The following is a 144,179-nucleotide window of genomic DNA, read 5'->3' as shown; positions in this document are numbered from 1 at the left end:
TTTCTTCTCCTCCTCTACTTTGCGGGGCTTTCTGAATTGTGCACCTGTTAATTTAATCTTTTTTGATTCATATTTGACTCTAACCGCAGTCTATAATGTTCCTACTATGCTGCCAAAATGAGTAGGTTTTTATACATCTCTTTGTACGCAGCATGCTTCTATGAGGAACTGTGAAGTGAAATGAAACTCCTTTTTTTTCTGTTCATGCTGAAATAAAGTGGATTCACTTGTTCTTACGTTTTCGATCACATCTTTATAAAACACCTCACTAGCTTCACACTACAAACCCTATGGGGCTGGGGAAATGTTTTTTGAGAGACGATTCCAGATTCATTCACTAGACTGGCACTCAGTAGAGCTAAACAGAGCCGTATAGGTTCATCTGTGATCCATGCAGCTTCCTTCTAACAAGTTGTGTAGTTATTGGTCCAGTAGTTTATTACATAAACCTGTTAACTGACAAATCAGAGATGAAAACATAACCACCTTAGCAGAGGTAACAAAGCCTCCACCTATTTATCAAGGAAATGTCACCAACATTAATAATTATGAGAATCACACAACAGGAAATTAAAAGTAGATTAAGATATGTTTATTCATACCAAACACATGCACAGACATGCACAACACACCCATGCAATGGCAGGCAAATTCAACCTCTGCATTTAACCCATCTGTGTGCAGGACACACAGAGCAGTGAGCAACCATGTACGGCGCTCGGGGAGCAGATATTGGGGGAGTTAGGTGCCTTGCTCAGGGGCACTAGACAGGGTAGGGAGACTCTTGGATTTTTGGACAGATCAATCCAGGATCGTCTTTTGTTGTCTCTCCGTGGAGTTGAACCAGAGACCTTCTCTGCCCATAGTCCAAGTTTCTACCACTAGACCACCGCCTCTGAATGAAATGTTTAGAGAATATCTAAATACCCAGATGCACTACGTCACACACTACAAACTTCCCTTAAAGGGGCAGGCCATACCTGCAACACAACAGCTCTGGGTCTCATATACAGATGGCAAGAGAAAGCAGAGAGGGATTTTTACACACTGTCTGATAAAGATTCTGACAGTAAAGGCAAGGAGTAATGATGAATAAGGTTTTCTTTAACAAGTTAAGTCTTTCATTTTCACTTTCCACCTTAAAACTATGACATGAACTGAACTATGAAGTAGTTCAGAATTTAAATGGTGAACTATGAACGTGAACTATTCATGTTTACTTGTATGAACTGAAATTTGAACTAGTTCATGAGAGGTGTAAACTTGCACAACACTGGATGTAAAATAGGTACAATATTTCCCTTTACACATATACATCAAGAAATGCTGCATGTTAAAATCCCCACCCTGTACAGATATGTATTTACGACACTGCATACTTATAATTATAATTATAACCATGGGTTTTCATATGAAAATAACATTAAACAGAACAGATAGGTGCCATAAATACACACATGCACAAGGTATTTATGTTAAATCAATATATAGGCAACTAAAACTCAGCATACAGAATATATGAGATATATGTGTACTTTTATATAGGAATATTACTAATATAATAAAATAATTTGAATTATTACCTGTTTAGTTTAAACAAGTAGTAATTCAAATTATTGTATTATAAAGTATACAACACTAGTATACAACACTAAAAAAGACAAATGTTGGGAAAATGTTGCTTAATGTTGGAGCAACAATTAAGTATATGCTTTTATACTACTGGATCAAAGGGTGATATTATTAGAGCTGTCCGGCGCTTCAGCGTCCGGTGTGAACCCGGCTAGCCTTTATATATATCTGTGGTCTTCCAAGCCTCGACCCGGAAGGACACATCACTAGTTGTCCCGCCGCTGACCCGGATGTTGATATGTGGTTACAGAAGGTGATTTCCCCGGTCAGGCCACAACGAAGATGTACGTTTGAACATAGCAACCTGACGCACAGTTCAAGTACATGTGGAAGTATTGTGAGATATATTTCCCAATTGAAAACAGGAAGTCAAAAACATAAACAAGCATGACGCAGGAGGGAGTTCAGTCAGCGGCTGTGGAAACCAACGCAGACTCCGGGTACGTGGTTTTGAAATCACTTTCATTATCAAAAGTGCGTTAAACTAAAGGTAAAAATTAGAGTTATTCATTTGAGGGGACTGTGTTGGTCTTCGGCGAAAATGTGAGCCCTGCTGAGTGACGTTCTGGTTTGACGAATAAACCTTTAAATACACACAGTGGGAATAAGGGATAAATTATTCAAGCCTAAATGGTTTCAGCTTCTCACATGTTAAGATCAACTGCTTGTTTCTGTTGTTTGATTTGTAATGAATCTCTCATTTATTGATAATAATGAAAAATCGATCTAAATCAGTATTTGGGGATCTGTTATAAACAGTAAAGCTACAAACCAGAATCCTGAAAAGTAAAACAGAATACTTCCATTAAATACAGATTTTTTTCTGATGGTTTATACTCAAATAGTTATTCCCTCCTGTAAATATTCATATCATTTGCTTTCACTATTTTTGGTAAGAGATTTACGGCAACAGCACAGTTATTTTCGTGCTTCTGGTTAATTGGACTGGTTTCATTAACACACGCAGCTTGAACCCAGTTGAAACGCAGAGGAGCATCCCAGGGAAAACACCGATACAGATCCTGCACGAGTATGGCACCAAAACGGGAAGTCTTCCCGTGTATGAGATGGAGAAGGCCGAGGGGGAGGCTCACCAGCCCAGCTTTGTCTTCAGCGTGAAGATCGGAGATGTGAGCGGCACAGGTACATTAACAGTGCCCCCCCCTGCTGTGCTGATCGCTGCCTGACGCTCCAACGAGCCTTTTATTTGACTTGAATCATACATTCCTCTTTTCACCGTGCAATACATAATGTGTCTCCTCTGCCTTCTTGTCACTCGTGTCTGTTGCTGCAGCTCACTCTTAAATATGTCCTCGAGTTGCCTTTTATTTTGTTGCTAACCAAGGTGTCTCACTTCAGACGTAGAGCAGTGCAGATCCCAACAAGAGGGTGACATTTTCAAATGTCTCAGTGTTGAGTTGCTAAGAAACAATCCAGTCCTCAGATTGGCCCCTTCAAACACCAACAAGTTCAATTATTTTCATTCAGTTTCCATCTTTGTTTTTATTGTTTCTTGGGTCAAAACTAAATTGAGTAAAGTGGCCTTGTGGGCTTCCAGAGTTTAAAAACAGGGGATTTATTTATTTTGTCATCTGTGGTTGTCTGTGCTTTAAAAAATAGTGTCAGTAATGTGTTACATTATCTGTAACTGTGTTTGTTTGTGTTGTATTGTAGGTCAAGGTTCGAGTAAAAAGGCTGCTAAACACCAGGCTGCAGAGGCTGCCCTGAGTATTCTGCAAAAAGACAATCCAGCAGTGTGAGTCATTGTTGTTTTGTGTATCATGCAATTATTTCCTATGAAAATGTCATGAATTTCAGTTCTCTTCAAGTCTCTGCCACCTTGTATCCTTCAGCTATATTCTATTAGACTCACAAATCAAAACTGTTGAGATCAGCTTACTTCACATGAACTCATCTTATCTTGTCCAGCCCTCTCTAATTTGATTTCAACCTTTCGTGTTACTTATGGTGTATTGTAAAATGTCCATGGGTATATTGAAACCATGAAATATGATTCATTATTATTTTCTTTTTATTTTTTTCACTGGAAAATCAATCAATAAGGAAAACAATATTCAGTTGACGCTGTTGCATATACATCTGACAGCCTGATGTGAATGTTGGTGTGTTGCAGCTGTGGTAAACACTTTGCTCTATTTCCCCACAGGAACATTTCTGCCAAGTCTGAGATTAATGGTGTCGCAGCAGAAACTCACAATCATCCGAACTCAGTGGGGATACTGCAGGTGTGTGAATCGTGGCTGTGCTGTTTTGATGTTCTTTCATTGTTTGTGGACGATTGTTTGTGTGTGTTTTCACATGCGTGATTGTCACAAAATGAATAAAATACCACCTCTGTTTTTCTCCCTCTCATGCAGTTTTCTTTTTGGCTTTTAATAGGAGCTAGCGTTGCACCGAGGATGGCGTCTACCGGAATACTCCCTTTTAATGGAGTCTGGTCCACCACACAAGAGAGAGTTCACAGTTACCTGTCGGCTGGAGTCCCTGTCAGAGAAAGGTTTGAGAGACCTTCATGTAAAATCCTTCAAAGTGACGTTCGTTAGTCTTTGTTCATCCTGTGCTTCGTCTCTGTGTTGTGTTCTGAAGCTGTAGGAAATTCAAAAAAGGTGGCTAAAAAGGCAGCTGCGGAAAAGATGTTTGCAAAGCTCCAAAATCTGTCGGGCTGCTCTGAAATCACATGGGTATGTTGCATTTTTCTTATGTTTGGGTTTTTTCTGTCACCTCTGCGCAAACACACATTGAGTTTTCTGTGTTAACATTTGATTTTTCATTTCCAGATGCCTACACCTAGTGTCCGATTTGAGAACTTGAAGAACTCCTCAACAGAGAAGATGTGTTTACTGAGAAGAAACCCTCTGAGCATACCTAACACTGATTACATTCAGATGATGTTAGAGCTGTCCAACGAGCAAGGCTTTGAGGTCACGTACTTCGACATCGGTGAGACAGACCACACTACATCTGTGTTTCTATCTGATCAGATTTCAGGACAGTCTTAAAGAGTGTAACTTTAAAATGGCAATAATCTATATTTCTATTGAAATTTTGACCGTAGCAGCTCATTTGGGTGTCTGGTCTAGACAGTTCTAAAAAAGCATTTGGGTGAATCTCTGCAACAACGACAAAAATAGTTGCATGTTAAAGATAAAATATTATGAGGTATGTTTTGTCAGTCCGTGGCCTCGAACCAGCAGCCTTCCAGCCTGTAGTCTGTCTTTTCTACCACTAGTTCACCGCTGCTCACTTTATCATTTCCTTTACACTCAAATTAAATTATCAAATTGTTTTTAGATTTTTTTCTTTTGATTCGTTGTATTTATGTTTGCACATCTTAAGTTTATTAGTTAACTAAGGTTAGTCTGGGATTAGTCCGTGTCTCTTTACTCATCAGTGAAGGTGATTAGTCATTTCAGGTAGATTTTCATTTTTTCTACATCTTATTATTTTGATGGAGAGACCCCTACTGGCTAAAATAACATATTGCACAATTAAGGAATTGGAAAATCTTTAACAATGGCGATTTCAGGTCACAGGCTCGGGATAAGGCACCACAGAGAAACTAATAACTGTTTTTTATATTAATTTTAGTCTTTTGTGTCGCTTTGAAAAACTGTGTGTGTGTGTCTTTGGCAGAAGAGCTGACGGTGAACGGCCAGTACCAGTGTTTGGCAGAGCTGTCCACGACCCCGGTCACCGTCTGCCACGGCACGGGCATTTCCTGTAGCAACGCGCACAACGACGCGGCACACAGCGCCCTCCAGTACATCAAGGTCATGGCCTCCTCCAAGTAAACGCCTCCGCGGTCCCAACTGTCGCTTCACCCACATTGTCACATACCGTTTATGTGCTGATGTCCGTGTCGTGTTCTTCCTGCTCGAGGTTGAGATAAGGTCAAGGTTTATTTTTTTAGAATAATATATATCACAAATCAGATGATGCTCCGCCATTACTTAATTATAAGATCTTAAATCAATCATGTATTTCACAGGATGTTTAACATATTTAAGGTGAGACATTGAGAACCCAACAATGAATTTTATAAAGCACTTCCTCCTGACGCTTCTACATGCCTTGGTATAGCCGATTTATTGAATATTTATCCACCCTATTTAAAAATATTCACAAAGTATTTAGCCTTTTTTTAAGTAGAGATGTTTTTGACATTCAAGTGGATGTCATTTATTTTTTTATCTGATTTAGATTTTCCTCTGCAGTAGTGTATTGAGTTTTAAGCCGGCCAATAGAAGACGATGAACTTTAAATGTAAAGAAAGATTCTTGCCTTAAAGTTTAACTTATGAAAGGGAATTGATGAGGAGAGTTTATCCCTTTTCCTTCTGCCGTGCAGTCTACAGCACAGACCCCCACTGTCGTTACCTGGTCGACGCTCACAAAAGACACAACATATTTATTGTACTGTTTGCTCTTCCTGCTGGTCTGTTCTCTGCAGTGTGCATCATAGAACCTAGACGTAAAACCTGTGATGTGTTAATACAGCTACTGATGGTGTCCTCATCTGTACGAACATTACTGGGAGAAAAAGGCAGCAACATGTGTAAAATACCGAGAAAATAAATCCAAACAGTAACGATAATGCGTGTTGTTTTCTGTCTGTGACCACTTGTTGGTCATCAATTCACGAAGGCAGTGCAAATGTGAGGAAAATTTTGATTTTTCCTATTAGTTTTGCCAAAGTAATTGTAATTGAGGTAATATATAATAATTTATTAAATGCACAAAATGTAACTTGACGGACGGAGGCAGCCAGTGGCCGGAGGTATTAAGTTTCCGGGTTGTCTGTCCGTTTCAATCTGATGAACACGATATGCCTCCAGGGAACGTCTTCAGATCTGGTACAAATGTTCACTGGGACCCAGAGATGAACTGATTAGATTATGGTGCCTGGAGGTCAAAGGTCAATGTCACAGTGACCTCACATCCCTGTTAATTTGACATACTAGGACTGTCCATAGGAAATGTCATTACTGATTCGATTTCAGTGTTCAAATGTCAAGGTGGCTTCAAATGACAAGTTCTTGTGTTTGGAGAGCGCTTGAGGGAATCAGTTGTGGCTTGGACTCAAAGATAAAGTGGTCAAAGGTCACGGTGACCTTCTTGGAAAAAAAAGTGTATGGATTGGTGTCGGCATTCAATTGCAGTGTTTTAATTCTAATTCTTGCTTCTACATGAATAGAAACTCAAACAAGCGGTTAAGATTTATTGAGTTTTTACAATTAGAATAAAAATTAGTTGATGCAGTGACAAAGAAACAGAAACTGATCAATCATAAAAATCTTAAAGCAACAATCGTAGTTTTGCTTCAAATCTGGAATATTTGTTGCTTTACACTGTTTTGTGTGATTTTTCACAGAATATCAGCTGACGATGACAAATAGGACAACAGATTTAAAGTTTAACAGCAACAACATGATTGGCTGAGCGAGCTCATGGCAAAATCTGATTGGATTACTGATCGCAGCGGATTGAAAGAGGCTGTGAAGGAGGGAGAGAGAAAAGTGAATGAACGGCACATAGAGAAAGTCTTCCTTATTGAACATGAACTTTTATGAGCATATCTTTTACTTACAAACCACGTGTTTGTCAATTGTTTTACACTTTTATTAGAACAAGCACTATGTAGCAGCAGTGTACGGTGTTCATGGAAAGATATGTACTTTGTTAAAATTGCACTTTAGAAGGTACCCATTAGGATTTAAAGGATTGAAAAAATGTTTTGATACATGTCAGTCCGAGACAAAACCCCAATTGAAAAATAAAAACCTATTTTTTCTAAGGCATCTGCAACATTCATTGGCAGGCTAAGTTGTGTTGACATGCAGGTTGAATAATGGACAAAGAAAGCATGGAGGGATTTCATGATTTCTTTTTTGTTTTGTTTCACTACAGTCTGACACTAAGATTCCAAACACTACTAATCACCGCCCTTCTCCTCCACTCACAACTGCTCATTAAAAATAATTCAGTTGATGTAGGAGGAATCCCCCCTCTTCCTTCAAAATGGGCTGTATTTACAGTGATCGTCCAAAACCGTACTGATTACATGTTGGAGTAGCGGAGCAGTGGGACACAATCTGTGAACACGGCACATTAAACCTTTTTTCCCCACCTACAACATCAATGACCTCTCCCAAAAGATTCAACAGCTTGATATACTCGATCATGTGCAGGCAGGTGGAGACTGGAGAATGTGCTGAGTCGGATTTGTTAATGGCATACCTTCTTCTTGCCGTGTGTACGTGTATGTGTGTGTGTGTGGGTGGGGGGGGGGCTTCTCATCAGCAGTGTGTTTGTGAGGCATTAATAAAATGCGTTAAGGCACAGCGAGTGAAACTGACGAGTCGTAGCATTGGAGTTTGTGACCTGGGATCAAATTAAAAGCACATATCCATACGTAAAGAAAGGAGTCTATGGATGCAAAGCAGTAACATGTTTTTGGTTTTGTAATCTACAGTACCATGTGAACAGTGCACACAGGATGGAGTTGCTTCACATAGTTTTCACTCTACATATTTATATATTCACGCCGTCCCGAGCGAGGTCGCGTGCCCCCGGACACGTGGGGCCGCTCGCGGGTGTTGGGCTTGATTTCAATCTGAAACCCTGCGTTATATTTTCTTACTCTATAACACTAAAGTGTTAAAGCTAATCGGTTTTGCAATAAATACAGAAATAAGAAACTGGTGCTTTGCGGAATCATCATAGCAGTCAAGTCTCTGGGGAATCAGACACATTAAGTTAAAAGCTGTAAAGCTTGTACAGTATTTTCATTAATACTGTACAGAGTGTTTGTTTAAATATCCTAGTTTCCTGAAGCTGCATTTTCATACGATGGCCTCTAGGTGTCTCTGGTGTGTCATCGCTGTATGCTGTAGGCTATAAAATAATCAATAACAATCATTGTTTTGATAACTAAATAATTATGTAGGCAATTTTGCAAACATAATATTTGCTGGTCGGATTTGCTACTTTCCAACGATTCAGTTTTCTCTTCAACATTACAACACAGCATTTTTCAACGTGTTTGTTAATTCTTCAAGGAATAATGTACATGCTTTAATTTTCCACTTTTAGGACTTTTTTTTTGTCATAAATAAATAATTTTAAATTCTTTATTTTTTCTATATATTTATCATGATTTCATCTGCATTGTTTGACTGTTTATTCCGTGGTAGGATAACGCAAATACAAATAACATTACCGAGATATGTATTTATATACAGATAGAGGGCATTAGCCTTGGCAGAGGAATGCCCTCTCCAGTCGCCCTCCTGATTACTGTCAGGGAGGTTGTGTTAACGCCTGCTTTCGTTTGTTTGGCTGTTAGTTTGAAGGGTTACACAAAATACTCAACAGATTTCGACTTAAACCCTAATGGGAGGATGCAGTATAAGTCATGGCAGATTCCTTTACATTCAGGGATCAATAATTCTTATTTAATTTTTTGAAGATTATACGGTCAAATCAGACATAAATCTGGATCTAGTGAATTTAAAAGTGTTTATTTATAAGGGGGACAGTTGGTGGATGTGCTCTATGCATTCTACTGAGTGTCTTTCTAGCTCCACTATAAAATGTAGTCATGTTTCATTTGAATGTTTCTCAGTGTCTCAGATGGATTAGAATCTGTACAGGCTACATCCCCATCCTTTCTTACGTCCTTGATACTGAGACGATCGAACATCCAAGAGCGTCTTATGTTATTTCACTGAAACATTATCTGCACCACGTTCAGAAGACACACAGACTGTGGAGGGAGTGTGATGTATGGATGTAATTATGTAACCATACGATGGTCTCATGTGACTGTGTTTTTTTTTAAAATTAGACCGTGGGACAGGGGAGGGCAAGGAGGGATGACTGAAGCGAGGCACGGCCCAGTTGGAGGGAGGGGGGGGGGTTTAAGAAAGTAAATGAGCTGCTTCCCGAGAGACAGTACCGCTATCGCACAGATTCAACAGTATTAAAAGGCAAGAATAAATCAAATCTGCCAATTCACATAGTCCTTTTTCACTAAATTCAGTCCAAGATATTTTATAAAAATACCTCTTTTTTTTCTCTACAATAATTGATGATACAGTAAATGCGGCGTTATGCCAGTGAAAGCTGCTCTCTAAACATGCACAGTATTGTAGGTAATCAAAACGTCTACCTCAGAGACTAGTCTAACCCAAACGGCTGTCGGAAATCCAATGGCTTCAACTAAAACGCGCAAGATCGTGTGACGTGTCGTTTTAAGGCAAGGACACACTCAGACAACGAAGGAGCCGAGGAAAAGATCTACATAGGAGTGTTACGATTGTTGCCCTGACAACCCAGTTCGGAGAAGCACGATGGAGGTGATCCTACTGGAAGGATGAGCGTGGGGCGGCGCCACAGAACCCCGACAGGGACCGCTGGACAGCAGGCCATCAGTCAGCTCTGCGGCCGCTCCTCTCCATGCACACTGATGTTTCATCCTTCACACGTTGCTCTTCACACCTTATTGTGCATAGGTAACAGCCTTCCTGTGTGTGATGATGATACGACGGACCATTTTATCCGTTTGCTACCACAGGCTCACTGTGGATTCCATGTTGATGAAGCCGGGGTTTTTGCGCAGCTCCCAGTACATGTTGTTGGAGACCCACCGCTCCCTGTGATTGGCATCAACCACTTTCCTGGAAGAAAACACACAAGTGACAGTCGTAAGTGATAACGCTGAAACCCAACTAGAATTTATCGCCTTGTCATTGTAGGCCCCCGCAGACCAGTTTAGATTCAGCCAACCCAGGTATCCCTGAATTATTGCAACACAATAATATGTGACTCTACGTGAACATTTGTGCCAAAGAATTCTCTCTATGGGTTCTGGAGATATCACGCTCACATGGCAAAATTGCTTTCACAACACACTTTGGCCGACAAATACTAATAAGCATTGAGGCGTAAAAATATTACTCACAAACATACAGGGAACGATTAGGCTGAAGTTATCCAGGCCTGCAAATAAAGAGTAACCCCAAACTGATATTCAATTTGGCACAAAGTCCCCACTAACCTCACACTGTTTAACTTGTTCACATTCAAATATAAAGCTTTCATTTGAAACTAAGAAAACAAGCGTATTTTTGAGGTGAGACTGTTTGTCACAGAGGGAACAAAAATACATTCTCCTGTATTCTGAGTATTGTGTGTGGAAAACAAAGACAGCAAATTTGACCTTTACCTTGTTTTCATAGAAATCTCTATATGGCTAGAATTTAAGATGCAGCTGGAAAAAAAAGGTGATGTACAGTTTAATTATTCACTATTATAATTCTTATTATAAATAATACATTTTGATTAAATACTCTGTTTAATTTAAATATTTGGTATAATTTATTTAAACAGTAAACATGAACGATGTGCGTGTGCGCTGTCCGATAAACGTGACGGAAACATGAATCTGAATATCTTCAGTCCATGAGCGGTCACACAGTTTTCACTTAAGAGCCTCGCACATCTGCTCACTGCCCTCTGTTCTTACTTGAAGAAGCGCGGCTCCTGTTTCATGTCGTTCTCATCGCTCCACTTCCTCCGGGCTCTCTGCATGTCCTCTATACGCTGCTTCTCTGAGGACGCCATCTCCAAGTTCCCTTCTTCAAGATGCCTGCGTGACCGAAAAAAGGCAACGTCTCAGCGAACGCGTCCAGACAATCAGACGGCCACATGGAGTTCATTCACAAAAAGGTCTCGAAACTCAATATTGAGCTCGGACATCATCAGACCAAAAACAATTGGCTGATGTTACAGTCTAATTTTGGGGAAATGCTGTACCTTTGATCGGGCCTGAATCTGGCATCAGTACGCGGCAAAACATCCTTCAACTCGGGGCAAAGCTCATTCAGTTCAATAGCGAACCTGGTGAAGCCGTAGTACAGCTCATAGTCGGTGGGCATGGAGCCTGACGAGGAGAGAGCGACATGAACATCATCATGAAATCACTGGAACAACATCCACTGGCATGTGTCAGGTGCAAAATCGAATTCCGTGAGCCCTAAAAACTTCCAGTGCACTTTAAACGACCAGTTCAACGTCCAGATGTGAGTGTGGGTGAGGAAGTGATGCCTACCTGGCCTCCAGACGCATTTGGCAGACGGTGGGACGCCGCAGTAAAGGCCCTCGTGCCATTTCCCAAAAAGCCTGTGAATCACTTTCCCTTCCTGATCCATCACAAATCCTTGAACCTCATTCACAGTAGAACTCCAGTAGTTTCCCTGAAAGACAAATCCAACTCCCTCAGCTTAGATTTAAAAAGAAAAGTTTACTGAGAATCATATATTAAAACTTATATATTGAATATTTTCTTTTAGCCTGTTTTGGGCAGAAACATTAGTTATAATAATTTGATGTGCAGCGCTGGGACATTATTAGAAGTAGATTGTTTAAGAGGCTGTTTACGTTTCAGTCTGCAGCATCAGACCTGTTTCATCGCTTCATTATCAGATCATTTGATAAAGGACAATTCATTTTATGTGGTTTATCCATTTAAACATTATTTGCCATTTTCCTGGGTCCAGGTCACATGAACTGATTAAATACCCTGTACTTTTTTAGCTGTGTATTACAGACAAAATGTGATATGAATATTAATGTACTTAAACAATAATTCCCTGCCTTATATATCCTACTGGTTTTCCCTCTTCTTTGGCCGGTGAAACAATGAAAAGGAGAATTAAATATCGCAGAAACCCTGTGATTACTGACAGGAACATCTCTGTACCTTGACAAATGTGAGTTTGCAGAGGCAGGCGCTGCTCTTTGTGTTTCTGATGGTGATCTCTCCGTAGTGTTCGATCCACCGTCGTCCGCTAAGGATGTTGTGTACGCAGGTGGTGACTTTGTTCCACTCGTAGTGATCGCCAAACCTTGAGAGACACAACAGCAGGTGAGCCCCTCAAGCTGCTAAACAATATGAGCAGGGACTCACTAATAACCTTACTACCTATGTTTTCATCTGCATTTGTAATTTAGCAGCATTCAACAAAAACTGCTGGATGTAACTTGTTGGAAGGATGTGGTATGGGTCAGGAAACAACCCATTTAATTTAGTTGCAGATCCAGATCAGGGGGATTTATTATTATAAGGGCGTATTTTCACAGATTTACATAAACCTTTCTGGGAGGATGGCTCAGGACCCAAAGAGAAGCCATTAATGTTTGAAGCGGCTCAAGGAATTCTCTTACACCTTCTCAATATATGCAGTAAGGTGATAAAGAGGCCGATCAGCCTTGGCAGGGATATTTAGTGGCTGAGCACCCTACTTGTTTTTCTTGGTTTTATTCCAGATTAGTTTGGTTTCTTTTCTTGGGAAGACACATGTTGATGGCTGAAGAATAAAACCTTGATCTAGTTTGATCGTGCAGCTTATCTAATAACCTCGCATTTTCAGTAATCATGTCTAAATGATTTGAGTGATAAAAATATCAGTGCACGCCTCCTCAAACATCCCAGTCAAGTGTATTCATGGGCTGCATCCTCTTGTGGATTCCTCTGAGCCACGTATTTGTATTGACATGAACTTTTAGTTGGTGAGAAGTATCTAATTATTTGGTTTTCGGTGTCAGGTATGTATTATTCAGAGCTGTCAGGGAGACGGTAGCTCTGATAAAACTATTTGTTTTCAGGTTTAAGGGGTTTAATTACCACTGAGCCATATGGGTGTGTACCAAACTCCAAACGGCTGGGTTAGTGCAAACTCAGGTCAGAGTTTACAGAAATAAATCAATCCCTCAGGGTCATAATTATATTTGAATGTTGATGCGAGTGTAATTTAAAAGTTATGAACTGGTAATTAAGAGAACACAGATGACATGAATCAGCTCAGTAGCTAAGATGATTTAATGGCTTAATGGTTGAGATGAAGATTCTGACTTCCAAGAAACAAACTGTCTGGATCAGTTACCTGGGAATGGTGAGGTTCACGCTCCCTATTGGCAAAATCTCCATCGACTTGCCCCAGAATTTGTTTTTCCATCTCACATCTGAAAAGCAAAATAGTAAAAACATCAGGAAATAAAGAACAGCATACTTTCTAATTTCTGTATATTCTTCTGAAAATGTAAGTAAAGAAATCAGTTTCTTCTCTAAAGATTAATCTGAATATTAAAGTGGTTAAATTAGTCGTGCTGTCTCATCTGCTAAGCCTCAGATCCCCATGAGTAAAATCCCTCACTAATTAGAAAGGTAACATACCTTGCCATAAGGTGAAGTTCTTGGACTCACAGTGACAGGTGGAGATGGGAGGGTGGTGGCTCACCTTTGAGAGAAGATTAAATAGATACAGTCTGACATCTGTTGTTGTTGAGCTTACACATCATATACAGTAGCTGGTCTGAATGATCTGTGAGAAGTCTGAAGATTTTCATGTTTCTTTGTCTTATATGTTACAGTAAACAGAACATTGTTTGGATCTCTTTGCTGCCCTGGCAAATGAGGAACCTGTTAAGGACAGTGGAAAGGATTTGTTTATTCAATAAAAGAATCTGCAGACTAATCCATAATTAATATAACTATAAATTTGAGCCTGGGTTTACTGTATACCTAAATTGTTAAGAGAGCAACCTTAAGGAGTTCAGTGAAATGTGAAGAAGAGATGAAAACAATATCAGAGCATGTGTCAAGATTTGTGTGTCTACATCTAAGTGATGGTGCCTGTTACAGCAGGAATAAATTATGCAAACATTACTTTTTGACCAAGACAATACCACAGCTACACCATCATAAAGGAGATAAATACGTGGTAATTAAATACGTCTGTTCCCAAGTTCAGAGGAGAATTTTGAAGCTCATATTTGACCTAAAATGAACAAGATGTGACATCATCAATTTACAGGGCTAAAATTATTAGAAATAAAGCCTGATGAACTGTCTTTGGTTGATCTTGTCAGCCGGTATTAAGAAATAAAACGAAAGTAAAGATTTGTTTGTTTTAAGTACCCAGACAGTTTTGAAACCACTGTGTCAGAAATCTGTGAACAAACGTACCTGTTCCGAGAAAAAACAGAAGCCCTTGTCTTCACGAATACATTCATAAGTCTCTCCGAGTAGAGGGTTGAATGGCTTACTTCCTGCTCTATAGTAAGTGGATGAGTAGCCTGAGATGGCAAAAGCGGCAACAATAACCTGTGGGAGTCAAAACAAGACAAAGATGAGATGAACCAGCTCAAATTAACAAACTGAACATAAGGATTCATTTGATTCCACTAAAAAGATAAAGACAGACGAAAGTAGGAGGATCTGAGGTGAACAGCTACATTAGAGCGTGCTGTCACGTCTCAGACATAAATGAGAGACTATCGTGCGTTGGCTTGTGACTGACAAAGTCACCAGAAGGAATTTAAGATGTGAGTAGAAACCTCTACAGAGATTAAGAAAACTTTACATAGGGGATAGCTACCATGTTCTCCATTCAAAGTACATGTTTATGATGTATGTGACACTTCACCATGCGTTCGAAGGGGTCCTCGGTCTCTGCAGCCTTGTCCAGCAGCTCGCTGTACTCCAGCTCTTCACACATGCGCTGCAGGGTGTTGAGGGGCTCGTTGAGCTCCACTGGCATGGACACTTTGGACAGATCTTTGCCGATGTTGTTTCTCAAGATGTTCCAGAGGTTGATGTTGCTGGTGTCGGGACACGGCGCCGGCAGGCAGGTGCGTCGCCCATTGCGGAAGGCACTGCCAGCAAAGTCTCCGTTGGCCACTGGGAAAACAAGAGCCATTTATTTCATTTTTTTCGGTTGATTCATTTAGTTGATCAACAGAAAATGTATCAGCAATTTTTTTTGCAATTTAGTCATTGTCAGTTTTTACGCTAATAAGTTTTTTAATTCCAGCAGCTGAAATTAGATCTTTGCATTCGTGGCAGGATTCACTGTTTCAAGGGGGATTCTGGTATTTTTCAACCTATTTAAAAGTTAAAGACAATTCAAATACTATCAGGTAAAAGAGAAAAGTCAAGCTAAATCAGGCGGAGCTCCTGTTGAAACAATGTTTTTTATAAGAGATCTAAAAGTTGAGGTGGACTCAGTCACTTCCTGAGGACAGATTGTTCCAGAGTTGCAGGACTAGAACAGGAGATGCTGTGTCCTCAGCTTGTGAGCCTGATACAATGCAGACTGTGGGATATAATACTGTTCGTCTGCCTGAGGTTCTCAAGAAGCTTCATACTGAATCGAATCGAACTTGAAGGTCTGAGATACAGCGAGGAGCCAGGTCACAAAGAGGCTTTGCACTGATCAATACGATTTTAAAAGCAGACCCTGAAAAGACAAGGGGCCTGTATAGGGAGGTCAGAGGGCCACAGGTCAGAGGGCCAGTGTAGGGAAGTCAACCAGTGTGACATGGTTTCACAGCTGTAGGGTCATAGTTCCAAGCATCACATATTTAGAAATATAAGGATTTATAACCCTGTGTGGTATGTGACAAAGATGTAGCAGGGAGATCCCATCTCCCCTTACACAGAGCTGTCGCTTTTAATAAGCAGAGCAGGAGGAATCCTTGGCACAGAGCTACACTGCAAGGTCAACCTCCTCGGCCGCTCAGATGAATGAGTTTGTGTCTGTGTGTGAGGAGCACTGAGCGGGGTCCTCTCCTTTCTTAATGTGTTTGTTCATGCTTTTGGCCACAGTACTGTAGAGGAGGAGGCGCGAAGGCCGGTGACGGTGCAGAATTACTTACTTTGTCTGGAGACGTTATCAGTCACACTGGCGTTGTCCTCGGAAATGTTATCGCTCACATCGCTGACATATGACTCATCGTCTGAGCCCTTTGAGGGGAACAGGTACAGAGCCGAGTCAGAATCAGAACAGCAGAACAGCCTCAGACAGGAACACGCAAGCAAGCAAGCACGCACACACACGCACACGCACACACACAACGTTGCCAGGGGCGAACAAACTGCAGCAGTCGTCGGCTATCTGTCCTACTGCAGTAATCATGAGACAAGACACTGCAGCAATTTCCTACTATATATATATATATATATAGAAACACCATGAGGCCATTGACGTTGCTGAAGAGGAGCATATTGTCGCCCCTCGCAGTAATAACCTCTACTACAGTCGCCTGCTGCTGGGGAACATTCAGCCGACAGTGTACCACCGGTCTGTGTGGGTCTGCTGTTTGAGCTACAGGACTGTGTGTGTCTGTGGAGCGGAGGGTTGATGATTCAATCCAACGCGGCTCAGTGTAAGGCCTGGAGAGCTGCGATGCTTAATGGCTCCTCAGAGACAAATATATTTGGAGCAGGGTGTTCACAGGAGTTAAAAGGGGAGAGAAGGGGAAATGATTCTTTCAAGTGATGGAACAAACAACCTTTTTAACAAAGCCAGACGCCGCAAATCAAGAGAAACCGACAGAAGAGGAGAGTTATTATTCTCAGACAGAGATTTTGTTATGAGCTAATTCTGCTTTACTTTCTGCCCTCATTAACTGCAGGCTATCTCCAGCTTTTATCTGGGGCACATCCACACGACTACATTTTAAAACAATCTCTGTCTGTCCAAAAAAAAATATGTTAGTGTGGATGTAGCTTTAGTTTCCCAGCAGCAGGACAAATTCCGCCCCCCTGCTATCTTTGATCCAATGCTGCTCCTTATAGCTCTTATTCCCGTCTCAACCGTCCCCTGTTTTACCTCATTCTCCGACGAGCTGGCTGACAGAAGCACTTCCTGGGCGTCAAAGAACTCAGAGACCGACTCTGACATGGAGAGTCGGCTCTCATTAGAGGCCTGCTGAGTCAGAGGGATCCCCATCTGTTCCACGGCCTGCAGGCAAACACACGAGACGTTCACTGTTCCCTGGCTGTGGTGACAGCTCAGAACCAAAGACAGCCCTGAACAAACACAAACACCTTCAGATGGCAGCACAGACTTCAGCTCGCAGCATGTGTACCCTTGCCAGAGGGCAGGCTCCCATCCATTACTAATTAGTAATTTCTATCCGGTTCTGCATAGAATGATGATCTATTAGCTTACCTGCCAGGGCGACCTGGAAATACCATCAGTCTATAAGGACTGGAATCAATAATGCAATCAACAAATACAGGAAGCAACCAAACAGACTAACTGGAGTTTCTGTAAAGCAGGGAGTCAGAAATGAGCTCCATCAGTGACAGATGTTCAAAGTGACATACCTCATCAGCCGTGGAGATGATGTTCACACTGACAACTTGTTCAGCCAGGACAGATTCAGAGTGGATGCGGCTGAGTCGAGTTCGAAGCTCTGCGTTTTGGGACAGGGCCTGGATGACAAAAAACTTTTTTTTTTAAATTTTATATGAAACTAGATGCTGATATCTCGCCCCAGGACAATAAGATTTCAATGGTTGTTTCATTTAGGGTTGAGCTGATATTCCTATCAATACAGAGAACTCACGGAAAGTTTTTCTTTGGTTGCTTCTTCGTATCATACCAGCTAAGAACAGATCACTATCGCTTACTAAAGAAACTAAACAGGAAGAGATGGGGGACAAAATCCACAGTCGTTATTCTGTCCACAGAAATGCTACCATAACTACTAACTATTGACTCTTAGTGATGAGCCCACAATTATCACCTGACTTTGCAGTTTCCCTTCAACTCTCCAGACTATTTTAGCTTTCTGGTCAATATTTAGCTTTTAGGACTTGACTGTTATGGTTTACTGCTCTAATCAGCATCTTTTTAAGCAGCTCCAGGTCGAATGTACCTGCTGTTCATACCCTGCTACCAGCAACAAGCTGGAGACAAGCACAGTTAGCAACCAGCAGGTGAATATCGGACCAATTAGCTGCTAAAGATATTTCCCCAAGGAGTTTGTGGAGATCAAAAACAAAGTGAGAAGGAATGTCATGCATTCAGGCATGGTGTTTTTTTGTTGTTGATGTTTTTAACGCCCGAAGAAAAAGTCGTGAAACTACAAAAGTGTTTTGTGGACTCAGACACTTCCCCCAGCCCTCCATCGGCATAGTGGTGAGTAGATAATAAGTGAATTTTACTGTGAACCATCCCTTTATTAGACCAAACAAGTGTTAAATAACAAAATTCAAAATGGAGACAACATCCCTCAGAACCTCCCTGCAGGGATTAAAATAGGTCTCATTGGCGGCTGCAGCTACAACAACCTCAGCCCCTGTACATAAACTTTGTCATAAAAAACCTGTTCCTGCTTTTGCCCACATTGTCACACAAGCGTCCAATTAGGCACAAAGATGAGATAAAGCAGCAGAAACATTTCACTGAAATGATGTCAACTGCTAGCAGAGCTCCAGGCCAATTAAATCAGTGGGGTTGAGAAGCGGCCCTGAGGAGCAGAGCTAATGAGCAAGAGTTTACATCTCTCTCTGTCACCAATTAATATGGGGAAAAAATGATTGGGCATTCACGAATAACTTAGGGCCGCTCTCATCATCACTTTGAATTATGATTGTCACGACTGCTCGGCATAAACTGCAGTTTGTGTGTTTTATCTGACAGCCTGTCGTTATGAGCGCATCTTAAAACATGAACACTACAAAAATTTGATTTTAAAGACACCAAAGAGTCATTACTCAAATTACTGCAGCAATTTGAGTAATGACATGATAAAAAGGCATTTTCAATAAAAAAAAAAACAGCCAAATTCTGTATTAAGCAGGAAAATAGTAAGCTTCGTAAGAGCAGCAGGGGAGTTTGCTTTTCTCACACGGTACAGATGCAAAACTAGAAGAATTCAAATATCTCATGGCAGAAAGGTGCTGTACGAGAAGAAGCTGCAGACGAAGATGTCGACTTTGGAAGATAAAGGTAGAGTCAAGAGATTGCTGAAAATGGCTTAGTTGGGACAAAGGGTCAGATTTACTGAAGAGCAATCGGGGGGGTAAACAAGGCTCATTACCTGTGACAGAGACTTCCTGAGAGAGTTGATCTGCGTCGACTGATCCGGCTGTTCCTGGTCAGACAGGATCTGTTTGATCTTCTCTTTCTCTATGGCCACAGTGTTGAAGGCCGACTTCAACAGAGAGTGGACTGTACAGGGATAGAGCAAAAGGAAAGATGTATATCCTCTGCATCCTATCACAGAGATAATCCTAACTAGAATCACCACACTGCGGTTGTATGTCTCCGCCTATCAGGGCAGTTTCCGTGTATATATTTCTACAAATATTTCCTGTAACTTTCACACAGTCTATCAAAAACGGAGGTGGGTTTTATTCTTAAATTTAACTTGTCTTGATTGTCTTTAAATGCACTTCGCTCTTGAGTTTGGTTGAGCTGATGTTGTGTGAATCAAGCTGGGACGTAGCTACAGTAAAACAAAGTCTAACTGGTGAAAGTCACGTTTTCAGATCCTCATACAGGTTTTAAACAGGTCGGTATTTCAGAGAACTTTGTGCACTGTTCACCCAAAATGTCTCTCTCACTGCACAGTTACACTCTTTGCACATCACTACTCACAGTATGGAGGGTCAGAGCTGAACCAACGATGTTTATCTAATGTGCAGATTTGTTTAAAAACTGGCTAAGCTTGTTACTGGCTACTTGTTTTTGATGCTCCTGACAGACATTCCAACGTTCTGAAATCTAAACAATGACTTTTGGAGGTACATTATCATAACCAACAGAAGGCAACTGTGAATAAAAGATCTAGATTGTCCCGAACCAGAATAAACCTTTAAGAAGAGGTACATTTTTTGCGACGTCTCTCACCAGCCATGAACACTGCCTGCCTACCTTTCTGTGCGATGGTGCAGAATTCCTCCTGAAGTTTAATGTAGTCACTGGCACACTCGGCGCTGTCTGTCAACCGGGAGACAGGAGGCTGAAAGTCCACCAGCTCGGCACACAGGTTGGGATTGGATGAGTGGAGGCGGACAGGGGACATGCTGGTAGTCAGAGGGACCTGGAGTGAAATGAAGACCAGAGAGAACCAGTGTCAATCCAGCACAAGGCTCACAAATGGTCATGTGGTGTGTGACTGAGAGCCAGCACAGGGCAAACCACCGGCCAAACAGCATGTCTGGTTGTCTTTGAATGGCTTGTTGTAGTTGAAGAAATGGATGTAGTGAACTACTACAGAGGCTTTATTCATCACTAATGTGTTCAGGAAAAAGAATGATTTAAATCTCCCTTCACTTTGGAAGTTGGTACCGGTTTAATGATTGGCCATTCAAAATGTTACGATATTAGTCTTTTACAGAAAAGATGAATGTCTATGTTGATATCTCACGTTAAAAACATTTTCCTAATTCAAGCTCTGTATATTTGGTTTGATTTGTATAAACATCAAACCTCAGTTACATTTCATGATTTACATGATTTATTTTTTCATATATCAGCATCAGCGTCACTACACAATAATCCATATTACTCGGGCTCTGGTGTAAATTGAATATTGAGAAGCACAGATTAATATATTAAGCAAAATCAGGGTGAATTAGCAAAGATGGAGAAATAATTACTCAGGCCCTGACACACCACACCAATAAGTGTCTGTGTAGAGCTGAGTGATTAAACAAAAAAAATAACAAAAGCACAAAAAGCATCTTCTTCAACCAGGCATAGAGAGACGCAGCGTTCCAATTTACAATGAATGCAGTTTAGCTGTCACTATCTTGACTAAGTATTCTGTTGTTCAGATTCTTCAAAACTCAAACACATTAAATCTTAAATGATAGCTAAACAGAGAGAAGCTGCAGATTTTCATATTTGAGCAGCTTAATGTTGTGAATCTTTGCCGTTCGTTCTCGAAAGATATCCATAAATTATTGATCAGTTGTTAATGATCAGATTTCTGTGCCCTGACTAATTCATTAATGCATGATAAAACCCTCTTATGATCAAAATCCTGTCTGTTTGTTTGTGTCTGTACAAATAGACTTTATATAAAGATGGTCGACAGCTCCCAAGAGTGAAGCCAAAGCATATTGATCGCCGCCTGGTGGCTGGCTGCAGTATAGGTAATTTACCCGGTATCCTTCATGTAAATAGATGGGACACGGACCAAACTAAAAAGTAGAAGTATTACACTTCAAATACATTTTGTCGAAGAGTTTCTGTCATTTTAGGTAGTTCTTATCAAACTCATGTGTGTTCAAATGTTTATGCTTCTGATAATTAGTTAGTTAATTATTTATTAAATGCTATAAAAATAGAATGAAGCGTCATGATTCACTAGTAGCTGAGACTGACTGTGATTGGTCAAGTGCATGTAGTGGTGGGAACTTGTCTTGATACTGCAGTTCCACTTTAAGATCACTACTACTACTACTACTACTACTACTACTACTACTACTACTACTACTACTACTACTACTACTACTACTACTACAACTACTACTACTACTACTACCCTGGCTCCAAATGACATGAAAATTTGTCATGCAGCATTCATATGTGGGGAATTTTGGCTTCTTTTCTGTAGGTTTTTTTTGGAAGTGGAGACCCGTTGTCCATCTTTATATAGTGTAATTATTATATAGTCTATGGTCTATACACAATAGAGACGGAGTAGAAATCTGAAGAGAGGTACCTGAAGCTGGAATTTTGCGTCTTTGCCGACACTTTTTGTTCTTGATCTTCTGTTCAAGCGCTTTTCTTTCTTTGACAATTCTACACAATTGGTCTTTGTGGCATAAATGGAGCAAAATATGCAAAATGCGGTTAATAGGACAAACACATCTCAAAGAAAGCAATCTTTACACAAAAAAAGACAACACTCTTACAAATAGGCAGCAAACTAAAATTAAGAGGTGAATGTAAAATGTGGTGTTTTAAGATGCATTTCAGCCAAAAATATAATAAAAAATATAAATTAAATAGAAGCAGGTAGCTGTTCCAGTCTTCAGGTAATGAAGCCTGAGTTTTTAAAGTTAGTAGCACACACACACACACGCGCACGTACACACACACGCACTCACACAATACAGTTTTGAAAGAAACTGCTAAATGAAATTGCTTTGCCTACTCTTTGTTGTTGGTGTGTGTGTGTGTGTGTGTGTGTGTGTGTGTGTGTGTGTGTGTGTGTGACAGTGTGTGGGTTTCACCTGCATATCTGTGAAGTTGGGGGCTGACTGAGTTCTTTGCAGAATCTCCAGGCTCTGCAGTAACCGGCTCAGCTCGGTCAGGTTCGAGTGGCATCGAGCGAGCTCTGAAAATGAAATTCCCACCCACACAGACACATTCAGTGTTGCATGTCATGAAATGGTGATCAATCCTCCTGTCAGGGTTTTTTCGAAGGACTTATCGTAAAGGCCTCAAGCTGGATCTAATCCACTCCTTGGTCAAATCTGATTTGTTGCCAGTATTAAAACAGGATCTTGCTCTCACCCTCTGCACACTTGTCCATCTCCTCTGATTCCTGCAGCCAAGCAACCACCTTGCTCTGGCCGTTACTGTAGGAGGCAGGCAGGTTGCTATTGCTGTGGTTGCTGGTGGTCACTGGCTGCCAAGGCAGGCTGCTCGGCTTGGCCTGCTGTGGTGATACAGGAGCAGGCACAGAATCAACACGTGACCAGAGGAATAATGTGTGGAATTGTTGTAAATGGTGAATGATCTGTATTTACACAGCGCCTTTCTTGACGTTATGAGCAAAATGCTTTTCAGTACAGTTTTGCCTTCACACAAATAATGAATCAACGTACACACATAAGTCACACACTGCCAGCACAGCCGCCAAGTCAATTTGGGGTTAAGTATCTTGCCAAAGGACACTTTGGGCAAAAAAGGTGATCGAACCCCTGACCTCCAGGTTACCGAAAAACCAGCTCTTCCTACTGGGCCACAGAAGTCATTAACCAAACAAGATTTCTGAGATGCAACAAGATCAGAGTTCAGGTTAGTTGCCGGTTTTCAGAAGCGTTTTTTGACAGTGTATTATAGAGGAGGAGATGCTCATTGAGTAAATCTGTCCAAGCACCAACCGTCAGATACAAACAGACACAATCCCAAAAACAATGTTGATTTGCAACATGTAAAATGATAAAATGAAGAGAAATGAAGAGCCAGACCAAATATCAGTGATCTGGTTTTACTTGATGATATAGGCCTATCACAGACACATTGGTATCAGTGTATGTGTTGACTGATATGTATTAATATATTAAACATTTCCTTTTCATAACATAATGCAATAAAAGACGCTTAAGGTAATTTAAAAGGGCTGATATCAAGTAGTTTGTCCAGTAGAGCGCCCACCGACTTCATTGTTTATAATTCTCTCAGTCAGCAATGTCTGCAGCACATCTGTCATGTCACAGTTGAGCAGACAGTGGTGCTGAGTCATACTAGTGGCAAGTGAACTAGTTTGTGAAATACATCTCTTTACCACACTGTTTCCTCTTTTCTACATATAAATATAACACAAAGACACACACACACACAACCACACACACACAAACACAGCATTTTGGTTTGATAAATTACACAATTGCACTCATTTTAGAGTAAATTTGAAAAGGAAACCATCGATGGTGTTTGTAAGGATTCTTTATCCGATTTGTCTCTTCTTTGCCAGAAGCTTTCCTTGGTTAGTGCAGCAGATCTTGAATATCTTCCTCCTATGTCTCTGACGGAACAAACAATTTGTGTGTTTGTGACTTTCATTTACTCTTTTTTTTTCTGCGAGAGCTCATCAGGCGGCAGCTTCTGTGACTCCACATCCATGTGATCACCTCTAATGGCCTGTTTGAAGCACGGAGTGTCGCTCCCAGGAGAACCCGCTTAGCAAATCAGCCACGTTGTCAAGGACTAGAGATTCAGACTGAACTGGAAACAGTCCTGACCAACAAGCCCTTTGGTTTTTCTAATGATCTGGATACAATTACCTGTCCAGTCCACTTTACTGCATCGGGCAGATGTCTGTCTACATGTTCACATTCATTAGTCTGATAATTAGCCACAGTGGACAGATCGGAGGCATGGAAACAAAAACAAGTGCTAAAATCCCCCCTGGTAGAACAGTGGCTCCCACACTGGGGAAGAACAACAAACAGACACAATCTTGTCTGAGCATAGAGTGAATTTTACTTCCTCTCTTCTGGATGATATTTTGGTAGACTATCCTAGTAAAAAAAAAAAAAAAATAGAATAAGGCGATCTCTCATTCCCCATGACATACCCGTCTTGAATAAGTAATTGGACTCTGCTCCGAGCACAGCCACAGACTCATTTTATGCCTGAAATAAAAGAGAGGTATGAAAAACACCTTGACTTGTCTGTTAAAGGTAGACAATGGGATTCAAATCCAACGCACTTTTGTAGGATTCAGTTAATAACTCCTCACGGTCCACTAGCTGCCCAGACCAAAGATTCAACACAGCTCTGGCTGTGGCAGGGTCTTGGCCACACAATATTATTACAACCAATTAGCATCAGGAAGCGGTCATGCTCCTACACCGGACTTAAGAGAAAAGCTGTGCTGATTAATTAAGTGTTTTGAAGCTCCAACATTGTTTGACAGCCCAGAGAGATTTGTCCCAGTCAGTCTGACTATAGAGGAGAGACATGAAGACGGATGTGGAGCTTGTTCTGTTTCCGCTTGACAGATGGGTTAGAACACTTTAGATAGTATCGGGGGCTTTAAGGACTCACCTTTGCTTCATTGACCACACTCGCGGCCGGTTGGGGAGACTCCATGGCAGCTGGGGGCGGAAATGTTCGAATGGTGGCGTCTCGGGGAGATCGCACAATCTCATTCTGTCTGTAGAGTCTGTGATGACGCAACTTGGAAAACCAGGCATCAAAGATTTCTTGAGATTTGACCTAAAGAGGCACAGGAGGATGGGAGTGTTAATCTCTGTCGTCCGCTTACCCTGAGGTGACCTTTGACTCCTCTCAATAGTGATACCTTCAGGTGATAGATATGCTCCTCAGTGTCCAGGTCGATGCGACGGGCCCTTTTTTTGACCGACATTACGGAGAGGCCGACATCGATGCTGCCATGAAGTTTGCCTCTCTGGATCTGGGACAAGTGAAAGACAAATTGTTTTCAGTTTACCTTTCCGAAAAAAACTCAACCACCAAAACAGGAAGCTGAGGACGCCAGCACCCATTTGATGCGAACGACTTTGTTCAATCACGGGTTTAATGACAGGTTGAGTCCTGGGACATATGTAAAATAGGTGCGGGCGGATCCGGATTTGACTTTGAGATAATTGTGGGGTTGGGTCCAGTATGGAGCGTTAGCAGGAGGTTGCAAATTTGTAAAAATGGACGTGCAAGACTCTGGCCTGCAGGAATATGGGAATATTGTAAAGTAGCTCAAAAAAATATGATTTGATAAAAATATACGTGCACAAATTTGTGTTTCGGAGGAAAACACGCAAATAAGATTACAAATTGGTGCAAGAGTGTGTCTCAGTTTTCTATAGCTTCTTCAAGGTTTTCTCATTTTATCATGTAAGTGGCGTTGTGTCCTGAAACAAACTGAATGCCATGGTCCATGCTGCAGATGTTTCTGCTGAGTCATTGCTAAGCTGATGTCAGGCCAGCCTGCCCTGCGTGTGCCTGTGGGTTAGAGTCAGGATTACTTACATCAATGGGGGATTTTGAGTACTTCAGGATACCATTGTCCAGAACAAAAAAACGCTGCAGAGAAAATGAGCACAGAAAAAAGGTTGTTAAATAAGAGGAAGGGCAAACATTCAATATAGGACACAATGGACCGGTTTAGATTGTAGGTTGAATACTAATTGGTCCACTGTGTCTGTAGGACATTCATGTTGTGGGTTCAAATATGGTCACAACAAGAACAGGTTTCCACCAGTATTCACATGTTTTGAGAAAACAACAGTGAAGCCGATGCTGACAGTGGCGACTTCGAGCAAAAATTCCACTAAGCTTGTGGGAAAGAAGCCCATTGCGGGTGAGGCGAGGTGGAGGACTTCTTACAAATAACATCACTTCACTGGAAAACAAACTGTTAAACATTCAGAGAACATTTTCCATGAGCTTTTCCTGTGTATCTTACCTTGTGCCAGCCTTTCAGGGGCCATTTCCGCTTCTTCAACATGAACCCCTCGTGCTTATCTGGCCTCTGGACGTTGCTCTGACCGATTTTCAACCCTTCGATGATTTCCCAGCTGTCGGCCTCCTAGAAACGGAAAGAAATACAGCGTTGTGTCAGAACTAATTCACTTACTACTCCAAAAGATTAAGAATATGCCTGCTGTACAAAAAAACCTCTGCTGTCATGCACACAGTTGGATAGATAGAGGAAAACCAAAGGGATACACATTTAAAGAAATACTGCCCCATTCACATTCCTCCTGCTCTCTCAGCATTTTCACTCCATTAGTTTCTCCTGTCTGTGCTCTTCCTGCTTTTCGTGGGCCTGTAAATCAAAGTGACACCTCTGGAGCAGAGGGACGGCAAGGTCAGGTAAGGCCCCTAGCTGACCCTGCGTGTCCCTGCCGCCCACCTCCATATCACCAAATAATGGGTGATGGAAGAAACTGCTGTTGTTCTACCCCGACATGATCCAGTAACTGTGTTGGGACAAGTAGAATCTTTTATTCTGGAATGATCACCTTTTCATGCAACTGTCCCATCTACTGCTATGTTAGAATGGCTGACCTGAGATATTAATTTACTAAAGATTCACGATAAAATGAAGTATGACTTCATCTGCGTACCGTGCTGGGAAACGGATTGGGTCCAATCTACATCCAGGACATGGTCAAACCTTACACCCAAGCCCTTCCCCTTCGCTCTGTATCTGCCGATTGGCCTGCTGCTCCCTAACTGCGAGCTAGCCACTCAACAAAATCACTGTTTTCTGTCCTGGCTCCCAAATGGTGGAACAAGCTCCCCATTGAGATCAGGACAGCAGAAAGGTACATCTCCCGCCGCAGACTAAAGACACACCTCTTCTGACTACACCTTGGTTATGAAGATGATGTCTAATAAACCACCATAAACCCAGGTGTTTATATTAAGTTTAGTTGCACTTATACTGCATATTGTTTGACTCTATTTGATTTTGGGAAGTGTTGTATCATCCGTCTATCTTCCCAGGGAGAATGAGCACATCAGAAAAACTATTAATTTGCAAGTAATGTTGTAGATTTGTTTTTTTATACTTGAATCATTAGAGAACGCAGCTTTTAAGGAAAAATCTACAAATTAACATGCACAAGCTGCTCTGCCAAAACAAGCAACAGCCTGTCTAGTCACTGTTCCATGTGCCGCTGCAATCTTTAAGAAAGCATGGCGACACCCGACCTCGGTTTCGCAGACCATTTAACAAAAGGAGACAACAGTTTGTTTAATCTAATGAGCATGCAAATGGATCTGTCTGGTAATAAGATCGAGGTTCTCCGCCACCGTCGGCAGCCCCTCCTCCTCAGTGGCCCGTAGCAACTATAGGGAAGAGGAGATCAACTTCATTAAGAAAGAGTACCTCACCCTTCAGAGCAATCATATCGTATAAAGCCAGCGGTCTGCTCTTTATACCCAGGGGGATTAGGTCTATGCCATTTGAAAAACTCAACTGTAAAAAGTTGCCTGTGAAATGATCAAAACTTCAACACTTTTCATAACAACCTATAAGATGATGAGCAGCCTTTCAAACAGGCAGGAACCCTCCAGGCAGACTTCCTGCGTCTTATCTGAAGCATTACAGACTTAAACCGGCCCTTAATTGATAAATCCATTCTGCATTAAATAAAGAACGGCTCCTGCAGCAAATATTCCAATTCAATAAATTTCCTCTGTATCGTTTTAAGCTCTGAACTAATTAACAATACAAATCCACAGATTGTTCATGTGGAACAGTCCACACAGCCTCTGGTTCCATGTATATAGTCAAAATCAAAGTATATAACAAATAAGGGAACATATGGAGTTTATTGCTAGAGTCAGAGAATTAGCTTTTGTTATCTGACCCTGGAAACAGAATGGAAGTGAGCCAAAGTGATTTCCTGCACTCTGCTCACATTCATTGATCTCGATGCAGAATAATTTAAAGCTGAATGAGCCGGTCCTTCTCATCGAACTTCCTTCCATAGTGAAGGATCTCGTGGCACACTCAGCTATAAACAATCTGCTATTGTGTAGAGCCTGTTTGTTTGATATGGAGATAAGATTAACTTGATTTACTGAAGGCTTTTTCCCCTGGAAGAATCTCAGTCAGTTGTCAGTATTAATGAGATGTCAGTATATTAAACTAGAACTTCCTTTGGTAGTATGCCTCTGCCAACCAGTACAGTTTCAGTCTACGAAATTTGTTCCCCCCAAGATTCATATTAGTGCACCGTGACCTTTGACCACTGAAATCTAATCAGTTCATGTTTGATTCCAAGGGACAACTGGTCAAAAGTTAAGGAAATTCCTTGAAGGCAGACAAATTCTAATCAGAGCAAGTAAATGTTTGCACAAAATGTATAGATATTCCCTCATGGTGATCTTGAGATATCATGTTCACAAAGATTGGACAGCTGGACGGACAGACAACCTGAAAACATAAAGCCACTTGCCACTGGCTGTCGCCGGCGTGGGGGCATGATGAAAAGACACTGAACAGCAAAAGGGATTTGTTTCATCTTGATCATCAACTAAATTAAACAGTCAACCTGGGTTGGTTTCATAGGCCAAGTGTTACAGGATCCACCACCTGCAGCGACACGCAGCAGTGTGGCACAAGAGACCTTTTAATGCTGCAATGAATCAAACTCTTACAGTTAAGGTCTACCTGAGTAAGAGGAAGGACAAACACTCCACAGAGACACTTTAGGCTAAGTCAGCTCTATAAATATCAGTACAAGAGAAGACTTCTGACGACGAGTGTGTCCAGCTCCATCTCCCATAGACACTGATGTACAAGAAGAGTAACAGGACTGACTCTGACCAACTAAGTAAACAAAGTCTGTTACTTTTTCATTGGAGTTACACAATCATTAAACACACAAAGTACTAAAGGCTAGAAAAGGTATTCGCAGTCTGTTTATCTTCTCCCATAGTCTTGAGTTAGAAGGTTAATTGCCTTGTTAATTATCTCGGGGATAACAAGCTCATTTTCACTCGTCTCAGAGAAACAACAGCTTGGTTGCTAGAGGTTGTTGGATAAATATCTTGTTCTCACCAGAAGGCAAAAAGGTTGTTTACATGTGATAATGACTTTTCAAATTTCTTTGAAATTCATGAGTAATGAATGACAAAAAAAAATCAGAAAATGTATCTGCAACTATTCTTATAACGTATTAATTTGCTGCTTTTCTTTCTTTCTTTAATTGCGGTTTTATTATATTCCGCTTATAGACAGATAATCAGAAGATATAATCACAGGTGTTTGTTTATTTTTTTTATTATAAGCGAGACATTGTGATCTCAATATAATGGAAAAATCAACTTGTGATGTCAATATCAGTGGTAAATTAGAATGTCTGCTAATACGTCTTCTAAAGATGAAAATCAGCAATAAAAACCATGACACAATCATAAAGCATACAAACATATAAAAGCCCATGATGACTTTTTAACGGTTCTGAAAACACCTTCAAGAGCAACCATCAAAGTGTTTTATAGGGGACTTAACTGTATACAAAAGCAACACTGCATGATATATTTGGATCGCACTAATTTGTTCTTCATAAAACATAACACGAAACACATTCAGCATAGAGCAGGATGTGTCCTGAATGCTTACAGTCAATACAGTGTAGGAATATGAAACTCTTTCTTACATCATCTTCCAAAATCACTACAAAACAATGAGGTTTCAGGAACTATTGATATTTCAACCTGACTCTGCTGAGCCAGAGTCTAGTTGGCTCAGCAGTATATCTTAGAGTAGGACCGTGGGCTGCCACATGGATGGATGACAAGTTAAAGGTTATATCCGATATTCTTTGCCTCCAGATGTCGCACTGGCACCGGCATCTCTGAACCCAACAAACGTTTCATCGGCCCCACCCGCAGCACGGTGTTGACTAAACACAACCTATGAGCGCCGTGAAGCATGAAGTTTTCCATAAACACACAGCCAGAGGCAGAAGAGAATACATTTACCTGTGTACAGGGGAGCTACTGCTAAGATGGATCTGTCGTGTACCTAATCTGGGGTCTATGTTGGGGCCTAGTGTGAGACGCTTCAAATGGAAAATGTTTGATTTTAAAACTTATTTCAGCGCTGCACTAACTCTTGCCACCTCAATCACGACACGCCCTAAGCTGGCCTGCAAACATGGTGAGTATTGGCTAGTTAGCATGGCTAGAAGAGTCATGATGCATTGTTTGCAGTCAAAAAGGAGTGTGTCCACCTGGGTGTCCAATCACGTTTCATGTTTACAGGGAGAGACTCACGTACACTGACGTGAATATGGCAGACCGGCTGCAAAAGTGATTATCTATAGTAAAATGTATGTTGTGTCGAGACCCTGAAAACAGCCACTATATCGTCTTTTAGCAACTGATATTCACATCACCGATTGCTCTACTCGCATTTATCAAGAGATATTTCCAAAATACTTACCACTGATTCATGCTTCATACTATATCTCAGCCAAAATGTCACATCCAAGCATGAAATAACAAATGGACATTTGTAGCAACGTCTTGCATCATCATGCAATGTCTTGATCCACAAACTCTGTGTGTGTGAGTGTGTGCTTACTGAAGGTTGTGCCTGTAATTGCTCTCATGAGGGTCTCAAGAGTGAACAGCAGAGGAGAAAGTGACACGTATTGATTTGAAAATGGGGGCTGGATCTCATTAAGGCTTTCCCCCCATGTCAAAATGCCACACTCTCATTTTTCCTCAAAAACTGAGGCTCAGCCAAAGCCAGCTCAGGTCTTTCTTAGCATCTGTTGTGCTTCCTCAGGTTATCCCTCAGGACTGATGCACTGTGCTGTGCATTCTTTACAGTGGAAACTCACAGGCAGTGACGCAGCATATTGCTGCCATAATACACAACTAAGAGTTATGCATAACTTTGCATAATGTGAATTGAGTTCAAAGAAACGTATCTCTGCATGGAGACCACCCACACAATTCAAGCCTAATGCGGGAATTTTGCAAAACGAACTTTTCCTCTGGGCTTGGGCCACACAAATGCTGTTTAACGCCACTTAAATGCAGATTTTCCCAAACGCCTTTCAAAGTGTTGATTAAAAAAAAAAAACTCCAGTTTCTGTGTGTACATGTAAAAGTAATTGAAAATTTAGGATGTCACAGCTTACCCTGCACATGCCCAGTGTTGCTTCGTGTTTATCAGCAATTTGGGCCGTGTATACTAAATTTTACTCAGAAATACTTCACATTATATCGACTACAGACACCTTCACTTATTTTAAAGTCAGTGTCTCCTAGAAATAAGAGCGAAACCACTGAATAGCTGAATAGAAGAAAAGATTACTTTTAAATCTGTGTTTTTGAATGATACACCTGCCTCTGTTATACTAAATAACTACACATCCACTACATTCTGGTCTTACTGCTGATTCCCTCTACTCGGCGTTGACTCATCTGGATATATTGGCTGAGCAGGTGCATAAAACAAAGGAAATCTACAGGTCAAACACTTAATTGGTTGCTATCTCTGCAGCTACGTCTTTGGCAAGTACCTGACATCATTAACCGAACGAAAAGGGATGAATATGAAAGAAAGCGCTAACTGGTGCTTTGAGATCAACTCGGCTGTAAGATTAAGAAGCGTCAGAAAATAAAAAGGCCGAACCCTTTTACCCCTGAGGGCCTTGTTATCAAAAGGAGGTAGGCGACATTAAGGATGGGAACAATAAACCGAAGCGCCTCTCTGTCATCCTGATCAAGCAGCAGGCTTCGACTACACTTTTCAAACTGTCCCCTTTTCTTAAGACCAGCTCCCTTTTCTCCTCGGAGAGACGTCTCCCGCGGGACACAAGCTGGGCTCCCACATGGCATACCAGAGCGTGCCACATGCCTAGTGGAGCACCAAGCCTCCGCCTGTGCCTCATGAAATATTCATGACCCGGTGCCGACGGAAAAGCTGTGATGTCAGAGACTGCAGTTTCGGCGTCCGGTTTCTGTGCGGCCATATTGACACAGCAGCAGCTTGGTGAGGTAAGGAGGACCGGGGGGGCTTTAAATACTTTAAATACTTGCCCCGTGAACTGTGAAATAAGAGCTCTTCTCATTGATAATCATGTCTCTGCAAGGTTTTTACTTACTAACCAGGGATTTAGGAATGCTCTCCCAATCAGGCGATAACGTTTTTCAGAGTTAGTTTTTTGTTTCCACATAATCATCTCTGAATCTTAAATACAGAAACACGGATTCTACTAAACACAGCTAATTTCAAAGTTGCACATTTCTGTCACAATGATTGTTGCTGCACGATAGTGTTCGGGGCTGTTCTACATGGTGCGGCTGCTGTAGTAGAAATCTGAACCTTCCCATCCATCTGTCAATATTTGTCTTTGCTTTCCATTAACGGTCAAATTAAGAACAAAACTAGAGTGGCACGGTGAGAGCACATCCCGCCACCAAGTCCCAACAGTCCCCTTACATTCAATCAAGCTGCGCCAAATTTGACTCACAGAAACCAACCAACAAACAAGCAGGGGTGAAAACATAACGTCATTGGTGGAGATAATATTGCTTTTTGTGTTTGTCAACAGGAGAATAGAGTTGCACTGTTTTATAGCAAATTTATAGGAAATGTCAGCGAACAAAATCAGTCAGTGGTTCTGTGTTTACTTTCGCCCACATCATGACAGATTGGCTGATTTGTAAAGTGTGAGCACAAAGGACGCATGGTGTGGTGAAAAATAACAAAGTACTTTTACTCAGTACTGTACTTCCATTTTCTGGTGAAAAGATATTTCTGTTCCCCTGCCCTTCAAATTATTCTGATGGTTTCATTTAAAGACATGTTTAGGGAACAAAGAGATTAAACTGTCTCGTTCACATGGTTCTAGTTCACATGGTGAATGAAAGCTGATATTTTAAAGCTGGTTTATTTTTATCAACCTGTCTTGGTCGTAACATCACAATGGTCATTACTGTTTAACATACTTAGTCTGCTGAATAAATATCTTCATGATTTCCTTTCTATCTGCCTGCCTCAAAATAATGTTCACTCCTACTTATATTACCTCGGCTACTTCATTCAAAATGGCACTCTCCACAGAAACAATTTCCTGATGGTAAATGTCTCCTCCCGCTGCCTGAAAATTACCTGCCGGCTGTCGCGCTGGGAAGAAGAAGAAGAGGAGGCGCTCTTGTGAACTGGCGTGCAGGACTTGTTGACCGGCGTGGCACTCCTCTCTTCAGAGCTCATGGTGCGGCCCTGGGGGCCACGCTGGTAGTGTTGGTGGTAAGACATGGTGGGCACCGACCAGTTTGGCTCTGTGGATCTCCCTCAGCACTGGGCCCAGCAGATCAGGAGCATCGTCTGACACGTCCTCACTCTCACTGCTCTCTGTTCATCTGAAAAACAAAGATATGACAAAATTTATATTTAGGCAAAAAAAAATCACTTCTTCAGGCTATCGCAGTTCTGTTGTTTACACCAAACACTGAGCCACACTGTCACTGATCAAACGCCACTTGTTCTGGTTTGTCCCCATTAGAAACGAGTGTCTGGGCGTCTCCTGTACTTTCAGAACTACCCTCCGTCAGTTTCAGTGAGTTCACCTGACTCACAGATGCTCAGACACCTGGAGCTTTTCTTTGAAGTATGGGGGGGGGGGGCATACGATTCTTTTCATTACACACGCATTTCTGAATAAGCCTTTCAATATGGTGGCTGTGCGGTTGCTGCCACTCAGGATTACTCAACACACTGCATTTAGCAGAGGTATGCACCAAATGATTTCAAACCCAAACTGAACCTAATACTAAGGCTAATAACTAACAATGTTGATTGTTTAATGAAAAGTCCAAAATATTGGAAAAATTCCACGATCACAACTTTCACGAGCCCACACTGTTTTTTCTTCTGTCCAATTGAACAGAAGAAAAAACATTAGAAGACGTCAGTGTGGGCTCGTGAGATAGTCAATTTACTAAGATCTGAGCACAAAATAATCCTGTTTGAGAATCTGAAACCTGAGAAATTATGGCACATTTTTACAATAGTTGCTTATTTAAATACCAAAACCATAAGTTGATATTCAAAATAGTTTCCTGTTATTTTTGTAGATCAATATAACCGACCAATTGTTACAGCCCTGAGAGCTCTAATCTAATCTCTAATCTAAGCTATAAAGTGGCCGTGGCTCCTGAGGTAGAGCACGGCGTCCACTAAACAGAGAGTCAGTGGTTCAATCCCTGGCTCCTCCAGTCCGAATCCCTAAGTGTACTTGAGCAGCTGTTTCGTCAGAAAGGGAATGACGTGTGATACAAAAGCATGACATTTAAAGCGCTGAGTGAATGTGTGCTTGAATGTGACTGGTAGTGAATAACATTTTGGGTAATTGGTAATGGCCTGCATTTCCATAGCGATTATCAACCACTCAAAGCACTTTTCACTACAACTCATCTATTCATCCATTTACACACACACACCTTTACACGTTGCAATTTGGGACACTTCAGAATGTAGACTGAAGCCACCAAGGATTTAACCACAAACCCTCTGGTTAGCAGACGTCTCGCTCCACCCATGTGATTGCTTGCTAAGACAAGAAAAAGCACTACAAAAAGGCAGTCCATAACCTACATTGACCAGAGTCTCTAAATGTGTCCATCCATTTACTTCAGCTTAACGGAAAACAGTAGATCTTTGTACAATTAGAGAAATGTGGTAAATTCATGACTGTTGACTGTCACTGCGGAAGATGGAGAACGCTCCAAAGAACTGCTTATGTGACATAAATCCTTAAACATCTAATTACCCCCAAGACAATGACGGTAATAAGTGAGGATAGCAGAATGTATATATGTAAAACGTATACAAACACATGAGGATGACAATAATATCCTCTGGTATAGAGTCATAATTTAAATAAATATCCTAGATAGTAAATGTCTGGTAAAGCCGATGTTGAGGCAGTAACTGGGAGAGCTCTTCCTCATCATTACGGCACCGTGTTGCTCGATGCTGACACCGATAACATTTCCTGCAGAAGAACTGAGCTCTCAGGAGCTCCCAGCACCGATTAAACATACATCAATGCCAAGAGCGTAGGAAACAAACAGATAAACAAACTCTGCTCAGTTCAGAGACGCTTGGTGAGGTGAGGAGGAAGCTAGTGGACCCGCACGGGCAGAAATAAAAGAATATTTCTATTTCTAATTGAATAACTCCAAGATTCAGAGGATGCAGAATTTACACACGAGTTGGGAAACAGATGTGAATAATGTGGATGTAATCAACACATGGTGAGAGACATTCATGGTTGATTTTCTTTAACATGGCCAGATGGAAAATTTATGGACGTTTTCACAATTTTCTCAGGGAGTATTTCATGCATCTTGATGAGAAAGACATCTGACATATTTAGGGAACTGTGAGTATGTGAAACTAGGTTTGATATAATTTAAGGGGACTGTTGGGCCTTGATGGAGGTATGTGCTCCATCAAGTGACATTCAAGTTTATTAATCAGTTGATATATCAATATAAATTGTCAGAAAAGATGATAAGATTTCCCGTCAAAATATCCAAAAGCCCATGTCTAGGTTACTTCATCAAACTGCTTTTGTTTTTGAGTCTAGAAATATGTAATTTAGTATATTATGAGACTAAACAGCAGCAAATGATCACATTTAAGATGCTGTAACAAGGATACATTTAAAATATCACTGAAAATATTTTGTCCATAAACGTATCAATTGTTCAACGATTCTGGTTTGGAAGTTTGGATGTTATCTGTGTATCTGCGTTCTATAAGGTACTCTTGCTTCCTCCCACATTCCAAAGACATGCAGATTGGGGTTATGTTAACTTGAGACTTTAAAATGACCTTAAGTGTGAACCTGAGCCTGAATGGCAGTGTAACAACAAACTGACTGAAAATACTGCTTGTCCCAAACATGAAATGCAGCATCAGTTAAAACAATGCTTCTTCCATGCATGATGGATCGTGGAGCTGCTTCATTAATCTGATATTTTTCTGACAAACAAGTGGACAGGGGTGAAAGCTTATGGAGGTAATTAATCATTAGTTGTAGTCCCAGTTACGGTCAGCAAAGCAGACATCACCTCTCAGGTCAGGACACAATATGATACTGGAACATACACCACGTGCAGCAGTGCAGAGTTTTAACATCTCACCACAGACTGTTTCTGGTCATGTGCATTCACTGTATACAACTCTGCAGCCTCCTGTGGTTTCAACTACACGTTTGCGATATAGGCTCCCCCACAGGTCTGGGAAACTCCACTGAGCAGCTCTGAGGACATTCCAGCAGGAGGCAAGCTCACATGCGACCGTGCAGTATTCTCACACACACTAAATCATCCATATTTCAGATCCTTTGACAACATCCCCCTCCCCGCCCCTTAAGCCTATGAGGAGCTAAGCTACTGTGAGACTATGTGCTAAGTCCGTTCAGATAGTGTGTGCCTCCTAGCCTATTTAATAGATCCCCTCGCCTTGACCTAATAAGGAAGCATGAGCGAGGAGCACTTTCAGGGTAAACCTCCTGTTTTAACCACACTATTAACCTCTGACTGCAGGAGACTTCCTGTACTGTGTGAGCTCAAATTTACTGCGACATTTTTACTGTCCAATGAAAAACATAAACAGGTAACAACAAAAGATGAAAACTACAGAAAGATACTAAAACAGACATAAAGCTGCTGTAAGTAAAAGTGGGCTATTGAAATTACAACCATTCAGTTTTGCAGAACATATCACCTCCCTAATATTGCAATTGTTATGATGTGACACTGTCAATAGAATCAAAACAACTAAACCAATCTACATGTAACTTATGTGATCTGTAGTGTAAACCAAAGAAAAAACTTCCACAGAGTACACCTGCCACTTTCTTAAAATGTGACAAACCTCTGTGAACAGTGTGTTTGGCTCCAGCGCAGACAAACAAACTCAGGGAGCAGCGACATTGCTCCGCATGAACCCAGTTGACATGTTGGGGGGAGCGTCCGCACAGGACTTGATTAGTCATGAGCTTAATCTTCTAAATCCAGTAACCGTGATTAAGGCGCTCTTAGCAGGAGGATGAGGCCGGCGCTGCCACGTGGATACTACTGCAACACTTCAACACCCTGGCCAGTGGCAAACCAAACACTGTCCTTGTAATGCTGTGGTTATTAGATGATAATGTGGGTTTTATTGTGAATATAACATAGTGTAATGGTCTGATCATTTTTTTGGGATGAAATGCATTGTAAAAAAACGTCCCTGGAAGAAATTAGTGGTTGAACATTCACTCTGAAGAATGCAGAACTCATTTTTTACAGATGTGATTAAAATGTCTTGCCTGGTGCTACTGAAGCTGGGTCCATTCAAATGGAATATTCAAAACACGATATGATATATATAGGAGAAACGTAGGTTAGAAAATGATTCAATCTATCTTTCAAATGTTTTTTAAGTAATAAGTCAGACAGATTACTCCAACATTCTCTAGACTCATGCACTTAGCAATTGTGATAATTTCTCTTGACACACTTTATGCGCCAACCGATCTTCTGAGAGTCTGAGGAACCGGTAGTCGACTGTGGCTGCAGAGTTTCAATCCACATCTAGACAAAGACGAGCCTTGAGTGGCGAGAAGCAACAATGACACTAGTATGTAAGAGTCAGAGGAAAAGACCCTTCTTACGAAATTCTTTCAATGCCTCAAGTTGGAGTAAAATTCCACAAAACTCTAACAACTTCCCCTCACACAATGCTTCGGTGAGGTGCAGTCTTAACATGCACTCACTATCAATTTACTTACTGCCAAAATAATAGTGCAACACAAATAATATAATGACACATCATTACAGAAAACTATATGTATGTTTACATCTATGGTGATGGAATAAAAATGATAAAACTGAACTGCTCGCTGTGAAAAGCTCTACTACTGATCTCAATTTTCACACTGATTTTAAATAATTAATTTCTGCAACATGCAGCCTCTTTTTTTATGCTGAAGCTTTACACACTACAAAGATTTCTTTATGAAAAAGAGCCTTGCCTCTGTCTAATTTCCTCTAAACCATTTAAGGCTCACAGTTCTGTGGCTCCACCTCCATGAAGTGTCTTGGCAAGAAAAAAAACGTTCACTTCCCTTTCCCGTCTCTCGCTTCCCCCCAGAATGCACCCTCAGCTCGGTCACATCCATTACTCTTCTCCGTCTCATTTCATGCTCTACAAAAAACAACATCATTTAGGAAGAGGGATTTTCAGAAACCAAAAGGGAATGCTGAAAACTGTCAGAGATGTTCTGACTTCTGTCCGGTGCTGTCACCTGATTATTATTGAGATTCGGGGTCAGAGATTTACACTAGGTTCATTAAATTAGGCTCTGGAGACTCTTAAAACAAGCTGAGCAAACAGCTCAATGAGTTTCCATTAACAGGAGACAAGGCCTCACTTGACTAGTGTGTTGTCTGCTCTGGCAGCATATCAGCTACCCAGTATGTCTATTGTTGAATAATGTATCAATATTAAATGACTGTAGAATGATTTCTAGTGTTGAAGTAGTGAATTCAAAGTAACCAAAGATAATTTTTGTTATTTGTCCCTTTTAGAGAAGAGCATGTGAGACCTGATGGAGCAGATCCACTTTATTTTGTTCTTGCTGTGTTAGTCGACTGATTCTGCAGCATGTAAATATTTGTGGAAGTGTCCAATTCTCCCTTGGAGAGCTACTAAGCAAATAAACAGATTATGGTAGTATCGCATACTTCTGTAATCAGGAATTTTAGAGAAACCAAAAATTGCTCTGATTGTTTATTAACACATCTTAATAAAGTGCTGCCGCTCATGTGTTAGATGGTTCATTAGTTTATCATATTTGTGTCACTGGAACACAATAAGTTCTGGTCAATTTAATGTAGTATTGGTGAGTACTTTTTATAGTTCAGCTAATACATTTGCAACCGCTGTGATCAAGTTTTAATTTGTAAAATTATTCTACTTTCAACTATAAAGTGGTGAGAATCTAAATGAAGCTGGAACAGCTTGGCTTATTCACCTGCAGCAGTAACAGTCTCTTCCAGTGGAATGTCTTTTAACAAGGGGCTAAAGTTCCTCTCCAGGGCTGTTTTATGGCTAAATACTGTATGTGCTGTGACTTTAGTGGTGGTGGCAAGTGAAAAGTCACATTTCTGAGGGGGAGGGATCAATGGCGTGTCACAAATAAGGCAGTGAGTATCAACTGTCATCATGTGGGTTCGAGGCAGGAGGAGCTGAAGAGGTTTAAAAGACCAAAGAAATCCCCTCTATCCGTGTGCAATCCTCTAAGAGATCTCACGACGATGAAGAAAATAAACTTCAGATTCAAGCACTCGATGTGTCAAGCAGCACCACAAGACCCGAAGTCAAACTAGACTGGTACCCAGTAGATCACATACCTCCACCAAGGCCCAAGAGACCCCTTATGGCCCCACATTTAAATCATACAAGATCTGGATTAGCATTTAGATCCGCACCAAATTGCACACACTTATAGTTATCAGTCCCCTACATGTGATACCTTATTACCTTTAATGAAGATCTATATATGCAAGATTTCAGTTTCCCATCCCTCCACCAAGTTTTGAGGTAATCCATCCAGTGGCTTTTGCATAATCTTGCTCACAAACAAACTAACAAACAAACGGACAAGGGTGAAAATGTAACCTCTTTGGCCTCATTAATAAATATATGAAGAGTAAGAGGAGGAAATGGTGAATCAATGATCACTTCATATTGTATGATTTGGTGGTTAGTTGCTGTTAGTGCACGTAAAGCAAATGCTAATGGTTTCGCAGATATGTAATACCATGAAGCAGGATGCTGACTGTGTGTTAGTAGAAGTGAGGAAAAACATTCATGTTTGTGTTGTCACCACATCCAGAGCAGCCACAATAACACATTATCGACCGGCAAGTTTGCTGATCCCCCCTTTCTCTTGCATAATTGAAGTGGGCCAACAAAAGCAGGCTCCTTTCCCAAGATTATATTACGGGGGACTTTGAGGACAGTCGTTGTCTGGATGTACAACTGACTAATAATGCATATCGATCAGCACAGCTGGGTTTTCACCATTAACCTGGGTATACGGTATCGGGCTAAATGGATCAAGCTGCTCGTGCGTGACATCTGGAGGGAGCACATCTCTTTAAAATAGGCCTGTCTCTTTTTCCCTTTCTTTTTTTTTTTTTTAAACAACACCAACTGGACAGAGCCAGTTTATCCTGCGCTGCAAACATTACATCATCGAGGTAGAGCTGGGTATCACACTGCAAGACTTTTTTAATTCGGCCTGACCTGGGCCCACATTGGAAACTCTCAGGAGGGGAAAGCTGACACCAATTCTGTGGGCAGATTATTCTAAATCATTCACTTTATACTGTATCTTCTGTTTCTTTCCAGACAACACAATCTTCAGCTGTTGATTTTTGGTTTACTTTGTTAAATGGCATAGACAAGTTTGAGTTTGTACTAAATGTATTAGTTTGACAGTAAAATCTGCCAATTTGAGCCTTTCACAAACATTGGGGTATGTTTACTTACATGTGTCAAAAAGAAAACTTCTGTTTTTATAGAATAAACAATACAGAAAAGGTGTGCATTCATGTTCTGAATTTATACAATCAATTATGTTTATTTTCTTAATTCAAATTCTATCTATATGTGTTTGTTTTCTTTATATTTAGCTATTTACAATAAAGATTAAGTGTAGACTGTAAAATATGAAGACTCAACTATATTTCTTCGTCATTAGGGGATGGATAAAGAATAAAGAATGTATTAGCCAGTATATCTGTTTAGGACGTATATAACTCCCTAATATTAGTTTCGCCATATTGGTCAGGATCTCACCAAAACATAACAAAAAGATAAATTTAGCTATTGCAACTAATTATCAGGCATCATGTTGTGGACAGTTGTCTATACATTTTTAATGATGCCAGGCAAAAACAAAAGAACCCAAAACTTATCCAGCTATTAACAGAGTGAACATGTGTAATGCTGCTGATTAACTCAAACCAACTGGACTGTTATAGATGAGTCATGGGCTTTAAAGCCATGTATTAGTTATTAGTTTATTATTAGTAGTAGTATTAGTTGAACATGGCAGCTGATTAAATTAGTAAAATCCCCAATTGAGTGTGATACCCCTCACTGTCAATATCAAAAACCTGTGGGGGTAAAAAGACAGGGGTGAAATCTAGAGCATCACAGGGAAGTTGGCCTCGGCTTGATCTCCTCTCTCTTTCAAAGCTCATCTATTGGGACGAGGACACCTTCAGCCGGAGATCTCCTCAGGCCAGGCCAAGAATTATTAAAGCCCATCAGAAAATCAATCCCCCACTGCTGATCAATTCCACGAGAGCATTGATGAATGAAGAGTCCTCCTCTTCGGCCTGGCTCTGTAATTAATGTGAAATCGGTGCAATTTTAAACCTCTGCAAAGTCACCGTCTGACCTTCAGTTTGCCCGAGCAGGCGAGAAGAGTGACGGAGAGGAAGTTGGCCAACTTTCAGCGGGTTCTCAACCCTGACGACACGATGGGTGGGGAAACAGAGGGTAACGGGGGGATATCGTGCCTGTGAAGAGTCTCCTGATCTGGGATGAGAGCTGGGTTGGATGGGAAGCTGGGAGAAGCCACGAAACGGGGTGAAAATGTGCCAGTGACGCATTATGGTGACATGTTCAAATTTAGAGTTGGCTGGTTTACACCTACCCCACACACCCCCCCCCCCCCCCACACACACACACACCCCCAACATACAGCATCCATGTTTCTTTGGAGGAGGCGTGTGTTAGTTGGGAGATGAAGGAGGAGGAGGAGGAGGAGGAGGATGGTGGGGGTCCTGGAGGAGGATGATGCCCCAGTAATTGTGATGATGTGTGGGTCTCCATCTCTAGCTAGCTCAGGCTACGTGCTCATGTCTGACTGGTCCACGGATGCGAATACTGCTGCTGGAAGGGAGGGGGGGGGGGATTATATGAACGTGAATGAATGAACCCTGCCCCCCCCCCCCCCCCCCCCCATTTCTTCTCATGGGTTCCTCTGTATGAGCTGCAGAGGTTGTGTGGACACAGAGAGGAGGGATAAAGCTCAGTATGTCCTTACCACAGCCGCGGGGTGATGACCATGTCTTTACAGTTCTTCTTGGCGCAGGAAACAATTGGGGAGGAGGTGGTGGTGGTAGGGGGCGAAGAGGGGGGGGGGGGGGGGGGGCTCCCTTCCTTTGCCCGGCCAGAGATTCCCGAGCTCCTCAGAGACAAGCGGCCTTGGCGGTGACCCGCATACGCTCCTATCCGCCGCTTCTCACCGGAGACGATTGGCGCACGGACGCTGGAACATGGTGGAGAGTGGAAATAGAAAAAGTGCCGTGCTGGTGTTTCCTTGAATGCGGAGCTGTGATGCTCGGCTCGGCTTCACTCCTCCTCCGCTCGCTCCTCCCTGCAGCAAGATCGGCTTTGAGCGGGAACTAATCGCCGGAGTGGATCCGAGGCAGGCGGCCGGCGGCTGGGCGCAAAACGTGGAGCCGGATATGCACGAGCTGCTCGGACTCGGAGCGGACACACTCCGGTGCCAAAAGGGGATCGGATGCTCAACGGAGGCTGCGCAGCGTCTTAAAGGGAGAGGTCACCGGGAAGTGGAAATTCACTCATTGTCTCCTCACCACTCTGCCGATGGAGCTGGTGGGTGAAACGTGTTTGAGCTCACAAAACACTTCTGGACTTTCAGGGATAAACAGTGTCCAATACAATTGAAGTAACTGGGGGACCAATTCTCCATACCACTCCTGTGGTGTCACCCAAGTGTCCGACATTCATATTAGACTCAAAACGACGTCATTTAAACCATGTTTTATCCTTACTGTCCTCTGATACCTTTGTCTGGAGTTGGTTCATGTTCTCACATTAACACCGCACACAAGCTGCTCGCCCAAGGGCACACGTGGGTGTGCTTCCACTAGCGGACATTTAGGTTCACCAACTGATTTTTCAGTCAATAAAACTTTGTCATTTTCACTGACTTTCAAAATATTGAGTTTTAACAATCATGGAAAACTGCCGAAATATTCACAATTGTAAAGATGGAACAGTGACATTTTAGCAGCGAATGGCTTATCATGAAGTAGTCGACCAACTAATTAATCAACTCATGAGCACTGGTCAGTTTCAGGGGGCCCCCCTGTTTTCCCTCACCCATATAGTCAAGGGTTGAGGACACATCTTGTACATATTGTTTAAACCCTATGCAGGAAATTGTTATTTGTGAATATGGATTTTTCAAACACAATTTGATTGGCCAATGTTGAAATGGGGGTTGATAATTAATATTTTCCCCCAGGGATAATCGGGCCATGTGAATATCCCTAGAAATCTGCCTTTACCTCCAGGTATTGTGCTTATCAGACCAACACTTGAAATTCCTTATCAGGAAGTTTTATGGCACAGAATATGATACCTACCGTGGTGAACTCAGCCCTCCATACGTCACAGATTACATAAGCAGCTCTGAGGTCAAACATGGTGCAATGCTGCCACTGCAGGCACATTACTACACTAAGTGACTACAGGGAATGTGAAGGTTTTCTGTACAAAAATCCAAGTCTTTTTGCTGCTTTAACCTTTTCGTTTTATCTATGCCATGTGTAACCATAGACTGTATGGTTGCCTGGCAACGGCTCTCACCAACCTATCCTTAGAGTTAATGAGCTGCAAACATGCGCTCTGTGCGATCCCGTGATGCAGAGAGATGACGTGGACGTGCACATTGCTGCATTTGATGTGATGTTGTATCTTGTGGTCAGCGGGATCGACTGAATATTTCCAACATAATTCAGATATTGATTATCCTGTAAATCAGTGAAAAGCCTGGAAAACATGATAAAATAACAACAAATGCTGATTACACATCAATGCACCAGTAATGTATCAAATAAATAATAATGAAAGCCCATTCACATGATGAAAAGGGATATTCATGCATTATGATTACTTTAATTTTCCGGGCTCCACTTATACACTTATATTTCACCCAATCTTGTGTCTGTTGGTAAGACAAGACTTTGTGGAAGCATAAGATACAGAGTGGGATTTATTAAAAGTCCCTCATGATTATATTGGTTGAGTTTTACTTTTTAGGTCAGAAACGTTTACACTCCTATTCTTATTTGGATATAGTGTTCGGTCATACAAAAACATCGGCCTGTGTTAAGGTTTAAGAGAGTAAATAGAAATACATGTGTGGGTGGGTAAGCCCTTTAAATAAATTTAGCTGGTTAAAGTGACTTTTTTTATGCTGGATAATCATTTTATCCTTGGAAACCTGGTTTACGGGGAGACGGTTTTATGTGTAAAAGTAACTTGAGAAGTCGCCTGGGGCAAGCAGGGCAACAAACTCTTCTCATCTGTCTGTGCCAGTCTAAAAAACGGTTGGATATCAGATTTCACGGTTGGCGCTCTGAACTCTTGACATGCACCCATTTGAGCTTTCCCCTCCCATGCCCAGAAGCTTGTTGTTACCAGAATAGTCCTGGTCACGACTGACCGTTTCCATGTTATGGCGTACTATTGTAGGAGAGGAGAGGGAACTGCATGAATCCTGTGTGGGCAGGAATCAGTGAGACCGAGTGTGTGGGAAGGCAATAGACAGAGCATGAATTACAAGTCTGTAGGCTTACTTTTGGTGACAATACCTTTGCTGTTGTCGGCTTCTGCAGGATGACATAACACAATCTGTGCTGTTTATTGTTCTGTTGGTAGAGAGATGAATAATCAGCCAATGTAATTTAAATAAAGTCACATCTCAATGATAATTTTTTAATATCTAACAATGTATCAATGTAAAACAGTGACGTGAATCACATCACACTGTTTAATTTGTGCATATGCTTCCGTTTGGTAACGTATGACCTAAGATGGGTCAGCGACAACTGTTGTGTTTTTGGTGTTACATTGTTATGTGTCAATGGTCCCATTTTAAAACAGGAACCAGGAAGATGAAGATGAGTCATCTTGATAGTCTGCAGCCGTCACATGTATAGAAACACCTTTTCCAAATGGATTTGGATTTGGAAAAGGCCACTGCCATAATAAGACTAAACGATAATGATTTGGTAGACAATTACATAAGGGAATAAAATAGGAGACACTCAGCAAGTGCTTTTAAGTATATGTAGGAGCAAGTTTATACTTAGTTTTACTGTTTATACTTTAATATGGTACCCCCCCATTCCCCCCAACCCCCTATTTGACCAGATCTTTGCTTTTCACCGTGTCATTACAGGAGATGTATGAAACTCAGGACCAAAATAGTCAAACATTGTGTCAGTGTTTTACACAGTGATAAAATATGTAGTGAAAAGAAAAGATTCCCTTTGTTGACAGGGACTGGAAATAATTCATGGTTCTTAATTAAAAAAGTAAATCCAACATAATTAGGGAACTGATATTTATGTGTGTTGGAGAAGTTTGAGCCTATATTTGTACTTTCACTGAAATAAAGTGTTTGAGTAATTCGTCCGCCCCAGCCTTTCATTAGAACCTTCCAACAATATACTTTTAATGAGTTGTTCAGTGTTTCTATGCACTGACTCGAGATCAGTCCTGTGAATCCGGTTGAGAGTGATACTCAGACATGTAGAGGAGGTGCTGGTAGTTTGACATTGGGAAGTTTCACAACAGCTCCCATAGAACTGGGTGATGAAAGAGGTCAGCTGACCAATGACGTCAGAGGGTGTACCTCTACTATAGGAAACCGTGCGTTAGTGAGTCACACAGTCTACGGTCGTGACCGAGGCAGCAGAGGACACCTCCCGGAGTTAAAACGTTTTAGGAAGTCGGCTGAAGGCCCCAAAACAAAAGGTAAGACAATACAATTTCATAAAAAAAAAACTCTTCTGTTTGTTTTCGTCAGGTTTCCGGTCTTTTTAATGCGACTTCAATCCGTCTTGGCCGGTTTCCGTCATGTGCAACGTGGTCTAAAGCCGGCCGGTGTTTCCGGAGCCGGTCCTTTCTCTTTTTATTTGATTATCTCAGCCTCGTTTTCACTTTAAACATCCCTCCATTTTATTCACACTTGTTTATGATACTTTGTCTATGTAACTCACAAGCCTGTTGTTCTTCTTTTTATATACCAACATGATTTGCCTGTATAGAATAGTCCCACTCTTCATTGTTTTCCCGTTAATCTTAATAGTAGAATCATACATGAAAAGTGATAGTCAAGAATGTTTCCTTCTACATGTAAAAATGTTAAAAAAGATGTGAACTAAACCGATTTGGTAACAATACCAAGGCCATGTTGGAGCGCCCCCCCGAGGCTGAAGGAGGCAATACTTATTATAGTCTTACACAAGCAGAAATTTGATTGATGAAAGCAACCTTGAATTGTTGATTGTTATGATCGTTTATCATTGTGTGATCGTTTTAAATGTAATTCTAGCAAGGCATTTAAGTGCAATTGTCCTGTTTTTCTCTGAATAGACAATATGCCAGTAGACATTAACAAAGGCAAGAAGGCTTTCGTCCAGAAGTGTGCCCAGTGCCATACTGTGGAGAATGGTGGAAAGCACAAGGTTGGACCGAACCTTTGGGGTCTGTTCGGACGCAAAACAGGCCAGGCAGAGGGCTACTCCTACACTGATGCCAACAAAAGCAAAGGTAAGTCCTTATGTAAGTTTGTGTGAATTCTAGGTATTTTAAGCCGAAATCGTGCTGTTTGGCTAAAACCTGTTTCTCCTCTGTGTCCATTCACTTTATTTCCAGGTATCGTCTGGGAGGAGGACACCCTGATGGTGTATTTGGAAAACCCCAAGAAATACATACCAGGAACAAAGATGATCTTCGCCGGCATCAAAAAGAAGAATGAGCGTGCCGATCTCATAGCATATCTCAAGTCTGCGACTTCATAAAGAACTCTACTTCGTCACACGGTGCTGTCTGTGTTGTGTCAGGACAAACTGCTCAAGATGCCAGGACTTTTCATTCTTTCAAAATCAGGGAGAGCAGCCAGCAGTCTGAGAGATGTTGGCACTCGTGGCCAATCTTTGTCACCATTGCACCTCTGTTCTCTGATAATGATCCTCCGCTGACGTGGAGGAAACTATATCCCCTGGTTTTAACAGGTTCCTTTTCTAACATAAATTATCAAACCATATACTGTTGTATTCTGAATGTAGGGACTGAACATTGTGTATCACGTTCGCGGATTTACTGTCATCTAATTTTTTCTCCATAGTTTCATAGATTGTACTGAAGTTGGTCTAAATGTTTGTTTCAAGAATAATAATGCCTGTCTGTTTTGGGTTTCCTCTACAGTCTTTTATTGTGTCCATTTTGAATATTCAAGTTGAATAAAAGTAAGACTAAAAGTTTGTTGGAATGTGTCTCAGAGGTCATGTCCCTAAAAGTCTATATATAACCGTGTCAGACTGAAAACATGCTTTGTCGGATAATGGCAGCTTTTAAAGTATGCCCCCCCCCCCTTACTTATTACTATACTTGGGTTATGTAGTAGATTTGTGAATCAAGCTAAAGTGCTACGTGATATACGCCAGACTGTGCAATACTGGAATACTACTGGTGTGACTTGGTGCTGCTTTAATATGTATCATGTGACCTACACACACAGAGAGACAGCCCTAACTGTACACGTGTGGTTCTTCTACAGAGGAGAGATTCATCTCCTGTAATTACAGGGGCCCATAGAGCACAACACATGCAAATAGAAAAAACATGTACAAATTAAGTGGAAACGACATCTGAAATGTTTCCAGTGTACCCACAAAAGGGATAGACCTGGCTGGGGCTCGATGCTTTGGGAAGTTCCATCACCACTGATGAGCGGCAGACTTCAATCTCATCACAAAGCACTGACCTACATTCAGTTTCATCACATTTGCGGGTCCCCTGAAAACCATCCCGGGGTCATTTTTGCTTCTTGCAGCTCGTTTATGTCTCTGAATGGGTGTGACTTCTTGCACTGCATGTGACGTCGAATTGATGGAAGTTGTTTTCTTAGTTAGCACGTATTTTTTCTATTTGCATGCATTTTCGTAATATGCAGTATACGTTGAGGTCTGTCGGCCACCAAACCCTTTAAATGTAGCAACTAGAAGACTTTGTAGCTATAAAAAAATAAGAGGGTTTGATGTAAAACGGTGCATAAGTCATAAATGTTCCACTTTTATTTTTAGGGTGATACTTTAAGGTTGTTTCAAACCAAGTTAGAGCAGGAAATGCTCGATGCTGATAAAAGACGGTTTGAGTTTATCTTCGTGTCATGAGATGCTTAAAGTAAATATCTAGTGAAGGTTACTAATAAAGACTGCAGAATTGACCTGAGCGTCTATCTTTCTATTCCAAGTTGTGGAGTGTTGCTCCCTCTAGCGCCCAGACCCTGCACATATTCACTAATCGCATCTGAAGGAATTTGATTTCCTGAAGTCCTCCCTCCGCCAACAACCGTCGCTGTTACACAACTAGACGACACAGACCTCTGCAGATTCCCACGTTTCCCCCAAAGTTGGGCCGAGATGTGAGATAAACGCAATGTGGGGTTGCATCAATCTATTATTCATGCTGTGAAACACAGGCTCGCTCAGGCGACAGTCGCTCACTTTGAATACACTTGTCAGCTCTGCAGCACCGTCACAAATGCCCTCATAGGAATCCATTATGTGGACGACACAGAAGCATATTGTCGTTAAATTATAATGAAGCCAGGTCTCAAGCTGTTATGAAGGAATACCGTTGGATTATAGCTGAGTGTTATACTAATCAAATAGCAAACACATCCACCACTAATCCACTATTTCGAAGTATATTTTACATTAAACATGTGATACACGTTGTGCATTGTGAGAAGATGATGGATGGATTTACCCCAGTTATCATCATCACCATCATCATCATCATCATCATCATCATCATCATCATCATCATCTTCGTCATCATCACACTCGGAGCGCCTCTGTGAGGAGGGCAAGCGGTTCAGATGGCCACAGGCTGCTGCTGAGGCGAGTCTGAGCTCCTGTCTGTGTGACGAGGCGAGCGTCAGCGGGACAGAGCCAACCACAGCCAGCGTCATTTGCGCACAAGAAGACCCCAACGACGGTGATGCTCGGTAGTGGCTCTGTGTTGGATTTTTTTTCTCCTTTGCACCACACGAGCATGAATTTGCTTCCATGTTTCGTTTTTTTTTAATTTTACTAGATGGGATTGGACTGTTTTGAATTAAGCGCACGGGGTGGAGATGCTGTGGAGGGCTGCGCTGCTGGTGCGCAAAGGGATTCTCCGTCCTTCTCCCCACAGAGTGGAAACTGGACATGCAGCCGGAGCTCCGGGGGCGTTCTCAGCGTCTGCGTCTCGGAAGTTGTGGCATTCAAACAGTTTCAGCACTTTAACCCCCAGTAAAAGCCTGATAGATGCGATTTCTCTGCGCGCCTTCGTGGGTTTGGTTCACTGAGGGCCACCAGAGGAAGAGACATGGCAGTGCCGAATATGGTGTTCTCCGACGTGGAAAGTTTCTTGGACTCGCATCCTGAGTTATTCGAGGAATACCTGAACAGAAAGGGGAATTATAGCATGGTGGAGAAATGGCTCAAGAACCACCACCAGGCGGGCAAAAGTCCGGTGGCGGTGGCGGCGGCGGCTCCTGGTGCCGAGACGCGGGAGGACAAGAGCGGCGTGGGTAAGGACAGCAGCTGGGCGAGCAAATGCGACGGCCTGAAGCGGAGAGCCTCGCAGAAGGAGCTGCGCAAAACTTTCGCCAGGTCCAAGGCCATGAACGTGAACAGGACCTACGACGAGCACGTCAACTCCAGGGCCCAGGAGCCGCTGACGAGCATGAGGAGGAGAGCTCTGCTGAGGAAGGCGAGCTCCTTGCCCCCGACCACTGCGCACATCCTGAGCGCACTGCTGGAGTCCAGAGTCAACATCCCCCAGTACCCGTCCACAGCCGTGGATTTCAAGTATTACCTCAAAGAACACAACGAGAGGGAGTTTTTCCTGGAGCTCGTAAAAGACATATCCAACGACCTGGATCTAACGAGCCTGAGCTACAAAATCCTCGTGTTTGTTTGCATTATGGTGGACGCCGACCGTTGCTCCTTGTTCTTAGTGGAGGGGACCGGCAACAAGAAGACACTGGTGTCCAAGTTCTTTGACGTGCACGCGGGCACCACCGTTTTGCCCTCGATGAAATCTGGCGAAGTTCAGGTGCCGTGGGGGAAAGGGATCATTGGATACGTGGCCGAGCACGGAGAGACCGTGAACATCCCTGACGCTTATCAGGTGCCCGCTCCTCCTCGTGCATGCGTGCGCGTGCGTGCTAGTTTGTGCAATTCGCATGAGTCACATAAAGACTGAGACACATCAAGTCTGTGGTTGTGTCTGTCACTGTCATTCATCGGTCAAACTGTGCAACATGAGTTGATGCATGGGAATCACCACCAACAGTCAGAACTAAAGGTTCACACAAATCATCACTGACACAGGCCATAAGGATAATAATAATAACTTTATTCATGTAGCATCTTTAGAAAGAACCATTACAAGGTGGAGGACAAATAAAAACACAAACACAAACCATCAAAGGCAACAGGCAGCTTCAACAAAACAAGAGTAAAAGTAAAATCCATTCAGGGAAAGTATGTTTCAAAGGTTTACAGGGATGGTTTCAAGTAGGAGTTCCTCAGGGAAACTACTTAAGAGGGTTGAGGCCTTGTGTTATTATCTTGAAGTTTTTACACTTCCACTGGTTTTGTCTTGAGTTTAAAAAAGTTATACTAGATTTCATGAAAGCTTTAATGATGCCCCAAAGCCCTTATTAGAGAAGAAGGAAAGCCAACAGCAGACCTGTTGTTTGCTATCCAGACAATTACAGCTCAAATGTAGAGTTTTGTTGCTTCACTGTCCAAACACAACAGCAGCTGCCTCAGCAAAACCCCAGGTCTGACACTTTGACACATGCAACCCTTTCCAGAACAATCCTCAACCCTGTTATTGGTCAATTTATGGGAAATCATAACTTTTGGATTATCCTGGATTATTGCAGGATCATCGGTTCAGTGAGGAAATCGACAAGCTGACAGGCTATAAAACCAGGTCGCTCCTCTGCATGCCCATTCACAACAGCGACGGAGAGATCATTGGAGTCGCCCAGGCCATCAACAAGAACTCAAGTGGACAACTCTTCACTGAAGATAATGAAAAGGTAATTTCTTCATCATTATGGCCGTGAGTGAAAACAGTGGATGGATAATGTATCCTGCTGCCTGCTTGGCCTTTATAGAGGATTATAAGATGTGGTCCTTGTGCATTAGTCTAAATGTTCGCCTCACATGTAAACGTCCATCGTCTTGAACCTCCCAGAGGTTTTGAATGCCTGAATCAATCAGCTTTATTATTCATCCCAGGCAGCACTAAATGGACCGCTAATGATACTGGATCGTTAATGTTGCTCCACAGTTGTATATCCTTATGCTTTTGTGTTTAGCTTTTTGAATAAATTAATGAAACCAGAATCCAATCCACAACGGTCCCCTCGTGAAACCACATTTACAGTGAGTAGATCCAGATATTTATTTGGACATGCACCAAATTGCACACAATCACAAATAGCAGTCCCATTGACAAGGCAGATTCTTTTTTCCATCAAGAGCCATGAATAAATTATCTGAAAAATCACTGAATATGTTGAAAAACACCCCAAAAAGGTTTTCTCCCAAAAATCATTTAATCATTTAACAAAGTTTCATCATAATCTGTCACGTGTTTTTTTTTTTTTTTTGTCAAAGAGACAGCAGAGGGAAAGATTGATGAAGTTACATGATTACACTATTTCATGTAATGGGATAGCAAATGAGAAAGAAGATAAGGTTGTATTTGGAATTTGTATTAAACTTTCCTTAAAAACAAATAACTATATTTTCACTTGGTTCAATTGCAAAATGATAACTTGGTTACAGCTTTTATCCTCATACAGCAGGGATATAGGGATAGCAATGGTGGTGAAATAGCTCCACATCTGCCCTGTTGATTGGCTCAAAATCTGGTTCAGACCTTCATGGTCCCCTTAGAATCACTCTGATGATTGCCTGACTTTTCCTCTGGCGCCACCATTAGGTTAATGTGAAGTTTTCGACTACTAGGTGGTTAATTTGCCACATTTCTTTCTGCAGGAATAGAAAATGAATTGCAAGTCTTAACACACCAAACATAGACAGTGAACATGGTCAACGTTACGGGCTCACCATCAGCATGTAAGAAATATCATAAGCATGTTGTTCTGCTGACATTAGCACTATAGGTGCAGTGGTGCAGCCTTGCAGAGCTGCTAGCGGGGCTTCAGACTCTTGTCTACTTGTTATTGTTGCAGCACAGAGAAGTGAGGAGCAGAGGGCTGAAGTAAATGCTCATTTTCTTCGTGATTCGTGTGTGGCATTTCGAAGATGGGGCTCCGTTTAATTTTTTTTAAAGGGAATACTTATTTACAGTGTTAGTGGTGCACAGGTGTATCAGAACTGTCACATTTTTATAGCTGTCCCTGTTCCTTTACTCACATTTTTGCAACAGTAAGTTTGTAAAAGTAAAGATGGACTTGTCTGAGTGAAAAGGGGACTTTTCTCATATTTAGGCCATTTGCATATTGTAAGTTGCATTGTGGCCTGATTATGGATCATACTATGGAAGATTTCTGTCATTGCAGTTGATTATGAGTTGAATATGATTGTTTCCTTCTATGATCTCTGCTTCACGCTTGTCATAAATGTAGACGCTTTCCAATGATTAGCCCAGGAAGTTTGAATTATTACTAGATTGTATGTTTTCCTCAATAAACCCAAGTAGGAAAGGTTATCATATTAAGTTTATATTAATAACAATAGGACAAATGAACAACTCAAAGTTAGTATTTCAAAATATGTTCCCAAATTGGCACCGACAGGACATCACAGTAGGCTGTAGGTGGAGGAGTGATATATTTTCTTTTCAGAAAAGTCATGGTTAATAATTCAGGGGCGTATTGATTAAGTGGCATTACTTTAGTCTGTATTTATTTATACATTCAATATAGCTGCCCAGTTGGGGACATGCAAAAGGTTTGGCATACGTTTTTTTCCTGAAAACTGAAAATGACATAAGAGATGGTCGTTGTTGATTAATTTTACATTTGATTCAGATTTTTATGAGTTTTGTTGGTAACAATATTCTGTGACGACACAGTCTATAATGAAACACAATGAAAAAAACAATACGCACTTTTGAACAGATAAGCACCATTACCTGGGAAGATATCCACGTCACATATTGTCCTCAGGGTTTGGATTTAGCTCCTGCTCTGCAGTCACATCTGTCGTTACCTCTTACATACTCTTTTTTTGGAAACTGACTATTTCACAAACATCTTATACAGTGACAGATGGTTTTATTCTTTGTCCTGTCTGAATGTATTTTTTATTTAAAAATGGCACATTTCCCCTTGAACACAGTGTCAGTGCTTAGTTTCTTGCTGGATCATAGGCTGTCTCTCAATATCGTCCAGTTTTCCCAAGGCAGTATCTTCCAAAGGGCCAGGGCCCTGATGTTACACACACAACTTTGTATGGTGTATTGTACAAATCTAATGCGTCAAAGACGTAGTTGTGGTGTTACATCTTTATCTGATCCAGGGATCTGTTTCTTAATGATTATTTATTTGACTTATTAATGTCAACAGAAATACACGCAGAGCATGTGTTTGTCCATCAGCACACTTTAAATGGATGTAGCAGAAGGGCTGTGACAAGCACACACACTGACTTGTTCTGTTATTGCAGCTACGAGGCCCCGAAGGGTGGAAAAGATGGAACATGAAAGCACAAATCTTGCTGTGCCTTTATTTTATAGTTAAGTTTCCACTGAAGCAAACGTCTGCAGTTCTTTTATCCATCATATATTTTTTTTCTTTCTCCATTGGAGCTCTTTCAAAATTCCATCCCTAAATTTCATCCTTTGTTCATAGCAAATCAGGAATTCCTCTTTCTTTCCCCTTGTTTTGAGTATGTTTCACATCGCATTAGCATCACACTAATGCGTGAGATGGCTACAGCTGAATTAGTAATGAAATACAATGCTAGCATCACAGTGAGCTCCCAGCACAGCACTGCTGCAGCTCTGCTTTTGTAGGGAATTTAATGTAATAGGAAAATGTATCAGTATTTTAAAAGCATTAAATGATGTTGCAACAGCAGAAGTCATTAGAGATTTTAGTATATCCTTATTAAACTAAATGATATTCGCCGTATACTGAAACCTTACAGTATATTTAAGCACGTTTTAGGGCTGGTTTTACATCCCACGCTGCCTTAATTGTATATACCCTGCAGTATCGCAATCTGATGGGGAGCTTGGATAATGGTTCAGCCCATGGATAATTGCACTGTCTCATTATTTTCTATGGAGGAATATACTGAGTGACTTAATTGAAGTGTATAAGCTGACCTCCTCCTGCTGCTTCTATATCTTGTGTTATCAGGATTTAACTGGTCTTTCACTTTGCACACCATTTATCATTTTACATGTAAAATGTATTATTCACAGGTTGGCATTTTCATAACTTTCCCGTTAATAAGATGAAAGTTGGGCCATGTAGGTTCCATCTGCCAAACCAGTTTAACATCTGTGTGTGTTGATTGGCAAATAGCATTCTCCCCTCACTGCTGTGCTCCCTCTGGCTTCCAGACTCACTGTCAAATTGGTTCAGAGCAAATCTGTAATAACCACTTTCACACACTTCCCAAATGTAAAGTTTACAACTGTGCCTAGGGGGATGCCAGATTAGGACATTATCGCCTTCTGCAACAAACAGTGATATTTGATTGGACAGCTCTCAAAAGTAAAACACGAAGTGATGCAGAGTAAGAAAAGATGCAGCCATATATCCGGCTGATAGGCATTAATGTTTGCCTTGAATAGGGCAAGTTCTTAATTTAAAATAACATAGATTTGTGTTTTTTGAATCAAGAAAGTGTGTGTGTGTCCAACTGTGCCACTGGATACCATGAGCACAGGCGGGAGACGAGGTCTGAGGGGAGCTGAGAAGCAGACTGTGACACTGCACATGTTTCAACGGGTTACCTGTTTAGTAATTAAAGAAAACATATAAATATAAAAATATTTCATGTACGGTTTTCAAATTAGATTTTTAATCGATAATTTAAATGGACAGAGGATTTTATTTTAGAGCTGAACATTGCCCTGTGGTGCTTGGCCACACTGCATTGTTATCTTACAGTGAATAACTGCAGCTTAGATAACGAGTAAGCTGGAAGACATGATTGTTGTAAATCACCAATTATTTTTTACAGCTTACACAGAAAGGACATATTTCTTTTTAGGTTGTGTGCAGACCGTTTTACAAAGTGCAAGAAAACCTCAAAAGAGATGCTGTAGTTGGAAAAGTCTCTTTAACTCTAACTGTAGGAAAGTTTTCTCATTGGCCAGAGGAAGAATCACCTGGGGAGCCATAAACGTTTACAAACCACTGTTACTGAACTGATGCAACATCTGCTGTTCAGTTATTGTGACCTCTCCTTTCCTCCTCGCTTTTTTTTCATGTATACCTGCATAGATGTGTAGAACTATGTTATAATAATGAAAAGAGGCGCACTGCCGGTGTTGTAAAGTCTTTAATAGATAAAAAAAAAGCCCCTTGATCACAACCAGACCATGCACATTATCGTAAATGTTTGCTTTTATGAAATTAGGGGTTGCGAATCATTCTTTTCCACCTGCTCTGTGACATACCTTATATTGCATGTTGCATGATCATGGACCATAGATCATGATGAAGCATCGAGAATCAGAGATAGTGTTGGCGGATCATGGATCGTGATGGTGGACTGTGGCATCTCATTGTCGTTGGTTTTTGAGGGTTAAGGACAGAGGACCTTATGAGACAAATTGTGACTTCTGAATATGGGCTATACAAATAAAATTAGCTTGATTGATTGATGTTAATCATGTTGCTGTTTATGTAGATATTCATGTTCTGAAAAATAAAACAGGGACTTCATTTTAGTGAAATTGAATGAGGTGTGTATTCCTTTCGCATAAATATTTGATGTTACCTTCAAAAGAAGCAATCATTGCTTAGTGGATTCGTAAAACTGCTGTTTGCTTTTCTGACACCAGCGGGGGTCCATATGCGATTGGAGGAAATGGAGACCTTTTTCCTTCTTTTTTTTTTTTTTCCTGATAGCAATTCTTGGCCAGGCAACAATGACTTCATCTTACCCCATGTGCAAAGTGAGCACATCTTTTTAAATGTACTGGTAGTTGTGGTTTGCAGGAGTCAGTGGACAAGGAAAGTGTTGGCGTCGCAACACGTTGAAGTTTCAGGAGCTGCCTGCGCTTAATGGCTCGGTCAGTTTCTTTGGTTATTAAACCACTCTTTACTGGTCAGTCCACGGGCAAAAACGTCTTGTTTGCAATGCAACCGTGTATAATGGCCTGGCTGACAGAATGTAATTAGAGGAAGCAGTGCTTTTCTCGGGTTTGCCTGTTAGTTCCGCGGGCAGATCCATAGCCAGATCCCCAAAGTCCAGCTCGCTAATGAATCTGCTCCTGCTGGGGCTATTGATGGCCACTGCCTCTCTGGAAGATCATTATTAGACAATTCCAAAGGACAGCTGAAATAGCATTATGTCCGAGCTTATCGCTCCGCATCATCTGTTTTCCGTGTCTGAAAACAATTCCACGAGGCACTTGATTATGTATGATGACTGAATTAAGTGCATACATTTTAATTTACTAATTAGAGTGACAGACTAATATTTCTTATATTATGATTAGGAAGGATTTTGATTAAGTGATTTAATTAACTGTGTCATAATATGCACATCGGTGTGTCACGTTGGAGCAGAGGAATTCTATTGAATTTATTTTTGACATAAGGACAATGCTATATTTTTCTTATTCATAGTTTGAATCATTCAGGATAAAAACACAATAAAGCCAAATGGGTAACTTTCTCCTTGTGGTGCTTTGAAATACAACAAAGCAAAACTATAAAACCAGTTAAACATGTGTTCATTCGACGAGAGAATAACAGATGTGATGTTTTCCTCATTCCTCTCATTAAAAGATCTGCTTTACACATTACTGAAGGTGTGGAACAGGATTTATATACGGTACAATAATGTATTTTTGTCCTTATCCACGTTTGCATGTATACCTTTGCTTCTACAATTATTTATTGTGGTGGCCAACATGCTTTTCGAATTCAAATAGCGCTACCACCATTGAAATATAGAGTGATAAATTAAATTCATGTCGCCATCCCCGGAGACCTGTTTGATTGTAAAGAGAAACTGTGGCAATTAGAGCCAAGGTTTCACAGCCTTTTATGTCTGCGGTGCCATTTTACGTCTGCGATGATCGTGAACCCAGCAATTAGGGGTTGAAAAGTTGACATGTGGTTTTTATCAACTGTGAGAGCACAGCGTAAGCTCCAAATGTATGATACTTATATGCTAATGCACGTTTACTATTTACTTTTAACCAACCTTGGACTAATGCTTCCTGCAAGTTGCAACTAGTTAATTTAAATGACATTGAAGACCTCAATGAATGAATTTAGGAACTATATCAAGTATTAAAGATAGGAAGGAATATCTGAGTACCAGAATAACTTGCCCCATGATTTAAGATACTTCTACTGTGAAAAATTCTTGTTATTAGTATTATTGCAGCATTATAATTATGTACTGCTAGGAAAGACCTACAATACATGGAGACATTACAAACTATGCATGCCGCCAAAACTGTCCTCATGAAAAAACAATCTAAAGTGCAACAGAAGTACTGTTGAATGGAGATTAACATAGCTTACACTAACCTAAACGTATTCAAGACCTACTCTAATTTAAGGCCTAAAGATCTGATAATTAAATTGAAGACCATTTTTTGACCAAGTGGAAACCATGTATTTATATGTCCAACTGTACATAATCTAAATCCTCACATAGGCCTAGAACTCAAGGCTGTGAACCTGTGGACTACCTACAAAATATTTCCTGACACGGTCAGAGGTACACGCTTCACATTTGCATCACAGTGCGATAAGATGGAGCCCCTTACACGGCCATTTGTGGCCGATGAGTAAGTGATACATTATCTTTTCAGAAAGGTGAAAAGAGATATATATCCCTGTATCAGCAACCACAGCTGAGTAACTTCCCATTCATTTATTTTCGTAGTGTCCCTACCCTCGGCTCGCACTGAGGCCTGGTAAATATAAGTGGGTTTGTTGCACTGATTGTATTGTTGACACAGCAGCACAGATGCTAAATATAGATATCCAAACAAAAGAGGCAGAGTAAGGAAGCACACAACCCTAAATCCTATTGATTCCATGTTACCGGGTCCCGAGTGTCTCCCAGATAAGGCCCCATTGTGGAGTAATAGCAGTTGTGTAGAATTCAACCTGTGTATTGAATGCACTGCAGCCACCTCTTTACGTCTTCTGCAGACGTTTGTGCATATTGTTGTTCATTATGCATCAACAGCGCTGAGGAAGGAAAGAAATGTAGTTTGATTCCAAGCAAGTGAGACGCTGAATCGATTTCAGGATACATATTAACTATAGTCATTAGGCCACATCAAGTGATTACATTATTTATGTGACGAAAATATGAGTGAAACATTTTTATTTATAGAATCAGCCCAAGGCGTAAGTGTGTATGACTATTCAGTCAAATGGTAAAATGTCAGTTAGATTGATTTATTTGTCCTAGCGAGTAATGATGCCAATGAAAAGCCATTTCTTATTTGTTCCAGTTGAAAAGCTTAAGTTTTCTCGGATGCAAATAGAACCGTTTTTTTCTTCTAGCATTTTTAATTATATTGATGGTTCAAAAATATAACATTACAAACTTTTTTTGCAAAGGAAAAGGGTGACACCATTCACAGTCCTGTGTGGAAATTTGGGGTTCAGTATCTTGCCCAAGGACACTTGAAAAATGTATACTGGAGGAGCTGGGGATCAAACCACTGACTTTCTGGCTGTTGTACAACCCGCTCTAACTTCTGAGACCTTGTTGAATGCTTCCTCATTACACATTAGTAAAATGTTCCATATCGTTATGTGTTTTAAATTTCAGCAATGTTAATAATCAAGTTTAACAGCTTTGCAGCCTTTTTTGTGTGTTCTTTGCACATTCCTGGTTTGTTCTTGTGAAATCTCAGAATTGTCTTGAGGGAATTCCTTCAAATTTGGCAGAAATGTTCTAGGAGGCAAGGTATCAATTTTGGATGACTTACCCAGTACTCCGACTACTGACCTTTTTCTGAAAACATTTATATTATTTCAAATAGTTGCAAAAAATCTGATTATTCCACGTCATAATTTGCTTATTACAAGTACGACTTTAGTTAGCTAATCATAAAATGCTGTTTACATACCAGTGTTTTATCCATGCTACGCACCTTAAAGGAAGTTGATACTTCAAGTGTTTAGGCGCAAACATCACATTGGCAATATTTCATCAAAGTTTGCGGGAACATTGGATGGCCTAGAGGACGTAATGATGATTCATAATCAGACTATGCGCTATAACCTGTAAACTGGAATGTGGTTTACTGACTCTGTTCAATATGTCTACAGGTGCTGCAGATGTACCTGCCATTTTGTGGTATCGCAATCTCCAATGCCCAGCTCTTCGCAGCTTCAAGGAAGGAGTATGACAGGAGTCGGGTAAGCCCACAGACAAGCCCACCCCCCCCCCCCACAGACCCACCGAAGATCCCTGGGATCATTACTGCCATCCCCCTGACGCTGCCATTGCGGCTGAATATTGATCAGCTGCAGCCCACTTGGTTTTGCAGAGCAGCCCAGCATGGACCTTCTCTCTGGATGTATAGCGGAGGGGGATGGGCCTGTACCCAGATGAGGGCCTTGTCCAAAATCTCAATCTCCCAGGGAATGTTAAGAGATGCACTAATTCATGTCATAAATTGATTTATGATGGAAGATAACATAATGAGAACATAGTTACAGAGAACAGAGGGACAAATGAGGAGACACCATATGATTGTTCTGTCTTTTAAGTTGTATTGGCACTGCCCTATATATAGGACCCAATTTACTGTTATTGGGGAAATGATCCTGATATATCATCCTCTTGGTTAATGGTCTGAAAGAAATAATAATAATAATAATAATAACAACAACAATAACAATAACAGCTGAGCAAGGCAGAGTTTTATTTAAAATGTCCCCATTACGAGATCTCAGACAGGTATCTTATTCATTCGATTTAAAAGAGAATAATGCCAGTGTTTTTTCTTTTGCTTGTGTCCAGTCACTCTTGGAGGTCGTCAATGATCTGTTCGAGGAGCAGACCGACCTGGAGAAGATTGTCAGGAAGATCATGCACCGTGCCCAGACATTGCTAAAGTGCGAGCGCTGCTCTGTTCAATTGCTGGAGGATATTGAGTCACCGGTACAGTTTTTATCTCTCCTGTCCAACTGTGTATATCCATCCTTCTGAACATTTGTGCATGGGCATTTCTGTTCTTTCTGAGTGTATTAGTTATAAACATTTTCTTAAGTAAATCCGTCTGTTTCAAATTCCTCAGGTGGTGAAGTTCACCAAGTCGTTTGAGCTGCTGTCTCCTAAGTGTAGTGCAGACACTGAAAACAGGTTTGTAAATTCTGCTCATAGCTTTGCTTTGTCTGAATCTGTAAAGCCTCCATCAAGGACAAAAAGTAAGGGAAGTATCCGAATTGAATACACCGTAGTGTTGTGGGAGTAAGATTCCGATTCTGAATAGAAGGCATACTGTAGGAGTCCTAATTAATTGGGTTTTCGCTGCTGCTCTCCTCTGCAAGGCATGGCTGAGTGGAGGAGGAGAGGCTTAATATTGTGTGGGATGTTTATGGATGAAAACCAAATGCTGAAAGGAAGGCAAATTATCCCCCAAGCCCTGCACTTGCCATATCTGATTTTCTAGTCAGAAGTGATGGCCACAACACCAATCATAAGACAAGAATCATAAGAGATGAGTGGTAGTCAAAGAAATGTCAAGTTTGCTTGACCGGCCAATTTAGTCCGACTGGCTAAACATGCTCCCCAGTGGCCTGTGTTTCTGGTGACACATAATTTAATAAACAGACAGTTGGTGATTTTAAGTGATAAAACTACACAGCGCTTGATATCAAGCTGAATATCAAAAAGCACAACTTCTCTGCGAGGACCCACAGTTATCCCAAAGGTTCGTCTGAATAACAAAAGCGTCTGTGCAGGATTCATTTGTGTAATTAGGTGAATGAATTTGGTGTCAAAAGGCGAGCAGCGAACTGCAGGTTTTTCTAATGTGCCTCACAAATCCCCCGCCGCCCCCCTGGGCTGGATAATGTTGAGCGAGTGTAACGTGCTGCTCGTGTGTCTGAGGTAGCTAAATGACTCGAGAATGGAGAGAGGAGGAAAGAAAGACAGAAAGAAAATGGGAGGGGAGAGGTATCTTGCCATCTCACTCATAAGGCTCATTCACCGTGGGTTCTCAGATTCACAGCTGCGTCACTAGATCAAAAGGATTCGAAAGATCTGACATCAGCGTCTCTCCATGTTTATTCTAATGAGCCGCACTGAACATTTACCATGTTGTGTTTGAAGGTATGAAGTCAGTGACAGCCTGACAGCCTGCTGCAATAAATGTAAATGGGAAGCCTGAGCAGGGCTGCAGGTGTTTCTGTGGCAGAGTGTGGGGGCGTCTGGCAATGAGGAAGACAATCACACAATTAACTTTTCATTACTTCATAAGCTGCAGGAGAAGCTCACCGATATCTACTGTAGGAGAACTTCATTAAATGCAGGTCGACGTAAAGAAACAGGGTCCACAGGAGGGAATAACAGAGGCCTTCTGCAAGCTTGCAGTTTAGATGTGATAGAGAATTTTATTTTTGTACTTGGGAAGAAATAAAGGGGGGTATTCTTTATTTTCATCAGCGAACGTTGTGTGTTGGAAAAATATTTTAACCTCTTCAGGGTAAAAGCAAGTGAACGCATTTGGTTTAACACTGTTCCTCCTTTTCTATTTGTTGTGTCTTCTTTCACTCTTATTCCCTGACCCTAGTTTTAAAGACAGTATGGAGAAATCCTCTTACTCAGACTGGCTCATCAACAACAGCATTGCGGAGCTGGTAGCCTCCACAGGACTCCCTGTGAACATTAGCGACGCCTATCAGGATCCACGCTTTGATGCTGAGGTGAACACACACACACACACATATGCTCTTTTTCAGAGTTGACGTCAAAGGGATTTTATGTGAGTACAAGTCACAGTTATACATTTATAATTAATATCTTTGAGTATGACATCATAACTATACTTACGCTTGGTGATGAAGACATTTGGCTTTTCATCCAAGAGGGTTGTTTAGTTCCACTGGCTGTTGTGGTGCTTTGAACCTATATCGTAGTTGTTTACACCATAGATCGTTAAGAAAGGTGGACGAAGCTTCTCCACTTCCTCCCACTATATTGAAATGAAGCCAAAATATTCTGGATAGGAGCACTATCGATCCCTGTAGGGTAGAGACCCTTTCAGACCAGGAAATGATAATAACCACATCATCAACGGCTGGTTAATGATGCTGCATAGGTCTAACCAGAATCCCACAGCGGCCAGCACAGCAGACGGCTTTTGGACTTCACTATGTGTGCCGACACACGACTTGTGTTTATGAAGTGGTAAGGATTTGAGTACCCAACTTTTAGGATTATGAACTTATTTTAGTTTTTAATGCTGTCGTAACGCAAAGGCATTGGAAGCAGTTTTCGCTAAATAAAATAAAAAGTGAAAAATGTGATTTATTTTGAAAAAGCATGTAAACTATTAAAAAAAAGTTTATGATCAATTAATTTAACCACTCATCACCTTGATTAATAAACTGGTAGTTGAAAGTTTGGAAAATACTCAAACGGGTCCATCATTGTTTCCTGAAACCCAAGGTTGTCTTCTAATTTCTTTTTGTGTGATTATGGATATATTTATTGATGTTCGATAGCCTATCTCAGTATAATGTTTGTGGAAATGTGTTCTACATGAGAATGAGTGTTAATCTTCATACTATCACTCTATTTACACCCTTTAATTCTAGGCAGACCAGTTCTCGGACTTCCACATCCGCTCTGTGCTTTGTGTCCCGATATGGAACAGCAATCACCAAATCATTGGTACGTTAACTAACAGTGTTTCCTTCCTTGCTGATCTTACATGATAGATGAATATAACAATAGATATTATTTTTGTATGAGGTGATTTGATTTGGAGAAGTCTAATACACTTTGTGGCCAAAGAATGTGGCTACGTACAGAGCCAATGGGATTTGTTTTCATTTGAAGACACAAGAGCATTAGTGATGCTGTCACTGATTGCGAGGCTAACAGTCGGCCTTCTAGCTCTTATCAAAGGTGTCAGATGGTGCTGAGGTCAGGGCTGTGTGATCCACTACAGTTCTCAGACACCAAACTGGGAAAGACATCTCTTAGACCTCTCCTTACATGGGCATGGTCATGTACAAACAGTTAAGGCCCTTCCACAAACAGTTGCTAGGATTTCGGAAGTACATCATTATCTAAAATGTCACTGTACGTTGTAGCAATTAACGCTATTTTGATTGGAAATGCAAAAAAAATGGCCGTGCTGCACTAAAATGCTCTATAATGTAGGTTTTAAATGTCTTTTCTTCCATTATTGCTGCATAGCAGACAATAGGGGATGGGGGAGCCTGAGCGTGCGATCAGCTGAAGCTGCATGTGTGTGATTAGATCCATGCTGCACCATCACTGGAGGTGGAGTTCCCCTCTCCTGGCTGTGTGCTTTGTGTTTGTGAATCAGCCCCGGGCCAACACCACACTGACACGCTGATAAATCATTGATCTCTCATCTGGTCCGCGTGCTTGATATAGCAGGGAGGAGCAATGACGGCAGCTGAATGTTTGATTTTTATTTAATCAGAAAGTGGATCAGCGTATTTTCTTTAGCTGGTTGGTTAAAACCTGTGTGTATATGTGCGTGTGTATTTTGTCCATGTATACACATTTCTCTGCGTAGGTGTAAGTGCATTTGTCGGGGAAGGGAGAGAGAAGAAGCAGTGAAGGGGGAAAGAAATGGCGTGTGTGTGTGGGCGGCACCTGAGGATCCAGAGTGAAAAACCATTATACAAACACAGCAGCAGGGGATGAAATTCTCAAGTCAAGGATTCATTCAGTCAGAAAACAAATGTCCTTGTGTCATCTGCCAAGGTCTCAGGCAACTCCTTCAGAATGTGATGGCAAGAAATACTGTTATGACGAAACCAAAAGAAAGAGGGTTATTATAAAATATCAAATGTAAGGAAAATCCATTTTAGCACTTTCTTTTAGCAGCATGCAGCAAAATTCACTGACATAAACGGAGCTGGAACTGTTACAATTTAAAACAATCAGATTAAATAACCATTTTCTTTTTGTTTATATCAAAATTGGAGATAAGGCGAGTCAGAGATTCACAGATACATTTTTGTCATAAATTCATTACGTCACAACGAAGTAACATTGAAATAAGTAATTCAATTACTTTGCTAAATTGATTTAGTATTCTGGTAACTCCAGTTTGATTCTGTCGGATTATCAAGATCATCCTCTACACTCTGCTCAAAACAGATCAGATCACCACAGACGTTTGTCAGATTATTATGTGATGCATAATTAGCATCAAATCAGCATTTACATCACATTAAAGATGTCAATGTGATAAGGTAACAGATGGTTATTGGCAGTCCTCTGATAAACTAAGGTTGTACCAGGAATGGATGGATCAGATTATGATAACGATTAGCGTATTCGATATGTGTCCCTGAAAGAAGGGAGGAAATTATTTTACACAACTCTGTTTGTTGTTCCACAATATGCAAGAAGCGTTCATTGCATGTTCCATTATAATAAACAGCTACTTCATTAAGATTACTGTGAGTTAAGTTAGGTTAGGGTCAGTTTAGTTGTTTGTAATGTGGTGTAGTCCCTTGAGAGATTTAATGTAGTAAGCATAAACCCATCCAATAGATAAACGGCGTTGCACAGCTACACAAACACTGTGGGTTTGCATAAAAACTAATAATGGAGCTGTGAGTAATTATCATGTTATGGTTTTTGATTATCTTTCATGATAATGGAAAACAACACTTGTGACAGTGGGAATGTGGTGTAGTTAAAGATTATGTGACGGCCACAGGGCTCGAAGCAGCCATTTCATTTGCTCAAATGCTCGGGGCCTCCTACGCTTTAACTCGTCACAAACTACATGCTAATTACAGAGACAGCAATAATTGATGAGAGGCAACATTAACCCTGTACTTTAATTTTAATGACACCACGATGAACTTTTTTCTTACTAATCTGTTCACCTCTGTAGAAAATGTTTCTGTGGCAGGTTTGTTTGACCTCCCGGAGATTAATAAAATAACCATTTTTGAGCAATTTTCAATCTTTTTATATGAAAGGGTGTTAAAGAAAGGTAGAAATGTTGTGAATAGGGTTGCAAAATTCCCTATTCAATTAACAGGAATTAACAGGAATAAACTGGAACTTGTGTGGGTAATTTATACTAACTGTATTTACCTTGCCATATAAAGACATAAATATAAACATTTTGTTTTTTAATAGACTGATTTGAGCCCTGAGGCAACTTTGGGCCTTTGACTATATGCTTCTCCATCTTTGTGTCATTCTTAACATAGGTCTTTGCACAGTATTTGCAAATGTACACAGCCTTTCCTTCTACATTGGCTGGGGTGAAATGTCTCCACACATGAGATAGTGCATGTGGTATTGTTCTGTAGAATAAGATGAGAAGAAAAGCTTGTAAACAAACACTAAAGCGATGCCAGAGATATAAATAGTTGGCCAATTGGAATCGTCTTAAATTTTTTTTTACAATTGATGGAGAAATGAGTAGAATTAGGCTAAATGAACAGATGAACAATCCTCAATCAGCGTGCTAATATATTTTCCCCAGTAATATCATCGAAACTTACCTGCAAACCATGTGACATACCTTCCTCTCCACAACCATCTATATTACACACCCACCTCATCAGGTGGTCTATTTAACCAGAGAGACATTTCCCATCAACCCCTCTTGCTCGCACTGCTGCTGCAGTATTGCCAGCAGTTTCTTCGGCCCCTCCACCCCCCATCATCCACCTGTAGGCTACAACGGGGGGGTTACACGTAAATGCTCCTCACTCCCATCATTCCCGTGTAATCATATGGGGGAGTGATTAAGTTGGAGCCTAGACGCCAAACACTAAACCTGTTGTAATGCTGCAATAAATGTTTGAACGTGAGATTGATTTAGTTTATTACTATATTATTATTACTTTATTCTCAACATTTCCACATTATAATGCTTTACATGCTTACCTGGTTTTACTTCTCACCATTGTGCTTCATGTTGTTAGTGTTAACTGCAACCAACAGTAAATAGACTATCTGCTTTCTGTTTACTTCCTGCTTCCTGTTCCCAGTGTACATGCATAATGATTTGCATATTCAGGTGTGTTGGCTATGGAGGCAGACTACTTCTGATACCCAGCTTAACGGCTAGTCTACACAGAGATCTTTTTAAAACTGTGTTTTGAAATCAAGTTTTAGTGTGGAGCCATAATTATTTTTGTGTGACAGGAAATGCCAGTTTCATCATATTAATTATCAACCGAAACCTCTTCCTGTTTTCAATTAGATGATAAGAGAAATTCATCTAAACTAGGAATACTGCTTTCACATAAAGAGGCTTGGCAGCATCGTGACTGAATTCCTTTCAAAAAGATCATCGAGCATTAACCATGTGTCAGTGTAAATTCATATGTAGTGGTGTGCTCATCACTTTAACTGTTATCACCAAGCCTTCTGGTATTTTTTATATAGTTTGACACAAACAGAAATCACCATTGCTATTTATGCGAGGGGATGTTGTTTCTTTGCTTAATTGCCATTAATAATGCATGTTAGTCAATGGCATAGAGTATGTGGGTCTGATCCTCTTTTAATTGGAGGCAGGATAAATGCACCAGAGCTTTGCCAATACCAAGCTTTAAAACTTTATTGTGAAGTTCCTGTTGTATGAATAAACTCACTTTGTGTACCAGGTGTCGCTCAAGTTCTGAACAGGCTTGACCGGAAACCATTTTATGATGCAGACCAGCGTCTCTTTGAGGTATTTTACCTGTATTTTACATTTTTTAAATATAAAGTATTATGCGTTCATAATAGAAATGGTTGTGGTAAAGTGTTTGTGTTTTTAATTCTGTTTTAATTTAGGCATTTGTGATCTTTTGTGGACTGGGCATCAACAACACTATCATGTACGACCAGGTGAAGAAGTCTTGGGCCAAACAGTCCGTGGCTTTGGATGTAAGAACACAGCATCTCATTTGATTTCCTGCCTGCCTTCCAAGTTATTAAAAACAAATCATCATCTCCCCTTCAAATTGCATGAAAACATTACCATGCAAACTGTAGTGCTGCTTCAGAGGGTTGACTTCAGTGGATTCTGTACTGCTCCTGCTCCCTACTACAACCGATGGAGTCTAGCATTCTGATTAGATCAAATATCTTCGGAGGCGATCTCATTTGTTCTCTTGCCCCTACACAAGCCCCTCGCAATTTGAACGAGATAAATATGTTAGCATGCTACACAATCACTTTAAGAGAGCAAGTAAACCCACAAATGTACTAACAGAAGCTAAAGACAAAAAAACGTCACATACCTCTGCAGTGGAGTAAAACAGGACATTGAAACACATAAAACATACCTGACGAAAAGAGCCGAATAACAAAGTCCTCTGGTCAATAGATGTATTAACTATTTACACAGATTTTGTTTAATCATAAAACCATTTTTTTGACAAATATAAAATGGAAATATATTGGACTCTGTTTATTTTTACTGCCGTATAATTTGTTGGTCTTCTTCAGTCTCCATTTGCCATGCCTGCATGTTCGTTGTGTTTATGTTAGCCTCATGCCCTCCCTCAGATGATTTTTCGCTGCTCATCTTATTTGTTCTTCTATTTCATTATCTTGTTTTTCCTTCCCTGTCAACATACGCTCGGCGCTGAAACATTTACACAGAACTCACAGGAAACAATGGCTGCTGTATAGGGCTAATATAAGATCGGACGTATTCTTTCTCTGTGGGTCTTCGTGCTTGGCTCCACTTCTTAGTCCCATATTTCTACAAGAATGTGCGCCCGAAAAAAAGTGCTGATCTCTTTTTGCACATAACCTTCCCCACAAAGGTTTTATTGAAAATTAATGAGAGGCGGTGAAAAGCAATCCCTCATCTGCCCTGCAGTATGTGGCCGTGCAGCACACCGGCCTAACAGTTGGTCCTTAGATTAAAATAGGGAGCTTTCGGGTGCATTATAGTTAGTTAGCACTGCTCTGTTTCCCGATAGAAGACGTGGAGAACAGAGAGATATAGAGCAGTCAAAGGAGGGAAACAGAATGCACTAATATGTAGATGCATCGCTCCTGGTAGCACTGAATAAACATGAGCGTTTATGATCAAATAAGCAACTGCAGGTCTGTGCGAGGTATTTCTCTCAGGGAATGAAGGGAACATGGCGATGGAATCCGGGATGGCGCCTCTACTCTTGTAGACTGTTCCACAGGCGAGTGTTAGCTTCCTTTTCTGGAAGATATGCCGAAATGCACTGATACAAATGTACAGTGGTCGCAATCCGCACCCACAGTCCTGCTCCTGTAGCCTTACTGGTTATTTTAATAAACTGAAAAATATCCTGAGTGACACCCTTTCATTATTTTTTGCAGGTGCTGTCTTACCATGCCACTTGCTCCAAGACTGAAGTTGACAAATTCAAGGTAACAGATATTCACAGTTGCCTTCATTACAGTCGTCTCAGCAAACCCCATTTGTTTCTCTCAATATTTACAGTGGTCTGGGGGATTCGTTTTTCAAACCCTGTGCTCAGCACAGATATTAAAGTCACATATCATGACACTGTTGTTCCGAAGCCTTTGTCTGTTTAACTAGAGCCTAAAGTATCTCATTCCTGCATTGTTATCCCATTAACGTTCACAGTGGAGTTTATCTGACGAAGTTAGAATTAACGACAGGGGGAAAATAGTAGATTTAGAGAATAAGTTCGTAATATTGTAAAATTCCTATTCTAATGTTATGAGTACAAAGTCACATTCGAACAAGACTAAAGTACTTCTATTGTGAGAATAAAGTCATAATATATGGAAAATAGAATAATGTTGTGATTTTACAAACATAAAGTTGTAATTTTACAGGGAGTATATCAGTAGATCAGCTGTCGCCTGCTTTAAAGTGAGGCACGTGAAGCATTTTTTCAAGTTATACTTAAGTATTGGTTTCATTACTTACAAAATACTTGGTTATGTAGATTTTAGATCCAGAAGGGGTAAAATTCCAGTGAGCACAGGTTCTCTTTGTTGCTTATTTCCACCCCCCCCCCCCCCGCCCCCCTTATCTGAAACTAAGATTTTCTAGTGCATTTTCAGGGAGAAAACGTACCTGTTTTTCTATGTCCACGGGTATCCATGAATTTCAATGGGGTTCATATGCTGATCTCTGACTAACTAATGACCTCCCTTTAGTGTATTTTCCCTTAATGTTGCTCAAAGGGAAATTGCAGCCGAATAACCGTACACAAAGACTCTTCTCCCACAAAGCAGAGGATGAGGGATGATTTGGACTCTTTCACTACATCCTAGTGAGCCGGAGTAATCCAACACATCCTTTGACAAGATAGGTTGCATACTTCATTGCCTGCTTTCGGCTGCGGACGGCGTCTCCTGTAGTCTGCAGTGTGTGTTTACTCCTGGTGTGGGTTACAATTTATGATTATCAGCTTTTCTCTGGTGGTGCAGATAATTGCAGTAATATAATTTCATTGTTCTCCTTCTCACTGTGTTCCCTTATATGTTGGTTTGTTATATCAATTAAGACATATCCCAGACATTATTAAAGGTGCATTATAATTTGACTGAACCCCTTTGTTTTATTAAAGTGTGAAGCAAAAAGGACTGCAGTAAAATAGATTTATCTGACGTTTAAATGTAATGGTTTACAGAAAGGTAAACTCTCGGACATTTAGCCCACAATGCATTTGTGTTGCTCATGGGCCTTTTAATTAAGATATACTTTCTAATTAAATAACAATATCTCATTAACTTTAATGGGGGGGAAAAAAATCGATGGCAACACAGAGGAATTATTGACAGCCTGTCATCCAGGCTTCATTCTTGGTTCCTCCAAAGAACCGCGGCAGGCACGTCAAGCATAAATATGGGCGAAGAATTCCCCAGTGAAAATAAACTAATTGTGCTATTTGAAATGGATTACTCCAATCAACAGGCAATCATTCCCAATGCATTATTTACACAGATGAAAAATGAAAATATCTACATTTTAATTGACGTGACATTTCTGAAATATAGATATGACCTATTTTCCTGCACTTCCATGTGTTGGATTTTCCCCTGTGGCCATTAGCATGAAGTAGGAACCCTGCTTTCCAGTGAGACTGTGTGATCTCCCAGCCCCCTCATCCAGCGTCGAGCTCTGCCTCCTGCCTTTCCCCCCCGCTTTCTTTCGTAACTGCTCTACATTCGGAGTCGAGCCTAAGCTCCGGCACACAGACCTGGCTGACACATTTTTTTTTTTTTTTTAACCTGGGGCCGTGAATTAAGAGAGACGAGAAGACATGCTGACCTGACAGGCGCTCGTTTGAGAGGGAAACACCGCGGCTCTGGTGGCTGTCACACGGGCAGGGAACAGGGTACACTGAGGGTGTAACACAGATTTTTCACACACAGCTTTGACTCCTTATTACGAAATGCAGGTTACGTCACGACACGATATAAATGCTGACAAGAGCCATAGAGGAAATATCTGTGCGTCGTCCTCATTAGACCACTTTGAAGAGAGGAGACATGGATGCTTGGGGTTAATTGGAATCACGTATGTGATGTGTGTTTTTGTTTTTGTTTGTTTAATTGTGTGTGTGTGTGTGGGGGGAGCTGTTGATTACTGCCGCACAACTGCGTGTGTGTGTGTGTCAATGAGCTCTGAAAGGCAAATAACAGTGAAATCTTCCCTCATTAATCTTAACCCTCACCAAATGAATCCTCTGAGTCTTAATTAGCATATCTCCAGATTTGCACGTATCATGAGAAAACGGCACAGCCTCCTCTGACCTCCCTGAACTCCTATTCTCTTTTCCCCCTTTTTTTTTTTTTCTTCATATGCTAACATGACGAAACAGGCTGCGAACATCCCCCTGGTTTGCGAGCTGGGCATCGACAAGCTGTCCTTTGACGATTTCTCTCTGGACGTCGACGCCATGATAACAGCCGCTCTGAGGATGTTCATGGAGCTGGGAATGGTGCAGAAATTCAAGATTGACTACGAGGTACAAGACCAGCGACCATCTTTGTCTATTTCCTTTTAATAACTGACAGAATTTCCCCCCAGAACACGACAGCTGACCACTGTGCTCGTCTCTTTCTTTGTTCTTCCTCTCCAGACGCTGTGCAGATGGCTGCTGACTGTCCGAAAGAACTACAGAATGGTCCTTTACCACAACTGGAGACATGCCTTCAACGTCTGCCAGTGCATGTTTGCCATGTTAACGGTAAAGATCATGCTGACTCCAGATCAGTATACGAATCAGATACGTTGACAGGCACTTCCGAAGGTCCCATTTCCAGTGTTGTGAAGTCATTGGTCCGACTCTGGGGTCGGATTTTGGAAAAACATAGATGCTGTGTTGGTGTGACAAAATGTGTTTTATTTAAACAACACCTTGACATCTCTTTCAAATATGTACATGATTACGATATGAAAAGAAAAAATATATAATCTAAAACATATGCAAATTAATCATAAAAACATCAGTATTGTGTTTAGCACTACAGAGAGATGGAAGTGACCTACGTTTAACATGAACACACTCACATTGGAGGCTACTTTTTAAAGCTGATTTCTTCATATTAAAGTATTATAATTCCCGGGGTGAACACACCCAAGATGCATCACTCAGAAGACCATCTGTGGTGGTCTGGGAAACATGTTGCCACATTACTTGGCCAGTGTGTATCTTAATGGTTTTTCTGAGCTACAATGATGGGCCGCCCACTCCAATGACGCCCTCAGCAAAAGCAGAGATACAAACTAATTCGTTGTGACAATGGCTGAGTGATCCTTCCAACTAATTTCATACGTATTCTTGCTTATAAACAAACCAACCGACAAACAACAGAGAGGGGTGAAAACAGAACCTGCTTGGCTGAGATTAGGAGACCTGCCATATTTTGCAAATATTTCATAAAACTCCAATGAAAGAATACAAATCTGTGTATCACATCTTTTCTTTCCCTGACATTATCTCAGCTGTGCTTCTATTCAAATAAACAAGCTTAATACTTGTTCGACCACGTGAGGTCAGTGAGGCAGAGGGAGCTGCAACAGGAGTTAAGGTTAATCAAGTGTCCACGGTTATGATGCACCACCTCAGGGCTTATCGATGCCCCGTTCTGTCAAAGTGAGACGGCTGATGATACATTTCTGTTTGACCTGCGCTCAAATCACTGAGTTAAACCTTCTTTGCGTTGCTAATGGCACAGACAGCCCATTCTGTGCAGAGCCAAACAGAGGTGTTGATTTAAATAGAGACCCCAGGAGAATGACTTCATGCATTTTATTTGGGACACACTATAACACACACTTTAACACAAACAGCACGGTGTACTTCATTGAATCAAGCGCTGCATTAATACACGGTGTCCCATCTGAATTGATTATTGGCAGAGGAAAATGAAATAGTCGTGTGTAAGCTGTTCTGGACCCATGCACTCTCCTGCCATGTGTTTTAATGAGAGAGAGGGCTGTGCTATCTTTGCCTCTACCCCGACGATGACCTATAGTGACTCACTCAGCACATGGCCTCCAGAACCCATTCATCCAAGCCATAAATCTCCCAGTGTGACTGCGTTACCGCAGTCCCACTGGCATTTTAGGGAGATACTGTTTTTTCTTCTTCAGGATGCTGCTGCTGCTGTTGGAGTGTTTTCCATTTTTATTCAATGTTCTCCTCACAGCTTCGCAGAATAAGAGAAGAAGAGATGCGGTTGTTTTCCTCATAGTGTGTGTGTGTGTGTTTTCTCATCTGTTCCAATCAGACGGCGGGCTTCCAGGAGACTCTGACAGAGGTGGAGATCTTGGCGCTTATAGTCGGCTGTGTGTGCCACGACTTGGACCACAGGGGCACCAACAATGCTTTCCAGGCAAAGTGAGTGTTCCCCACTTTCGGTTCTTCGGTGTCAAACACACACATAAACACGCACCCTCCCACACACAGTTTACCGTCTGTTTTTCCACCTGCAGCTGTCAGTTCAACCCAGATCAGCAAGAGTCAAGAGGGAAGTTGTGTAAGGCTTATATAAGGGCCTGCCTAACGAAGAGCCAGTAAACACTCCAGACTCTGAGCACATTTAGATCAGCAGCTAAAACTGATGTCAAATTGCTTAAATGTCTCTTTCCTCACTGAGGTTGTTTTTGTAAAAACTAATCTGAAAGCAAGAGGAAAACCAGGTGGACACATAATCACGAGCTTAATTAGACATTTTAAAGGGAATAGTTTTGATACTTTTATCTGCAGACTAAAAAAATTATTTCAGACAAGATTTTGTTTTTATTTTGTTGATCACGTCTCAAGTGACCTATTTGTTTGGCTCCATGAGGACTCGTCTCAGTGTTGAAATGCTTGTGTTGCCAGTTTCATCACATCAGCTGTAAGAAATAGAGTTTGATCATTATGTTGATATAAATTACCTGAATATAGACGACTGTTGAGTTCAAAATTTTCTTCTGAGGACAAAAGACAAAAGACAAAGAGGCAAATCATAAAGCTCTCGTCTTTTCGCTTTGACGTACACATTGAACATCTTTTTTGGAATGTTCTCTCTGACCTACTGCAGCCATCTTCACTTCTTGTAGTTTGAGGTGTTATTTGTCCTCTCTTTAAATTCTCATTGGGAGCATTTCAAAGTTTCTTTTGCTGTGGAAATTATATCAAAATGAAAAATGGAAGAATGCAGAACGAATATTACAAAAACACAGAATTTCCCAAACTTAAAAACCTTGACTCTATTGACTGACTATACAAACCTCGGTCTTTCTACTCCAATTGAAATGATCATAGTCAATGTTGATGAGTTTAAATTCAACTGCAGTTTGGGTTTATGACTCTGTTATTACCGAGCCATAAGTTGGCGACAGCGTGCAGAGTGAATTGGTTGAGGGAATTACAACAGACTCAACAGCACATGTTGCTTCTCAGTATGTGTTAAATGCTGATGATGTTATCCGTCTTCTTGATCCCTGTGTGTGTGTGTGTGTGTGTGTGTGTGTGTGTGTGTGTGTGCGTGCGTGCGTGTGTGTGTGTGTGTGCGTGTGTGCGTGTGTGTGTGTGTGTGTCAGGACGGGCTCAGCCCTTGCTCTGCTTTATGGGACCTCTGCTACACTGGAGCACCACCACTTCAACCACGCTGTTATGATCCTGCAGAGTGAGGTGCGCTAACGTTTTCATGAAGCTTCTGCCATAATTGCATTCTACAACTGCATGTTGTATCTGTGCAATACACTTTGTGTTGTGATTTTCAAACAGCATTTACCACTGAGTATTAAACCCTTTAACACTGTTCCACCTGTGGAGAAGCCATATTTTTAAAAGTTTGGTCTTAAAGAGTAATGCTGAACTGTGTTTCGGTTGAAAAGACCCAGACGTCATTAAAAACCAAAGTTTATCTCCAATATTCAGTTTGAACAAGTAAGAAATCTAAGCAGAGTTTGGGGTATTTGTTACCGCAGCAGCTCTTCTCGTTCAGGGGATTATTGGTAATATCCATGGTTGAATTGTGTGTCAGTTCATTGAGTGGGACGAGAGTAAAACAAATTCTACATTAAAAGCACTCAGAGAGAAACTATACGCACCTAAATGTTGTTTTTACAACATTTACATCTACATTTATTGATGGATTGTAAAGCCACACAGCGTGAGGCTAGCTTAGCTTAGCAAAAAGGCTGGAAACAAGGGGAAACAGCTAGCCCTGGTCTGTCCTCAGGTTCTATCCAGCGACCATGAACTTGAAGGTTGATCAAATACGTACATATCTTTTTTTTGAATGGACAAGTTTTGGTTTTCTGCTGCCTAGTATCAAAGTTTCAAAGTTTTTGTACACACTATACCTTTGTCTTTATTCTCTAGAAGCATGTAAAGTAATCAAAAATTTGAAGTCCACCTTTCCTTATAAAGATGAAGAGTTTGTGCCCACTGAGCCTGAAGGTAACCATATGGTGGCTCCATGTCTGTTGTATGGGACCAAGTAAAGAATCGCTCGCTCTGCCCTCAAATCCATGTTATTACAGAGGCGATAGATTTGGTGGTAATTGGCTGAGAGAGACATTTTATCAGGTGACCGGGTTTGCGTGCGGTTGTAATTACCGATGTTTGGCGGGAGCAGCTCACATGAGGCTTAGGTTCCAGCGTCTTCATTATCCTGGTGCTGACAACACGGTATAAGCTGACAAATGTTTGCTCGGAACATCATAATGGTTTCCGTTGATGCTGGGTCTGAGACGGGCGTCATACTGGAATTGTCAGCTTTTGAAAGAAATCTGTCGGTTTAAAAGATATTTTATTTTATTTTTACGGCTCATTATCAATCGTCTCATTCTTGCCCTTCACTGTCATCACCGCTTCATCCTCCATGTTCTCCGCAGAGGCTCTTCCTCCTCCAAAAGGAGGTATCTAAGTAGTGAATGAATGTATAATACATAGCGGGGGGGGGGGGGGGGGGGGGGGGGGGGGTTAATGACAGAGGCTCCAGTGGGAGATGCTGCTCACTTATTAAGAGCCGAGCTGCTGGGTTCCCTCCTGTCCACCACCGATCCATTCACACGTTTGTACCTTGTGCAAACCTTCTTTATTAATGGAAGAGTCAAAGTAGAAAAGCGGAATGGGCTCCCTGGCTCACCGATTCATTATTCCATTCACAAACACTCAACACTTTACTCCACAGTGCGAAGTAAATTGAGATTATGAATCAGTGTCATCGTGTCATTACCACTGACAGCTGTGGAGTTGCACAACTGTAATTTTCACATCTATTAAATTTGACACATTGCATTGTGGGATTGCTTTCAGAGATTAGTGATGCCATTTTCTTTCACTCAATTATAGGGATCAATATACAACAATATATATATATATATATATATATATATATATATATATACTCACACTATATACACAAATAAATCACTGGAAGGATGTTGTTAGTAAAGTTTAGCAATAATTGCGTCAAAAACATTATCGAACCGAAACAGATTAATAATCTATGAGAGACTAGACTATGACAGATCAGCTTGATACAACTGTCCAGTTGTTATTGAATTATATGATTCATTAATTGCAAATAAGGGAACAGAAATGGGAGCTGAAATGTTATTTCAGGCTCTTTGTGTTCAGGCAGTAAAGTGACGTGCAGTATTTTTCTCCACAGGGTCACAACATCTTCTCCAACCTGTCATCCACGCAGTACGGGGACCTCATGCAGCTGCTCAAACAGTCCATTCTGGCCACTGACCTCACACTCTACTTTGAGTATGTTTATTAAACTGTTAAATCTCCACTTTCACAATAAACTGCCCAGTTCCTTCATGCTCTTCGTTGTAGGCTTCTTTTAGCTAGTACTGCCCCCTTGTGGATTTTGTGTAATGTACACCTTCACGAATGGACATTGTGTTTCTCTGCAGGAACAGAAACACGTTCTTTGAGCTGGTCAGCAAAGGAGAATACAACTGGAATGTGAAGGCTCATAGAGACATGTGCAGGTAACGTCCTGCACACAGAGATAACCAATACTTTGTCTTCTTAAGATTAAAGAGGCTGAAATAAAACCGAAATTAAATAAACCTGTGTGTCTGATTCCCTCAGGTCCATGATGATGACAGCCTGTGATCTCGGTGCTGTCACTAAACCTTGGGACATATCACGCAAGGTGGGAAATACAAATATAAAATCTGTCTACTCAGCTATAAATTATACATTTTTCATGACAAAACACCACAAATTGCCCCTGCTCCAGAATCTAATAGTGAGGAACTGCTGCTTTTCTTTGTCTTGTGCAATTACGTTACAAATGTTTTGTTGTGGACTGTTGTTTGGGCAAACAAAGCAATATGGTATATTTGGACTTTAGAGAGCCGTGAGGGCAAAGTTTACTGACCAGGATGATCTGATGCATTAAGCTCATTCATCTTTCAGCATTCAGCTGACAGACCACAGGAGCATCAAAACAGTAGCTGTCCTGCCTCTGTGTTTTCAGGTGGCAGAGTTGGTGACCAGCGAGTTCTTCGAGCAGGGCGACCGAGAGAGATCGGAGCTGAAGCTCACACCCTCGGTGAGTTCACCGAGCCGTCTACTTCTGCAGCTTAGTGCTTTTTGCAGTTTCTCTCACCTCTGTGACCGCCACAGGCTCATGGTGCTGGAGATCTATTTTCTTGCAGTTCTATACATTTGTAAATGAATATATATATATATATATACACTGACTGCGTAGGAGACATGAGCGCCTGTGTCTCTGTGTGAGAAAAGTGTATTGTCAGCTTGACCACTCCACTGCTTCTCTGCTGTGCCCAGAGCAGAACTGCAGACAATAATTCTTAAAAAAAACAAACAATAAAAACCTTCTGCATAGGATTCACAACAAACACTGATCTTTCTATTCATTTAGCTGTAAACACAGGAAGCTTTGTGTTGTATTGAAGCTCTTCTACACTCCGCCAAGGCCCAGTAGTCCACAGCCTAATGAAACATTTAGATTTAATAGATCCAGGTTATTATTTGGATTTTCCTCAAATTGCACACACTCATAAATACCAGTTCCTTAAATATGACAGATTTTTTCATGCACATTCATGAATTATTCTCAGTGAAATCAAGGTAGATGTTGAAAAACACTTTGTGATGTTGAAGAAAGTGAAACAAATCCAAATTACCGGTTCTCCCATAAAGCCTCCTTCCACCAAGTGACATTGAATTCAATTAAGTGATTTTTGCACAATTCTGCAAACTAACAAACAATCCCAGATGAAAACTCTAGAATCGTACTGAGTAGAGAGCACACCTCCACAAAACCCCAAATGTGCCTGATTTCTTTCTATCAATATCCACAAATCATTTCTTGGGAAAATGGTTGAACATTAAAAATAATGCCTTGTCTCGCAAAAGAAGAAAAATAAATCATGGATCCACCCCCTGATACGGATTCGCACCTAAATTTAATGGGCTCCTCCCTGACCAATACTACATCCTTCCACCAAATTCTGTGCTAATCTGTTCAGTAGTTTTTGTGTAATCCTGCTCACAAGCACACAAACCAACTTACAAACAAACAGACAGGGGTGAACACATGATGTCCTTGGCGGAGATAATAAATACATTTATTTTCTCATCCAGAGTAACAATAGTAATAATAAAAACTGAACGAGACTTTGGCCGTAATGAAGATGTTGTCTTAATTCATGACTTATTCATATCGTCCTCAAAGCCACAGCACAGGAGCAGAGTAGCCCACTGTCTGTTTGATTGAGGAGCTTTGAAGGCTCAACTGTGCTGCAAGTTCTTAAAAGGGAGGGGAAAAAAACAGCAGCCTTTCTGTTCGCAATTAATGGCTGTTGACTAATCGAGCCAGGCCACATTGCTTCCCCTCTGAAATAACTAATGCAGTAGCCTCCGGTCCGCCGCTTGTGTCAAACCTTAAACACTCCATGTGTGGGCGTTGGAAATTAAATATTAACTTCTAAAGTCGTAGCCCAGTAACTATCTCTAAAGCGCAGCCTCGGTGGAGCCTCTTTTAGTTTTCGGCTGCAGGAGAATGAAGAAGAATAGAAAAATACATCACATGAAATAAACCCAGTTGTCTTTAACCAAAGCGGCACATTAGGGAGGATGAGCCTGATTTCATAGTAAACATAGGAACCGCATTTCCCCTTTGTTTCTCCAGTGTGAGCACAAATGTAGGTGCAACTTCAATTTTTTTGTCGTCTGTGTGTTTCAGGCCATCTTTGATCGGAACCGGAAGGATGAGTTGCCGGGGCTACAGCTGGAGTGGATTGACGGAATTTGCGCGCCGCTGTACGAGGTAACACACTTGACGCTCTCGGGCCTCCTTTGTGTTGCACTTGACACACACATCAGCCTCGGACTATAGTGCTGAGCTGCCGTCCTTCCTGGGTTATTGTCCCCCTCTATTGACGCCAGCAATGAAACTGTCACTGACAGCTTTTCTGCTTTTCTTTGCAGCCACAGATTTCTCATTGAAACAACTCCAAGGTCTCATCCTAGCAGAATGAGTGCGCACTTTCCAACCGCAGAAAAAAAAACTTGTGTGTGAACAGAGCTGGGATTTCAGTCGGGTTAAATCCCTCGGCAGTAAAATAGCGTATATATGTGGGCCAATTCATGTGATGATGCTGTACTTCTGGCTAAAGAGAAAATAGGTCCATGTGGTTAATGGTGAATACAGCCCAAATGGCTCAAAACTAATTCTGGCCACGTTTGGCTCCTTTGTGTCAGAAGTGGACCGCCCAAGTGGACCATCCTATGTCAGCTCTAAGGTAGTAGAGTGTGTGAAAAGAGCTCTGATGTTAGTCTCGTTAATTCCCCCCGGGTAAGACAGTATATGGATTGGGCCATCCCTGGCAATGATGCACTACTTCTGCCCTTCTTGTGACCCGGACAAAATGGATGTGGGCCTAAAGTGGCCCATTTGTAAAATACCAAATGTGACTCGCTCTTGATTGCAGGCTTTTCCTTTAGGAGACGTTTAAAGAAAAACAAACTGATTTTATTGTAAGAAGCCAGCAGAGAGAGAGCTAGAGATTATCTTTGAGGGAATTATACCCTGCACAGATAATGGAAATCTATACAGAAGTCCTCGCTGGTATAGCGATGCGTGCGCCTGTGTTACTGAATGACGTCAAGAACGCTCACCTGCCCCTCCCTCTTGCCGGCAGCGGTGGCTGTGTGGGAGGAAGAAGGCCGACTTCACCGAGGAGATGAGGTCTGTTAAGAGCTGAGGAGCGTGGAAGGCAAATTCACGAAAGTCAAACACGAGGAGGAGTCGTGAAAGAAGTCGAGGATGAAATAGTTCATTCATTCTCTGAGCAACGGGGCGATTTGTCTGCTTTTATAGCACAACACCTCCTCCTCCTCTGTGCTGTCATATTAAAACACACATTAGTTTTAGTCAACAAACAATAGATCATCCCCTCGCTATTGAATTATATCTCAGAATCAGGGTGTAAAGTTGGAGCAGACTGTGATCCGTGCTCTGCTTTCACCATTGTTGCTGCCTGTGTAGTTGCAGATAAAAAGGCTTCAAAGTGGTGTGTGTTGTCTGCATGTGTGTGTGTGTGTGTGTGTGTGTGTGTGTGTGTGTGTGTGTGTGTGCGTAGGGGGGTTGTCTCCACACTGCTCCATGTGATGTTTGGAGAATGCAGATATGGAAGCTTACGATCAGGCTGCGGCTGCCAATTAAACTTGCAAAGGGGAGAGGCGAGGAAGTTCGGAGGCGGCAGGGTTTTTTGTCCGTGGGCGGAAGAGATCTCGTTCTTGATCTCACTGATCTCCTCCTCCTGGTGGTGGCTCGCTACTTTGTGGAATATTATTCCCCCCCCCCCCCATTATATAACCTTCCATCTCCACACCCCAGAATGTGACAGTCTCTCTCGCTTCCCCTCTCCTTCCTACATCAGTGGAATAATAATGCTTTGCAAACCAGTGACATGGTCCCACAGAGGGGACGTGTTCTGCGGAGAGAGAGAGAGAGAGAGAGAGAGAGAGAGAGAGAGAGAGAGAGAGAGAGAGAGCGCTGGAACTGCCCTCCTCCAGAGGATCATGTTCTTTTAACCCGCAGACGAGACCAATCTGTAAAGAATCAGTGACTTCCTGTTTTGTCGTTTGTTGATGTTTGCAGGCCACATGCCATCGCAGTGTGATGATGCCTTCAAAAGTTACTGATGCACATGAGACACAACTTAAACATAAATTAATAAAAAGAAAGACACAACACAAAGGTGTAACAGATGGTTTATTTTACCGTATGACACTTTTATAAGTAGATATAAGTATTTATTCATCATTTGTTGACAACTATAACTCTTCCTGTACTACTCCATGAGTCGCTGCTAATGTTATATATAATATAGATATTTCATGATTAATGAATGTAATTTACATTGACACTTAAAAATCCCTTACATTTGTATACAACTACATTGTAATGTGTTATAAATACTTTATTACATGTTTGTATACGGATGTATTACATTTTGTTTTAACATAGTTTAATCTGTTGATGATTTTCTTGATTAGTATAAACATTAACATGGAGGTTAACAAACACATTCTTAGGGTGAATCTGATAAAAACTGTAACTGTTACTGATTATCTGTTGTTCGATCGATTGGTCCAAACCCCCAAATCACTGATTGAAAATCAAATTAAGCATCAAATCCTTTCATTACAGGACCTGGAATCAGACATTTGACATTTTCATCATATTGTTCTTACGTAGTGAAAACACTCTCTCTGACTACCAATGCAAACTGTTGGCCTTCATTTAAACTTAGTTAAATGGCAGCTGCAGATGTGATTTTCCCTTTTTCCTACAAAGAAACCCAACCTACTGTAGATGCACCTATTTATTTTATTAATTTACACAATGGCTGCCCATTTTCCTCCTATACATGTGTGAATAAATGAAAGACTGTATTGTTTCTAATGAGGGACCCAGGCCCATGTGTTATAGCTCCACATGAAACGGGGTTAATGAAACAATAAGTTATCAGAGAGACATCCCTGGAAATCCAGCAGGCGACAGTGTTAGCAGAACAGAGGGAACAATCCCTCCTGTCATTTTAATAAATTACCCGCAGGTAATTTATTTTACTTATCTGCCATTTACAGTTTGGCGAAGGAAAAAAATGACAAACGCACCTAATCTGAGTCTTACATGTGTGTCTAATCTGTAAAGAGCAGCCATTTAATGGAATGCTGCTATCAAGCGACTGTGTGTTGCCGGGCCTTGTGTGGTTTTGTTTAATTTGCTTTGCACATATACTGAATGCTGCGTTTGATGAACAATGAGCTGCTTCTCTAGCCCTGGTTTACAAACACTGGTGTGTGCCACCAATGAACATTCAAGTCACTGAGCTGAGCGTCACATTCTCTAAAAGAATAACAAATACCTAGTTAGAATCTTTGTCCTTAGGTTAATGTACCCAATTCTTAGGTTAATGCCATAAATACTTTAATATCCAATCATATTACCCATAGCACTGGTTGAAGCTTGTGATTGTACTAGGTTACCATTACCAAATTGGCATTTCTAGCATCACAAAGTATTATTTAAAAAAAAGACATTGCTTTAGATTTGTGAATATAATGTGATTGTAATTTTATGTGTCACAGATTCTGGTCCTTTTTATGTTAATGGTGCTTTTGCTGTTTCTAGTTCAATTTAAGTCCATGCACACGTCCATGTTAAAAAACAGTATATAACTAGAATGGCACTCAAGAGAGATAACATGCCGCCAGGGGCCAACAGTCTCCTTATCAAACAACATTTAATTCACTAAATCCTGATTATTTTTCATTACCATCCGTGAATTATTCTCTGAGAAATGAAGAAAATGAAAAAAAAAAAATGCCTGATCTCAGAATGGTAAAAAGTCTGCACCAAAATGTAATGGTTTCTTGCCTGAGTTCCAAATTCTGTTATAATCCGTCCTTTAGTTTTTGTGCAATCCTGACAAATGACCTCCTCGATGTAGGTAGATAAAGTTTTATATTCCACTATAACACTGTAGATATAAGTGTTCTCCTCTCTCCCTCTTTCTCTATCCAGACTCTGGTCAAGTTGAATCCCAAACTCCAGCCGATGCTCGACATGATCCGAGCGAACAGGGACAAATGGGAGGAACTGAACAGAAAGAGACAACGTGGCCAGAGCGTGTCTGGGCCCTCCAGCCAGTGCAGCGTGGACGGCACAGAAACCAGCGGCTGCACCGTGGCCAAAACCGGCAGCTCACCCTGCTGCAGCGGTGGCGATGCCGACGGCACAGCCTCCAAACCTGTTAGTTAGCTTCTGTCGCCACCTGCGAGTTGATGTCTTAGGCTTCTTTCCTCTTAAATGCAGCCTGCAACAGAGGCAGTGCAGTGCAGTGCATGCAGAGGTTGTTGGGCTCTGCTCCTCTTCGCTTTTGCTACTAGAGACGAGCTTTGGACTTGAGTGCGGCGCTATCATAGAGGTTTTTCTGCTCCCTTCAGTCTTCCCGTTGTGCTGAGGGCTGACAGAGCTGTGTTGGGCACGCTTGTCGGAGCGGACACGAATCAGCTGATGACACCATGTCAAAACGGAAACTCAAAGCACTGTGTCAACATGTCAACCAGTGAGCTAACTCCAACTATTCTGGGCATTGGACCCGTTTTCTGCACACAAAGGCATGAAGAATATGGCAGAGGAACATTCGCCTCTGCCGTGGTTGGTTTTTTCGCTCCCGGTACCTCCTTGTTGCTCACATTTTGTCCGGGGTGACAGAGATCTGATTTTTGTAAATTTGTACATAGGCAGTTGAGTTAACTGCTGTTTGAAAAGGCTCTGGATTGTAAGGCTGTAGAGTCTCTGAAGGATAAAGCGGTGCAGGAACAGCAGGACCTGTGACAATGCTTGCAATGCAAATTGAGTGCTCTGCTCCCCCCCCCCCTTCCTGTGCCTTGTTTTAAGATCCTAATGGAAATGCATGGCCTCCTCACCTAGATTCTTAGTTAGTATGGAAATCCGTGTTGAACCATGACGTTGTGTTTCTTTTGCCATAATTTGTAAAACCAATGACTGCAGTTTTGTCTCAACCCCATGTTAGCCACAAGGCACTGACATTATATAAACATATGGAAAATCTATTTTGCCCAGTTTTATAAATGCAGGGTCTCACTTGTCACACATACACACACACACACAATGTGCCTTGATGAAGATATTCTGGAATCATAGATAAATAAATTTCTACCCACACTGACAGCTCAAACATAAAGTAACACACAGTAGTTCCTAATGCAACAAAAATACACCAAAGCTCTCAGGAATACACCTACTCGCTTTCTGTTGGTCTCAAATGTGCTAACAGCCACTTATCCCAGCTCAGCATAAAGACTGGAAACAAAGGGAAACAGCTAGCCAAGCTCCGTCCAAAGGAAGTAGCCTACAGTAAAATCGGCTGCCTCTAAAACTCATTAACACTTCATCTTGTCTAGTTTTCACAAGGCTAGTTTGCTGCAGTACAAGATTATGTGTTTGCCAGCACCAAACATGTCTTGTCTCCAGTGGTTATATTTTGTAAAGAAATCCTCCAACACATAATCTCTCGAAAAACAGCGAATTGTCCTTTTCACATCTTGTTTTAGTAAAGTAGATTCAACGTGTTAATTAATGAGCTTTAGAGGTGTTGGTGGACGGATTTTGTTTCACAGGCCGTAAATAAAGATGGACGACGCATCCCCTTGTCCTCCCACTATTCCGAAATAAAGGGGGGGGGGGGCAGTGCACCCAATAGTTAATAATAAGAGAGACAGCGATAAGACTCGACGAAGACATTTTGACAAAAAAGTCATCGTCCAGGAACTTTATCACATCCTCCTCCACCGTTTGTTGTCAGAAACTCTCCACTCTGCGCTGCCCTCTAGTGGATGTATGATTTAACAACCATGCCATGGTAAAAGACACCTGGAAGTGTGTGGGCAGTGACGGTTAAATCGTTTGAAACGGAAAAATCTCTATTTATTCACATGGGCAGCATATACAAGCCTTAGCATTGAAGAGGCAGAGTTTATGATCCATACCGCGGCCAGCCAGCAGGAGGCGATCGAGACGCTTTGGCTTCACTTAAGGGAAGCGGTCATGTCATCCATCTTTATATACAGTTTATGGTTGTACAGGATCAGGCTAGTTTGCTCACTCTAGTATTATTTAACGGACAGATATGAGACTTATATCCCTTTGTTCAACCTTTTCTCAGAAAGCGAATATGTGAATTTCCTGAGAATTTTCCTTAAATCTCTTTTTGTGTCTTTTTTTCTCACTAATTTAATAGAGGACTGAAGACTTGTAGTACTGAAGAGCCCATTCACAAACTGTTATTTTCCTTTGATGGTTATTATTCTAAGTATTTTTTAGATGGGGGCATGTATGCCTTATGAATTGTGTTGTACCTTTGTTAATTGGAGTTGTGTTAATTGGACTGTGTCATCGTGTGGCATGGATCTGTGTGCTCCACTGTATTTTAGTTGAAGAGCTGAATTGAAGTCAACCAGAAGAATTATGAATTGCATGTTTTATGCAGTATTAAATCCAACCACTTGCTAATGTAGCAAACATGTGAGCCGACAAATACCTCGTACTTTGAACTTCACCAGTAAAACCGACTATCTCATCGGGAGAAATGCATGACTTAAATTCTATTGCATCATGTTACGTGAATTATGGATATCGTTGTTCTATTTTTCTATTAGGTCTCCAGACGTGGCCGACTTCTACTCGTCTTTTTGCGATGTAACGTGCTTCTTGTATTTCTTCTCCCCTCTCAGTTTGGACTCTGGATTTATTTACAGCGGGCTAAACTGAAGGAATCTTTAAGGCATGAAAAGGCAAATGTGCAATGTTTCTGTTCAGAGTTTAAATAAAAAGATGCTGCTACGTGTGCTTCAGTTTATTCTGATATCAACCAATAGAAGATGATGTATTCCATTATTAATTTTTATTTTTATTTACTTTATTCCTGTATTAGTCACAAAATGGAGACATTTCCCATATTGCAGGAGCAAAAGGGACATTTAAAAAGAAGCGTCAGTAAAAAAAAGTAATAATCAAGTCATCATGTAATACAAAGATAATGAAATATAAATATAGCATCACAAACGTAGACAGGTAGAGTGTAGAATATAAGAGTTGTGTAACTCCACTGGAACTAAAAACATTTACTCAAGTGCAAGTTTCAGGTACTTGTTCTCATGTATTTCTACTTTGTGTTACTTTATAAAACTCAATGACATTAACTATTGTACTTTTTACTTCAGTACATTAATCTGTCAAGTTCCCTTATTGATTAAGATTCCACATATGAGTTCATAACATATGATTTACTAAAATGTATTTAGAGGCAAATAAACTTATAATACATAATATAACAGTAAAACACTGACAGGGGCATTTTTCTGCATAACTCATAACATTGATAATTTGACTTCTCATGGAGGATTTGTATTTCGCAGTTCTGCCTCTTTTACTTATTAAATTATTAAACAGCCTTGACTCTTCCTCCTCTGCTGATTCAGTTTACACAGTATTTCTCTCAGTGCAGTGCTGCCCTCATGTGGACAAATATATACTTACACACAAACTGTATTCGTCAATGAAACACTGGTGGTAAGAGCATTTCATTGAAACACATTCAAAGCCATTAAGAAAAAAAAGAAGCACGATGTAGTCAGATAAGGAAGCTATAATCATTTAAGCAAGACATAAGAACTAGCAGAAAAAAAACTGATATTATGCAACGCAGATGGTTCATCAGTGATGAATAAGAATTAACATTAAAGTCTAAATCCTTCATATTAATATGCAACATATCCATTCACAGTCCTGGGTAATGAACTGCAGAGTGAGGAGTGTTACAGCCAGTGTGTGTTTCACTGGCCAAAGCTGAGCTCTATCGCTGTTGATAGGTGGCGCTGACGTCAGTGTGTGGGCGTCTGTGTGGGTGACGACGATTCCCAAATGAGCCTGTGTGTATAATAAATAAATAAGTCAAGGAGCAGAAGACGAGCTCTGCTAAACCCCTCTGTGCAGGATTACCGGGAGCTCAGTGCGGCACACGAGGTCGAGGGGGAGAGCAAATCAAAAAGCAGCTCCCAGGCCGGGTTGACCCTCCCGGCTCGGCCTGACAGCAGAAGTAAAGGCCACTATTGACGAGCTGAATAGGAAATGATCTCTGAGAAGAGAAAAGGGGTTGGTGTGGGGGGTGGCCTCCGCTCAGTGTGCTCTCAATGAAATTTCTGCAACTGGGAGGTTTTAGTTGAATTTTATTCAATTTGATTGCACAAACAGCGTGGACAGAATGTACATGGATGTTACAACGTTGTTAAGAGAAGTGGAAAATAACAAAATATAAAGGTACATCCGTGTCATTCAAAAGCTCTCACATGTTTTTTGACACAGGGGTTAAAATTTCAAATAGTAGGTCCCAAGTAAGTTGTGTTATTTGGGGGGGGGGGGGGGGGGGGGGGTGTATTGAGAATAAAAAAGGATGTGGGGAAGCACACATCAGAAGGGGAAAAAGCAAAACTTGGCTTCAAAACCTTCAGTTAAATGTCAGATATCAAATTGCAGTATGTTACCATTCCAAAAACCTTTAATGCAATACAGATCACAAAGGGGCGGTTAACAAGTTCAACCATCTCGGGAGCTGAGGAATCTCTGGGCAACACCAGTTTGAACGGAGCAGAAACATGTACAGCGTCTTGAAGATGGCCAACATGGACTTCAGCACATGTAACAGTAACAAATATCTACACTTCACGGCTTTCAGAGGTTATCTTTTGCATATTGATAAAATGTGGGTTAGCTGTGCATGATGTGATCAATTATAGTCAAACAGATGTTTACACTTTGTCTGCATGGTCTGACGTGTTGGGTCTTTGGTACAACGTGAGCGCCGGGATACAGGAGACCTTTCAAAATGCAAACGCGGTCACACTGAAGCAGACGGGATTCCAAACGCGCAATGGCTCACCCCCCCCCCCCCCCACGTCAAATTCTCACTAACAAACCATGCAAACAAAAGTAATGTTAGTACAAAAACATAACACACAAGGAATTTCTCTCTCTGTAATCATATTGTACTTCTCGGAGGGTTCCATTTTGGTGGGTGGCTGAAGGTGTGGGCTTTTCAGTTTAGTCTGGAGGGGCACACACGCACGCACCCTCAGACACACAAACAATCAAACACGCGCACACACTCGACAAAGTTTCTTATGGCAATAGGTCAGTACAACGAAAGGCCTGAGGGAATGAAAAAGACAAACAGGAGACAGTGAGAGCATCATGTCTGAGTTTGTTTTGCTTCAAATGGGGAGTCACTGTGCACGAGTGGTGTGCACGAGAAGAGGAAGGCAGAGACAAGCTTTAGAAAGGCACAGAGCTTTAGAAAGCGTCTTCGTCTAGAACTTACCACTAAAGAAGTGCCACACACACACACGCACGCACACACACACATACACATACACACAAAAGAGTAAAATAAAAACAAATTTATGTCAACTATATTGGCAACGATATGTAGGAAAATGTTAAACAAAAGCAAATATGACAAAACAAGTATCAAGGTTTTTTTGCACGATGTCGTGATGCATCGCGTCCGCCGCTCTGAGAAGCTGAGGACACGACACAACAGCAAAAAATGAGCTTCAACATGAACGACAATGATTGTTACAGCATATTAAGTGCAATTTAAAGCCAAAGAAAAAGGTTTGGGTGAATCAACAAATGGCACTGTCAATTTTGAAATTACATTAAGTTTTGATTAATCCAAAACACACGATGCACTTTTTTTTTTAGAAAAAGGTGAGCTAAAGATGGACAGGAGGGGAATCAATAGAGGTTCCTGTTGCCAAAGATGTTATTGGGGTCCAGGTAGTCCTTGACGGACTTGAGCATTCCGATGCCGACATTGGAAACGGATTCTCTCATCCACTGCTTCCGAAGTTTCCCCACTGAATGACACACGGGAGAGAGAAAAAAATAAATAAATAGATATACTAAACTCAAGGAAAAAAGAGCGAAGGGGGAGAAATAGAGGAATCGGCACGGCTGATTGCTCAGCGGGCTGCTGGGAGCCAATCAATCTTGTGAGAGTGAGTGAATAAACAGAGGGTGATAAATGCTTTTATTCAGAGAGGAGAAATGTTTTGCATGGCATGATTTATGGAGCTCAGCAGACTATCAAACTCATTAGGCTCTGTGTGTTCCCAGAGGAGGAGGCCGGCTGGCGGTTGGAGCGGGCCGTCCCCGACTCCCTCACTGTTTGAGCCAGCAGTCCCCCCCAGTCCCCCCCCCCCCCTCCGGAGTCACCGGGGCCTTTTTCTGTGCACGTTTTCTGTCTCATTGTGCACACGAGCGCGCTCCTCCAGCTGACCTGTGAGGGTGGTGGCGCTTGCTTGTCTTGAACGTCGCTCTGCGCCCTCCGACACTGGCCTGATCGCCAACAGGGAGCCAAAGCCAACCGTGGAGCGCTCACACAATGGTCCTCTGTCAGCAGGACTTTGGCTCTCGGCTGCTCCCCCCCCCCCACAAAACCCTCCCAACCTGAGGAGCGAGCGTGGCATGAAGCCTAGTGAGGGTGCCCATAGCTTCGCCAGCTGTCCAGTCCGACACACTCCACAGCGCCTGCACCCGACAGGTTCTTTGCGGAGAGCCAGTGAGAGGTCTGGTGGCTGCGGAGGACTGGGGGACGGCACCGGAGACAAACTCCAAGGAAAACTTCGATCGAAAATAGAAACTTTGGTTTCTTACTGGCGAATAAAGCTGCACAATGTTCTGCGTGAACTCAGGCGCAATCTGTGAGCTTCTATATTTTAACTTTTTGACCTGAAGAATGCAGCAGAGGAAATTCAGTCACAGCAGAGATGTTGAGTTTTTTAAATGTACAATTCTTTAAGGGATGTATATATTTGCAGGCATTTTGTAATATTTGATGGTTTAGAAAGAAACACAAAATGTGGGCAGAGAATAAGAAAGTAGCGAAGCTGGATTAACAACTGGGCTAAACCAACAACTCCCAAGGAGCCCAAGAAATAAATTAATAACCTTTACATTTATTACAAAATCAGTTTGAAAAACAACAAACAATTATCAGACGATTTAATGTGGTTGAATAAAGAAGAGGACTTTACGTTGGTTAGATTAAGAAAGAAACAAACCTGACTAAATAAAAATAAAATAACTAAATGTCAGTCTGAAGTAACTTGAAACTCTATCTTTCCTCCAAACCTCCAAAAGATACATTTGGGAGCAGATCTGCCTGGAACAGCTGCTGCTCGCTGGGTAAACACTTACAACCAGCAGCGCAATCGCATGAGATAAGATACGGAGACCTGCAAATAGAGGCAGGCGTGTGATGCGAGCGTTCACACGGCGGGTAGCCCCTGTGTTACCAGGGCATGTGAGGGAGGTGGCCACCCTGACACGTCGGAGCGCCGTGCTATCATAGCACAGCCAGGAAACCCAGATGGGAATCGGCCATGAGGCTAGTGAGGCCCGTCTCCTGACAAAACAGGGCAGACAGCGGGGTCACCAGGGACTCTCACACCACACAAACCTCCAGATGGTGACAGAGGGACCAATCAGCTGCTGCCCAATAACTAAAAGAAGTCGCCTGCTCTCCGCCACCTCCTCCGCCTTAGTCCTTCCCCCTTGTTCCACCTCCATCCCTCCCTCCTCCGAGGAGGGAAAACAGAAGGTGCTGGGACTGCATCATTGCCTCCATCACTGTGATAATTTACACATCTATCTTGTCATAGTCTCTCTTTTTTGCTTGCTATTGCAATCAATCTCCCCGTGCTTGGTCTGTGCAGCTGAGACATGCAAAGAAGTGCAGGTAGTTATTTTTAAATGACAGTATTTTTTTTCTAAGGTGGCATAATTCTCTTGTGTGGGAAAGTACAGGGTGTTTGGCACGAGAGGAACTTCACCAAATCAGGTCAAATTTTCTGTCTCCTGAGTGCAATGACCTCTGTGGAGATACAGACTTAGAGAGGTGGGAGCTCTGGGGCCACAAGGTGGGGGGACAATGCCTGGCACCCAGGGGTGGCCCCAATACAGAGGAGACATTGTAGAGGCCGAGGATGAGCTTCACCCCGGTGACACGCTGTTCTCAACCTCAGCGGCTTTCCCTGACAAATGGAGGTCGGGACATGAAAGACGGGGTAAGGTAGTGGCCCTGCGCTCCTGTGATACGGTCGAGGCAGAGTATTGACTGAGGAGGCGCGGGGCTGATAGATGGAGGACTCTCCCGGTGATGGATGTTCAACAACTCTTCACCGCGGCGACATTGGTGACCTAGTTAAAGAGAACACTTCTCCCAGGATTCTGGCTTTCTGAACCAAAGAATATTAGAACGTGTAACACGTGTTTTGTCCGTGAGTAAGTGTGAGAAATCCCAGTCTCTCTGTTTGTACACTCACCATGAGTTTTTGCGACGGTGAAGCAGTCAACACATAGTGAGGTGAGCGGAGTATTACCTCCTGCAGAGAAAGAACTCTACACACCCAGATTCTCTAACCTACGCCAACGCAGCCCGTGCTGACCTGCTGTAAACACAGGGCCACACAAATGTATATTTCCTCCGGTGCCCTCCCACCTCACCATCCTTGACTACATCTGTTTTGTTTGATACACAAAAACAGTGAAACTAGCTCCATTTGTCAAGCGCTGATTGTGGGCAGACAAACCGGCCTGTCTGCGCCCAGATAGCGAGCCCCACTGTTATTAATCACAATTACAGAGTGGGCCTCGCACACAGGAGCTGCATCAATATCCCCTCCGCCCCCCCCCACTGTCACCTCCCCGCGCGGCTCGGGGTGGCCGGGCCACCGTTTGGAGGTCAGTATACAGCCGGTGATAACGGCTGCATCATTTACCCCGACCCGCAGCCTCCTTTTTATTAGCAATCTTTTAATTTTGAACCTGTCCCCGCCTTCAGGAAAAATTGTGATTTAATATCACAGCTGATTCACTGCATACTGTTTTTGACAGCTTTGATGAATAGCCTGAAGTGATGTATGAAAACAGCGAGGCGGATGGCAATATAGATAAGGCAGCCATTTCGGTTAGCCCTGATGGGGCCCGGAGAGTTGTTCCACCCCCCCCCCCCCCCCTCCTCCGCTCCCCTGCTCACGTTTCATTTGGTCGCTGGTGAAATGAACAAATAGCAGAGTCAGAGGCGTTCATCCGCGCTGCAGGAAGATATTTTGTGGAGCCAATGAAAGATGTCTGACCAAATGCACATATGCAGCACGACTGGCCTCTTGCTCGGCAGCATGGAAGAGCACGCTAGGATCGCTCGCGGTGCTGTCGCTGCCACTCAGAACAACCGCTTTTCACAAATTGTAATTTAGGAGAAGGTGCAAGCATAAATGCTCCCGTTACAAAACTGCCACGGTGCTACACGTGAATAATGTGTTAGAACAGACTTGATATTTCTAACATGAGATTCTTAGGTTTTAGTACCTCCATGGTGATGTGACAAGCTTCCTCCATTGGCAAGGATTTCTTCTCTAGCTGCATGCTGGGAGATAAAAACAAAATAAAACCACACTTGTTTCTTTCATATAACATGATATAATAATCTGACATTTGGTGCAGCGGAGACAAGCCAACCAGATGTAATTATTTTCTATGAAAAGACTGACCGGTGGTATCATGTTGATAAAAAAGCAACTGGACTTACCTCCACTTGTTCGAACGTGTGTATTGGATCACTGAGTCCTCTGTAGTTGAAGGCAAAGTAAAAGTAGACACAGGCACCAGCGTCGTATGTCTGAGTCACCCTGTGAGAAGAACGTTTAAATGTTAAACAAAGACATGTTATCCAGACAGCGGCGGCTGTGTGGAGGCACTGTCACCTCTAATAACATAACATTATCACTCGTACGTTCTTTTATCAGTTCAATAAAAAACAAAAAAAAGGATTTGTCCCCGGCACAGAGAGAATGTCAAGACAACAAGTCAAAACAAGAAAGAAAACAATAATGACAACAGCACAATATCAACGGTCAGTTGAAAATATTTGCAGTATTCTAAAATTCTAAAGTAAAAGTAGTCTTTATTGAGGGTGGTGAACCGGTTAACGGCTGTGATAACTGAGTTATAAGACATGGATAAATACTGGATGCTTAAAAGTGAGTACTAAAAATGTGTACTGCAGGTATAACAGGTATAACTGTCCATCTGATGTGGACCAGAAGATCAGTTTGTTGTTTTCCAAAGACCAAACCAATCTTCATTTTACTTCATGTGGCTGCCTCTAAACAAGAATGCAGCCTGAACGTGTGTAATGATCTTTTTGTTGGGAATAAAATGCTTCTTCACTTTGCATGTCTCCTCTATGGCCTTGTTCCCCGTGGAGGAGCAGGGTGCAGAGCCCTTGTTCATTTGACATGGCCCATCACCTGGCACACTGACTGTTCTAGAGGTTAAATGGACAAATCAATCATGTGACAGACCGCAGCCGGGAAATGAATGGCTGTAGCATAATCAGGCTGAGGCCTAATCGCTCCTCAATCGGCGAGCGGCAGCCTGCTGCTCCTCAACCGGCTCGCCGTCTGTCTGTCTGTCCGCGTGGCTTTGCTAACTCACTGGGGGTGTGGGGGGAGGCCGGGGTATGCAACCTGAATATTGAAAGTTAGCAATGAATGGTCAAATTCATTGGACAAGTCTTATCCTGAATTGCAATAGATATTCTGCAAATTGTAGACAATTAATTCAATTATCGAGAATTTTGAACAATAAGTTTTCCTGTAGATCAAACCCTTGCACATGCTCTTCCTCAGACCTCCATTACTGTCCAAGAACTATTAAAAAGACATCAGTGAGCCACACGGCTACAAGATGAAATGATCCTTCACTACAAAGAATTAGGGCATTGTAGCTTATTGAGTGCCACATACCCCTAAATGCTGCTGTAAATACATGCTAACACTTTAGGGAAGCATTTATTTGAAAGCAACAAAAACACTATTTATGGTTTAAGTTTGCTAAAACCTACAACTCCCTGTTAGCTAAAGAAGTCGCTTTGTGTCTTTTAAAAGACAAAGTTCATTTCTTTGGTTTGGATGAACAGGCGTCAGGCTGAGGGGAAGCCTTGACCCTTAGCAACATTTTAAAGCATTTTTGGTAAAAGGGGGTTTGCAGATAAAAACATATTATAGTTTAAATAATTGATTTGTGGATAAAAATACTAATAAAAAAATAGAATTTATTGTTTTTGTAATTTTTTGAGAAAAGAATACAATCACATTTGCTAGTTTTTGCAGTTAGTTGAACAGAATGAGCAAGTCAAGGCATAATTTCAAAAATGTTCTGACTATTTTATATAAATTGATTCATTGGTGATAATTAATCAATAGATTCATTCATATAAGAAGAAATCACATTTGCCTCCCAGTTAGAGAAGATTTGTTTTTTTGGAGTGTGAATGGAAAATTAGGTATTATCTGTACTAATAGATGTTTTGGAGACCGATTGAATATTGTGAGTCTGTAAAATCTTCAGGCTCAACTTGTGTATAAACTGTTATTCTTTAACTGTACCTGCATGTGGCTAATGGCGAAAACTGCACTCCTCTCTCTTTACACTCTCGGACAATGCGTGCCTTTACATTCCGGCAAACGTCCAACACCCTGCAAATAAAGTGCAATAATTTAAAAGTCACGTCTGAATAAGAAAAAACAGAACCAAAATGAGACTTTGTCATGCTGCAACTCCAAACTGTGATATTTTCCTATTAAGAAAAGCAATATAAATCAATTAGTACTGCAAAAGTATTACATAGAAAAGGGCTAGTAAAGAGGAGTGAGTGACTAACAGGATGACCATTGTGGTGTGGAAATGGCCGCCAGTCCTAAGCATGTGCAGCAGTGTGTGGAATGTGGAGGATGGGGAAGGAGGGTGGGTAATGAGCCAGGCACATATGCTCGCTTCAGTGCCTGATCTCTGGGTCCCTGCCGTCAGGCATGTTACACAACACGGAGCTCTGTGTGTGCTCTCGTTTGTTGCGTGTGTGTAAAGAAAAAACAACGATGAAAACATGCAGAAAAGACCACATGTGAATGTGAGATGAATCTGGTGCCAACATTTGCCCAAACTGAACACACACAGTTCCTCTGCAAGTGTGAGTGTGTGTGTATCTATAATGGCGAGTTTATAGGGTGAGGAAGCAAAGCTTCCGCCAACACAGAGCTGGTTAATAGGGGGAGAAAAGGCATGAAGGTGAACGTCAAAGACAAAGGCGATGAGAAATATAAGAAAGAAGGGAGAAGAATGAGATATTACAGCAGAGTCTCAGGATTGAATAGGTGGGAGCTGGGTTAATAGGTTAATATCAAATAAAAAAAATCTAATCAGTGTTTACCTGTCCCAAGGCACAGAGGTTTCAAAGGACTCCGCAATCACATAGTAGTCCAACCCCAAGTCCTGTGCGCAATACAATATTAGCATTATAATGATGATAAGTGGTCAATCAGTTATGTTTACCTGCACATACAAAGTCAGTATACTTGGGTTGTATAGGCAACTGGATAACACTTACATGCACTGTAACAACCCTGTCACTATAAATCCAGTTCCGGCTCATTTTCTGGCTAGTAATCATCCCCAACCTTATTTTGCAAATAAGGCTTACTGATTTCAATGGCATCATTGACAGAAAACTGTTTTCTTAGTTGTAGCAGTAGGAAGAGGTTGAAGAGTGTTGCCTGTTCAGGTCTGGAAACTGACCTTTGAATTAGATTCTTTTATATCTGTAATGATTTATTCTGCTGCTGTCAATGGGATATTTTCTGTCTGAAAACAACTTCCTTCTGGACAAATCCACCACGAGAAATACCCTCCACTGATAACATCAAGCTTTTTGTATGAATATTGTCACAACAGTCACATCACAGAGCTTTAAGAAGTCCAACATGTTGGTGGTTATTCGACAGGCCTCTGACAGAAGTGACCTAAGAGAACTCTTTATTGTCATTGTGGCTGCAGCCACTATGCTGTGCTCATGATGCAGACACCTCAGTGTTAGACCCCCTGACAACCACTGTGACCTGATCAAATCAAAGTTCTCCCGAGGTCACATTCTGCTGCTTCTCTGTGTTGCTTGCTATCCTATCTGCTGTCAGACCCTGTCACCCCGCCCACCCCACCTGCCCATCAGCTCGGGCTGAAAAAGAAACCCAGCGGAGTGACCCACCCGGAGGTAAGCGATGACGAAGGTCAGCATGTAACCCCTTTGACCATTGTCCTCTCCAGCTGCCAGGCCCCTAGAAGCAGATAAGAGGGTTAATATTTAACAGCTCTTTTCTCTTAGCTTTGTTGGTCCGACTGCTCCCTCTCACAACAGCTGCCTGGGAGCCTGTCACTCCGACATTGTACAGATCAATGAAGCTATGCTCCATGCATCGCCACAGGTCAGCCACACATCCATCACCTGCAGTGGGTAATCAGATTTTCATCTACCACCCAAACTAATCAGGCCAAGCTCATTAGAAAATCACTATATTGATTTTTGCCCTTCTTCCTGTTTCCAAACACCAGAAGAAAAAATTCTGCGCAGAACCGCACTAATCCATCACTGGCACTTGATCTGATGGGTGAACACGATTTATTTGAAATAATGCAATAAAGCAGAGGCTGCTGCATGTAACTGACAAGTTTCTTATGATTTAATTGCTGGCCATTGCCAGGGCAGTGCTCCAGCTACCTGCAAATCTGGATGCAGAGCCAAACAGTGAGGCTAACAACAGTAATACATAATCAGTCAGAATCGTCCACTGAGGAGGACTGAGGATCCCTGATTAAAGTGAAGCTGTAACATACTACTGATTTCTGACTGATTAAGGTCACATTCAACACCGTAATAGTTTAAATGTATAAAGAATTAAGTGTTTATATTTGAAACAATGAAATATAAACAAAGTTATATTTTTACATTTATGTTAGACTGTCTTTTCTCTAAAATGTTTTAAATATTGTTATTTTGTGCTCATTTACACACAACATCATTGTTTGTCCAGGGAGAGGGAGCCCTCACTTGTTTCTGCAGTTATCCTCCTATTTAAAAAGGGATTTTAGTTCTTTATTCCTCCCCCTATCCAAGAGTTAAAGGAAGAGGATGTTGCACCTTTTACAGATTGTTAAGCGCTATGAGGCAAATTGTTATCTGTATATATGGGCTATACAAATACAATCTGACGGATCGATTTAGATCCATACTTCTGTTGAGACAAACCTTTTATATTTAGATGGAAACTTAATTTATATACCATCTCTTAATATATATATATATATATATATATATATATATATATATATATCTTTCTTTTATTCTGACTTTCAAGAAATTAAATTCTCATGTTTCTTTCATGTGGAATCCTCAGGCACAAGAATTGCCTAATTCATTTATTTGAGAAGGAGCTGCCCAAACAGTTTTGAGCAAAAGAAGACCTGTAAAATAAAAAAATCTTCTGGTGTTATAAAACTATGAAAAGAGAAAACCGGAAAAGGCAAATCAGCACAAAAGAAACAATAAGTCATTGTGCAACAGAGAGGTACCACTGCAGATGATGATTTCAAAATTTGACTCTCATAGAAAGAAAGGGAGGAAGCAGCAGAAGCATTAAAGAAAGAGACCAAACATTAACACACATCAATTCTCTTAAAGGACAGCTATCTAGAAATAACTGCCATTTGTTAAAGATTAAATAAAACACTCATCAAACAGTGAACACTTCACTGCAACAATGTGTTGAATAATTAAAATTCACAGCAATAACCAATAAAAAACACAATTGATGATCATAAGCAGTTGGATGGCACAAAGGTTAACAAATGTTTGGATGAACCCATCTGTGATGCTCTTGTTAAGGGTTTTTTAAAACGGGCTCAGGATAGAGAGAACAGTGCTCTCAGGCTGACAGGTAACTGATCTCCACCAAAAAGTCCTCATTGATCCATTTCATGATCAATGACAACAGCGAAGGAAGCACTTCCAGGCTGTGTCCTCTCGCCCTGCGCTGCCTGAGGGGACCTGTGTCCCGCTATCACCGCCCACACCACACCTACTTTAACATAAAAGCTGACACGAGGACGTCCACGAGTGATCCATCAATCCACACAGAGACGAACTACTGAGTCTGAAGTGTGTAACTGTGCTTCTCCATCCTTTTTCACTCTAATGGCTGGTTAAATAAAGGGACGTGGACGCCTGTGGCTGCTCCCAATCATGTTCAAAATCCCACCCAACTGCGCCTTTCCATTTCTGTTCTTGTTCACGGGCGTGATCTGTGAGCAATGCATCGTTCTAAAAACCGGGGGGGGGGGGGGGGGGGGGCGGCGGGAGAACTACTCACCCAAATTTTGCAGCAATGTCATAAACTTGCTTTTCATGCTGCAGGACCTTCTCACGGTCCCCCTCGAACAGCAGGGTGGCCACACACAAGCGGTTGGGGTCGAACCCTTTGAACTGGCGATTAAAGAGTTGGATACATTTTTCATGAAAAACACCTGCGGCAAGAAAACGGTGTGAAGTTCATGTCTAATTACTTTTTCTTTTTTTTTTTACCTTGGTGATGTAAAATTTCTTCAAGCCGTCCAAAAAAGATGTGAACATGGAAGACCCTTGAGGCTTCAGGGCGTGACCTGAGAAAATATCGGATAAGAAACCTCTTTGTTTATTCAACAACAAGTGAGATTAAAAACAGAATATTTTTCACACTTTAGTCACACCACGCTCCTGCCTGCGTCCCTCAGTGTTCTGAGGAGGGCAAGTCAGTCAGATTTATTTGGGGGTTTCAAACAAAAGGAGGAAAAACAAATGGTAGCATTTGAATAACTTTACAACTGGCCAGTGGCTGCCAGCGACAGCGACTATAAATCAGAAGGTTTCCGAAGGGAAGTGGGGTTGACACAGTGATATCCGTCTTCCTCACCCACACTTTTTGATTTATTCCTGATCGGACGCACAAAAGCGCCTGTGGACAAGCGAAAATGAGGGGCTGGGGCCAATGGGATGGTTATCAATCACAGCGGGGAAGTCACGGGTGATGTCGCTGAGAGTTAACAGTTCATTTATTTCCCTCCATGCTCAAGTCTCTTCATCACTTAGTGTCCTAATTGTTTCCATTCCAAAATTTGATTGCAGGTCTTTAGGTCTCTCACAGCCATCATACTCGTTAATTAAATACTGAACATCCAGAGAGAGAAAATTACACCTACACTGTGCATACTTTTCGCTTTTAATTCTCCCCTCAGTGGTTAGGTTAGTTAGCGTTTTTTTGCATATCAACACACCCTGCTACTTACTACAACGTTCTCATTTTTCATCTTGTGTATCAAGACAGGCAGTGCTAAATTGTACTTGTAGTCCCAATCTGAAAAAAAGACCTGTGAATACATCAACTCTCCTTACTCAACAGCCAACATGATTAAAAGAGAGGACAAGCCACTAATAAGCCCAAGAAGGTATCACAGAGCCATGAGTTTTAGTTATTAGTGAAAAACCTGCTCGCTTCATCTTTCCTACTTAATGCTTAGAAGTGCCTACTCTGTGAAAAGTGGAAATATAGTGGAGATAATGAGATCCCTGGAGACTGGGGAACTTTACAGAGATCTCTGGTTATGCCCCATGCATCCCACTAGACCTTAAGAAACAACATTATAAAACTTCAATGGAACAACTACTTAATTTTGGCCATGGTCATTTTTTTTATCTTGTTCAATTCGTTCAGCACGTGCGTGTGTGCAGCTATTTCTTTACATAAATAATAATCAATTTAACAATTCAGTTCTGTAGAATGTTAAATCAATGTATTCTGTACCATTGGCATTCATTGTTTTCCTGTCAGAGCCTGAGGTACGCAGTACATCAATGTAACACCGACCCAAACATTGGAGAGAAAAAAGAATGTGAAACAAAATGTAACTCTAAATAAACTCGATCACTCTTTTGCTGTTGGTTAAAAGGCTGTCATGTGCCACATGTTGCGAAGCTTTTCGATTAAAGCAGAGGTTGTGTTGGGGCTGAAAAGAATTCAGGTCAAATAAGAAGCTCAGTCATCTAGTGAAGAGTAGACACTAAACATTCAGGTCTTAAATGAGAGTTATGTTTGGACACCAGATGTAAAGACAGCACTGATATGGATATAACATGAACAATCTAGCGAAACTTACCAAATTGAAACTGTTTATTATCCATGAGTCGAATAGATGCCGGAGTACACCTCTGGAAAAAAAAGATTAGTTTGTCAGAATGATAGTTCCTGCTAAATAACAGAGAAGGATCTACATGTGGGAATTTACTGACATCAAGAATTGATGTTGAGGAGAACCAGGGATGTTGGTCATTGCCCAAGTGGGGAGGCACCAGGGTCTTAAGGCAACAGTGATAAATACTTAACCCTAACCCTAACGACAAGTAAAGCTATAAAAGATACTTTGATAGGTTGTTAATAAAAAGACAACATGAAGTGTTTTGGCAGTAAAGAGATTCAACATAGGGCTGAGCAATATGGACAACATTATATACAAGATAAAAAGGTATAATTTAATAATTATCAATAAAGTATTAACTATTGATAATTGACATGATAAATGTCACATTTTGTCTTTAAAGTTTAAATAATTGGCTTATTTTTGCTCCTGAGTGAATGTTGTGGTTTTAAACTCTTTGTGAGCAGAGGAGCAAAACATTTTATAGATCCATTTTGGGGTTTTATCTTCTCAGTGTGAAAGCAGAAACAAAGCCCAGCATGTTAGAGGATAGATGAACTTGATACCTGTCTGGCGACCTCTCGGAGACAGGCAACCCCCTGCTCAAAATCCGGGAAAACAACAGAGCCGTATTTCTGATACGCTGGCACTGGACGAATCTTCATGGTTACCTCTGTGACCAGGCCCAAGGTTCCTGTGGAAAATCACAGTGAGAGAATTTAAGTAGAGAGAAGTAAATCAGTTCCCATAATTTACATGGCCTAACCTCCCCCCCGCCCCCTTAGCGGAACTTAAGGCTGTTTTACAGGGCTCTCGTACATTTCCCAAGGGTTTTTTGGGGGTGACCTTTGTCTCACATTTCACCAAGCAGATCTGGTTTTCTACCACACACTGGGGAGCAACTAAGATTTATCAGCTTTAAGAGCATGAGGAAATAAAGCAGTGCTCTATCAAAGGCAGCGAGAGGCAACAGCAGCGGCACACGCACAGGTACAAGGGAAGCCCGGCTGACCTTAAGACCCGCAGAACTGTCGGTCGTTAGCTGCTGCTGCGGAAGGAGTCATATTGAATACCCGAAACAACTCCCCACTCACACTGCAAATGTGTTTGAGATTCATTCTTCTTATACAAGTTTCCTGGATGAAAGTAAACTGTAGCTAGCGAGCGAGCGCCATTCGTCCATTCCATTAGCCTGCAACATCAATACTTTTTCTTATAAACCATAAGAAGAGAGGCTCTGTCAAAAAAAAATTCCAGCATCCACGGTTTCATAAGCTGGGACACAATGGAGACGGATACAAGATTGTTCTTCTAAACATTTGCATAATTAACAAAGGGGGGAAATCCTACACAAGGAGTGTATGCAAAGTGCACATAAAGGCCACGCAGAAAAAAAGACACGCAGCCAGAGCACGATAAAAGAAAATTCACAACTCAGTTTGTACCACAATAAATCTCAACAACAAGAACTCTAGTCAGATTTTCATCTTGATGAGAAAACACTAAATAGAGACAATATATCATAACATCCGACCCAACTACAATAATTAACTACTTTCATTAAAAATGACAAATATCTCAGTAAACACAGTGTGAATCATCATCATTGACAACAACAGAGAACAATAGAACATCAAGTCAGCCGACAGAACATCAGAGATTTTAAAGAGATGATCAGCTTAAGCATATGTCATCTTACATTTTTTACAGCTTATCCTGACACCAGCAGCTCAGTAGTAATATCGGTGGCTGGTAGCAACTGCTAATGGCCGCTTCCATAACAGTAAAACTGACGTTGCCTCTGCTGTGTTTGTGAGACCACATAAATATTCACACAAAAGCCAACACCTGAGGGAAATCCATTTATTTTAACTAGCTTTACTAGCATATTGAATGAAGTTATTTGATGATTAAAAACACATTATTATAGACATTAAAATCACAGAAGATAAAACACTATGATGCCTGAAGGTTTGCTTTCATTGTGGTGGTTAAAAATTAAAAAGTTTAAATTGTTGCTAAACATGCTTGTCATGATAGTATCCACCTGAGACTATGTATCCCACTATATGGAACATATTGTGAATATGTATTTTACTCTTTTCTATTCTTTAGTTGCCGATTTATGACTATGCTGTACTTAGTGTTTTTATTGCATTGATGAAACTTTATTTCTTTCGAGCATGAGGAACATTACAACTGATCAGCCAAGTTTGAATCACAGCTTTCAAGCTACTGGACAAACTAATACTCACAATACCTTTGCTGATGTTTTTTCGTCATTTGAATAAATGCAAACTTTACGATGTATTAACACTGCACTGCAGTCATTTCAAGTAATCCAGGAACAATTTGTCGACTGACAGATAATAAATGTTTTGATAATCTCCGTTTTTTTCAGTTTTGTATTATTACAAACTGATTATATTTGTTTTTTGGACTGTTGCTACGTGCAATGCACATTTAGGACATTGAGTTGGCTCAGGGATTCATCTATTGTGTTATAAATAAACAAAATAAATTTCTCACTGTGTATCAAACATTTCCCCTCAGCCTGAATGTTGTTAAATGTGACACTGCATGCCACGTGCTGCTCCCTAGTGGTCCACTAGAAAACATGTGACTTTATTAGGTTTTAGAAGAGAAAAACTGCTCCTCCCTCCTGATAATGGAAAGGAGGAGTCACAGAGGGAGAGAGAGAGAGAGGGAGGGAGAGATGGAGAGAGAGAGAGAGGGGAGAGAGAGAGAGATTAGTGCAAAGGGGAGGAGGTAAAGGGAGGTAAAAAGAACAGCAAGGTCAGAAAAACATTATCCCTTGGGTGAATGAAATGCAAAGAAATGCTGCAGTGCAACTTAAGCATTCTTATCCATGACTGAAGGTATTAAACCAAACTAATTTTACATGTCTAGCTTTTGTGGAATGGAATATAAAAATAAAAAAAGCTTTGAAGGCTACGTCAACAACTGTGAAACCACCAATTGACAATCAAAAAATTGACAAAACATGAATTGGCTTCACAAACAAACATTTCATCCTCCATGTTTGAGGAGTATAGAGGACAAAGGGATTATCATTGATTATTCTAATCATCCATTACACTGGTTGCAGCGAGGGAGAAGAAAATACTTTGCATTCCGGCTACTTAGAGGTCAGAGAGATAGAGAGACCCTGTTGTTGTGCGGTGAATTAAAAGCGGGAGGTTTCACAGTCATTTCAAACTAAATGGATGCGTTCCACTTAATATGCAGAGCGGATGTGAGGGATGTGAGTGCTGCTCAGTTGTTGTTGTTGTTGCTGTGGCCTATTGTCAGAATGCAGGATGGGATTTCTGGGGTGAGGAGATAGATAATTTTAATGAAGCCGAGCGTTGGTATGACCTCTCAGCTTGAGTGCTCAGCCTCCCAGAAGAACATGCCCTCCCACAGTTGTGTGGTCCTGTCCCATCTCTACATATGCACCATTCTCCAACAGCAAAATCACAATCAAATGTTCTATTATACATACTCTTATATGAAGCAATATTAATATATCATTATTACTATGTTTCTAAGTTATAATAAATAAACTAGACGTTTTAAAAGATTCTTGGACTACAATTACACACCCACGTTGCTGAATGTAAAGCTCAGCTCTTAGAGACCTATTTTGCCAAGTTTTAACACTTGAGAATCTGACATTAGACTCACCCATTCATAACACTCTTAATATTTTAGGATTTTCTATAAGGAGGCAGATGCAGAACCCTGGTGTAAAGTCCTGAGTTCAGTGATGTCACTGTCCTTTAAATCTTCATGTCAGAGAAGGGAAACTACATAAACGGCATATAACCACATGAAAATATCTAAGGCATTTAACACAATTCTATTCATAAGCTTAATAAGTGTGTGCTGACTGAATCAAAATGAAAAATAAACGTGGCCAAAATTAGATGTCTGACTAAGACCAGTTTAAACAGGTCTAGGTTGACTCACAGAGTGGCTTATACTGTATAACCACAAGAGTTAACCACAAGAGTTGTGATGAACTACATTTTGCTCTTCTGAAATAGTATTACTAGTAATATAGCAATAAATAAAAACATTATTTGAATACATCTGATTTTGATCTTACACTGGTGTTCTCATGGTACTGGAATCATTTCTAATGGGTACAAATGGAGACTTCTGCTCTGATCCAAGCCCTGTCAGGGAGCAGATTGCTGAGCTTTGTAGGGCGAATATGAAGTTTGTATCCACAGCTGTTTAACATAACGATGCCAAGAGTCTCTGAACCTCCTCATTATGTAGGGGGGAACCTGGCATATGGCAGTATTCTCTGTGGGCGTTCACAAGGACAGGGCACTGCAGATGGGGTGGGGAGGACACTGGCTGGTTCCTAACTAACACCCCTCAGGATCACTTCTTCACGAAAAGCTGGTTAATGTGTAAGAAACCCTGTAGCGTGAGAACCGTCCTGATGTTACCGTTTTATCGCAAAGATTTGACAGACCCAGGTTAACACACAACCTCAAACACGTGCTCTGGTGTACTGAAATCACATGAGAGCGGTGGCAAACCTTCTGAGCCCAGGATGAAGTGGTGAATATCTGGGCCTGTGGACATGCGTGGGCCTTGACAACTCTTTTCAATTACACCTTGAGGGGTCACCATCTTTATGTGGACGACCTATTCAGGCAGAAAACAGCAAGACATTTTTTTTTAGCAAATATTCAAGTGAAGCATAATTTTCTTTCAGTTCTACAAATGTTGAAAACTGAATTTGGATACTGTAATGTGTCCCCCACGTTTCAACATATTCAATGACTGATACTGTGACCACTGCATTTCGAGGTAGGGGTAAAGTCCAAAACACTCTGTCTAATAATATTTTTCCTAATTGTTGTACAGTAACGGCTCTGTCCTGACTCCTGACTGATCTGGAACAAACATGAGCAGGATGGTAAAGGTGAGGGTGGGACACTTACCAGGTCCTCAATGTTGCCGTAGACGTTCTTCTTCATGCCCGATGCTCTGGTTGCGACCCAACCCCCCAAGGAGCTGAACTCCATGGAGTCAGGCTCGTGCCCTGTACAGTAGCCACTCTCATTAAGCTGTGAAGAGAAAGGGGGAAAAAAGTGCTTTCGTAGTTACAATAAACAGGAGCCTTAAATGTTTGGAAAACAATCTCATTGTCAACCCACAAGAATGTTTTAGTAACAACTGAAAAGAAAGAGCAAGCAATAGAGAAAAAAATGTAATTGCTACTCTGCAGCTGAATTTCACTGCTCTTGTTATGCTGCAATGCCAAACCCAAGATTTTATGGCCTTCAAGATTTTTTTTTTTTTTTTTTTTACAAAAGCCTAAAATAAACGGCGCGGAAAGACAGAGCATGAAAAGACAATGAAGAGAGATCAGTGCAGTTTTGAGCTGTGTCAAATTCCACTGCCTGACTGGAGCACTGATCTCATATGAAAAATTATGGCTGCACACTTCCAGGGGACACGTTTCAGCCTTTTTTTTCATACAAATAAAATGACAATTATTCCTCAGGGGTCATTCAGAACCCCACACGTTCTCCTCAAGGCAGTCCAGCCCCCGAAGGATTGTTTCTGCACGCAGAAACATTCAATAGTCATAATAGTATTAATAAGGATCTTAAAGCACAACAACCCCCACCAGAAGCACAATATGGGGGTGAAATCAGGCCCTGTTTTATCACAGCACTCCCCTGGAAGGCAGTTTATAATGCAGACCCATCTGCTCCATCAAAATGGCCCAGTCTAAATGCAGAGGTGGAGTCTGCTTTAGATGCAGCTCACGCATTCCTCTACATCAAACGCCCGCTCCTTCTCCATTTTTCTGAATTAGCTTGATGGTGCCATCTGCTCATGACCACAGCCCCACTCTCTAATCTCCCCCCTTCAGCACTCTGCTCCCGTCTCAAACTCCTGCCCAAGCCCTGTTCCATCCTCTGAGCAAAGAGTACCAAGGTGACTGAGCACGGACAACCTGCATGTGAATGGTCACACAGCTCGACTGCTGGCACATTCTACAGTAACACAAGCTCTTTCCGGTGACGAACATGAATATATATGAGCGGTACTTACTAGTCTCTCCAGATCCTGACCGATGATGCCAGCTTCCACATGGGCCGTTAAATTTTTCTCATCAATCCACAGAATGCGGTTCTGCCATTAAAAATAAAACAAAATTATGTTATTACAATATAAAAAAAATACAATGTTATGTTGTTTGTATCATTTGCAAACATGAAAATCACACCATTCGATTGACGTAGGTTACAGGATTCAAACATTTTTTTTGTTTAGCACCATGTCCGTCATCTGAACTCTAAACCTGCCGACATCTGTTATGTTGACTTAAAATATCTCTGACATAAACACTGCCCTCGACAGCAGACCACGCAGACAGTCCCTTGGCATTTTGCTCACAATACAGAAAGTTTCGCAGCAGTGTGTCCTTCCAGTCTGACGGTCACATGTCTTGAGGATAAATGTGTGCAGAGGGGCTAGGGGACAGAGGAAAGGGTCGGTTTCCTCAAGGTTAAACTCAATTTAACATCTAATTCTATATATGCCACTTATTTGGGCCGTTGGGCACTTGGCCTACCCCTACCTGCAGGAGGCCATTTCACACCTGCCATCAATTATTCTCCAGAGGCAATAAACTTTATGTTCCTACCATACTGCTCCTTTCATGTGCTTCCACTGGAGCCAACCCACCTCTGACCCCTGACACAGAACACTGGTCACTGGTGTCTGTGGCTCCTGACCCAATGACTGTTGGGCTCTCGGCATCAAGACAGCTTATATATCACTTCAGTGTGCGCCTGGATCAAAGGGCCGTACTGTACTGGTGACAATATTCACCGTTTTATGTTATAACCAATGAAACGTTATCATGTTCACTGTGAGGGCAGTGGTATCCACATTAGATTAATGGCTGATGTCGAAGAATCATAAATGTGCCTAAACAGCACATTAAATACACACTGGAGACATTTTTTGCTTTCAAAATTAGTAACGCATTCCTAATAAATAAAAAGATACTTAAAGATGCATGTTTTTTCATGTTATGACAAAACACCGCTCTTAATTCATCACCTGGTGTTTCTGAGAAAGAACAGTGAAACTGAATGAGTCTTTATTTAGACCATTATAAAACCAGTTGCACCAGTGTAATACAAGTTAATAAATGAGCCCTTCAGTTACCTGCTTTGAAAAAACGATTTAATCACAGTTAAGATGGTGTCAAAGCATGGTGAATTAGTGCTATACTATGATCGATTTTGAGGCTACTTTGTGATAGTGTTATGTTACATTACATTATATCGATGGCATATGATTTTAATTGTTTGTCACTCTTCATTTAGATTCATGGGAAATTAAAACTGATAATCTTTCATACAATGTAAGCCAGTACAATGATCTCTCTTTCCCAGTGATAGATTTTAAAAATGTATATATCAGATTGCATTTCATTTTATTTTCATTTGGTTTTCTCATCATTAGTGCAGATCAACACTTGTGACATATTGCAAGCGTTTACATACCATCTGTGAGGTGTCCAGAGAAACAATGGAGCGAGTTTCCTCAAGGGGGCACTCTAGAGCGCTAGAGACGCTCGTCCCTCCTGAGGGAGAAAAACAGGAGTATGAGGAGGAGTTAATGGTCGAGAAGCCTTCATACAGACCATTTGAATATATTGGATGGCTTCCTGGTTTCAGATATTTAAAACACACACATAGAGTATACTGTATTCGGTATATGTACACACAACTCCCTTCTATATCCTGCACAAGCAGAGGCTCTGGCATCACATATCTATATATTTATATGTAAAGCTATGTCTGGGTACTAAACCTAAATACTTCCTGCTTATAGACAGAAATATGCCTGTAGCTTTGAGTATAAAAAAATCAAAGTTTGTGCAGTGTAAACAGTCGCTAGGATAAAATTATTCTTTGACAGGAAATGACAAGGACGCTTTTATTGATATTCATGAACCAGTTCACAACTCCTCTAATACCATATAAGCTTAAATGTTGCTCTATTACCATAATATTATAGTTAACAGCAGTAAAAGATATGAGACAGTGCATTATATAACTGGTTCATTCATATGTGGTTTCATTAACAGAAAATCCATTTCACGAGCAGGGGATGGGCAAACATAATATCTTCAAGAGCATTAAATGTAAATAAACATCTAGGATCTTATTAATGTAATTATGCTGATTAGAAGTTTTTATGTTACGACTCACCTCCAAATGGTATCAAACAAACATTATGTTTGCACGCCAGTTCCACAATTTTCACTACATCATTGTGGCAGTCTGAAAAAAAACAACATCATTTTGAATTAGAAAGGGAATTTGGCCATTTATTAACCTTTATTGCCTTCATAAATTACAGGTGCTCATAATAGCAGGAGTCAACACATTCTAAAGGATATAAAATATTGCACAAAATGCTAAATATATACAGAAGACAATAAACAAATTTATATGGCCTGGGCCATAAGAGCAGGGGACTAGGGGAGAGGCAGGGCGCGTTTTGATTTGCCTGATGGTTGTGATTTGCCCGGGGCTTTCCTTAGGCGGAGTCAGACTGCATGAAGCTATGCTCTCTGGGGTGAGATGTGCAGGATCAATATGAGCACGCTTCAGCCAATCACGAAGCCCACTTCCATTCACAGCGGAGTGGTGAGTGAGTTGGAGGAGTAGCTATACCCACCTACATGGATGTGCATGACTGGCCTCAAGTGCTTTTGGAGGCAGTCAGAAATGCCCGTGTTCTAATACATTTTGCCATCCAATTAAACACACAGCGTTGGCTTACGAATTACAGTTCAACAAACTATACCTCCACTTAAAATACACAGCCTGACTTGGAGGGACTTGTGGGGAATGCAAATTATAGGTCAAGATATCTGTTGAGAGAACATTTGCGAGGTCAGTAAGATAAAGATTTGGTGCCGTAGCGGGTGAAACATTCTACAGTTGCTTGGTGATTGGCTGCCCATTTGGGAGGCTGCTAATCAAGTTTCAACCATCAGTCAACACTCATTTGCATGATAAAATAGTGCCAGCCATAACAACAGAAAACCAATCTCAGAATCATAATTCATGGGCGAACTGTGCAAGGAGCAGACTGTGGAGTATTGGGTGTCAACCATCCTCCCCCTGACACTTCTTATTAAGCTTTCACTCATACATTTTAATATCGTTTCCTCTGCTGAGATTAACCCTTTAAATCACCCCAGCCAGTCAGGGGGATCAGTGATGCTATGTGGGAGGAGAATAAAAAAAAAAGAGAAAAACAGATAACACAACTTCTGAACTCACTTGGCCATACCACCGTATCTGGAACTCGACCAATTTTCCCTTCTCGGAGGGGAAAGATCTCGTGTAAGCAGTGGCCTGAAAGAAAACAAACGAATGAGACATCAAGCTCATCACAAATGAATGTGAATATCGCTAAATTAAAAATCTAGAGTTACACAGTTTGCCGTGTACGAACAATAAAAGTTTGCAATGTGATTTTTTTGATTAGTCTTTGGGTGGGGGGGTGAAGAGCCTGACTTACCGTTAGCGCGAAACACTCTGTCCTCTGCATCGTGAGAGAAGGGAACACCTGTGGATTTCAGCTCTTCGACGAAGGCCTCATTAAGATTGGGTGGCTGCACAGCATTGCTATTCAGAATGTTCTGAAACAAAACAAGGCGTTGTGGTCATGAACTCTGACTGAGGTCCCTTCTTTACCGTACACTGAGGACACAATAAATAAACAGGACATTTACTCACTGTTGCGGGGGATTTATGGTGCACACTGGCTCCAAATGTGTTTTCAAACCAGTCTTGCAGACCAGGGAGGATCATACCACTTAGCCTATACCTGGATTGTGTAAGATATGAGACATTTGGTGAGGATACTCAACTTTAAGTCCAAATCCTGAACTGAAGATATACTTTATTGCTTGACTGGTCATTTGTACTTGGAAATCCAAACCTGTTTCTAAAAGAATAGAGTGTGACGGTTGAGACCAGCAAGGTTATTAGGCAAGCAGAGCAATAGTGACAGGGATGTCCATGTGACCGCTCTCGCCATGCCTTGCATAATTGTGCTGCTGGCACGGCCTGGGCCAGCCTATCAGAGGACTGTGGTGTGCCTTTGTCCAAGAGACCATGAAACACACCCCAGAATGAAAAAAGCCTCTGTCACATTGAGCGCAGAGGAGGAGAGTACCATCTTTGACATTCACTGAACTGTGCCCCGGCCTCAGTCACTGTACACCACCGAAGGTAGTTTTTCAGTTGGAGGAGGGAGCGGGACAGTTTGTGGCGATTGCTCGAACAGGAGGAAACCATTTGCTGTGCAACATCCTGTTCAGCGCCAGTCATTAGTCAAAATACATCCTCTTGTACCCTGTGCCATGTCTCTGTGTGTACAATTTGACAGGAAAGGCACAGTCGTATGTCATGATTAAAATGTAAAGACCTTTTCTAATTCTGCTCTTGTCATGATAGACGAGGATTAAGGAGCAGAGAGAGACAGCCTTTGTTATATTTGTTGAGTTTGAGGAACATATGGCTTTGTTTCTGCACACCCACAGACAATCAAACTTAATTGTTTGTTTTTTTTAAACTCTCACTGAAAAAAACTGTGTTTATCCAAATCTGCCCAGAGACACGTCAATAATTACAAACATAAAATGTTAAATTTTTGAACAGATTGGAGAGGGTATTCTGTTAATCAACAACAGAGTTTTGGAAAGCTGAAAATCCCATACAGTGACCTTCTCAGATGACAATTAACAGTTCAAATGCCAGCCACAAGGTGGCAGTAGCACCACATTGCTGTAAGCGTAGGAAGGAGACAGCAACTGGATTTCAAAAAGCTGGGTTCACAGTATGGGCTGTCAAGTTGTTCAAAGCAGAACTACAGAATCCAATCTTGAATGCTGAAGCTTAACAAGGCTGTGCTGAAACTAAACAGAGTCTGTTATATATTGACGTCTTTAAGTATGAAATGTAGAATGTGGTGTAACCTACCTTTTGCCGGTAAATTCTGTTTGACCTTTCTTATTAAAGAGGAACTTTGTATCGTTATATCCCCAGCCATTCCATTTCATAATCTCCTGCCTGTGGAAAGGTAAATATTAGCACAGGTTGACTTAAGAACTCGCATGCCTTACATTAAGGTTAAGACATGACATGAAATATCATGAGAGGTAGTTACAAAAACACATGTGAAGGTTATTCCTTGGGGTGGTAACCCGCTCAAATTCGTAATTTGAACCACAGTCCCTCTGGGCTGTTATGAGATAGTATATGCAATTCCCCCAGAGATAAAATAAAAAAATAAGAGACAGTCTTTTTTAGCAATCTGATACCTCATGCTGATATTGGAACAGCCCGACCAATGGCATTGAGAATATATTTCAGTCATTTGTTCTTTCATTCACAAGCATTTGAATCGTATACAGCAGGGCTTGCTATCAGTTGGTAAATTTACAGTAGGAAAGGCAGCAGACCGGCACACCTAAAATATTCCCTAGTGGTGCTTACGACTAAACTACAATCTGCAGGCAGGCTCGCAAACAAACAGCTCGTTGACATAGCCATGGAGAAGCAGAAGGGACACATTCAAACAACATATCAATCATCCGAGGAAGCTACAAACTCTCCCTGTGTCGTTTCCCATTTAACGCACTAAAATATTTCACATTTATGACACCTGGCAGGCCGTCTAATCCAGAGCTGCTTTGAATACCGCTCAGTGTTTATGATCGGGTCCCAGCGTATGCCCTGGTCTTAGAAACTTCAGCTAATCATTTAGCACAGAAATCCACTTAAATAGCACACAAGCATCGGGTCTCAGCTGTGAAAGCAATAAACACACTGGAATGCAGCCAGCAGCCTCTAAAAGGTGTTCCCCCAAAATGGCTGAGCTCACTATCCAAAGACGTGGAATTTCTCACACAAATGCTACTATGCTATTAGTGAGGGATATTCCAAGGTAATGACCACCAGCATGACCGAAGCATATCCACTGTCTGTGCTGTGACACTGTACAGAGCTTGCACACTGTGCTCGGACCCGCTGCAGCTCGACCACCACTCAGAGCAGCCATAACTCATCATGAGTCGCTCGGGATGGGATGCTAACACAGTGGCGTAAAAGCCATAATTAAGATTAATACCTGCCAAAATTGAGTTTCCAATAAATTTAGAGGGGGAACAGGAATGAGAGTGACACACCGAGTCGCACTTTAATGAATCCTCACCACCACGGATGTGCTGTCATACGTGTAGAACATACTGACTAAAAATGAATCAATAAATGGGCCAAGTACTTGGCAAGGTCAGCGGGTAGGGACTGCCATTACCGAGGGACAATATCAGGCCATTAGAGAGGTTCTGATTAAAAACACAACAGTCGTGCTAAATGAGGACGTCCTGTTGAAATGAGCATTTGACAATCTGTGTGCATCTAGACTTTTCACCATAAAGGTGTTTTTTGAAGGGAGGGTTTCCTTGTCTGAGGGTGTATTAAGCTATGGGGAAAACCTTTTTGATTCATTTTTTCCATCAATACTAAAAAACTAATGTATTCCCAAAATTGTGATTTATATTTTGCACTACTTTTGTAAAGGGCAATGCCCATTATGTGTGAAAGGTGCATTTCACATGTAAATTATGTAAAGATAAATTGATACTTATGATCTTCTTTGGACAGAAAGACTAGAAAAGTTGTATATAATGTCAATCAGTCTTGATATTAGCTGAGAAGTTTACATATACAGTTGATATCTCTATTGCTTTTATGCGTTATTACACTTGATCAAATTCAAAATACCTCTCAGAAAATGGAATACAAATCAACAAAACCTGTAGCAAGTTTTAGCAAACTGTATGTAATAAACTGTTAATATTACATATGTAATCCAAATGAAAACAATGTGGAGACCACTTATCCAATGCATCAGTGGTGGTTTCACTAAATGGGATGTTATCTTAACCAAAAAGCCTGTCAAACTGGAACTGAAACCACAAACTGACCAACAAAAGGGTGTCACTAGAGAAGAGGTTGAGTGAGGAAGACTCTTGGTACCTTCACAAACAAGTGGCAGGAATTAGAGCATAACAAAGAAAAAGAAAACAAACGTATGGATTGTCTTTAAGGATCCCTAACCTACAGGGATCTTTGCTTTTAGATTTGTTTTTAAAGAAAAAGGCGGATGCACCAAGCAGCACTGAAGCCACTGAACTATTTCACTGTTTTCCTGAACTATCCAACTGTTGCTAATATAAAACAAATGACTGAAGTCCAGCTTGTCATCTGGAGGGGGGGGGGGGCTTCAGCGTTCACTGTGTTGTCCAGACCGGAAAAGAACAGGATGACTTTCTCAAGGCCCAAATCCCCAAACTATTGCGCTTGTTGTTTCAGACTGACACACCAGCACAGTGTGGTAGAGTCCTGGACAGTTACATCCCCAGTGTAGACAGAAGGTTCACTCCTCACACACATCTGGAAATGATGACTTCCGTAATAACATGTAACTACTACTACTACTACATGCATCAGGTGCAATAGCCCGAGCAGCCGATTCACAGCTATTGAGGGATGAAGCTGGTGACGTAGCGATCTTAACAGTACGTGGCATGAACTACTATAATAAGCTGCTACCATGTCATCACCATTAGTAGTAGTAGTAATTTCAGTAACGATTAAAGTAAGGCCAGTGTGTGACATTTAAGGTATGAGCTGCGCGTAACACTGATATTCACAGCAACAGTTGTGCGTAATATAATTTACACTTACAGAGGAGTGTAAGAGTGACAGCTGTGAGTCACATTAACCCGTAACGGGGTATTGTGCAAGGTCTCGTACGTAAAATGTCGCCAAATCTCGATTCAGCCACTTTCTTGTGTGAAAGCAACAGAACATGCTGGAAGCAGGGAGGCGACGCTTCTGTTGTAGCAACTAAATCCTAACTGACGCTGACAAATAACACAGGACAAACAAAATGGTGAGTTATGAGCCACATGAAGAAGGTTGCGGCTGAGACAACTTGGGAGGAAAGTCGACCACGCCAACGTTAAACTGAGGGTAAACCCAGCCGCACCCAATGAAATGAATGGCTCCTCTGTTGGGTTAGCTAGCAGGCTAGCTGCTTTAGCCGTGTCTCCCTGTGTTATGTGTGTGTTTTAAAGATGGAGGAAGCCGGTGTGTCAGTGTGTGTCATCCCCGGTGTGTTTGTTCAGCGCGGAGCCGGCAGCTGTTTGACTTAGTAACGATCTAAAGCCACAGAGAGAGGACTCGTATCCGCCGCTCCATCACAGCCCTGTACCTTCTCCGGGGCACCGTCTTCCCCTCAGCGGAGGCGTTGGACTCGCTCTGCGGGGCTTTGCACTCCGCGGCCCGGACGGCCGAGTCGTCGTCCGCCGGCCTCCGCAAATGTCCGGCGATGATCCTCAGTCTCTGCTGTGCCACCCGCTGCCTGTCAGAGCCGCCGCCGCTGCCGTTGGCCGCCATGCTGCTTCCGTGTTTGTGAATGGGGGGAGCGGATCCATGAGTTGTCAGAGGTCAGCACAGGGAAAGTGCTCCGCGTTCAGTGCCCGTCGGAAATAACAGCTTCAAATGACCACAGCTGTGTTTATAGACCTATAAACTGGATTGTTTCTCCATTGCCAACTCTGGGTTTTACATATACATTATAATACAATATATTATTAATTCAAACATGGAGTTTATTTTTTTGTGATCTTAACAGTGTTTGGATTATTTCTAATCCGGTTTCTTATTGTTTATACATCTTTTCCTGTCTTAATATGCTCTTTGCACTTTATAGCTGCATTTTATAAAATGAAAAGTTCCATACAAAGTATTCAGCTGTAACCATATCTGTTGCATTATAAAAATAATAATTACACATATGTTAAAATGCTGTTATCTGAAATTGGGGACTGATTAATTATTGGTTGATTAAACCAGTAGATGATAACTATTAAATAAAAAGTCAAATCATTCGAAAATCTCACAATGAATAATGGCAAAACCTACCTTTCCTGGTTTTAGTTTTTTCAACTTGTTTCAGGAATGCTCATGCATTATCTTCTTTTCATTCTAAATAGAGCTTTAAACATAAGAAAACAACTGCCAGAAGAAAAACCGAGCAGCTCCTGAATGCACCATATTACCTGTTTCCCAGGATGCTTTGCGGCGTACGGCTGGGTCACAGACGTTATAAAAAGGGCTGGTTGCATATTTTTCATTGAGGAAGGAATTTAAAGCCAGTTTGTAGAGTTGTAAAGTGTAGAAAGCAGAAATTCAACTCTTTTAGTGTTAGCACTTAAAGCTGCTCTACAGGAAAGCAGGTCCAGTGCAGAAAATTGATTTAAACAGGTAAAAAGTACATTATTTATTTAATCAGTTATCCATTTTTGCAAAGTGTCCACCCTGTTTATTGTATATTTAAGTATTATAATGTAAATTTAGGTTAACATTATCTAAAGCTGAGGTAATAACAGACCTATTGTTTAAGACTAATTCATCTTTTGTGTGCCACATATTTAAGCCATAATGGTCTGACTCACTTAAAAGCAAAATCATTAAAGTGTCAAAACTCATCACGTCTTTATTTTTATTTATGGATAAATTCATAAAGAGAATCAAGAGTAGACTGATTCAATGGGAGTTCACTGTTTACCTTTCTACCTCACCTCCAGGGAGTCACCTGACACGCATGTCTACTTCTTCCATATGGCACACAGCAATGCTGTTAAAGTGAAATTTCCATCAGAGTCACAGTTCACAAATGATGAGAACCAGTGCTGCTAAAGTTTAAGATACAAATGATGTGTGGTTGGATTATCAAAAAAAGACAGAGACTGTGATAAAATGCTTAAAAACAGGGTAGAAACTTTATTTGAAAATAATTAAAAAAAAGTAATTTACAAACAAAATACATCAACAATCATGCTGTAAATTGAAATGTCCAGATGTTTGAAGCATTAACTCCCAAAACAAAGTTCTGTAATGCACTGACTGCAGGCAGCTAGAGTCTGAGTGTATCACAGAACTTTATTTGGAAAGCCACAGTGCCACCTCATAGGTTTGTCCTTGTGTCGAGACACTTATCCTCCTCATGACCGGGTGCTCCTTTAACCTGCAGTAAGCAAGGGGAAACAGGACAACCATTTTGGATTATCTTCTTTCTTTACTTGACTTTAACACAAAATGTACCGCACAATTGTGCAAGAAGACATTCCCCCTATAGAATGAGACCGGTTAGAGCAGTGTGCTAAATGTAGCCGAGACTTGAATGCTTGGCTTGTGAGTGGGCCTACAGGGAGGCTCGCTGCAGAGCAGGTAAAGCCGACCATATGGAGACTTTTTACACATGTGTCAACTCACTACAGCAATTATCCACCGGCTTGATAGCATTTGTGATTGTTCAATAATAAATCCTGCAGTGGAAAAACATCCTAAAATATATCCACTTACCTCAATAAGCACGACCATCTGGATGGTTGCAAAGTTAACATATTAACCAATCTCTACTCGAGCTGACATGAGTGAAGTGTCCAGTTTGGATGATCCTCCTTTAAAGGGGGTTTTACTTCACTTTTCTACCAGCGTGTCATCCATTCTACCTGTTGCGCTTAGTCAACTTTGTGAATTGAACAGGCCCTGCATGGAGGGTGAGTGAGCTCAGCACGAAACAATGCAGATGGATATGATCGCAATGTGGAAGAGTGCTGAGGGCCAGATGAGCTCCTCACTTCTGTCACCTTTGGAAGGCAGCTGCTCTTCAACAGCAGTCAACTTTGCGAGTGCAGCACAAGGGAATAAAATGACACACCATTACGAACAGGAGGGTCACAGTGGTCGTGCAGCAGAGGTGATATGAAGCAGGAAAAGTAAGTTGTGCAAGTCATACTGTACCTGGTGGAGGTATGGACGCGTACGGGGGGAGCAGCTGCAAGCCAACACGAGGGGGGCAAACAGTCTGGATGATTTAAGGGGGAAAAAATGCAAAAAAGCAGAGGAGCTGGATCTGCTGCTGATCCACCGTGGCTGGGTTCATGGTGCAAACCGCCCGGATCGTGTCGGTGGTGCGGGACTTGCAGCGCTGCCCTGGTCGGTGAGGTGATTCACTGCTGCCGCTGCCGCCGCCGCCGCTTCCACCTTTTTCTTCTTCTTCTCCCCCCCCTCGGTCCTGTGCAGTTCACTATATGCAGCTGGAAGAATGTCGACGTGGAGCTGCCAAACGTGAACGCGTGATCGTGAGCGCGCACGGGGGAGAGGGAGGGAGGGAGGGAGGAAGGGAGGAATGGGGGGGAGGTAGAGTCGAGGCTTTTTTGGTGTAATTTCACGCAGTGGCACAGTCGAGCTGCACTTCAGTGTGAGGCTCTCCACACATACATGTTATGACAGACCCAGCCTCTCCGAACACACTTTAAACTGCAGCTGGATCTGATGCACGAGGTGTCACAGGGGACCAGGTTTGATCAACTTCCCAAAGATTCTTTCAAATAACTGCAGCCTGATCTGTGACTGTCTGAAAGCGAGGCCATTTAAAGTGTACAACTGGCCTCTCCACCAGTGTTCAACGTATTCGGATCCTTCCCTCCAGCAAAAACAACAGTACCACAATAGAGATGTTGCAAGTAAAGGGCCCCCAGCATTCAAAGAACTGAAGTGAAATGAACAAAATGTCCTGAAAGTACCAACATTATATTCATCAAGTATTAGTGAGACGTATAGATCCACTATAGCACTAAGTAACACTGTTAAGAAAAGTGTTGAATAAATAAAGTTATTATTATCACTTTACATGATACAATTAATTGTTGCTTCCTGATACATCAGTGTTTGTATAGCTTCAACTTACTACAAACCATTTTATTGTCATAGTTTGTCAGATGGATCACTTGATAAACCCATCGTGTGTTTTGTTTCTAAAATCTTATAATCACCGGCAGTAACTTAACGGTATGTCGTCAAATATATGTCGATTGTTAAGTAAAATATTAACATCTCCTTTCTGAATGTAAAGGAAAGTACCTCAATCAAATAAACCATTCAAATATAAAGCTATCAAAGACGCTGCTTGATGGAAATGACATATCTTATTCTTAAGCGTAGTTTCAAGGTACTTTAAATACTGTCACTACTTTCTGGGAAAACTGTACTTTTTACTTTTCTACTTTTATTTCACAGTCGCACTCTTATTTGTTATTGCCCATGTTAAGATTGTATATATAAAACAATACACATATGATCAATAACTGAAAACAACATGCTGCAAATTTATACAATAAACTAAAGAGCAGTTAAAAGGAGCTCCATCTCCATTAACTACCACATTTAAGTGCTGTTACAAGTATATTAATCAATAATAATGATCCTAAATATGTTAATAGTTACGGAGGACCGATCTGCAAAAAAAGTACTACTGTATTGGTATTGAGTATCTCTACACTGCTGTACTTGCACTTCTCGTACTTCTTCCTCCCCTGAGTGACTTTTGACTTTACACGGGGCATTAGGGCCCCAGGGGCCTCCAGCTCCACACTGGTCTTGGTCACCAGCAGGGGGCGCTATGCACCAAACCAAACCCTAAAGATGACGGAGTTGAAATCATAATGGAAACGCAGTTTTTAGATTTATTACGATTCATGAGCTAGTTTATTCGCAGATAGAGAATTAAAACTGCTTCTCATATAATCATGAGAAGCAGTCATTTCACTTTATTTATAATCACATGGGCGCTCATGTTTAGGGGTCGTTATATAAACATGTATATATACATATATAAAAAATATATATATATACACATATTTATATATAGAAATATACATATATATGTTGTGTAGTGTTTTTATTTTGTAAGACGTCTACTTCCTGGCTGCCGTGTGCGCTATGCCCAGCGGGCTCCACAACGCATGCACACCCCGAGCCTCATCTCCAGCCTCATAGGCCGGAGAGAGGGGGACGATCCCGGCTGCGCAGCTCGGTGGGCAGGGCCTCGGCTGCTGTGATGTTCATTAGATAAAGAGGAAGCAATATTTCCCTCAGCTCAGCTGCTGCGACGGACTCTGTAGACAGACCCGGGACCGCTCGCCATTTTTAATCCAGCGTTTGGGGAATAACACGCACACGATTACCGGCCAGAAGGCGTCTCTTCGCGGCGGGACATATCTCCATGATGCTGGAAATGGAAGTGATGCATCCCAGCCAACAGGTAAAGGCGCAGTTTGTCATAAGGGGTCATGGGAGGAGGTGAGCGGGCTGACACGGACCTGCTGACTGTCTTATAATGTGATCTGATAGGGAGACAGCTCAGGTAAAAGTTGTATTCCTAAATATCTCTCACCAGTATAAAGTGACAGCCTGATTATAGTCGAGACCAGACATTATTAAATAAGAATAACAGCTCTGATATGGACAACACCATAACAACCCTTGGTGTTACATGGTTAAATGAAGATATGTTGAGTTTGTGCCACTTTCGGTTCTTCTTGTCATCAACTTGTGACGTTTACCTTCAGTAACTAAAAGACCTGCTAGAAAAAAAAATAATAATAATTATGACTGATCATTTCTTTCATCCTGACAAGTTTGGTAACTCAGAAAAACGTCTCTGGGATTTCTCGTAAATGCCCCCCCCCCCCCCTTCTTTCCCCTCCTGTCTCCTCCCAGCATGTGACCCCATGTCTAATACACACAAGCCATTGCATTGTGAATGATTTCTTGTAAAGGCCGCACTGTTTCCTCTGTCCTCACTGTTTGTTTTGAAGTTATGTATTTTATCACATGTCCCGTCGAAGAACCTTGTCGTCGCAGTGTAGACTCGTGTTCGTACAAACCAAATGAGGTGTAGATGATTCTTCCTTTCGTTGGAATCTGATCTAAGAGAATGGACGTGCCTAGTGGACTGAGGAGACCCTGAGGGGGTTGTTTTGGAACATGTGTTTCATCACCTGTGGTCATGGCTGGGTGAAGGTGTAATCAACTCAAGCCCCACTTGAGGCCCTCTCTTCATTTTAGCTGAAGGAGAGGTAAATGAACAACCCACACTTGAAAGCAAACACACTTTTTGTATCACTCCTCTATCACACCAGGAGGTTGGCTTGTTTTTTCAACATGTTTTGTGTCTTTGTGTTTCTCCCTTTTACATATATGGCTGTTTGTTGCTTTTTACTGAGGTCCCGGAATTCCACGTGATATTCTGAGCTAGTTTCCTTGTTTGGGTGCCAGTGCACAGGTCTTGTGACATCCTTAATCTCAGATACCAAACTGATAACCTGACCTCATAGACACACCCACATTTACACAACCTGTGTGCCGTTGATACTGAACATCAGGAAAGTGTAATTTCGGTTACGTGACAAGGCCAAGTGAAAGGGTGTGATTGAACTTTCCCTCGGCAGGTGAAGGACCATTTTTAGATTGTGGACTCGTGTGACTCGTCTGATGAGCTTATGAGGCGTGACCGAACCAAACAGACAATACGAGCGGTTTCTCACTCCTGAAAACACAGGTGACATCAAGAAAGTGTGTGGTGCTCAGATATCCCGCACGGACATTTCAGGGCACTTCCTCATTCCGGCAGAAGCCACAGTGTCTGGCTTTGTCCTCACCTCTGTCCGTGGGTGTGATTTACTGCAAGCGGCCTTAGTAACGCGTAATCCCTCGGCGGTCATGCCTCTGATGCAACACAGAGGCAAAGAGGGTTAGTGGGTTCTTATTTTCCCGTGACACAGTTGAAGTCACAAAAACGGTCAACAGAGTCTTAAAATACATACTGTTGGCTGTTATCATTATTGCTATTATTATAGATCGTCAGGGTTTAACACACAAACTGTTTTTCTGGGGTGAAAAACTTCCCCTCGGTTTCACATCCTTTTTTATTGTGTCTTGCTTCCTACAGGCCGCGTCTGTTACTAGCCATATGACTGCTTAAGGCATGATAAGGTTGAGGCCATTTACCCAAAAACTTGAGGAACAAACAAGTCACATGCTCTGACATATTCTGATGAAGCAGGGTCTGGGGCTTATGCAACATCCCAGGGCCTTGTGAAATGGTTTCCTTCTGTAAATAAGTAAAAGAGCAGAGGAAGAGGCCGACACAGTTTGTCTTAGACATTCTTGGTTTTAAGACAAAAATAACATGACAATAACGTTCGGCCCGGGAGGGAAAATAAACAGGACATGTTATTAGAATATCGTCAGAGTTGTTAACTTTGCCGTGTATTAACATTCTGTTATGTATATGTGTAAACACTAAATGTGACTTATTTACTTTGAGGACAGAACCAGGAATACACTAACAATACAGATAAATGTAAGGAAACAAGGTTTGTTATTCCACTCAGCAACATATATGAATTTGTTTGGATACATTAAAGAAAATTGAATAATAAAGCATCGAAGCTTCGCAGAATAAAGAAAAACCAAACTGTCTTTAACTATAACGCCTCTGCCCTGGCCAAACAGTCCCCTAATTGAAGTACATTTAAATTCACTAGATCTGGATTTTTATGTGGATATACGCCTAATTGCACACTAAATATCAGTCCCCTAAACACGGTTGATTTTTCCCTTCATCAAATATTCTCCGATATACCAAGGAAAATGTTGAAAAATGGCTTTAACAAGATCGTGTGCGTAATCCTGCTAACTAACAAACAAACTCAGATGAAAACAACAACTCCATTTAGAAGCTAATAAACCTATAACCTCCGGGTTTTATAAATGTCTTATAATATGAGATGAGTGTTTGGGGTTTAACTTTTCCTCCTTAAGATAACTTAACTGTAATACCAAGGCACTTGGATAAATTAGTTGGATTGTAATAAACAACCTCACACCTCGGGGTAATCAGATGGGCAATGATCTCTTTGGTAAAGGGTATCAAGTGAGGCTACTTGCTGGTGTGAGGTGGCGACAGGGGAAACAGAGCTGTTGATCTATTATTCATGCTGCTTCTCCCTGTTGACATTAGTGCTAGTGCTGTTGTCAGTTAACAGACACTGAGGGACAGGGTGTGGCAGGTGCAGCAGCCACGCTTCACAGCAGGGACGCCCTCCCTCGCTCCAGCGCCGCTCGCACTCTCGCTGCAGGGCAGCATGGCTGCAGCTCTGAACTCCCCTCAACTGATCCGAGGTTCTCTCTCCCCAGGACATGGACCTGATCGACATACTGTGGGAGCAGGACATTGATCTCGGAGCCAGGCGAGAGGTGTTTGACTACAACCACCGGCAGAAAGAGCATGAGCTGCAGAGGCAGCGGGAGCTCGAGGAAGAGAAGAGGCTGCATCTGCTCCGGGAGCAGGAGAAGGCCCTGCTCGCTCAGCTACAGCTCGATGAGGAGACGGGAGAGTACATACCCCGCCCGCTGCCTCCCGGCACCCCGCTGCAGTCCACTGTCCCACCTTTAGAGGTTACACAGGTACGAACATTAATGCTTCATTGCTCAGAGGTGTTCCGCTCCCACCACATGTGATGTATTGTAGCTAGGTTACCACAATATCCTGTGAAGGCACACAGGTGAGTCTGTATTTGCATCTGTGCATTCTGCAGCAGAAGAGACCTGAGCTCTATAAAGATAAATTCAATCTTTTGTATATTAAAATGATATGCCTTAACCTGTTGTGCAGAATGTCAGCTACACAGAGGAGAGTGGTGATGCCATGTCGTTTGATGAATGTTTAGAGCTACTGGCAGAGACGTTTCCTGTAGAGGAAACTGAGGTAAGAATATTGACCAAGTCATTTCCACACATTTCTAGCTGTTAACGCACTTTCGAGCTGGAACTGAACACTCTCACACTCTCGCAGGACACTTCAGTTTGCCTGGACACAGCAGCTGTGTCAGTGCCCGGCAGAAGGAGCAGCGCGATGATGTCCCCGGAGCAGCCTCCTCTGCCACCAGCCACCCTCTCCCCGGGTCTGATAGCCCCGCCACCACCACAGAGGATGTCCCTGGATATGGAGCAGGCCTGGATGGAGCTTTTGTCCCTCCCTGAGCTGCAGGTATAATACATGGATTCTATTGCCTCAATGGCACAGTGGTTTGTGTTGCGGACAAATACCCAAAGAATGCACCAATGGCAGGAGCCCTGCAGCAGGGGACAAACATGTTTTTGTGTGAGCTATGAGAACGAGTTCTCACATGTGTGGGGCTCATTCCACTGTGATTATGTTTCATTGTTGAGACCTTATAGAGCATTAGAGAGGTGGTTGCTCAAGGTATGATCCGTGTTTATGGTTCGTAGCCTCTAGCTTCATTTAGCAGAGCTAGAAGACATGTCCCATGTCCCACAGGCAGAAAGGTGGAGGTTTGTTTGTGGTGTTTTTTCCTTTGCTGCCTTATCAGTTTCGTTTCAAGGTAGCTCATATTTGCATTAGCCGGTGGGTGGAGTGTTTATGCCATTTGTAGCCTTGACCTCTCACTGCGTTAGGGAGAATAAACCTCAAATATGGCCATCAAGCGGCCCTGCATTAGTTCTTCTGACTAGCTGCTGATAAGACACATGTAATACAAACAAGGTTCAGTTTAGAAGCTGCTCTGTGCAGATAAGGTGGTCGGTTAACTTCACAGCAACAGTAAGCTAGGAGACTGGTATAAGTGATTACTGAGCTATTTCATCCACTGGATATTTTAGTTATTCGTGGAAATCACATCATAAACCAGAGGTTCTCAATTTTTTTACACTCAGTTATGTGAAATTACAACAAGACAATGTCTTAGAAAGATAATACACACAACTATATTTTTACCATGTCAACACAGAATACCATGTGTATCATTGGACTGATCTGTCAGCTGGAAAAAGTGCACGGCTAAAAATACCCTGGATCTCACTGACCAAATCTTTATTGTTTAAGCTTGCTTGAAATGGAATAAGGCAATTTCAACACAAACAGTAAATCCCAGATTATAATATTTGGTTCTGAATGAGATTAATGGAACTTCTTAAGTTTGGCATGTGGATATTTGGGCCGGTCTGAAAGCCTGTTACACAAGAAGATACGTTTTTGTGACAGATCATGAAAAGCAAAAAGAGCAGTGTACATACAACCACAACACTTGTACCACACACAGCTTCATGTTAAAGTCTGTGTATCCCATACTAAACACAACAAACGTGTACTGTCCTATGTTGATTGTATTCAAAAGATTCTTCATCTCTTTCTTCTAGCAATGCCTGAACATGCAAATGGAGGACACACTGGAGACGACCGCCTATACTCTTCCAAACAGCCCTGAAGTACCGAATCCAAACTTCACGTTTTACCCCATGACCAATCTCACAGAGGGGGAAACAAACAGTTTAAATGCTTGTTCTGCAGAGTTCATCAATACATTCGATGGACCTGTTCCCACTGTGGCTCCACCGGACAGTCTTAGCCAAATGGAGGTGAAGGCTCCTGAGTTAAATACTAACTTTGGCGCAGAAAGTTTCAGTGACATATTTTACCCCAACCCCATCCTGGAAGAGAGCAGCGGTCTGCAAGGCCTCGAAGGAAACGAAAGTTCAACCATGGCTGATATTCCAAACAAGCCTTCCTTCACACCCATGGACCTTTACAGCCTCTCCCCCGCAGATGCATTTGACAGAGGCAAACATAATCTATTGGCTGAAATGCCAGACTCAGATTCAGGCATCTCCTCAAACACAAGTCCAAATGCTAGTTCACCGGAAAAATCTGCATTTGGAGATGGGTCCTATGATTACAGTGATTCCGACATGGAGGAGATGGACCACAACCCTGGAAGCGTAGAGTCCGACTACTCAGAGATGCTCTCGCTAAATTTCCAACCAGATGATCTTCAGACAGTAGTTTCTGTATCCGCACAGATAGGACAGCCACACCTGCGTCATGAGAAGAAACCTAAACTATACAAGACAAACCTGGCAGAGGAGAGTGTCCACAACAACATGCCTTTCACCAAAGACAAGCAGAGGATGCACTCCGAGGTGCGTCTCCCCAGAGACGAGCAGAGGGCCAAGGCCCTCAAAATCCCCATGACCGTGAGCATGATTATCAACATGCCTGTTGACGACTTCAACGAGATGATGTCAAAGCACCCAATGAACGAGGCCCAGCTGGCCCTGGTCCGAGACATACGCCGCCGCGGGAAGAACAAAGTGGCAGCCCAGAACTGCCGCAAACGCAAGATGGAGAACATAGTGGGCCTGGAGGGCGAGCTGGACTCACTGAAGGATGAGAAGGAGCGTCTGCTGAGCGAAAAGAGCCAGAACATCACAGACCTGAAGGAGATGAAGCAGCAAGTCAACAGCTTGTACCGGGAGGTCTTCAGCATGCTGCGGGACGAGAAGGGGAATCCCTACTCGCCGTCCGAATACTCCCTCCAACAGTCCACCGACGGCAACGTCTTCCTCGTCCCTCGCGTTAAAAAGACTTTCATCAAGGCCGAGGACAACTACATGTCTCCCATGTAATATGGTACTGCGTTAACATAGTAATACTATGCAATAACCTTGTAGTCGCTCAGCTTTATAGTATCAGTAGCTCAGAACTATTGTATAGTTTTCGTTTACTCCTCTTGAATGTGTATTTTTGATATTTTACTTTTGTACTCTGATACGCTCACAGATCCAATATTGTATGTAAATATACATTTACTCGCATTTGAGATTAACTGTTATGTGGTATTTGTGTGTATATATAGTGTATATATATATATATTATATTCCTTAATGCTAATGATTGTTTCAATCATTGCTACCTATATTTTATAACTTTCCACTTCATGATTTGCTGCCGAGGTTATTTTTTTTTTATTTCTGTGCTTTTCAATAAACTATTCCATCGCTATACGGTCTCCAGTTTCCTGAGAAGAGAACATTGTGTTTTGAACTGCGACCACAGCCTGTAACAGATTGATGCCAGATGGATGTATAGCATAAGAATTGATTACATAACTTAGCACATGTTTTAGTGAGGTTTCGACTCGAAGGCTTTACCCTATAGGACCACTGAAGGGAGAACAAAATGAAACTCGTCACAGGTTCAATCCACTTTTCCCAATCTGCTTTCTTTTTATTGGAGCAAAGCTTGTTTGTACAGTAAACCAAATCTTTTAATGCTGTAAAAGTCCCTTCGTAAAAAAAAAAATAAAAAAAGAGATCACACCCACTGCAGTCATTGTGCTACACAACAAAGAGCATGATTGTTGAGCCACGGTGGAGTATGCTCAGTGTGTGAACCGTGCATGACAACTTCACAATGGCACACTGGCCAAGCATAGTCAAAGGTGGAGCCTTTCGCAATCATCGCGTGCTCTCTACGTGCACTTTCACATACAAACACCGCCCTTGGATCAACAGGCGTGTTCTGCACTTTAAACTTCAGAGTGTGTGTCGAACAGAAGTGGGACAAAGTCAGGTCGTCTGAATCAGGGAAATCTAACAAAACCTTTTGAGATTGATAACATACAAGTATCACACAAACATCGTGTCGCTTTTCAAATGATTTTCCCAAAAATAAATACTCACATCAAGAAAGAAGTTTTTATTTAAGAACATAAAACACACAATACATTTCCATTCACATCATTTAAACCAACAGCTGGTCACTGACACTGGTGAGTTTTCGACAAGCTCACGTTCATTACACTTTTATGTGTAATTAAGTCGTCATTCTACATTCCTCAGTAGAAACCTTATCCTGTAACTGTTTGCCAAACATGTCTTTGTCTTTTCCCCTGTGAGACTAACGTGACCTGGCTCTGTGTGAATCCTTTCAAATATAAAATGCTAAAAAAAAAGAAACTTTAAAAGCAGCATATTTGTGGATTCTACTTCTACAACAGACGCAAAACATATCTCACTCATTCTCAGTTTATTGAAGGTTGAAGATGCTTTTTGAGGCTTATTCTTCCTATAATTCTTTTTAAAAGGAAAAAATTATACAAAATCTAAATAACTTAGACATAAGAAATTATTGCTTTATCCATAAATACCTCAGAATTAGCTGATCAGTAGGTCGCATGTTTAAGAGTAAACTTCCCTTTAGATTTGAACTTATTTTTAATTCAATCAAATGTGCCATAGTAAAGTTTATAGCTAACACTTCCTGTACAGAATGCTGATTACTTTATAACCAGTTATTATTCCCTGCCATGTTCCTGTTTCTCACTAGCGATTGAACTTGTAATTGTAGTTGCTCTTAGTTCGTCTTCACACACGACATGTTTTCGGTTCAGCTTTTCGCTGATCTGACTTCTCTTTCTGACTGGGCTGTTGCCTTAACAACCAGCTCATTTAAGTGCTCCAACTCTTACATGTATGAAACACTAGTTCATTATACTGCTATGAGCGGTCTTATCATTGATCGAGCTGCTCTTTAGCACTATGTTTTTCTTTTTGCAACTCAGTGATCAGAGGCGATAACAAGGACCTTGTGTCTTATATGACTTGATTTATAAAAGACAGTTTTATCACTTAACTGATAACTTGCTATTAGTCTAAATGAATAAATTAAGATGTTTGCTAGTTAAAAGAAATTGTTTTGACAACCACTGTTTTGTTGACCCTTCACGTTTTTTTCCAAGAATAAAAGCCATTTATTAGTTCCACATGGTCTAATATTAACATCTGATGCTTTTCTATAATCTTTTCTTTAATAAATTCAGAGCTTTTCGCTCTTGGATTGTTAATTGGAGTGTTTCATCACTATCAACTTGATCAGAATTGGCTGAGAATAAAATGATAATAACACTACTACCGGTAAACCAAGCAGTATGGTCAAGGTCTCAGGCCGATTCTGGTTATGATGGAAGTATACTGGGCGTCATCCTGCTCAGTTTACCTTAGAAGGCCTCGTAACATATGCACTGTTAATATAACAATATGAGCAGCCTTGGGATAATATTTTGAAAAGGTCTTACCCATCCAGAACCTTCCATGTTATCAGGTCTTTACAGATTTTCCGCAAGAAGAGACTCTTTCCAAATCTGTAAATCAAGCAAAGTGGTTACTCTTACCTGCTCCATCTTCTTAAAGTCAGCTTTTTGTGAAATATACTCACTCCCTTTCCTCGTTAATGTCTCAACTCTAGCATTGGCTGGCAAAACTTAAGTATCTCTGACTTAAAGAGTGGATCTCCAATGTGTCCGGGAACTAGTCTTTCTTCGCTAGCACCGGCTGCTGAAGGGCTTAGCTAGTCTCGAAAATAATGATGATTGATGCTCACTACCAGGCCCGACACTGCAAGCTTCCTCCATGGGCGTCGATGCTGCCTTCTCCTTTCTCTCTCAAACTGCTGACTGGTCCACTGTGCTGGGGGCTGAAGACGTCCTGTCTGACAGTCATCTGCAATCTTCCACACTAGCGATGCTGAGGGCCAGACTGCAGGTGCTTGTGGCTGTTAAACTCCTACTGGCTCAACACTGGCATATGTGTTGTATGGGCCCTTGCACTAGGACTACCCAAGACTCCCTCATTGACCTTCATTCAAGTAAATACATTGAATATGAATACACACTGCATTCAACCACATTACGTCTGAAATAAAACTCTCAGAAGGTGAGAGAGTTCTGGACAGGCTGGTTTGCTAAACTTCACATGGATAAAAGAGAAGACAACAGATAACTCATTTCATCTTTTTTTTCTGAACCAATGACGCACTGAACCTTGTGTTACTTTACTACACAGTTTTATTCACTCTTTTTCTACTAATCAAAATATTTGAACAAATCTAGAATTCGGTTTACTAGGAACAAGAAGAGTGAGGGATTCCCTTGATTCTAATTCAGATTCCTCATGAGTTTGACATTGGTACTATGAACCATTTACATACTGTGCTTCACATTCAAAAAAAAAAATAAAAAAAATCAAACATACACTTGACACTTGGAATTGAGCACTCATAATAATGTGAGAAAGCAAAGTGGTGTAATTCTAGCTCATCTGAGGGCCTGATGCAACTATGTTATTTGACAAAAAACAAATTAAAAGACAAAATTCATTGCCCAGCAGATGTTAAGATCGGACTTAATAAAAAACAAAAACAACAATTTAATCTTCACTCCTGATACCATAGGCACAATATACACACACTTCAGTGCACAAAGGGAAAATGTCTTTGTCGGGGAACATCTATCACAAATAGGGAAGGGTATCATCTGCACTCATGTCCTGTGTATACAGTCCTTCTTGCTTCAGTAAAGTCTGACTTGTGTGTTCCTCTAATGCTTTCAGATGACTGCCTCAAAGTAACCTGCAGCTTTCCTGACCATTCCTTTGCTCACCTCCTCGCCTCTCCTGCTAAGAACTGAAGCCTGTTGAATGGATACAGGATAGAACAAATAGTTATTCTGCACTTTCATGAGCTCACTCTGTACTGTGCTAAGAGGGAGATGTGAAACTGAACGGTACTTACCGAAACATGAAATATTTAATACCGCCGCGAGCCGTAGCCGCCGCCACCACCGCCGCCGCCGCCACCAGAGTTGTAGCCACCTGTGGAGAAGGATTTGATCACTGGATGTGTCATTTTGAGATCAGTTTGTGACATGAACAGTTAGGAGGGTAAATCTCACCTCCATATGGTGCACCCGAGTTTCTGCCACCAAAGTTGTTTCCCTTCATGGGCCCATAGCTGGACTGCTGTCCACCATAATTTCCAAAATCGTTGTAATTTCCACCTCCTCCATAACCTGAATATGCGAAATGTCAATATTATGGCCAGGCTTGATTCCAGATGTCTCGTGCTCGTGCATAGCACTAAATGTAACATGCAGAATTCTTGTTTCAATTCCATTTTTACCTCCACCATTGCCTCCATAGCCTCCATCGCCACCATATCCTCCTCCGTGGTTGCCGTACCCTGGGCCACCACCTCCGTAGCCCCCTCGGCCTCCTCCATAACCTTGACCTCCTCCATAATTTCCTCCTGAACCTAAAATAGTGAAAAACATGCAAACCTTCTTTATTAACGTGACCCAATCAACTCATGTGTGGTATTTACATAATATAGTTGTAAAACACTTACTGAAGACATGTATTCATTATATATATCCTAAAGATTTAAAAACAACTCACCATTGTCATAATCATCACCGTAACCCCCTCTGCTTCCCCCATAGCCACCTGAAAATGACAATGAGGATGGAACGTTTATTATAACAACAGTGACTTCTTTGTTTATTCTTCAAGTCTTGTCACAGATGAGACCAGGTAAATATGATAAGGCCACTTTGTGTTGAGCTTCTGCGGGATAATAGTATTTCGAAATGCTGACATATGTCGATCATCAACATTTCACAAAAACGACAGAGACAAACGTCTATCGCCTTTGGCTCTGTAACCATTTGCATACACAAAGGGAGAGTTCACAGGCACAGCTGATGGAACAGATTAGAACTGTAGTCTGGTCAGGCCAAGTTGAGAAACTGGTTCAGTTGGTTATGACCGTGCCCATTAAATTGCTTACATTTGATCAAAAGAAGAGATGCATTAAATTGCGAAGGTGAAACTATGTTGTAAACTCCTTTCGTCAAACAAACCTCCCATACCTGCATTTGTGAGAAAGAGATTTTTGAGACCAGACACTTTCATCAGATAAGTGAATTGGACTCACCTCTGCCACCACTGAAGTTGCCACCACCTCCAAAATTACTCCCTCTGCCCATGTAGTTTCCGGATCCTCCACTCCTGTCTGATAAGAACAAGGTTGCCAATTTTTTAAACAGAATTAGACACTTAAAAATATATAATAGTGTAAACCTAATTTGATGTTCCATGTGAAGTGCACTTACCTCTGTCGTTTGACATGGCGCACATTTCCTGTTTTGACAGAGCTTTCCTGACCTCACAATTGTGGGAGTTGATTGAGTGGAACTTCTGAGCTGCAAGGACAAAGAAGAAAAAGAATGTAGTTCTGCAGCATTACTTAACATTTCCTAACAGCCAAGAAATCTATAAAATCTTAACATCCACATACCAACTATTTTATCAACAGTGTCGTGGTCATCGAAGGAGACGAAGCAGAACCCCCTCTTCTTCCCGGTGGAGCGTTCCTCCATGATGTCGATGCATTCGATCTTCCCGTATTTCTCAAAATGCTCCCGGATGTGGTACTCCTCGGTGTCCTCCTTGATTCCACCGACAAAGATCTTTTTCACCGTCATGTGGGCGCCGGGTTTGTTGGAGTCCTGAAACCGAGTGCATCGGTGAGCGCACATTAAATATTAACTTTGGAATCTGCCGTCCGGTCAGGGACTTTTACCTCTCTGGACACAGCCCTCTTGGGCTCAACGACGCGGCCGTCTACTTTGTGCGGCCTCGCTTTCATGGCCTCGTCGACTTCCACCGTGGAGGCATACGTTACAAAGCCGAACCCCCTCGACCGCTTGCTGCTGGGGTCCCTCATCACCTGGAAACGACACACTGGCTCATGTCAACAGCTGGAGGGGCGTGTGTTGTGTGGTCATGTTTTGAAATGTCCTGTGTATTCTCAGATGTGACAGGTACGTACCACACAGTCCGTGAGGCTTCCCCATTGCTCAAAATGGGCCCGTAAACTCTCCTCCGTGGTTTCGAAGCTCAGCCCTCCGATGAAGAGTTTCCTGAGCTGCTCGGGCTCCTTAGATTCACAGTCCTAAGGAAAAAGAAAAGAAGCAAAACCAGAGAGGAAATGAAGTTATGTCGTAAATGCTGTTACAGAATATCACTATCATACGTCATAATCATGGGTACACAGCGTTCTTAGCTATCACAGTAGAAAATGTGCTTGTATCCGTCACTATATCCTTGACAGCCGATACGTTGAGGTGATTCCAGCGGTGGCACCAGGCCAAGCTAACTGCGCTTGTTAAAAGGTAAACTTACATTTTATTTGAGGCAACAGACCTACATTTTATCTTCTTCATCAAATAAAACATTTGATATCGAAACTGAAAATCACCAGGGCGAAGCTAACTGTGCGGAAAACCGACTGAGGGGCCTAGTTAGCTTTAGCAACAAGCTAGCTTACTCCGATATAGCCGCAGATCCACTACTGTGCTATTACATAATTCATATATATATATATATATATATATATATACTACAACAAGTAGCCGCATTAATACATTAAATGTAAAAGTGATAGGGGAGAATCGTGACAACTATCCAAAACCCAACGTAGAGCCGTCAAGTGCCAAAACCGCCCAGTTAGCTTGTAGCATTTATGACAGCCCTTAGCTTAGCTTAGCCGGGGCTGTAAGCTAGCTCTTGAGCTGCGTGGCAGCTGCAGAAAATCCGCACACGAAACCGCAACACCGCACAGTCCCGCACCAGTTTTGCACATGCGTCACAGTTTACCAGCGGGTTTGCAGCATTCGTACAATGCACGATGGTTTAATTTGCAGCATTTGCGAGCAACTCACCTCCATTTCGCTGATGTACGTGGTTTCGCAGGCGCAGACGTCAGCGGGTCACGTGACGCGGGAAGCGGTGACGATGAGGATGCTGCTGCAGAACGTCTGCTCTGTCCAACCTGGACCTTTCAGTACTAATACAGCGCACTGTCGCTACTGTGGCGCGCGTCTACGAACTCTAAGGTTTTAATCTAGTCATAGGAGACATTTTGTTCTACGGTTCAATCGTATACAGCTAAATTAGTACAAAAGCGAAACTTTGCGCCATCTACTGGTTAAGAGAAAAACAATGACCCCCTCATCAGACCCTGTCCTGTTGGGGCAGCCCTCAGCCCTTCATGGCTGCAGCATTTCATTCAAAAGAGCACATGTTACGCTGCTGATTTCCAAGAGGAAAATACACAATGCTGTTCAAGGAGTTTTAAATATTTCGCCCATGCAATAGGATCATCTGGTAATTGTCTTATTGGTCTGGAGCTGCAGGACGACTTCAAGTCTACAGCCACAAACACAAAGGCTCGTCTTCAGGTACAAGAAGAACAAAGAGTCCTGCAGCAGATGAGCGAGCCCCACAGAGCCCAAGTCCCACAAGTCTGGGATCACACGAAAAGACACTGAGACACAACACATTAGTGTCAAAATACGTGGAGCGACCTACATGAGAAGCATACCGTGAAAGAAAGGTGCACCTTTGTCCCAAGGAAAAATTATACAGTTTCTTGGGCACGACATTTTTTTATTTATTGCACACTGTATGAAGTTCACGTATGAAATAGATGTTTGAAACCATCTTCACTTCGATGCACCCCCCCCCCCCCCCAAAAACTTGGAGACAGCTGGATTGAGATGATTTCGGATCTCAGTTGTTCACATAATTTACTACTGGTTTTGCAGGAAACAAATAATCCTGCAGAAGGAAAAAGAGGATGCTCTAATAATCTCACTTAATTTGAATGAATTTTATGTGGTATATTGTCAAAGCCAGGAAACATGAAAAAAAAAAAACTAGCTGTAGAAAACAAATATCCTGTGACAGGTTCAGGTATGAGCCGGATGAACATTGAGACAAAAGCCTAAAAGTGACGCATACATTTACGAATAAATTAACACTCCCAAAAAGTTCCCAATAAATGAACACTCCCTCAAAGTTCCCATAAAATTCAGTGGAAATGCTGCCATTATGCGGAAATGATTCATAGCTTGTGGTCATTTGAATTTATTAGATTTAACAGGACATGTTTACAGAAATGTGCAACTTGAAAACATAGCTCAAACAAAAGTAATATATCTCGTTTAGTGAATTTCAATATAGGGCCCCTCTACAAGACAAGTCTTGCTTGCCTGCTCTATGCATCAGTTACCGACACGGCAACACACTTGTCAAAAGCACTTGACTAAAAGAGATGCAACACAATTTTTTTAGAGTCTAACGACTATCTACAGGGAAGGGAATAAAGGACTCAATAAATCTGAGTGATGTCATGAAAGTGTGTTCTCACTGCAGACAGACGTGATTTGTTTGACTTATTGCTTTGTTCATCATCTTAAGTAGCCCCCACATTGTTAACTTTCCATCCTTGTATTGTAAACTGTTGTGCCGCTACAGATTTAGCCTCAGCCGTCAGCTGTAATTGTGGAAATGTGGCCCACATCTGCGTTTTCAGGCCGAGTCAGATCTTGCTGACAAGAATACTTCATCGGGCGGAAGTATGATCTATGGTCGTGCGCCTGAGCCTTGTTGAGGCTGACCAGCATCTCCAAATATATGACTGTTTTATAGGTTGAGACAATGTCTGTCATTAACTTTATTGTCGTGTGTGTGAGGGGAAATGCAGCCCCAATAAAAGGGTAATGTTTTTCTGACAATAATATTGATGAGTATTTATGATCGGACCATAGTTCACATTCAAGAGCCAATTTGTGTTTTGCACCTTTCTATTCCACTGCAGTAACTGTATTTGCTTGGAGATAATAGACATGTGATAGCTTTTACTGTGCAGTATTACCTCCCACTAAGTGTAATGGTAACATGGTTTTCACTTTAGAGCATATACAGTAGGCCAGCCTTGCTCAGTGGAGATTATTTAAAGCAGCAATATCACTGATGTCCTATTTTTATTGTTTTATTAATTTACATCTGCTGTCCCGCCATGTGTGATCATGAGAAAACCATCTTCCACTCCGAAAATCGGACCCTGTTGGACCGTTTGAGGACGCTGATGGTTCTGCTGACGATAAAAAGACGTATTTTATCTGTGCATTTGCAGTCGACACCTGTTCTGCAAGACCGTTGTCACACTTGGCACGTGGGGCCTGCGAGCGCCTCCGATGTTCAACCGGAGCAGATGGTGGAGAAGATGGTCCAAATGTCGGGATCGTTTTTTTCCTTGTTTGTTTTGGATTAAACAGGAGTTACAATCCCAACAAGCCTCAGCAAACATTATATAACAGTTGTGCCGTAAAAAAAAAAAAAAAAAAAGAGTCTCTACCTGTATGCTTCAGAAACTGAAACTTTGTTATTGAGATAAATTTTATTTTAATGTCAATCTAAATATTTATTATCAAACATAAACTAACTCTAAAGTGATCATCTAGGTTTGAGCCTTTCACCAAGTGTCAGCTGGATAATAACAATATAGATAATGGATGGATGAATACAAACAAATATTTTGCTCCGGTAACCTAATATTACAATTTCAATAGAGCCTCACTGTCTGTCAGTGCCTGTCAGTGCTCGGGCCCAAATAAAGAAATTGAGACTGATACAGTACAATTAACAAATAGAGACAACAGTATACAAATACACAAAAAGGACAGAACACATGACACCTAAGCCCCATGTTTTCCATTCTTACATCCTAAACACACTGAGAGGCTGACAAACAATCTCATGGTCGAAGATGGACAAGCTGAGCTGAGAGTAAACGGTGCAGTATCGGCCTCTCGCAGGCGGAGTTTGACGGATGCTCTGTGTACACCCCCCACGCCCCAACCTCAGGACAACATGTTTGTTTGGTTGTTGATCACATCCCCTGGTCTTTGTACCAAACTGCCCCCTGACACAAAGATCTATCACAGGTCCCACACACCGCTACCTGCCAGGGACATTTCTATTTTGTACGCTTTTGGTGACTGCTCTGCCAACACCGGTGGGAGAAGAGGGTTTTTATTTCTAAGTCAGTATCAGCATCTGTTTTGTCCTTGTATGTTTGAGGTATGTATCACAGCTGCACATGCTGCTAAGGCCTTCAACTGTGGGTCCGGTGCAGGAAGACGGAGATTTAAATGCAATTAGAAATTCATTTACATCAAAATGGATTAAAAGATGAATTAAATTATTAGTTAATGACACTCGTAAAGACGTCTTGGTTTGCTGTGATTTACACAATCTCGGCCTTGATTGTAATTTTTCCCCGCGACAAGTGAGTGATATAACGACCCCCTGAAATAGAGGGGGATGTCGTTCCTGGTGTGGACTAAAAGGAAGCACTTAGAACCGTGATTAAATAATTAATACAGGTTTTATACCCATTTTACACTTCCAAATTATGGTTCGCCATATATCTGGGAAACAGCCACTGAGGAGAACCGTGTCAGCAAAATTGTAATGTACAGTAAATCTTAGCGAGGGAGGAGCCAGCGGCTGCAAATCATGGTTGTGAGGTGAGGGGTGACATGAATATAACCCCCCCCCCCCACGTTCTGATCAGGTGGCACGGATGAAAACACACAGTATCGAAAAACACTCACAAACACACATGCACATCTATACACACTAATTTATATAAGTGTAAAGACTTCTGACCTTTGCATTACTTTAATTTGAGGATATTAATATAATTACTGCCCCTGTTTGTATTCTTCATCACTGAGGAAGTGATCCAACAGTAGGTGGCACCACATCACAATGCTCCACATGGGCCAGAGTCAAGGATCAGACATAAGAACTGCTAATCGACCTTTTAATCCACTTTAACTAAAATAAAATAAAAAACTTCCCTCTAGATAAATACCCCACACTTGCTTTGAAACAGTTTTTTAGCAATTTGCCCAAAACAAATGTCTGCATTAGTATTACTTACACAAAGAAGGTCTAGTAATAAAGGCTTTTTTTGGTTTTACCTCATTGTCCTTTTGTTTCCAGTGTGTCCTCTAGATGGCACCATGGTCCACGAGAAGAAGAGCATTTTACTACCAAATTATCTCACCTTGTAAATGTCAAACAATATTCCCCAAAACTAAATTATTATTTTTCCCAAGTGTCACATGCCTGCCTCCTTGATTATAAACAATCACCGAAAAGACCTAATTATATTTGTTTCTATTTGTTCACATAATTGATGCAATTATGGTGAATGCTTTTTTGGGGGGGTTATTGGCCCATCAGCTGTTGCATCACAAAAAATTTACTTCAACAGGGAGACTGAGGTAAACTTACTGATTTATTTAGGCATTAGTTTGTGACTTTGAAAAAACGTTTAAGACGACCACACTGCAGCAGTTTGTTTGTCTTATTTTCTGAGACACAAGTCACATAGGCTGGCTTTGTCTTTACATTTATCACGTGAAATATTTTTAATGGCCCAATCGCTCCTCACAAACCCCAGCCCTCCACTGCCCACGGAGCCCGGGTGTCGAGGTTGACCTTGTCCACAGAAAGCGTAGACTTGGCTCCAGGACTCCATTAGGGAAGCCCGCCTGCCATAACCTGGGTTCGGGCAGACGGACATACGCAAATGGAAACTCTGAGGAAATGGAGATTCGGAGCAGGGAAACCAGGGAGTCAATTTAGTCACTGTCTACTACCTTTTCACATGCAAGTACAAAGCCAATCTCAGATGCTGGTGTTGACGAGAATCTCTCTCTGAGGAATTTGGGGAGAGAACAATTCCGAGCATCTGTTTCCTGTTCGCTCTCGTGGAGGAAACCGGGTGTAAATCACACCAAATATAAATAGAATACGCATTCAATTTACAGGAGCTAAAGTTGGTCGCTGTGGCCTTGCTTTTTGCTCCTCGCCCTCAATGACATGTTGTAATATTTGCAGTGAGAGTTGATAGAGGACACCAAGGCGATAACTGAACTCAGATGCGTGATGTGACATTAATGTTACTAATTAAATACAGCAAGAATAGTTTGTATTCCTTACCCCACAGCGACATGTTCTGCAGGAGTAATGCACAAAATGTTAATTATCACATTTTTATAAGGATGATAACTATATCTTCTGGAATAACCCCTAAAGTCCAAATCAACATCAGCATCCAGCATTATGATTAAAAGAGGGTTTTACAGTTGTGTTGCATTGTAATATAAATCCTATGAGGTAAATTAAATAAGGAATCTGGATTCGTTATATCATCCCAACATCGTAAACTTGAATAAATGCAAAAATATTTTTTTCTTGGCATAGTTGGTCATAAAATATGTGTCACTATAATATTGATATAATGCTTCTGAATTTAGAAAGATTAGTAGTTTTAGAGTCCTAAACATCTTATCTTGGTCTTGGCAATGAAATATTCAACTTATTATGTTGTAATCGCATTAGATTTAATTTCCTGAGACATATTCACTGAAATTAACAAAAACATTTTAAGCTGATGCTTGATTTAACATGTACTGTAGATATGACAATGATGAAATTACACGATGAGATAATGGTAGAAGTTAATGTTAGAGTTTTGGAGTTTTTACAATTAATATAAATGAGAGATAAATAACTTCTTACAAAGGGATGGTTGTTGATACTTAATCCCTCCTCACCTTTACTCAGTTATTTGTTTTGCCTGACACGACTCACATTAGTTTCTAAGAAAACGGATGCGCTTTGATAGCGTTTTAATATCGACGTGTTGCTCTTGTCTGATACATGGTGGTCATCACACTGTGTATTGATACTGACAGAGCCTTTTAAATGAGCCACAGGTCAGCATGAGCTCTGAGCACCTTTCCCCTTCTCCTGTACATGGACAAACAATTACACGTTCCCTCCGAATGCTCTATGGGAGCAATAAAGTGTGCTCGGCTCTGTATGCTTTGTCAATCCTTTTCTAAATGGGTAATGCATTCTGCTGGGATTCAAAATATTTGTGTGAAATAAATCACAAAAATTGTCTAATTCTTGTGATTTTAATATTGCGGGAGTGAACTTCCCTCTTGCCTTTTCAGGTAAAATGGAAGGAGGAGGTGTGATTATGCCGGGGGACAGTCCAATGCATTGGCCTATTGATGTCCAGAGAAGAGACGCAGATAGTATGGTGTAATAAAAACCTTTATTTACAGCTCCTCAGCGGAGAGCAACAGAGGAGAGCTGTTTCCCTCTGGCACTAATTGACTGCCTGCAGCAGGAGAAACATAGACTCTCTCCCCTCGCTGGTGCACTACTCTCAGATGTAATAATAACCACTAGGCTTTCTCTCAATGTACTTCCAAAGTCATTGTTCTCCACATCCATTGTAAAGGAGTATTCATTTTGACTGAGTAATATTAAATTGAAGATTTGGGGAACGTGTTTCCTTGCATGTCTGCTCTCTGCTAAAAGAGCTTGTAGTAATGTGTGCAGCGGCTCCGAGGGCAGTTGTGTGCGGTCCATTCAGAGCATGTCCCCTCTTCCTGGGTGAGAACTAAAGGGGAGGGTGGGGGCAGGTGGGGGAGTCAAGGGAAAACCATCTCTCCTTTCCCCTAATTTTTGTGTACAGGCAACAAACGACCACAAAAGTGCTGCTTTCACAGTTTTCTGTGGCCAGACGTTGAGCTCCCGGCAGAACGAGACAAAGGAATGGCGGGATGATGAAGTCCCGAGCAGCGCGGGGCAGGTGTTTCCTCTGTCTCCCGGGAGCCGAGGAGTACACCTGCCCACTACTAACCCACTGTGATGGATCGATGAAGCAGTAACTGACTCAGCACTTCAAGAGCTCTACCTGGGATTAGAGCACAGCGGACCTGATTGAAACACACTGTCATCCCACAAACAATAACACACATCCATCTTGGAGGGCCGGCTCCTCGTCCCTCCCCTGTGCTTTACCATCACTGAGAATGATTGCACTGTTGATGATGAGAGGAGCAATTTATTGGATGAGAGGCAATGGCTAAATTTCTGGAGACATGATGTCTAATGGCTCCACTTGCACACAGTAAACACTATCTGCATCACTATGAAGCAGCTGAATTATGACCTCCGCACCTGGTGATCGCACACTCACACACACACAAACCCACACAAACCCACACAGAGGCAAATACAAACATGTACATACACATACAAGCTAAAATACAAACATATAAACCTCAAAATAGGCATTTACACAAATGCATTTACACAAACACACACACTCACTTACTCACACACACAGAGAATACAATTTTCATGCACACACAGGCAAACATGTTATGGAATCGGACGATTCTCCATTTAAAACAAGAATAACCATGAGGTGTTCGTGGTCCCAGCAGTCGATGACTAATGTTGTGTAATAGGTGGTGCTGGCACGGGTCATTCTGCAAGTTGCCCCAGACAAATCCTCTTTGGTCTGTTACCCAGTTAGAAAAATGACTGTTAAACAAATGATTTAATCAAGTTATATCCTGGAGATGGAAAAATTGTGTCGTAGGAAACTTTTGCAACAGCTGTCACAGTGATATGGCAAATAATCAAACCCCAAAAATGATTCTTGTGAATGTGTGATATGTTTCTTCTCAGTTTAGGCAAATTATGTTTAATACTTCTATTTACTAAACTGATTTAATTTAAGATATCTTTTTTCTCCCTGTGGAATCCAACTTCGATTAACTGATGCGTTTTCTAACTTTCACAAATGTAACTTTTTTCATTGCAGGACATTTTGTGTTGTGCAAAGTCGAATGTGTTGTGTGATTTATGTCGGAAAAATTAAGTTGGACTGATGTAATCGCACTGACCTTTATTTCACTTGAATTCAACTTGTATCTCTTATTGGATGTTTTTCGACTCGAATTGGAAATGATTGATAAAAACATTGTGAGGTGGGGGTATAGGTGGGGGGCATGCCAGGAACATTTTAGGAACCAGAAACTGGATGAGGAAGCCATTAATAAAATCCCATGCAATGCTTAGACACAACTTTGGAGGGAGCCTGAAGCATGAGGCTGAACCCAAACTGAACGCCCACCTCCTATTAGCCACTCTCTCTTTCTCTTTTCTTAGGCAAATAACGGTAATAAAAATATAAAGATATCGATGGAATGTTCCTTCTTTATATTATGTTTATATTAAAAATAAAACCATTTAGAATTTAATGATCTTTCCTAAAATAGAATAAAATATGCTCAGTAATGAGATAAAAATTATGTTTATCCATGTACTTTATATAAATGTTGATTAGGAGAAGAGCGAGATATTCAGAGATATCTTTGTGTGTTTTTTGTTTTTTTTAATCCCTTACTTTTTTCCAGGAGTAAAAAAAACGTTTTACGCAAATAATGCAGATTCATGCAAGTAGCTTCTGAGATGCATGCACAAAAAGGAAGCTGTAACTTAAATAGTGTCGTCATGGATAAACAACTCGGTAAATGTACAGGGTTCAGTTTCAACGGGTGGTGGCATCAGAATATCTGGCTGCTCTCCGCTGTGGCCAGTCACGCTTCCTTATCTTGTCCTGTTCTGCTTATCTGGCCTGTGTACAGAGTTGGCTCTGTAATGAACGTCACGCCTACACCTCTCCCCATGTGGACGGACCGGGCGCTGTCCCACACGTCTGTCCACACATACAAAAGCTGGAGGGGGGGGGGGTCGGGGGAGTGCAATGCTCTGTCAGACACACAAACACCTGTGTGTCTCCCTCCACATGTGCCCGACACATGCACGCCGCGAAGCTGAAGCCGTTGTCCGCGGTGGTCAAACGTTGGAACTCGTGTTCCAGGTGGCACTGACAGATTTAGAGGATGTTGTGGACGGCGGTGGACAGAGGCTGGCCTGTGGAGGATACATGTGACATGTAACATTCAGCGGTGGCGCGGAGTGATGACATCCTCTGTTTAATGAGCAGAGTTAACACGGCCCATGTTAAAAGTGCGCGGCCTGCTGCAGAGAGCTGTAAATCTGCCTGCTATCACAGCCGCCCCACTAATACAGGAAGTATTATCTAATAAGAGCAACAAGGAGGACTAATTTCAATAGAGCCGTTACCTCCCACGAGCAGTTTGAGCCTCTAGTGGTGGAGAGGATAACCCAGTTAGGAACGACTATAATTAGAAAGCAACTTTAGAGTTTAGTAGGACAAACCCTGACCAGACTCTTCTCTCCTCCCGAGTTGTCTCATTTTGGGTTTAGTAAAAGCAAACATGGTGCCAGACGAATCCCAGACGTCTGGTTGTTCTGCCCCAGCTGCCTTCGCTTTGCCACATTCCTGGGCCGCGATAGAACTCTAAAGGACCTCTGTGTCAGTGCCCCCCGTTCAGGCCTGCCCTTCAGCCCTGATTTGTGGAGTGCCGGTGTCAAAGGGGACTTACTTTGTAGATGGTGTGCTCTGCTTACCTGTTTCCCCACAGCACAAGCAGTAAATGTCACCCCATGACACTCTCTGGACTGTCTCACCCTGACCATTACAAGGCTCTGGGATTCGCAGACGCACGCCGCAAAAAAACAACAACACAACAACACAAAAGTAAAATGACTTGTTAACAAAACCCTAACTTAAAAAAAAGTCTCACATGCCTGGACGGTAAAAAGCAGAGATAGCCACTTTCTGTGCGGATGTGGTGTCTGGCATTTGTCTACGGCTGTAATGCGATTGTGTTTCAGAGTTTCCCTCCACTGAGCGGGGGGTAATTGCTGACTAGTCTTTTAACCTTATTAAATCATCCAGAGGCAGTGTTGGAGTGGAGATGGAGTTGATGATACTGCACCTCTCGTGCTTTTAGGAACAGGAAAGATGCTGACTGCACCTCGTCCAGGGGATTATACACCGAATTCAAGCAAAACTGCTACAGCTAATTAGAGGGAGAGGGAAGCACGGTGACAATCACCATGGGACGGACCTCAGGCGGTGGGGTGTTTTTTTTTTCTCACCGCAATTTTTCTCTTGTTTTGTTGAAGTTAACTTGGCAGCATCATCATTGTTACTGCTTTGGTTATAATTTTTACAACACGTTGCATTTGCCGTCATCAAAAATTATACGACTCCTTATGCATAATGATAGTCACTTTTTATGAGCATAAATCCATTGACGGCCATTATTCCTTCACTGTTGATGCGTGTTCATAAAAACACACACATGCGCACGCTTTGATCGCTCGTGGACATTTCTCGGAGCCTGACGTTCACAATATGGCTGCTGAAAATCCAAAGAGGTTTGGGCCCGAGCTTAATTAGATCCCGTGGAGCTAAATCAAATCAGTCTAAACGAGAGCGGCGAGCCAAACCCTCCCCGCACAAACGCTTGTCTGTTGTCTGCTCCGTGCGATGGCTATCTCAACACGACTCCGTGTTTGGATGTTGCTTCAAAGTAAGGCCACCTTTCTGTCTGCTCGCGTTCACTTCTTCACCCTCCTCCGCTGCCTCCCATGCATCTTTTTCAGGAGAAAAGGGAGGTGAGGAGGATGGAGAGTTTTCTCCCCTCTTCACTCCTCCCCTCGCTCACACTGCTTAACCTTGACAAGTCAATATGATACAGACGCAATTTGCTTATCTCCTCCTGACATTACCACTGCTCTCCCTGCTGCGGGGGCATGGGGCCTGCTCCATTAGCATAGCTTACAAACACATCACTCTCTCCCTCTGAGGAGCCACACTCGTCTGTGGATGCCTTAACGCACCAACACAATAACAATATAACATATTAAGAGGCTTTTAAAAAAAA

At 41.6% G+C, this 144,179-nt stretch overlaps 7 protein-coding genes across 9 annotated transcripts; 4 read left to right on the top strand and 3 right to left on the bottom strand.

Annotated features, from left to right (window-relative positions):
- The first annotated feature begins 1,837 nt into the window (after window positions 1-1,837).
- On the top strand, window positions 1,838-6,246 carry prkra (protein kinase, interferon-inducible double stranded RNA dependent activator). 2 transcript variants are annotated; one of them, XM_062402607.1, is made up of 8 exons: window positions 1,838-2,072; window positions 2,600-2,775; window positions 3,307-3,388; window positions 3,800-3,878; window positions 4,033-4,150; window positions 4,240-4,334; window positions 4,431-4,593; window positions 5,290-6,246. In XM_062402607.1, the coding sequence occupies exons 1-8, from the start codon at window positions 2,020-2,022 to the stop codon at window positions 5,442-5,444; spliced, it is 921 nt and encodes a 306-aa protein (XP_062258591.1). In that variant the 5' UTR covers window positions 1,838-2,019; the 3' UTR covers window positions 5,445-6,246. The 2 variants fall into 2 exon arrangements, with proteins under 2 accessions (XP_062258591.1, XP_062258590.1); XM_062402606.1 differs by having other exon boundaries at window positions 1,840-2,072; window positions 5,287-6,246.
- A 626-nt stretch (window positions 6,247-6,872) lies between these two features.
- On the bottom strand, window positions 6,873-43,111 carry osbpl6 (oxysterol binding protein-like 6). The gene is made up of 23 exons (XM_062402605.1): window positions 42,814-43,111; window positions 33,804-34,054; window positions 26,619-26,741; window positions 26,183-26,236; window positions 25,497-25,610; window positions 25,241-25,411; window positions 22,979-23,123; window positions 22,696-22,799; window positions 22,182-22,274; window positions 20,384-20,552; window positions 19,548-19,678; window positions 17,827-17,934; window positions 17,327-17,458; window positions 16,371-16,458; window positions 15,140-15,393; window positions 14,680-14,817; window positions 13,888-13,951; window positions 13,598-13,676; window positions 12,415-12,559; window positions 11,764-11,908; window positions 11,469-11,595; window positions 11,179-11,301; window positions 6,873-10,330 (listed from the first exon to the last, which is right to left on the bottom strand). Exons 2-23 carry the CDS (start codon window positions 33,948-33,950, stop codon window positions 10,219-10,221), a joined length of 2,766 nt encoding a protein of 921 aa, XP_062258589.1. The 5' UTR covers window positions 33,951-34,054; window positions 42,814-43,111; the 3' UTR covers window positions 6,873-10,218.
- A 3,317-nt stretch (window positions 43,112-46,428) lies between these two features.
- Window positions 46,429-48,073, top strand: LOC133967720 (cytochrome c-like). The gene is made up of 3 exons (XM_062403343.1): window positions 46,429-46,562; window positions 47,184-47,360; window positions 47,466-48,073. Exons 2-3 carry the CDS (start codon window positions 47,189-47,191, stop codon window positions 47,609-47,611), a joined length of 318 nt encoding a protein of 105 aa, XP_062259327.1. The 5' UTR covers window positions 46,429-46,562; window positions 47,184-47,188; the 3' UTR covers window positions 47,612-48,073.
- A 2,113-nt stretch (window positions 48,074-50,186) lies between these two features.
- On the top strand, window positions 50,187-86,596 carry pde11a (phosphodiesterase 11a). The gene is made up of 20 exons (XM_062401879.1): window positions 50,187-50,993; window positions 51,757-51,915; window positions 60,346-60,435; window positions 61,043-61,183; window positions 61,320-61,384; window positions 62,817-62,949; window positions 63,844-63,919; window positions 67,873-67,940; window positions 68,045-68,137; window positions 69,560-69,610; window positions 72,043-72,189; window positions 72,304-72,411; window positions 73,958-74,067; window positions 75,258-75,348; window positions 77,342-77,442; window positions 77,595-77,672; window positions 77,776-77,839; window positions 78,167-78,241; window positions 79,901-79,984; window positions 83,753-86,596. The coding sequence occupies exons 1-20, from the start codon at window positions 50,187-50,189 to the stop codon at window positions 83,987-83,989; spliced, it is 2,778 nt and encodes a 925-aa protein (XP_062257863.1). The 3' UTR covers window positions 83,990-86,596.
- A 1,368-nt stretch (window positions 86,597-87,964) lies between these two features.
- agps (alkylglycerone phosphate synthase) lies at window positions 87,965-115,534 on the bottom strand. Its single transcript, XM_062402722.1, has 20 exons — window positions 115,289-115,534; window positions 111,988-112,077; window positions 110,740-110,830; window positions 110,522-110,642; window positions 110,281-110,355; window positions 109,198-109,269; window positions 108,487-108,566; window positions 107,021-107,101; window positions 105,898-106,023; window positions 105,490-105,598; window positions 101,500-101,627; window positions 100,895-100,946; window positions 99,288-99,364; window positions 99,076-99,188; window positions 96,918-96,987; window positions 96,087-96,148; window positions 95,266-95,355; window positions 93,405-93,504; window positions 93,185-93,242; window positions 87,965-89,670 (listed from the first exon to the last, which is right to left on the bottom strand). Exons 1-20 carry the CDS (start codon window positions 115,471-115,473, stop codon window positions 89,549-89,551), a joined length of 1,902 nt encoding a protein of 633 aa, XP_062258706.1. The 5' UTR covers window positions 115,474-115,534; the 3' UTR covers window positions 87,965-89,548.
- A 4,471-nt stretch (window positions 115,535-120,005) lies between these two features.
- Window positions 120,006-126,790, top strand: nfe2l2a (nfe2 like bZIP transcription factor 2a). The gene is made up of 5 exons (XM_062403205.1): window positions 120,006-120,187; window positions 123,127-123,396; window positions 123,605-123,697; window positions 123,785-123,979; window positions 125,149-126,790. Exons 1-5 carry the CDS (start codon window positions 120,149-120,151, stop codon window positions 126,412-126,414), a joined length of 1,863 nt encoding a protein of 620 aa, XP_062259189.1. The 5' UTR covers window positions 120,006-120,148; the 3' UTR covers window positions 126,415-126,790.
- A 681-nt stretch (window positions 126,791-127,471) lies between these two features.
- hnrnpa3 (heterogeneous nuclear ribonucleoprotein A3) lies at window positions 127,472-133,500 on the bottom strand. 2 transcript variants are annotated; one of them, XM_062403207.1, is made up of 11 exons: window positions 133,347-133,500; window positions 132,455-132,577; window positions 132,206-132,352; window positions 131,921-132,131; window positions 131,736-131,825; window positions 131,558-131,635; window positions 131,020-131,067; window positions 130,745-130,876; window positions 130,518-130,634; window positions 130,358-130,437; window positions 127,472-128,930 (listed from the first exon to the last, which is right to left on the bottom strand). In XM_062403207.1, the coding sequence occupies exons 1-10, from the start codon at window positions 133,350-133,352 to the stop codon at window positions 130,373-130,375; spliced, it is 1,017 nt and encodes a 338-aa protein (XP_062259191.1). In that variant the 5' UTR covers window positions 133,353-133,500; the 3' UTR covers window positions 127,472-128,930; window positions 130,358-130,372. The 2 variants fall into 2 exon arrangements, with proteins under 2 accessions (XP_062259191.1, XP_062259190.1); XM_062403206.1 differs by lacking the exon at window positions 127,472-128,930 and adding an exon at window positions 129,569-130,256.
- Window positions 133,501-144,179: the final 10,679 nt, after the last annotated feature.

The sequence above is a fragment of the Platichthys flesus genome, chromosome 13 (genome assembly GCF_949316205.1).
Source record: "Platichthys flesus chromosome 13, fPlaFle2.1, whole genome shotgun sequence".
In the NCBI taxonomy this organism is placed as follows: domain Eukaryota; kingdom Metazoa; phylum Chordata; class Actinopteri; order Pleuronectiformes; family Pleuronectidae; genus Platichthys; species Platichthys flesus.
The sequence above is the reverse complement of the archived record's forward strand: the minus strand, read 5'-3'. Positions and strand labels throughout refer to the sequence as shown.

Bases quoted from the DNA above. Each gene is read 5' to 3' on its own strand.
- prkra (XM_062402606.1), top strand. From the start codon at position 2,020: ATGACGCAGGAGGGAGTTCAGTCAGCGGCTGTGGAAACCAACGCAGAC. The intron at 2,073-2,599 runs GTACGTGGTTTT...TAACACACGCAG, and splicing joins GAAACCAACGCAGACTCCGG to CTTGAACCCAGTTGAAACGC. The intron at 4,151-4,239 runs GTTTGAGAGACC...TGTGTTCTGAAG, and splicing joins GGAGTCCCTGTCAGAGAAAG to CTGTAGGAAATTCAAAAAAG.
- osbpl6 (XM_062402605.1), bottom strand. From the start codon at position 33,950: ATGTCTTACCACCAACACTACCAGCGTGGCCCCCAGGGCCGCACCATG. The intron at 23,124-25,240 runs GTGAGTCCTTAA...GTATCACCACAG, and splicing joins GTGTGGTCAATGAAGCAAAG to CAGGCCAAGCCGAGCAGCCT. The intron at 11,596-11,763 runs GTAGGCATCACT...TCTCCTCGTCAG, and splicing joins CAAATGCGTCTGGAGGCCAG to GCTCCATGCCCACCGACTAT.
- LOC133967720 (XM_062403343.1), top strand. From the start codon at position 47,189: ATGCCAGTAGACATTAACAAAGGCAAGAAGGCTTTCGTCCAGAAGTGT. The intron at 47,361-47,465 runs GTAAGTCCTTAT...CTTTATTTCCAG, and splicing joins TGATGCCAACAAAAGCAAAG to GTATCGTCTGGGAGGAGGAC.
- pde11a (XM_062401879.1), top strand. From the start codon at position 50,187: ATGGCAGTGCCGAATATGGTGTTCTCCGACGTGGAAAGTTTCTTGGAC. The intron at 62,950-63,843 runs GTGAACACACAC...CTTTAATTCTAG, and splicing joins ATCCACGCTTTGATGCTGAG to GCAGACCAGTTCTCGGACTT. The intron at 72,190-72,303 runs GTACAAGACCAG...CTTCCTCTCCAG, and splicing joins AATTCAAGATTGACTACGAG to ACGCTGTGCAGATGGCTGCT.
- agps (XM_062402722.1), bottom strand. From the start codon at position 115,473: ATGGCGGCCAACGGCAGCGGCGGCGGCTCTGACAGGCAGCGGGTGGCA. The intron at 99,365-100,894 runs GTAAGTTTCGCT...ATATTTTCTCAG, and splicing joins TAATAAACAGTTTCAATTTG to GTCACGCCCTGAAGCCTCAA. The intron at 96,988-99,075 runs GTGAGTAGTTCT...ATCTGCTTCTAG, and splicing joins GACATTGCTGCAAAATTTGG to GGGCCTGGCAGCTGGAGAGG.
- nfe2l2a (XM_062403205.1), top strand. From the start codon at position 120,149: ATGATGCTGGAAATGGAAGTGATGCATCCCAGCCAACAG. The intron at 123,698-123,784 runs GTAAGAATATTG...ACACTCTCGCAG, and splicing joins TTCCTGTAGAGGAAACTGAG to GACACTTCAGTTTGCCTGGA. The intron at 123,980-125,148 runs GTATAATACATG...TCTTTCTTCTAG, and splicing joins TGTCCCTCCCTGAGCTGCAG to CAATGCCTGAACATGCAAAT.
- hnrnpa3 (XM_062403207.1), bottom strand. The intron at 132,353-132,454 runs GTACGTACCTGT...TGTCGTTTCCAG, and splicing joins GAAGCCTCACGGACTGTGTG to GTGATGAGGGACCCCAGCAG. The intron at 131,636-131,735 runs GTAAGTGCACTT...TGTTCTTATCAG, and splicing joins CGCCATGTCAAACGACAGAG to ACAGGAGTGGAGGATCCGGA.